The sequence below is a fragment of the Nuphar pumila genome, chromosome 1 (genome assembly GCF_984573655.1).
Source record: "Nuphar pumila chromosome 1, dmNupPumi1.hap1.1, whole genome shotgun sequence".
In the NCBI taxonomy this organism is placed as follows: domain Eukaryota; kingdom Viridiplantae; phylum Streptophyta; class Magnoliopsida; order Nymphaeales; family Nymphaeaceae; genus Nuphar; species Nuphar pumila.
The window spans coordinates 5508646-5621540 of NC_143249.1; the positions used below are offsets into that span (position 1 = coordinate 5508646).

The following is a 112895-nucleotide window of genomic DNA, read 5'->3' on the forward strand; positions in this document are numbered from 1 at the left end:
GATGGAGATGGTGACGTCGGAAAGAGAGAGAGAGGAATCTCCGGCTTCAGTGGTCCGAATTGGACGAGTTTAGGTCTTGACTTTTCATCAAAATGAGCTACCAGAAGGGCGTTGGATGGTGCTTATTGCCGCTGGAAGGCATGGAAGATAACAAGGGCAGAATCGTCATTTTTTGTTGCGATCGGACTTCATCCTAACCTTGACGTCGCGTGAGGGCTGCGGAAGACGCGTTGATTCGTGCGCGCGTGTGAAAGGGGCTTTGGCCACTCCATTCGTCACGGCATATGGACCGATCGATTGGCGGCTTCATATGTAAAATGTCTTTTCTGCTCCTGTCTTTTGCCTAAAAGTAGGATGTAAACGGGTCGGATTCGGATGAAAAAAGATAAAGCCGAATCAGATTCGAGTTGGAGTTGGAGTTGGAGTAGGACAGAAGAAGTTAAAACCAAATCCAGATTTGTCTTGCTTAAAACCCAATATTTACACTTAATCGGGTTCGGGTTTTAGTCGAATTTGGAATTTAATCGGATTTGGGTCAGCTTTTAATGAAAATTCAATACCAAACCCGAATTTAATTTCTAATTGGATCCAGATTTGTCTACCGTATCTGACTAATTTTATTCCGAATCAGGTTGGATGTTGGGTTATAGCTGACCCGTTGACATCCCTAGTAAAAGTAAACATGCCAACCGGTCGAATTTTAACTATTACCAAGTCCAACTTAATTGGATATGACATAATCGGATTCGGAGTAGGATGTATTCAGACAAAACCTAATTTGGATCTGACTAGCTTAAAATCTGACATTTACACACAATCAAATTAAAATCGATGCAAAACTCAATACAGAATCTGATAAATTATCGGATTCGGGAAATGGCCGTCGAAAGCTGTCATTTCCCGACAACACACCCACATGGCAACCCCCACTGCCCGACGGCAGAGGAGAGTAGCAAAAAAGAAGGGGGTTTTAAAAACCCTTTTCGGAGGTTGGCGAAAGACGTCGGCGTTGAAACGCGGTGACCCCGGCGATGGCTAATCACCCTACAACCCGATAGCCACAGGTCAATCTAAACCTTATGAGGGTTTTTTTTTTTTTTTGTCGCCCCACAACGACAGTCGTCATCTACCGACGACATCATGTCGCTCCATCGTGACCTGTTGTCGACTGCTAGCAACATCGCCCCACGGTGACCCGCTCTGCCGAAAAACATCATCGAGTCCATGCAACGGAAGCATGGCATGGGCCCATAACCCAATGTTGAGATCTTGTAGCTACGTATAATAAAATCAGAATGGAGGGGTACCCGAAGAAGCCATTGAAGAACTGGATGATTGCTGGTGGTTGGAATGGGATGAGCTTCGCTTCTTAGTCGGACTGCAGTCCTCCAATGAGCGCAAGCGCCTTCGGCAGTCGGTGAGCAGGATTCCTCTTTCCCTCTTTAGTCGAAAAACTCAGAAATAGGTATTTTCTTCTTTAATCCTTTTTTGTGTGTTTTCTCTTGATGCTTGTTTATTTAGGATAGCTCATGGATACCCTCTTTATAGTTGCAGCAGAAGATCGGTTAGTGTAACCGTTTTCTCCTTGATTTTTCATATGTTTTATCGAAAGGAATATTATAAGAAAAAAGTTTCTAAAAATGTGGGTAACTGCTACACATCGTGGCTTATCCCAACAATCCAGGCTGTATGGCCAAATTAAGGTCAATCTTGGTTACAAACGCATGTAAATCACCCTTTGTATATTGGTACTCTTAGTGTATCAAGCTGACCTCGGGTGTCCTCTATTCGGTACGTGTCTTGTAATATCTAATTCAACATGAACCAATGTTGTCTGTATCGGTATCGGCTCTGAAATCTTTTAGATTCAGTTGTATCAGGCCGATACCGATAAGTGAATTGTTTTGTATGGGCCAAAAAATAATAAAAAAGCATTAAGTGTCAATCAAGAACGTGACACATATATGTTAAAACTATTAAAATAATATTTTTTAAAAAATTAAAAATTAATTTTTAGTATTTTTTATATTTATTAAAAATTAACCGATTCAGGGCTGATGCTTATCAATTTTATCGGCCGACGATACGCACCAATACTGACAACATTGACTTGAACAGACTTGAGGATATCTCGTCCTCAACCACGGTATTCTATTGCTCTTTTAATTATATTATTTTTTTATTGCCTAAAAAAAACAATTTATGCAATTTTTTGGGCATTGAATCACACCGGAATTTATGAGCCAAACAGAAAAACGTATTTCCCATTGTTAATGGCTGCCTTCATATTTTTCTTATTATTAAGCGATTTTTTTAGGTCTATTACTATAAAAAAATCGGCCATATATAATTTTAAGGGAAATCGTACTGTTTGGATATTGGGAACACCAGACTGAGGTCAGCCATGTTTCCACTTGCCAATATAAAATAAAACCCGAAAATATTATATTAAGAGGAAATTCACTATTGGTGGTTTAGTATTAATATCCAAATGTCTGAAAATACCATTGGTGTGTAATGGGGCCCACGTTACCGAGCACGTGCCAATCTGCACACACTGGAAAAGAGGATAAAAGGTGGGCCCGGCCAGTAGTGAAGACCTGTTGTTATCCACTGCCCCCCTTCCTACTTTAAAGTTAAGACACTAGCCCTTCTTTTTCCTTCTCAAAAGGTCATTGATATCTAGGGGTGCCTACAGGTCGGGTTTGCTTCGGACCCAGTGGAACCGGACTTGGTCCGAATTTTTAGGTACGATATCGGGTTTAATCGGACTTACTATAAGACAAACCACACCTCAACCCGATAAGAACTACATAAACCAGACCTGGCTCATAATCGTTAAAATAATATTTTTTATCATTTTCACATTGAAAAATTGTGAGTCTTAATTAGAACTCCGATCGAGCCTGGGTCTGGTATAAAATTTCATTAACTATACCCGGCTCCATGTATTAATTGGACCTTCGGGTCTGAACCCGGGTCTTATTATTTATCACCATACCCCTGAACCCTATAGGGTTTGGTACGGGTCTGGTAAACCCTACCCATTGATACCCTTATATATCAATTATTCTCAATCTTAAAATGGCATCAATTACTTTAATTTTTGAATTGGACAGCTCATAATGTGTATGAACTCATAGCCTCTTTCTTTCATTCAAAAAAAATGCATTCACACATATTTATTCTCTTATTGCCTAAAAGTTTCTATTTTCGTACAATCCTTTAAAAGCGAAAAGAACAATGTGAAATTCTCTTTTCTTTATATGGGAGCCAAGAAATTAGATCTAGCTGTAACAAGAATGCTTGATATAAATAACTCAATTCCTTTAAAAATCTAAGGAGTAAAAGGAGAGCAGCCAACATGATGAACTGTTATTAATTTATATGTTACTTTAAATTAATATAAAATAATCCTAAGAAGGAGATGCATAGAAATAACTCACCATATTTGAATTATTCTTAGCTCATTGCTTTAGTACAGCCACTAATTTTGATTACATTTGGAGAATCTTCTGGCTTATTTTCTCTTTTCCCTAATTATGCTTCGGTTTCTCTTAACAAAACTTCTTTGTAATAAGATCCGGATGTGCATTTGGATCTGATTTGGGTTTGCTAAGTGGGATTGTTTCCATATTTTAATTTTGTACATATCAATAATGTAAGTCAGATATAATTTGGACTCGGGTCAAAACTTGGTCTGATTGGACTATTTACATTTAAAGATCTTTTCTTTTTTGTTTTTTACTGGATCCAGCATTACCACATATTTTGGATCTGGATTCAACCCTAACTCATCAGATCTTATTCGAATATAGACATGAATTCGGTTCTACTTTTTACATTTTAGATTTGAAATTGGATCTGTCATGATCCAGATTTTAATCTGATCCGTTTGCTTGCGGGCCTAATTAGAGTCAGAGACTCTAGACTTTAGAGTCTAGACCCACTTTCTTATCCGGATCTGGATCATCACAGCGCCTAAAATCCAGACCCGTTGAGGACTAAGCGCCCACTGGCTCCAAGTGTGTAGCGAGGAGGAGACAGTACGAGACCCATCGGATCGGCTAGGAGAGGAATGCCTCGGTGAGTCCCTCCGTACATCGTGTGCCGTAAAAGCGTACGTGGTCAGCTGTGGACCATCCAGACCGTCAGAAGGTCCACGTGGTAGGCTCGAGATTCCTCCCAAAGCATCTCTAGGTTTGCGTTGGGAACCGGTGGTGGAGATAGCAGCCCCCCCCCGCCTTCACGGAAGGTGGCTCACAGAAAGGGACAAAATACACAACCCTACATTTATAAAAACCCTAGGGTTTTTACTATCTTATTGAGAGCTGTATGGCCAACTAAAAAGTCAAACCCTACGATGCCTACACTCAAAACTACTTCTCTCTCACCTAGACTTTCAGAGGTTCTTTTATTTTTTTCTAAAATTTTACCATTGAACTAGATGTTTGGTTTTATAGGAAGACGCTCTTAGATCAATTAGATTACGATGTGAAACATATTTTAAAGCTTAAAAATTAATGGTTTAAAATTTTTGTAAATATTCAAGCATACAAAATCACATTTCTTGATAAGATTACAATGATCCAGTAGTCAATGCATATCCAGTGTTAGATTTGCAAAAAATTCTATAAAAATCTCGGATCATGCTAGTTTACATATTTTGCTAATTTATATATATATATATGAGAACTGAACATATTAGGCTATCTTTTCTGATTCTGCTTCATTAGGCCCCATAGTTTGAATTATTTTATGATAGATCTGAATCATTAGATGTGTTTAGCATGTTCCATTTAGTGGAAATTGACTCTTGGATTATGTTTTTTGACAAAAAAAATATATTTTTATGATCTAGGAAAAAATGATGCCTTCATAGCTGTTGATTTTGGATCACCAAAAAAGCATGTATACAGGTCAGATTACGATGATCCAAAAGCCAGTTTCCACTAAATAAAACCCATAGATCACATCTATTGTGTTAGATGTGAGAAAAAAATGCAAAAAACTATGATTTTTAAGAGGCCTAACAGGGCAGAACCAGAAAAGGGGCAGCACCACTGCATCTCTCTCTCTCTCTCTCTCTCTCTCTCTCTCTCTCTCTCTCTCTCTCTCTCTCTCTCTCTCTCTCTCTCTCTCTCTCTATATATATATATATATATATATATATATATATATATATATAAACTTTGAAGTCAAAACCCTTTTTGGTTGGATATGTGTGGACTTTTAGTTTGGTTTTTCTTGGGCTTTGTAGATAAATAAACCTATCCTGCAAGGGTTGCATATGTGGATTTTACATTGGTTTTCTTGGGCTTTGTATATAGATAATTAATCTATCATGCGACCAGAAAGTGTTTGCTATATGACCTTTTGGTGGTCAGATTTGATTCTATGAATGGTGATTGCTGATTGCTAAGGAGCTATATATGCTAATTACATTGGTATTCCTTTATCAATTTGGAGCGTGTTGGGTGATTGGAGTTTACAGGTCAATTAATTCAAATCATGAAAGAGTGTGTTTGTTTGTTTATTGTATGTGGGCAACTTTAGCCAAAGGTAGCTCTTTCAAATACCAACTGGTCATGCTGTCACGTTTGAATCCTAACTTAAAGTATAAATATGTCAGTTGGTTGGTAGGTTGGTATTCAAAAGGGTCACTCTCTATATATGCTAGTTGGTGTGAACTGAGATATATTTATGAACTACGATTTTTATGGATTTTTTAATTTTTTCTGTTAATCTGACTGTAGGGATGCGATCTACATGCATAGTTTTAATAGGACCAGCTCTTGAATCATCCGATTATGATGCATAAATGAGTTTTTTTTTAGACTTTAAAATTAATGGCTCATAATCTTCATAAATATCTAAGTATTCAAAAATCACATTTTTAATAAAAAATACATGATCCAACAGTTGATTACTAACAAATTTTCCATGTCGAAGACATCTACATGGTTGGATTTGAAAAAAAAACATTGAAAATGCCTATATTTCTAGTTCTTATATTCTAGTGAGTATATATATATATATAGTACTAATGAAAGTGTGAAATCATTGAATAAAAATTGCTTTTTTTTTCAAAAATTTTGATTTTTTTGTAGATCAAATGTTACAAATGTGATCTACATGGTTTGTTAGTAAGAAACTCATTTTAAATCACGTGATTATGACGAGGTAAGCAGGTTTTTAAAGGAATTCAAAACTTCATATATTAATCCCCTACGATGAAGGAAAAAATACCACAAAGTCATAGAATTAAAAAAAAATCTTATTTTAGAGATATATACTATGTGCCCTTTCCTTTGAATTTATTTGAAGCAGGTATTCTATGTATTAATTGTTTGAAGGGGTTTTCCATTCTTAAACTTTTGTCAAAATTATGCCGCAAAATTTCAATTTTGGTAGGTAGGAAACGAGACGATATTCGAAGTTAATTCATGAGGTAAGTAAAGAGGGCTAACTATGCCAACTTCTCACTTACGATATTTCGCTGTCATCGTGGACCAGCCAATACCGGAACATTGTGATGTGGCAGTACGATTAGGCCATTCATCTTAGAGAGAGAAAGAGAAAAAATAAGAAAATTTTAGCTCTTTAATTTCCAATAATTGAAGTCATGTTTACACCCTGAACACTGAAACAGGACCACAGTTAACATCACCTGAATATCTGAACCATAATACTGTTTTTCTTCTTGTTATATATATATATATAAACCTATTCATGTCACAATAATGTCTTGAAATATTTAATTGCCATGCTCTCTAATCATGAGCAGGTTGGCATAATGGCATTGACTTTGTATAAGATTTTCACATAAATAAATAAACTGAATACTTGATTGATGAGGTAGGGGAGAAAATGGGAACCCTATTCTTCTTTGTTGTTGTCCAAACCGTGGAAATATATGAAGAATAACAAGACAAAAGAAGGCGTTGAAGTTTTGTTTTGGGAAATCGACTTTGGCACATACCGTTAGGAAGGTATCTAAGTTGCATGCCCAACAAGGGCACATGGAGTACCATGCCAAGTGAATGCCCAAAAAACAAAATGAAAAGGAAAAAGAGACCTCAAATAGTTGCTCTTTCAACCTCTCTCTCTCTCTCTCCACACATGGCATGTTGTGACCTTTCACCCTACTTTCACTCCCACATGTTCCTTTGGTTGGTGAGTTGCTTTATGGTTTAGTCATTTTTCTGTTGGTATCTTTTGGAACTTTCTAGTTGGTCATAAGTGAAGCAGTCAATGTTAATAACAGTCAAGATAACAACCCCAATGCCTCTGGCTATCAAGAACGGTAGCAGCAGTTGAATATTGTTTGTTACTTCTTGGAGCAATACTGTTTCTAGGTCACTGGTTATTTTTTGTAGTTGGACTTTGAGCCCCCAATATTTTTCTAACAACAGATTAAAAAAAAAAAGAAAACCCAACTTCATTAACATAAAAAATATTATTTGAGAGCATGTTTAGATCCCACTAGGGAGAGGCATGGGACAGAGTTGGGATTCTTCTCTGTTTGGGAACTCCTACTAGAGAAGCCAGGCTTTCCAATGGTATGTTTGAGAAGTACCATTTCAAGAGCAGAGATGGATTGTGAAGTACACTTTTGGAGAATTGGGAAGGAAATTGTTTTTCACTTCACATTGAAGATGACAATGAATTGGGAATTCCTCGTTACCCTTGGGGTACGTTTGCCTGCCTTGGAAAAAAGAGGGCTTTAGCATCCCCTGTGTTTTCATGGAGCCCATCATGACAATCCAAACAAGGGAGTTGCGGAAAGAGGCACCCAAAATCAATGCCATCGCCCCTTGAGTTTGGGAGACTCTGCATGAAAGGCAGTGTGAAGTCCCTTTGTTTTTTGAAAGGCAAGCTGGGGTTAGGCAGACCCTTACCAGTTATACAACTATACCATTGGGTTTTGAACCCGCAACTTCTCAACACAAGGTGACTTGCACTAGCTGCTCCTACTAGACAAGCGGAGCCGTTGGTGGTGTGAAGTCCCTTTCCACGTTACACAAATGCACCCTTATTTTCTTGTTAAAGGAAGGAAAATTGGAGATCCCTATTATTGCACCTGTCACTTTTCATTAGAGTGATTGGTTCCTCATAGCAGTAGGAGGGCGTGGATAGTCATAATTTTTACTTTTTTAGTTCATTTTTTGGAACCTAACCTTACAGATGTGATCTACAATGTCCAGTTAGTAGCAATAGGCTTTTGAATCATCCGATTATGACGTGTGAGTAGGTTTTTGTAAGACTTCAAAAATCACCAACTCAGAACTTTTATAAATTTAAAAAGTCATAAAATCGTATCTTTCATAAAAAAAAAACATGATCGAATAGTTGTTTTTTAGCAAATGGATTACACTAAACACATCTATCGGGTTAGATTTACCAAACATGACTTGAAACATTAAAAATTAATATTGTCTACATTGTATGGACTGTTAGGAGGAACCAATTATCCCTTATGATTCAACGCCTCTTGGATCCAAATACAAATATAAAAAAAAAAAAAGGTTGGGCTTGCCATGTTGGTACATGGCTTCACATTATACAAGTTTTTGTCCCCATAGATCAAGAATGGAGATTTTCCTGTCTGGCTGAATACGATAGGACTGTACCTTGTCCTGGATCTGACAAGTAGTACCAGGTCTAGATTGGGACAGTCAGTCCCAATGTTGTCAATATCCTTGCGGATCGGCCTATATAGGTTCATTTGTATCATGTTGGCAAAGCTAAACAAGTTGAATTGGCTTATTTTGAAAATAATTTTTAAAAAGGTTTTAAAATATTTTCCTGATATGTGTTATTTTCTCGTTAAAAGTTGGCTGATTCAGCTCGATTTGGTTCAGAATCGGAACCAGTTGATTCCCTAAACTGTTTTTGAAAATCGATTGAGAGTCCTACACGGTTTCCACAATATTGGTCTTTCCTTTGGTTAAACTGGTTGGGTCTAATAGGATCCCAAGCACATTGGGATCCAACAAGTTAGAACATCCCCAGCCACACGGTCCACCTTGATTAGATGTATATTTTTCAAGGACATTGCATTGGGTTTGGTTAGCCAAACTTGGGATGGATATCTGACTCACTCTGTTTTGTTTAGTTGGATTTGGTAGTCAAAAGTTAATATCTGGATGATAAATGGATTCGGATTCAACTGTAGCATTCAGATTACGTCCGACCTGATTATCTGAATAATATGAACATCTAATCGAATCTGGATTTGATACAGGCTCGATGCATTAAAGTCCGAATCCGATTCCCAGTCCGATTATGTTACCTCTGGTCATATCTAACCTGAGACGCACCTGTTTACTTCCCTAGCTCGACTCATGACTCATTGCAGAGAAGTACTAGATTGGGACTTGTTTATATCCCTAATATGAAAATCCTACTAATTAGGACTAATTGTTAAAGGCACTGCCCCGGATCCAGGTATTTTTAGCTTCATGGTCATGCAAAATGGACTAATCAGACTCTTATTTTATATTTTTATTCTATTTATATTTCACATATTATCTATTATTTCCAGCACCAATTTCGATCAGTATCCGATCAGGTTTGAGGGGGTTTATCAACTCCAACTAAACCAATTTGGGTGGGTCGGGTATACCCTACCCAAACCCATACAATCGGCATCCCTCCTTAGTAGGGGTGGCAAAATCTGACCCGACCCGCCAACCCGCTTCTTAGCCGGGTTAGGGTTTGGCTTAAACGGGTTTGTGTCGTAAACGGGTCGACCCGCCTAACCCGTTTATTAAACCTGTCGTGTTCGTGTTAGGGGTATGCCAACCCGTTTGACCCGTTTAATAAACGGGTTAGGCGGGCGGGTCAACCCGTTTACATGAACCCATCAACCCGCAACCCGTTTATATATATATATATATATATATATATATATATATATATATATATATATATATATATATATATATATATATATATATATATATTAACTTATCTAACCCTAACTCCTAACTTTACACTTTAGTCACCCACCTAATTCCTACCGAGCCGCAGCCGAGAGCCCGAGACCTCTCATCTCCAGTGGTGGTGTGCGCCTGTGCGGTTATTGTGTCTATGTTATCGGGTCGATCCGTTTAATAAATGAGTCACCGTGTCATGTAATCGTGTCGTGTCGACCCGACCCGTTTATTAAACGGGTTAAGAGTCGTGTTACCCATTTAATAAATGGGTCCTGTTCGTGTTTGTCGCATCGGACCCGTTTAATAAACGAGTCATGTTCGTGTTGAAGTATTCTAACCCGACACTATTGCCACCCCTACTCCTCAGGAGGCCTACATTCTCAGACCTATTAGCCTATAAGCTAAAGTATGTGGGCCCCACGTATCATTTTTGAAATCCGTGGTGGTCCCATGTATTTGCTTCTGTGTTAAGCATTGATAAAGCCACATCGATACACTAAATATCTATTCATAAAAGAAACTCTCTCTCTCTCTCTCTCTCTTCGGAATGTGGCTATAGAGTTTTGGGCACATGAGGTTTGGCATCAAACATTTGAGGTACGTATATTTGTTAATTTTGGTTTGAAAAACAAAGTTTACTAAAAGCTAAGCACACAAAGGAGTTATTTTTAGAGTTATATGTTATGACTGGCTCATGCCCTGTTACTAGGCAGTTACAAAAACCTAAAGAAGTTATATACCTTGTTAAGGTATGAATTTTCTCCACACCCTTAGGTTGGAGGAGTATAAATAGGTCTGTTTTATAGAGTTTTAGTGTCTTGGAACTGTTCCATCTAGGAAACCTCCTACGTTAGGTCCTTCATTATTAAAAGAGAACAACAATGGGGGACCATGGTAGAGGCAGGCTTCTGCTTGTTTTAAGGCATCGAGCAGCTATTTTTCATGGACCGGCACGTTCACCAGTCTTCATGCAACAAGTGAGGGTGTTTTTTCTTGGCGATTTCTACAAAAAATGCACATAAAATGAAGCATTTTTGTGGGCTTCACAGCAGCAGTGAACTGTCCCAAAATGAGTTGATCAGTCTCATAAACGAAAATAACTTTTAAGGCTCTAATTGGAAACTGGTAGTATGAGTTTAGTTGTCAAAAGCGCTAGGCAGAGCCTTGACGGTGAGCCCCCTATAAAAAGACTAGGCGGTGCGTGGGCAAACCAATTGATACTTCAAATTATAAAATAAAATAAAAAACATACAAAATACATAAACAAACTGCTAAAATTAATAACATGTATATAACATAAAATCAATCAACAATAAGCAATAGACAAAACATAACACATTGTCGAATATGGTAAAATAATTATATTAAATAATCTGCTCAAAAAATAAAAAATTAAATAAACAAACCATACAATTAACAATGTGAATGAACAATATACAAAAAAATTAACAAGTCAACAATAGACATAACATAAACACTAGACAAATCAAAAGAAAAAAATGAACAATTGAATAAATGAATCATGCAACTGCTAACTTGCTAAAAAATATTAAGAATAAAAGAACAATTAAACAACCAAACCATACAACTAACAAAGTGAATAAACAATATACAAGAAATAAAATCATGTATACAAAAAAAATTAACAATAATAGACATAATATAACCAATAGAGAAATACGAAGAAGAAATGAACAATTGAATAAACAATTCATACAACTTACATGCTCACATTAAAATCTTTTTTATCCTTACAATAGGCCCAATTTCATGCTAGATCATTAGATTTTTACTTCAAGTTTTGCACTTCTTCTGATTCTCGATATATCAAACTTGGAGTAGACCCGCTAGCACTTGCAGAAGAAGCCGCTTTCCTTGTTGTTCTAAAGAATCTAAAAAAACATGTAAAATTAGTAAATTTAAAAAGTAAGCAACAATGCTCATATATATCATATATGTAAAAAATAAACATAAACTATATAATATATACATATACATAAATACATACACTTATAAATTATAATATGTTAATATATACAAAATTACAAATACTTAAACTGTGCAATATATACATAACTCATAAACAGTAAACAATCAACCAAAAATATAAGTCAGAAACAATCAAATAGATGATATATGAATTACATACACAAATATGTATATATATATATATGTGTGTGTGTATAAATGAAACACATACATATAAAATATTATAAATTTATAATATATGTTTTTGTTATATTAATACATAATTATATATTTACAAAAAAGCAAATATATATGTGCAACTGCGCATTAGCATCTGTGTGTGGACTGTGGGTGCATGTGAGTGTGAAACCTGAAAAAGAACATTAAGATAAATCATATATGAAGTACACATGGATATATAACTCACAATGACATAAACATAACTCAGAAACAATCAACCAGAAATATAACTCAGAAATATAACATCAGAACCAATCAACTACAAAATTAACTAAGAAACATAACTCAAAAATTGTCAAAAAATTTATTTATATTATAAATTACATTACATAGATACAATAATATATAAATAGATTATATAGAAATTATAATACATACACATATATATTTATATATAAATGCAGTATATACAAAAATATAATATTGCATATGTTGAAATACAATACATATAATATAACTGAAATACAATATAATTAACATGAAAAAGAAGAAGAAGAAGAAGAAGAAGAAAAACATAAAGAAGAAAAAGATGAAGAGGAGAGAAAAAGGAAAAAAAAGAGGAGCAGAACAAGTGAGAATGAGTGAGACAGTGAAAATGATAGAACGAGAGAGAGAGAGAACGAGAGAGATAGGAAGGCATACACTACAAGAAAATCGTGGATTTGCGATGGATGACGAATTGGCGACAGATTAGCGATGGATAGCGCTCATCACAAATTTTTGGTCGCTAATTAATGACAAAACTTATATGCCGTTACTTTCGTCGCTAATTTGTGACAAATTAGAGATGAACATGATCCGTCGCTAGTCTGTTGCTAAATAAGCAGCACAGATTTTGTTTTGCGATGAACATTATTCGTCGCTACTCCGTCGCTAAATTAAAAAAAAAAATTTGCTCCCTGTCATGCGGTATTTCGGCAACAATAAGCTGGACTTGTACCACACCCAATAGGCGTTGCTCAGGGTCTTAGACCCGAGTGGACCGGCCCGCCACTGTGGGGTCTTCTGCACAAAATCGATGCTCGTTGTCGTTCTCCGATATCATCCCTTTCGCTTTTCTGCTTCCCTTTTCCCTGCCACTTGGCCAGGGATGCCTTGATATGCTTCGCCGACGACGGTCGAGCAAATGGTCATCGAAAGAACCTCTGCAACATCAATGACCTCGTCGGTGATGGCGTCAACCCGGCCGCAGCGAACTGCTTTGCGCCCTCCACGAAGAAGTCGTCCGAACTTCGTCGCCCTCCACGAAGAAGTCGGTTTAAATCGAGCGATGGAGAGGTCGGTTTAAATTTCGAACTGGGAAAGAGAAAAAAATTTGTGTTCTTGATGGGTCGGTTTAAATAAAAAATTAGTGATGAATTTAGCGAGGGAATTTTTCCATTGCTAATTAGTGACGGATTAGCGAGGGAAAATTTTTTTCGCTAAATCCGACGTTAAAATGGTTTTCCTGTATTTAGAATTAGCAACCAAAAACTGTCGTCGTTAATCCATCACTAAATAGCGACGGATTAGTGATGAAATTTTTTTTTTGTCGCTAATTTTACAAATCATACGAATGTTAGCGATGGATAGTTTTTTCTAGCTAATCTATCATAAATTTCTAACGGAAAAAATCTGTCACAATTTTTTGTCGCTAATTAACATTTTTCTTGTAGTGGTACCGTGGTCATTCTCTTCTTTTTGCAAAAATAAAATACAGTGAGAGAGACAGAAAGAAGGCGTACCTTGGTTGGGTGGTCAAATTCTTCTTTTTGCAAAAAACGAGAGAGGAGAGAGCTAGAGAGTGCAAAAAAGGAGGAAACGGGGGCAATAAGGGTTCACTTTTTTCCTTTTATAAGACCCATATGGGTCAGCAACAAAAAAAACAAGACTGATTTAGTCTTATGCCTAGTCGGTCCTAGCCTAGGTGCCACCTAGGTGAGTTAGGCAGTGCCTAGGTGCTAAATTAGGGCCCCACTACCCAAGCCTAGTCGCCTAGGCACCGCTTTTGACAACCTAGACTATGAGGGAGTTTATGCATTTGAAAAAATGATAGCTGCCAAATCCTCCAGGTGGCAGCTAACAAATCCACTCTTTAGTGCAAATATGAAGGGGAGACAATCTAATTTCCTCTCCCAAATGCATAAATTTGCATCCCCAGCTACCAGTTTCCAAACGCCACCACCACCAAGGTAGTTTGACCACTTATCTGCCGAATGCATAAACTCTCAACCCAGCTGAAAATTTCCGAAAAGAGCGTTAAAACACTCAAAAATTAGGCAGCTCACAGCTTGCCTCAACCTGCCTCATGGAGAGTTGTTCATACTCATAATATAGGCTTGGAGACCTGAGCCATGACCAGATCGTTAAGGATTTCTAGGCTGATCTCGAACAAGTGGTGGTTGGTTTGGCTGATCTTGTATAAGCTCGTTAAATAAATACAATATATATATATATATATATATATATATATATATATATATATATATATATATATATATATATATATATATATATATATATATATATATATATATATATATATATATGCGTGTGTGTGTGTGTGTGTTTATGACAAATCTAATTGTGTGGCATAGTCATTTAGTATATGCAAATGGGCATTCGATTCCAAGCATATACAACGTTAAAAATAGTAATTTTTACTAAATAAGCACATCTCAACTCCGCTCGGCTCGCACAAGCTCAACCTTGACTCAGCGCATAATGAGGTAGAGCCTGGACTCGAGCTAGAGTATATCTTAAATGAGTTGAGCTTGAATATGCCAAACTCGGGTTTTTATTAAACAAGCCCATCTAGGCTCAACTTATAATGAGGTTGAGCCCGAGCTCAAGCTAGAGTATAGCTTAAACCAGTTGAACTTCAATAGGCCAAGCTCGGCTTGTTTATCAGCCTTAGATGCCATGTATAACAGCAGAGCTGTAATTCTTGTTTGCATGGTGTAAGGGTTTTGTATGTTGCAATGCAAGGGGAAACGCAACACAACGTACACAATTTTTACGTATTTGAATTGGGAACCTGGGAAGGCAAACAGGATCTCCTCTAGCTTCCCAACAAGGGCATTTGATGTGGTGTGAATAGGGGACTAGTCCCCTTGTACCAGCATTGCAACATCCTTGTTTCCAAACACAAGCAGAAGTGTCAGAGAGAATGTGACTGAGTAGAGTTTGAGCAGGCATTGCACGGTTCTCAAAAATTCTGGAATTTATTTCACTCCAAACAGCCCACCAGGCGGACCAACACCATCTTATTCTTCCTTTGTGTGTGTGTGTGAGCAAGCTGGGGAACCTACCAGTTCACTCTTACATCAATACAATAATCTAACCTTTAAAGGCTTGCCTTTCCAACAGTAACCTGCATTATGGTTTTCAATGTTAGCTAGAATCCTAGTTAATATGAAATTATCAATCCTTATGCACTAGGTTATATTTGAGTCACTCACAACTATAAATCAAGGATAAAAACTTGCTATCAATTAGTTCCGGCCAGTTTCTACCTTTCATTGCATTATTTGGAATATCAAAAACAAAATTAAAGATATTTTTAGATGGATAGTAATCCTTCTATGTGAGAGTTGACTCTACTGGTTATTTGATCCAAGTTTGATTTTAATTTTAGTTTTATGAAACAAGGTAGACTAAAAAACAGACATATATCATGTGGTTTAGATTGACAACAACGGATAGAGCATAGGAATAATGAAATCTGAATCCAAGATGTAATCCGAAGAAAAGATAGTTTGGGCTGGGTTTGTGCTGCCTGTGCAATCCAAAGCCCCATAAGGGTCGGGTACCCGACCCGATGTCCAACCCTACTTGGGTATAGGATGCTTGCTAGCTATTAAGGTTGTGTTTTAGAGCCTTCAATCTCAAATCGGAGTCTCTATGAGATCCCTCGGTTTTGAAATTTGAGGATCTCAAAATCTGGATATATATATATATATATATATATATATATATATATATATATATATATATATATATATATATATATATATATATATATATAATTTTTTTGAAAGAAAAATATCATTGATAAATAGATAACAAGAACAAAGCCAAATACAACAAAAAGATATTAGAACATAAAAGCATTCGGGCAAAACCATAAAAAATAATCCCCTCCCCCACCATCAATAGCCATTTTCTGGATCGATCAGAAGCAGAAATTCACACATCTGAAGATCCCTTAAGAGCAAAAAACATTACCCTGGACAGAGAACCCATCCACGCCATACACCGACCATGGACATAGGAGCAGGAGCATCTCAATCTATTGACATAGCTGTTGCAGAAATCGCACTATAGCAGGATGATCATTTTTTTGAAAATAAGAGAAGAAGAAAATAGTCAGGCATCAACTCCCCAGAAAAAGAGATTCAATCGCCGGAATCTAGATAGAAAATCATCATTCAAATGACAGGCCTTGAATTCCTTCCACGGCATAACCAATGCAACCCACACACGCATACCCAGACGTCCATCCACACACCCGCACACATCCACAGATTCAGTATTTAAGGAGGCTTTTAGGGATCTGTCCACGAGTTCGGGGAATTACACAGGGAAGCGAAAAACAGCATTTCCTTTGAAACAACGTTATTCATGCCTTGATGTTGTTCTATGTCACACGGACACGACAAAAAGGACAAGGGACACAGCATTCTTGTGTAACTCTCATTATAAATAGTATAAAGGGGATACGACACGGGTGTACGTTGGAGTGTCTGTATAACATAGATGTTGTTTGTAACTCCTCTGTTTATTTAAATCATGTTACTTATTTTTGAAACCCCTTATTTTAGCTCACGCGTGTATATTCTTAATTTCAAATTATTCATCAATTTTTGCTTCCAATATGAACTAAAAACGTCAAGTAAAAAAGTGAGGCTAATTTAATATTATTATTCATCAATTTGTTTTTAGGCTTCTATATTTCCCTTACGTTATTTGATCACTATGGCTGAAAATATCATTTACTTAGCAAACAGGTGAATGTGGAATCACTATGAATATATACTCCATCGAAGAGACACAAGGGCCCTCTTAGTGCTGGGTATGCTTCAGGTTATAAATCCAAAAATATATGTTTTATCAAAATATAAGGACAAGTTTTTGGGGGTAACAACTCACCTTTGGACGTACGATAGCACCGACCTTTTTTGTCATTTTTGCTCAGAGTACCAGAGAATGTACATAAAGATTTTCAAGCATAATTTGGCACTCTCTCTCTCTCTAGAAAGCACTTTGCCTACAGCTTCTCGGAGTTTTCTTGAGAAATTGTTGAGCTAGCATCCCTTTTCCCTCTCTTTTTTCCCACGGAGTGAAACAAATATTCAAGAATCATAATGGGAAAGTGCGATGCTGGCACAAGCGGGCCCTAGTCTTTCCCACCTTTTTTTCGTATGAAAACCCCCTTCGTACCCTCCCCCATACGGCCATACGAAAGGACTTTCATGAAGAAGCTGAGATGGCAGGAGTTTTAGAAACGCATACGCTTTCCCGCGAAAGCTGGCCCTTCTCTTCCATGAGAATGAAACAAATGGGCTCTTAAGATGGCATGAGTACTGCAACATCAGGTCATCCAAACAAGTGTTGCACGTAATAGAAAAAAAAAGTTTTCTGCTGTTGGAGCTCGCAAGAATTTTGAATTAAGGACAATTGGGCTCCCGAGCACTAATTTTCATCTGCACTTCAGATTAAGAATGCTACCACATTAGACGGCAGACTGCCCAAGCAAATGTTTCTTCCACTGCGTGTGGCCCTAGCTGTTTGCTTAGATCAGTAATATACGATGTGAGGCATGTCAAAATAGCTCAAGTATGTCAAAAACAATGAATTTTTTGTTTGACCCATACTTGCCATGTTCCTAGAATCTTGCAAATCTGTTACTTCTGTTAGAAGTAGCATATGGGGACGTCAATGAATCAGATTTTATACATCATCTGACCCAATTTGATTCGGTTTAATCGCATTTGATATTCCTGTACTACCCCTTGTTGGTCCCGAGGGACGGAGGAGGCTAGGTTAGCCGAAAGATGGTTATCGGTTCAAGGACGCAAGGTGACCTTGCTTTTTTCAGGGTAAGAAGGGGTAGAGAAAATGCCTCGAGGTAAGCCAAAACCATATCCGATTATAATTGGATGCAGATAAGATTTTAATTTTTTGCTACCGAATCCAACAAATATTCAAATATGAAGGATATCCTAATTTGTTTACATGTAAAAAGAGAGGATCTGGTATGAGCTTTTCACCATCTAAATCCAAATTCGAAATTGAATCCATTTAGCCATCCAATTAGTCGAATATGGTGTTCGCCACATCCTATCCAAATCTGAACCATTTACATCCCTAATAGCATGGGATGAGACTTGGGAGGTAAAAGTTAATGGTATGCAAGCACGACAGCACATAAGAGAACATGTTGATGTATGAAACCCTAAAATCATATTAAAAAGGAAAGAATATTGGTAATTATGAGCGCCATGCAGCTGCAGCAATATTAGTTGAAGCCAAAGAGGTTTTGAACAGTGGAAACCCACAAATGGGATCATCTCTGGCAAAAGCAATACGCATGAACAATCAGAGTTGCTCTAAGGAGAACATACCCTTCTCTGATGATGAGTTGAAAATGTTGGGAATAAATTAAACTTGAACAATGTATCTGGAATTATTAAGTAGGTACAAGTTTCTAAGAATCTTTTGGAGTCTCAATACATTTAACGATGCATTGAATCTCCTAGAAACATGAAAATACATGAAAAGACAAGAAGGTGAAAAGTCTTTGTGGTTGGTAGATGAAAGGATTTGCAAGTGCTATAAAGGCCTAGTCTAAGAGTCATTATATGTATGGTGTAATGATCCTTCCTTTTGAGTAATAATATTTTAGTCATTCTGTTAAAATATAACATGCGTATGAATCTGGATCCAGATCCATACGCATGGTATGTTAAATGAACACATGCTAAATATTACTCATTAATGGAATCCTTGTAATATCTCTGACATTACAAGGATCATTGTATACCATGTTTTATTTATAAAGGATTAGGGCTTGGAGGTCGAGTATTGGAGTGCCGCCCCAGCCATTCTCTCTCTCTCTCTCTCTCTCTCTCTCTCTCTCTCTCTCTCTCTCTCTCTCTCTCTCTCTCTCTCTCTGTTTCCTGTAGATGTTGTACCAGATATCAAATCTGATATGGTATCAGAGTTGTAGCCTTCCTGTGCATGAAGAAGCTCTGCAATAGCAGATCATGAACAGCGTGCGTGAAGAAACTCTGAAATAGCAGATCGTGAACAGCAACAGCGTGAGCAGCAGAAGTTCTAAAATAGCAGATCGTGAACAGCGTGCGTGAAGAAGATCTGAAACAGCAGATCGTGAGCAGCAAATCGTGAACAGCAGCACTGCGTGGCCATCCTGTGCGTGAAGAAGTCAGACAACGTGAGCAGCAAATCGTGAACAGCAGCATTGTGTGGCCAACCTGTGCGTGAAGAAGTCAGCCTTTAAAATCTTATCCTCTGAAATCTCCCCTTTTCTGAAAGTTGGTACCTTTCTTTTCCTTTCAGCGTGAACAGCGTGTTCATCGACTGTGTTCATCGAGCAGATCGTGAACAGCAGATCGACTGCGTTCATTCCAAGTTCCTTCTTTTCTATTACTCTATCGTCTGTGTTGGTTTCATTTTTTTTTCTAAACATCACCGACTGTTGTTCCCTTTTTTATTTCAAACCAGTTTTTTATTCCACAAGTTTCCTTTCCTTTCCTTCATTGTTGTTTTTAGTGTTCTTTGTGCAACACTTTTGGTCGTACATGTATATGCCTTATTACAGTTGTACTGATTGATTAAGTGATCTCAAATCTGTTTATTTCTATTCATTCATCTTGTTTGCTTATTCATTATTTCACTGATATGGATTACTCTTCATCTTCGTCATCTGGTCCCTCTGCCAATTTCTTGAGTCAGCACGTTAAAGAAAAACTTACTCATTCTAATTTTTTGACCTGGAAAAGGCAAATCCTTCTTTTTATACGAAGTCAGGATCTCGATGAACATTTGGATGGTTTAGTTCCTATACCACCACGGCTTATTTTGCAGGAAACCAAGGATGAGAAGGGTGACACAATTACCATTTCCATTAAGAATCCAGAGTATACAACTTGGAGGAAGCGGGTGAAAAGGTGCAGGATCCGACCCGATCCATGTCATCGCCCATGTATGTAAAGATGTATTTAGTTATCGGGTCTGGATATATATACCAGACCCGACCCATAGTGTAATATAAGCTTAAATACATGTTTAGGTCACGATTTCTTTAACTGAAATCGTGACAGCCGAAGTCGATCTCTCCCTTTTCTCTCCCTCTCTATTTCTCTTCTCTTTCTCAATACAGGAACCGAAGGAAAATTTACATGGTATCAGAGCCAAGATCCAACTAAGGGTTGAAGTGGATTCCGAAGGTGCCGAAAATCAAGGTTTGAGGTTTCGCCTACTCTTTTCTTCATTTCCTTCAGTTTTTTTTCTCTACCACGATTCCAATCTCCACTTCTCATTTTCTCTTTCTGTTTTCCCACCTTTTTCACGCAGTGAATCCCTAATATCACGTGGATTTCATTTCCATGATCTCTTCCTTTAGTGGATTCACATCTCACGTGAATCCCTAATCAGTTCACGCAGGATTCACGTGAATCCCTAATCAGTTCACATCTCACGTGAATCTTGATTTTTTTTCTACCACGATTTCAATCTCCACCTAATCTCACGTGAATTTCATTTCTACGATTTCTTCATTTAGTGGATTCACATCTCACGTGAATCCCTAATCTGTTCACGCAGGATCCAAAAAAAAAAAAATTGTTGTCCAGCCAGATGTGGGACAGAAAATTTGTTCATTCCTTTGCTCTCATTTGTTTTTTTTTTTTTGTATCATTTTTGTTCTGACTGTTACAAGTGGGATTCACATTGAAAACTCAATGCTTTCTTCTGACAGTTTCTGGTCGGTCTATCTTTGAGTTACTAAGCCGAAAAAAAAAAAGGGCCATCAGCAAACAACTCTGACTGCAGACTGAGCACTCTGTGAATACTCAAAAAAAGGGGGTTCCCTTTCTTGTTAAAACTCCTTTTCATGGATCTTCATTCCTCTTCATCCAATCTTTCCTCAAGTTTTCTAACTCAATTCGTTTCTGAAAAGTTAACTACTTCAAACTTCTTGATTTTGAAGAGGCAAATTATTCCTTTTATAAGGAGTCAATGTCTCTTAGGTCACCTTGATGGAACCACTCTCGTCCCACTCGAATTTGTTACGAGAGAAGAAAAAGACGACAAAAGATTAAGTTCAATTGTGTATGTCAAGAATGTTGAGTACCTCAACTGGGAAAGGAAAGATCAATCAGGGATTGCTTACATCACTTCCACCTTGTCCCAAGAGGTCCTTGTTGCCATCCCCGACAACTGTACTGCTCTGCAACTTGGGGAAAAATTGGTTCAAACATATTCACAAGTTTCGCAGGCGAGAATGGTTTTTCTCAAGAGGGAATTCCAGATGTTGAGAAAAGATTCCATGACCATCATGGAATATCTGAACAAGATGAAGACTATCACAGATCAACTTGCAGTTATAGGATGCGCGGTGAATGACAGCGATATGGTACAACAGACTCTAAGTGGATTGGGATCCGACTACAACATGATCATCACTTCCCTATTATGTCTCCCTGCTCTTCCTACCTTTGATGAGTTGCGAGCAAAATTAATTCAGTATGAGATGACTTTGAAAGGGTTCTCTGAGGAATCTCACGTTCACACAAATTCTCAAGAAGTTTTTGCCACAGAGGTGTCTTATGGTAGAGGACGCGAACGAGGAGGACAAGGGCGAAGTGGACACGGAGGGCGTGGTTTGCTTCCCACTCCAAATATGTTAGCCCATGCGCAGGGGTCAAGATCCATTCCTACCTGCTTCCTTTGTAATAAAAAGGGGCATATCAAGGCGAATTGTTGGCATAATCCAGAGAATAAAGGAAAGGGTCCACAGACAGAAAACAAAAGGAAGTTCTCAAGCAGTGGAGAGATTAAAGATTTGTTGATATCTGCCTTGTCAGAGTTGAAATTGAAGCAGAGCGATGAAGGCACCTGGTTTGTCGACTCAGGGGCAGCGACTCATGTAACAGGTGATGCAGGTAAGATTTCTAATCTCATTCCTTATTTTGGAAAAAGTAAGATTGTCACTAGAGATGGATCCCACCATCCTGTTTCTCATGTTGGAAAAACTGTCATTCCCATGTCACATTCCACTCTTACTCTTTCTGATGTTTTTCATGCTCCTGACATTAAGAAAAATATTCTTTGTCTCCAAACTTATTGATGATAATAATGCTTCAGTTGAATTCACTCCCTTCTCTGTGCAGGTCAAGGACCTTCGCACGAGGGAAACATTCGTTGAAGGAAAGAGACGAGGCAATATGTATGTCTTTGAAGAAGCTCCTTGTCATGTTGTCCGCCCTGTCCACCTGAATTCAGAGTCTTCATTAGAGTCGTGTTCATCCTCTTCTGCTAATGTTTTTAGTATTTCTGAATGTAATAAGTCATTCTTATGGCATAGTCGATTAGGACATTGTGGGGGTCATTTCATTGAGAAACTTGTATCTAATAATCTCATTCCAAAAGAAAGTCTAAATAGGGATGAGAACAGTCACAAATGTTCCAGTTGTCTTTCCTGCAAGAGTCATGTATTGCCTTTTCATTCCATTAATAAGAGAGTTTTAAAACCTTTTGAGATCATCTGTTCTGATGTATGGGGACCAGCCCCAGTTGCCTCTGGATCTGGAAGCAAATACTATCTAATCTTTGTTGATAGCTATACTCGATACACTTGGATATATTTCATAAAAAATAAGTCGGAAGTCTTCTCTTTGTTTCAAAATTTTCTTTCCCTTGTCAAAAATCAATTTTCTGAGTCCATTCAATTTTTCCAATGTGATGGAGGTGGGGAATTCTCATCCCGTGATTTTATCTCTTTTCTTCAAAGTAATGGAATAGGAAGAAGGGTGTCATGTCCTCACACCCCTCAACAAAATGGAATTGCTGAACGAAAACACAGGCATATCGTTGAAAGTGCCATGAGTATGCTTCATGACAGCAATCTTCCCATCAACTTATGGACAAAAGCCTTCCATTCTGCCGTGCATGTGATAAACAGACTGCCTATGGTTATTCTGGAAAATAAGTCTCCTTATCACTGTCTTTTTGGAACTTATCATAGTTATTATGATCTGCGTGTTTTTGGATGTGTTTGCTATGTGCATATCGATCAGTCCATGAGAAACAAGTTTCAAGACAAAGCCCAAAACTGCAGATTTGTAGGATATGCAGATGACTACAAAGGGTATAGGTGTTATGATCTCACCAACAAACGTATCAGAACCTCAAGAAATGTTGTCTTTGATGAACAAAATTTTGATCACGGAGCTAACACAACGAGTATGCCAACTGAAATTTACCATCCTTGGCTAAGCTCAGAACTTTTTGCTGGCTCCAATGAAACATGTTCCTCAGATTGCGTGCAACAAGAAGAAGAGGTTTTTTAGAACACTGGGACGTCGGGGTCACAGAATGCAGAGGAAGTACCGGGCAGATACAAAGGCATTGTCTATTCCAGACAAAGACCGACAACATCAAGCCATTTAGATCAGGTCTCAACCGCCAATCCTACTCCTTCTCATACCCTCGCAGTCAGAAAATCAAACCGCATACGGCATCCTATTGATAGGTGGGTTAGTTATAACAACTTCTCCTTGGACTTTCAATTGTTTTTAACTGCCATCAATAAGGATGAAGAGCCCATCATGTATTATCAGGCAGCAACTTCTATGAAATGGGTAGAAGCCATGAATGATGAAATGCAAGCCTTGCATGAATGTGGAACATGGGAAGTTGTTCCCAGACCACCTAACAAAAATGTTGTCGGATGCAAATGGGTCTACAAAATCAAGTACAAGCCAGATGAAACCATTGAACGATATAAAGCAAGGCTTGTAGCAAAAGGATTCACTCAAGAAGCAGGGCAAGACTATGATGAGACTTTTAGTCCGGTTGTAAGAATGGGAACGATTCGAATTATCATTTCCCTGGCTGTTGAACATGGATGGAAGTTGAGTCAGCTTGATGTAAAAAATGCATTCTTACATGGGGATTTGAAGGATGAGGTATACATGGAACAACCCCCTGGATATCAAGAACAAAATTGTAAAACCCATGTATGCAGGTTAAAAAGAGCCATCTACGGCCTGAAGCAAGCATCTCGCTCTTGGTTTGATAGCTTCTCATCTGAGATTCAGAAACATGGATTCTCACGTTCTATGCTGGACCACTCATTATTTATCTTTAAAAGCCAGTCTGTGACCACTCTATTATTAATTTATGTCGATGATATTATCATCACAGGAAACTCTGCTGACCACATTCAAGAAATAAAAGACTTATTAGGTCAAAGGTTCAAAATGAAAGACCTTGGAGTTCTACGCTATTTCCTTGGTGTAGAAGTTGACAACCAGGCTCATGGATTGACACTCACTCAACACAAGTACACCGTAGATGTTCTCAGCAAGACAGGCATGAAAGACTGCAAACCTCTAGGAACTCCGAGTGTACTTCATTAAAAACTTAGCGCTCATGATGGAGATCTGTGTGATGACCCCACCAGGTATCGCAGCATAATAGGAATGTTACAATACCTCACATTCACTAGACCTGATATTGTTTATTCAGTCAATCAAGTGTCTCAATTTATGCATGCGTCACGTACTGGACATATGAAAGCGGTCAAGATGATCCTTAGATATCTGAAAGGGACTATTGGGGATGGAATGATATATTTACCACAGTCCCATGGCCAAAACGAGCACGAAATTATTGTATATTGTGATGCAGACTGGGCAGGAGATCCCGACGAAAGAAGATCTACATCAGGATATTGTGCCTTCATTGGAAGAAATTTAGTCTCTTGGAGCAGTAGAAAACAAAAAGCTATCGCTAGATCAAGCACTGAGGCTGAATATAGATCCATGGCTGCTGCCACTGCCGAAGTCACATAGATCAGGCATCTTCTAACTGAAGTAGGAGAAAAGATCTCCCACACTACCTTGCTCTGTGACAATCAAAGTGCTATCAATATGTCATTCAATCCAGTACATCACAGTCGTGCCAAACACATTGAGATCGACCAACACTTTGTGAGACAGAAGGTTGAAGAAAAAGAGATTGAACCTGATTTTGTCAGTACTGAAAGACAAGTTGCAGACATATTTACAAAAGGGTTAACCAATGATCGCTTTTGGATGCTTAAAAGCAAGTTGTTCATGGTCCAAAACCATGATCAACTTGAGGGGGGGTGAAAAAGGTGAAGGATCCGACCCGATCCATGTCACCGCCCATGTATGTAAAGATGTATTTAGTTATCGAGTCTGGATATATATACCAGACCCGACCCATAGTGTAATATAAGCTTAAATACATGTTTAGGTCACGATTTCTTTAACTGAAATCATGACAGCCGAAGTCGATCTCTCACATTTCTCTCCCTCTCTATTTCTCTTCTCTTTCTCAATACAGGAACTGAAGGAAAATTTACAGCGGGATCAGTCTTTGGTTGCTTATACGTCAACACTCTCTCAAGAAGTGTTGGTTACTCTTTCAGATGATTGCACTGCGGCGGATCTGTGGAGTAAGTTGTCACAGACTTACTCTCAGATATCAGAATCCCGAGTTATGTTCTTAAAAAAAGAATTTCAAAGTTTAAAGAAAGGCTCCATGACCGTCATGGAATACATAGGCCGCTTGAAGAGTATTACTGATCAATTGGTTGTTGTTGGAAGTGCTATTGCAGATAAAGATAAAGTTCAACAACTTCTCAATGGATTGGGTCCTGATTTTGACATGTTTACCACAACTTTATCATGCCTTCCTCACTTGCTCACTTTTGACGACCTCAAAGCGAAACTTCTTTTGGCCATGGACACTTCTGTAGGTTTTGGACGATGGAATGGCGGGCATCAAGGAGGCAGAGGCCGTGGACGTTTTGGGCAGGGACGACGTGGTATCTTGCCAACACCTAATATTTCAGGGGTTTTTAATACAGGGAATCAGAGGAGAGTGCCACTTGTTTCTTATGTAACAAAAGAGGACATGTGAAGGCTGATTGTTGGTTCAATCTACAGAATAGAGGAAAAATAAACAAAGTTGACAATAAATCAGCTATTGTTGTGGACACAAAAGTGTCATCCACAGATGTGCAACAACTTTTGTTATCAACATTGTCACAGATGACGATCAAGCAAAATGAACAAGGCGAATGGTATGTTGATTCAGGTGCCGCCACACATGTTACGGGGAATGCGGGTAAGTTATCTCACTTATTGCCTTACTTTGAAAAATGTAGTATAGTTACGGGAGATGGAACTTATCACTCCATTAGTCATACTGGCAATGCACATATCCCTATGTCAAAGTCCTCACTTCACTTGTCCAATGTCCTTCTTGCTCCTAATATTAAAAAAAACATTGTTTCTGTAGCTAAACTTGTTGACGATATGAATTCTTCCGTCGAATTTACTCCCTCTTCTGTTTATGTTAAGGATCTACGAACGAAGGAGACGTTCGCTAAGGGAGAGCGACAAGGAAACATGTACGTCTTCAAGGAGATTCCTTCAGTGTCTTCGTCTTCAGTCTCAGTCCTCCAGTTGAAGTCGTCCAAGCATTCTTCAGTGTCTTCGCCTTCAGAGTCTTTGTTTTTTCCTTCATTGGAAGTTTTTAATTCATCTCATTGTAATAAGCCAGGTATTTGGCATAGTCGTTTGGGACATTGTAGTCGAGGTTTCGTTGAAAATCTTGTATCTGATGGTCTCCTTCCAGAGTCTAGTTTATGTTCATTTTTTGATAATAATAATAAATGTTCTTCATGTGAACTCTGCAAAAGTCATGTTCTTCCTTTTCATATTATAAATAAAAGAGCTTCAAAGCCATTTGAGATTATTTGTTCTGATGTTTGGGGACCCGCACTGATTCTCTCTCTTTCTGGCAGTCGTTACTATGTTATCTTTATTGATTCTTATTCCCGTTATACTTGGATATATTTCTTAAAACACAAGCATGAAGTTTTTCAAATATTTCAGGAATTCCATTCGATGGTCAAAACAAAGTTTGCTTGTGATATTGTGCATTTACAATGTGATGGTGGAGGAGAGTATTCATCGAACGAGTTTATTACCTTTCTTCGGGATAAAGGAATAAGTCGACAGGTTTCTTGCCCTCATACTCCTCAACAAAATGGGGTTGCAGAGAGGAAACACAGGCATATTGTCGAGAGCGCGATGAGCATGTTACATGATAGCACTGTGCCCGTTAGTCTCTGGACAGAAGTTTTTCACACATCTGTTCATATCATAAATCGTCTTCTTATGGCACTTTTGGATCGGAAATCTCCCTATTATACTTTATTCGGGCAACATCCCTCTTACGATGAGCTGCGTGTTTTTAGTTGTGTATGTTATGTACATGTTGATTCATCTCTGCGAAATAAGTTTCAGGACAAGGCTGTCAAATGCAGATTTGTTGGGTATGCAGATGAATACAAAGGTTATCGATGCTATGATCCTACTACAAAACGTATTAGGACCTCCAGAAATGTTGTTTTTGACGAACGAAATTTTCAGGTTAATGACTCTGCAGTGTTGCCATCTCGAGAATTAGAAGTATATGATTCATGGATGAGCGCAGATCTTTTTGCTAATACAGGAGAAACATGTCAGACAAATTATCCTTCCTTCAGCTTGAGTAGGGAATTGAATGACTCACAGATGCATGTTGAATTATCTCCAGTTGAGCCAACCTCAGTCGAACGCTTCTCTGGACAGATATATACTAGACGGGACAAAACTACAGAGCCGAGGAATGTGGAAAGCATCGCCAATGATTCGGCTCAAAGGTCGTCACGCATTAAGCATCCTATTCAACGATGGGTGAGTTATGAGACCTTCTCCCTTGATTTCCAGTTGTTTATGTCTCAGCTCACAAAACAGGATGAACCCACTTGTTTTAAACAAGCTCTTCAATCCCGTCATTAGATTGAAGCTATGAATGAAGAAATGGAAGCTCTTCATGAAGCCAGACTTGGGAAATAGTCCCTCGACCAGAAGGAAAGAATGTAGTTGGCTCAAAATGGGTTTATAAAACAAAGTATAAGCCTGAATGAAGTATTGACAGATATAAAGCGCGACTTGTTGCTCGAGGATTCACACAACAATATGGTGAAGACTACGATGAAACTTTTAGTCCGGTAGTCAAAATGGGTACTATTCGTGTCATCATATCCCTAGCAGTCGATCGAGGTTGAAGCCTTAGTCAGATGGATGTTAAAAATGCATTTTTGCATGGAATTTTAAAGGAAGAAGTGTATATGGAGCAACCTCCTGGTTATGCCGACCTGGTTATGCCGAGAAAGATCCTACTGCCTGGGTGTGCAAACAAAGAAAATCTTTGTATGGGTTGAAACAGGCGTCCCGTTCCTGGTTTGAAAGTTTCTCTATGCAAATTCAGAGTTATGGTTTTAGAAGATGCTCTCTGGATCACTCACTCTTTATTTACCAAAAGGCAGACATTGTTATACTTCTTCTTATATATGTTGATGACATTGTGATCACTGGGAGTTCAGATAATCATGTGCAAGACGTGAAGCAATTTTTAATGAAAACTTTCAAGATGAAAGATTTAGGGGAGTTGAGGTACTTTCTTGGTGTGGAAGTTGACAGACAACAAGACACATTGACACTCATGCAACAAAAGTACACTCTTGACCTTCTGGAAAGAGCCGGTATGACAAATTGCAAACCAGTCAGTACTCCCAGTGTATTACATCAAAGGCTGAGCTCTGAAGATGGTCATCTTTGTGTCAACCCTACAATGTATAGAAGTCTCGTGGGAATGTTACAGTACTTGACCTTTACCAGACCTGATATAGTTTATGTTGTCAATCAGGTATCCCAGTTTATGCATGCTCCAACGGAGGGTCATATGGAAGCTGTGAAGCGCATTCTACGCTATTTAAAAGGAACTACAGGAGACAGACTTGTTTATCGCAAGAACGATAATCTGCATAGAGGACATGAACTCATCACTTATACAGACGCAGATTGGGCAGGGGATCCAGATGAGAGATGATCTGTCTCTAGATATTGTGTATATAATGGACACAATTTAGTGTCCTGGAGTAGCAGAAAACAAAAGGCAGTGGCACGATCGAGTACAGAGGCTGAATACAGATCGATGGCTGCAGGCACGGCAGAAGCCACATGGATTAGACACTTATTGAGTGATCTTGGGGAGACAATTATTCAATCTTTTCTTCTATGTGACAATCAAAGCGCAATAAACATTGCATGTAATCCTATCCAGCATAGCAGAACGAAGCACATTGAGATTGATCAACATTTCATACGGCAGAAAGTTGAGATGAAGGAGATAGAACTACGTCATGTTCGAACAGAAGATCAAGTGGCAGACTTGTTTACCAAGGGGTTAACAGGACGTCAATTTTGGCTATTGAAGAGCAAGTTGTACATGATCCAAAATCACGTACAACTTGAGGGAGGGTGTTAAAATATAACTTGCGTATGGATCTGGATCCAGATCCATACGCATGGTATGTTAAATGAACACATGCTGAATATTACTCATTAATGGCATCCTTATAATATCTCTGATATTACAAGGATCATTATATACCATGTTTTATTTATAAAGGATTAGGGCTTGGAGGTCGAGTATTGGAGTGCCGCCCCAGCCATTTTCTTCTCTCTCTCTCTCTCTCTCTCTCTCTCTCTCTCTCTCTCTCTCTCTCTCTCTCTCTCTCTCTCTCTCTCTCTCTCTCTCTCTCTGTTTCCTGTAGATGTTGTACCAGATATCAAATCTGATACATTCTCCATCATTACTCTCTTTATTTTTATATTTTATTCTCTTCAAATTAGTATCAGAGCTTTGTTCGATTAAAATGAATAACTATATTCCTCTTTCTTTCATCCCTCAATTAGCCAAAGAAAATTATGGCAATTGGAGTATCCAAATGAAAGCTATTCTTGGATCTCAAGATTTGTGGGAGATAATCGAAAAAGACTATGTTGAAGTTGAAAATGAAAAAGAAATGTCACAAGCTCAAAGAGAGAGTCTAAAAACATCAAGAAAGAAAGACAAGAAAGCTCTTGTGATAATCTACCAAGGAGTAACCTCAAATGAAGCCGCTTTTGAGAAGATTGTGTGTGTTACTTCCTTAAAGCAAGATGGAAGATTTTGGAAAGTTCATTTAAAGGAGATGAAAAGGTAAAAAGGGTTCGTTTACAAACTCTTTGAGGAGAGTTCGAAGGTTTGCATAAAATAGAGTCGGAATCAGTTTTCGATTATTGTTCACGAGTATTGTCTATAGTTAACCAATTAAAAAGAAGTGGTGAAACTATGGATGATGTTCGTGTCATTGAGAAAATTCTTCGTTCTTTGAATTTAAAATTTGACTACATTGTGGTAGCCATTGGAGAATCAAGAACTTGAATACCATGACCATTGATAAACTTACGGGTTCGTTGCAAACTCATGAAGAAAGGCTAAACAAAAACAAGAAAAATGTAGTTCTTGATCAAGCACTCCAGTCGAAGCTATCTCTAAATGAGAAGGAAAATTTCAAAAATCAAAGAGGTCGAGGACGTGGTCGTGGAAGAAGTGGAAGCTTTAAAGGAAGAGACTCATATGCTCGTGGAAGAGACGATTATTCAAGCAAGGAGAGTGGCTTGAATGAAGAAAATCAAAATCAAAATTTCAAAGGCTCACAAAGAGGAAGAGGTCGTGGAAATCGAAGAGGGAGAGGCCGTGGCTATTTTCACTACAAGAAAAATGCATATTAGCGACAGACCCACGCCGGGGGGAACCCCCGGACCCCCTCTTGTAAGGAAAATATATGATACTGCTAAATAGTATAATACCATAGTGATTCAATCATGCAAAGGTTTGAACCATGTATTTAAAGTACCTATAAGCCTAGTTTGGAATTTACCATGGTCTGTTGGAGTATTGTAGTCTTCATTGACAAAGCCCTTCACCAGAAGGCAAACAGAACAACTTAACAAGGTGCAAGCAAGAATAACCAAAATCAACTAGCAGAGACTTTAGGTTAGTGCTTACATCTTCATAATCATTATGAAATCCATCTTGTTGCGGGATAGTGATACCGTTTGTCCCATCTTGAATGAGTTGCATCCTTGCTTCTGCAACTCCTTTGTGCATATCAGTCATTGAAGCTGCACCTTGACTGGCCTGAAAAGCCCAGTGTCTAAGAAATAATTCATGTTTTGGATGGAAACCAAACATATTAAGCAATAAAGGTAAGCAGAACTAACGATTCTATAGACAATTGTCTGAAAGTGTATGCTACTCAAGTGTAAATTCCAAAATCATTCAAAGTCCATAGACAGTAAATGATGGACTCACCATGCCAGATTCAGACCAAAGGTGTTACCATGGACAATAAAAGATGTGGTTAATCAGAGAAACCAAAAACTGATTGAAGGACATCAATCCAAGATTCAAACATGAAGACAAGGTAAGATTGTCACACCCTAAATGGTGAAAAGTACTTCACAATCATGAATGGAAATGAAACACATCATCTTCAGCCAATGAGCATTTGAAGTAACGACAAATTCTGTAGATGTTCATTTACAACCTAGTAACCAACAAAATATACGGAAATTCAACAAAATATACGGAAATCCAACAAATTCTGTGAAGTAACGACAACGTAATCAACTCTCTTCAAAACTAGCAGTACTATACGGAAATCCAACAAAATATAAATTAACCTTTTAAGACTTTCCAACCTAAGTTCACTCAAATAAAAGCAAGCAGAAAACCAAAACACTTCAAAACCCTATTTATGCTTTGTAAGAACATAAAAGTCACATCCCTCACAGCAGAAAACAACAGGTTAAGAAGGAATTTCTGACATCTTTCATTTGGCAGAGTTCATTTACAGAACTATAAAGATCCCACCACAAAATTTGAAAATGAGAAAACAGAAAAAAACAACAGAAATATGACCATAAACCAGTCGTCATTGCACATTGCACTATGCTCCTGGTGGAAATGACAGTTTTACAATGGATTTTGCATGTGTATGTGCTCAATTCAATTTCATAGTAAACCTGCCTCGATTAAGTTCCTCCTCAAAGTCTCATCCACCAATTTGAAAGTTTTCTTCACAAGCTTTTGATCCAGTGCTGTTGTCTTGTATATCTTAAAAATCTGATCCACACGGTCTGGGGTGCTACTCTGGAAGTACAACTCTTCGAATTTCTTCTTCACAAACCTAACAAAGTAGAAGCCTAGCTCAGATATAAAAGCTCATCATAGAGACTGAAAATGGCAACAAGCATTTTCTTATTATATTGTCACTGTTTTACTTAATAAATTATTATAAAATGTAACAAGTCAACAACCAACTTAATAAATTAAGCATCAGTCAATGTGAAACTTCATGGTGAGTTTTTCCATTCAGTTTTTGCAGAAACAAATACATACATCAGCAAAGTGGTTTCCAGAGAACAGGAGGCAAGCTTGTGCGGTTTCAAGACAAGTCCATCTCATATAATGCCATAGACTGACTCAACTATAATTAAAAGTTAATCAATGACTTTAGAAACATTAAGAATGCACTCACTCGTATGCATGTTCAATCTCTTGCTTCCCTGATGTAACGGGTCGATAATCTTTGAACCACTCACAAACGTTTAGAGGCACCTGCATAACATGAAAAATCAGTGAACTTGCATTGGCAGTACACATAATGAAACGTCTGAACAATAGAACTTTTAAAATCTTCTTCTCAAATATATCAAGTTTGTTCAGGAATAATAAGAAGCATGTTTTCCGCACAAAAAGATGGGAGTTATGTCAGAAGATTAAAATTCTTAAAGCTACAATATTGAAACTTGTTGTCTGAAGAAAACCTCAAAGCATGGCTGCTTCATAGCCCAATCAAAAAGTTCCTTTGTTTCCATCATACAGTTCTTATTTTCATCCTCAAAAAGTACCTGATCATACCTGGACCATCAAACAGACAAAATCAATAAAATGCAGCAATTTCAGATCTACATTACTTTTTGCATGAGATATTTACTCGCTAATAGCTGCACAAAAAAATGACAGCTTTGACGCCTTCAAACAGATGAATCCACTTCCTTCTTTTATTTCTCTGTCCTCCAACATCAAAAAGCCGATAAACCTGACCACTCTTTTTATTCTCACCCACAGGACTGCAAAGAGACATTCTCATCAGCATTTTACATTTTCTGGCAAATCTCATGGACTTGCGAAGAATAAGAAGACGAGACGATGAAGACATAAACTTTGGTGCTGCAAAACACAAGGTTGAGTCTGAACATTCCAAGAATTGTTCAAAAAGGATTCCTAGCATGCCATTGAATATAAAATCACTAAGAAAAACACATTTCTCTACCAAGTACACAATTTCAAGAATAACTCAAACAGCCTTTCTAATTTATGGCATTGAATAGAAAACAAAGAAGGAAAAAACTATAGAATATTCTACATCATATTAACCAGGAGAGAGAGAGAGAGAGAGAAATTTATCATTTTAAGGAAAAGAATCACAAATCATGAATGCAAAGTGCAACAAATAAGCCACACAAAGAAGAAGATTGACCAAGACATTCACTTCATGCATATCAGTTATCGACTAGCAAGGAAATTTCCTGTTATTCCTTCATTATTTGTGATACAACCATCCTCACCATATAATTTTGGACAAGTGAAATATGCCCTGTCCAGCGTGCAACTAACCTCATGTCATTGCAAAACCTTGTAGGTAAAAGCAAAGAACAAAACGAGTTTATTTCGACAATCCCTTTAAGCAAGCACCTACAGCAATACACTATTTTTTATTCTACAGTAGTAAAAAAGCCATTTGCTTTTACTTCTTCAAGTAAACCAATCTCATGCTGTTGAAGATTTGCATTCAATCAAACATATGTGGCAAATGGAGGCAAGCTCTTGTTCTGAATAATGAATCACGCACTCTCGTAGCTACCTTGCAAGCCATGAATGCACTTAACATATTTGGTGAATTCCCAGTTGTTAGTGATGCATAACATGTTCAATTCCAAAAGTGATATTATAAGGTAATAGAGGGATAAATCAGAACGAATTTAAACCAATAAATAGAAATGGACCTGGAATGGTGCCGAGTAGAAACTCACCTGAATGTATTTCCACTACCCCTGTAGTTCAAACTCTAGCATGAAGAACATCCGCCTGCAAGGATAAAAAAAGTAGAGCCAAGAAGCTTAATATGCAACCCCTGTAGTTCGAACTCCTTTTCAGAAGGCAAAGGAGCACTAGTTTTCATATACAGTATGTACACTAGCAATTTACCAAAAAAGAAACGGGAAAAAAAGGTGATCAGAAAGTCGAATATGTGCCAGGGGCAAATAAGCCAAGTTAACATCCTCAGCGACAGCGATATCTCCAAATTTCACATATCCATCAACCATCGAGTTCCAAGATACCAAATCTCTCAGCGGCATTTCGTCGAATACTTGACGAGCACCATCCAGAAGCCCACAAATCCTATACATATGGATCAAGGAATTCGAAACGGGAAAAACCAAATCAAACCCCAGTTTGTACAAAATGCAATGGAGGATTTCACCTTCGTAGAGCTGATTCTGGTGCGCAGAACCATTGATCATCAGGAGAAGCGTGTACTCATTCGGCAAAACTCCGCGCTGAACCATCTGGTGATTGAAGAAATCGATGGCAAGCGCAGGAAGCGATCGAATGAGGTAGCCTTTTGATGATGGTGTTGAAGGAGAAAACGGTGGGTTTGGATAGGTGGATGTGGTAGAGGAGCGCATGGGAGATAGACCCATCGGACAGGGGGAGGGCGCAGAGCCTGACGAGGTGGCCAGAGAGGTTGGCATCGTTGGAGAGGCTGGCAACGACGAGGCGGGCGTGCAGGGGAGCGAGATCGGCCATGGTGGTACATGGTGTTTCGCGAAGGAACGTTACAGTTTTGGCTTGTTCAGGATGAAGAGCAGCACGGAGTCACGAAGCCGATCGAAGTGGTCCACCACCACCATCGACATCCCAAGCCACTCTGTAACGAGAAAGAGGGAGAATTTTGAGCCTTAGATTGGCCGGCTTAAATGAAAATTAGTCACGGAATTAGCCACCGAATTTTCCCGTTGCCAAATCCATTAATTAGCGATGGATTCGAGAAAAAATTTCTGTCGCTGATTCATCTCTAAGTTGCGACCGATCTTGAGCCGGAATTTTTTTATCACGAGTCTGTTGCTAATTAGCGATGGATTCACGGCGGAATTTTTTTCGTCACTAATTTTACAAATATTTTGAATGTTAGCAACGGATAGTTTTATGTCGCTAATCTGTCATAAATGTGCAACAGAAAAAATTCATCTCAAATTTTTGTCGTTAATTAGCGTTTTTCTTGTAGTGTTTGAATGTTACAATTGCCACAAATCTGGTCATATGGCAAGTGAATACTGGTAAAAGGAGAAAGAAAAACATGGTGCTCATTTGGTGTATGAAAACAAAAACCAAGAGCAAAATCATGACACTTTGTTGCTTGTGTCACATGGTGGAGATCTTGACGATGTCTGGTACATAGACAGTGGTGCTAGCAAACATATGACAGGTAACAAAAATTTATTTTCTAAGTTGTTTGAATCTAATTATGGTGAAGTTAAAGTAGGAGATGAAAATGCTTACAAAGTTAGTGGTGTTGGTGAAATGAAGTTCAAAACAAAATCAGGAAAATAGAGAAAATGTCTGAAGTTTATTTCGTTTCTGGTTTGAAAAATAATTTGCTCAGCGTGGGGCATCTTTTGAAGAAGGGATATGACATTCATTTTCATGACATGGCTTGCTACTTGTCAAGGAAAAAGCAAGTTATTGTAAGGGTTGAAGTGATTCAAATAATCTTTTTTCACTCTCTTCAAAATAAAAATATGTCTTGTTTTACTAGTATTGATAATGAAATTTCTAAGTTATGACATGATAAATATGGACACTTAAATTATGAAAATTTGAAGTTGCTCTAAAAAAGATAATGGTCAAAGGTTTGCCTCAAATTGATCATCTTGATAAAGTTTGTGAAGCATGTCAACTCAGAAAGCAACACAAAAATCTATTTCCTCCTCAATCATCATGGCATGCAACAAGACCTTTGGAGCTTATTCATTCAGATCTTTGTGGTCCGATGACGGTGACATCTTTGGGAGGTAATTATTATTTTATCTCTTTCATTGATGATTTCTTACAAAAAGTTTGGGTGTATTGTGTCAAAGAAAAATCTGAAGCTTTTCAGAAATTCAAAGATTTCAAGGCGAAAGTTGAGACATTTACTAGGCTAAAAATCAATACTTTGCGGACTGACTACGGAGGTGAATATTTTTTAAATGAGTTTGACAAATATTGCAGGAACAATGGTATTTGGCATGCAATGATGGTCCGACATACACCATAACAAAATGGTGTGTGCGAAAGAAAGAATCAGACAATTATGGAGATAGTCAGATGCATTCTTAAGAAGAAGAAGCTATCAAGAAGATTTTGGGCGGAAACTGTTTCTTGTGCAGTTTATCTTATTAATAGATTACCAACAAGAAGCTTGGAAAATTGCACACCACATGAAGCATGGTATGGTTCAAAGCCTAGTGTTCACCATCTTAAGGTATTTGGGAGCATGGCTTATGCTCTTGTTCCAGATGCTATGAGAAACAAGTTGCATGATAAATCAGAGAAGTGTATTTTCATAGGATACAACGAAAGAAGCAAGGCTTATAAGTTGTACAGTCTGGTGACAAAGAAGATTGTGATCAGTCAAGATGTTCAATTTGATGAAAATTTCATATTTGAAGAGTTAGAGGCTGAAAAGGAAAATTTGCCTATCTTTCCTTTTGAGATTGAAAAAGAAGAGAATGATTCAGCATTTGAAACTAATGGAAATGGTGCCCAAACAAAAAATTCTCTTGTTTCCCAAAGTCCTTCATCGAGCAACTCTATGAGAAAAATAAGGAGCATCCAAGAATTATATGACATCACAGAAGAAGTTAATCGGAATTATGTCATATTTTTTGCCTTCTTTGCAGGTGAAGTAAAACTTGTCAATTCCACTATGTTCAAAAGTTTGGTTGGAAATCTAATGTATCTCACATCCACAAGGCCTGACATTATGTATTGTCAGCTTCGTGAGTAGATTCATGGAGAAGCCATATTCAAATCATTGGGAAGCTGCAAAAAGAATTCTAAGATATGTGAAAAAAACTATCGATTATAGAATTTTTTATGAAACTAATGTTGCAGTTAACCTTATTGGTTATATTGATAGTGACTTAGCAGGGAGTGTTGATGACAACAGAAGTACTTCATGTTATGTATTTAATCTTGGAAGTGCTGCAATTTTGTAGAGCTTGAAGAAACAACCAATAGTTGCACTTTCTACTATAGAAGCATAATATATTGTTGCATCCTTTGCAAATTGTCAGTTAATTTGGTTGCGTGGAATCTTGGAAAGTTTGAAGCAAAAACAAAATAAGCCAACAACTCTTTTTTTGTGACAATTCAACTATCTCAGTCGTGAAAGATCCAGTTCTTCATGGAAGGATGAAACATATTCGAATTCAGTACCATTTTCTAAGAGAACTTGTGAATGAAGGCGATGTTCATGTGAAGTACTGCAGAACGGGAGATCAGATGGCAAATATTTTCACGAAGCCACTAAGTAGACAAATGCCTTGAACCTCACTGAGGACATGGCATTGGATAGAAATGATTGGAGAAGGATTCATGTGGAAGACCTAGAATGATTTTTTTTTTTGGTTCATATCGCCGACCACAATTGTTTTGGGATGAAGACGTAGTTGTTGTTGTATTATATATATATATATATATATATATATAGATAGATAGATAGAGAGAGAGAGAGTAATATGTAAAGTGTTTAAATATACGTTGGATGAACCATCGCCATTGATCGTGCACGGTCAAATGGCAACGATTCATCATTTTTTTTTCGGACTCGAGATTTAGTGGCGGTCTTAACCGCCGCTAAAGCTCAGAGCAAAAAAATGACATTTAGCAGTTCAAAGCAACCACTAAATGACCTTTAAAAAAAAAATTCAAACGTTTTTTAAGGAAAACCCATTTAAAGATACGAGTTTTCCTATATATATATATAGGAAAACCCATTTGAAGATACGACACCCTTCCGTCGAACAAGAATCAGACACGTTGGGGTGTGTCCGAGTGTTAAAAAAAGATATTTAGTTGCGAACTCACAAAGAGTTTGACATTACATTGGACACATTCATGTCACAAAATCCATGTTTTCTGCCAAGACCAGTGGTGGAGCCACATGCTGATGAGGGTGGGCAAGTGCTGACCTTGAAATCCCCAGTAAGGGGGTTTGGGTCAGGGTATGCAGTGCCCACCTTGACCTGAATCCTGTGCCTCCCCACTCTAAACCCACTATATATATATATAAAGAGAGAGAGAGAGAGAGAGAGGTGCTTGTGATACGTGCTTGATGGGTTTTTCAGTGTTTTTTTTTAAATTCTGACCGTACAGATGTTATCTATGCACTTGATTTTATAGAGATCAGCTCTTGAAGTGTTCGATTCCGACATATTGTTGAGTTTTTATAAGGTTTGAAAAAACAATGGTTCGAAATCTTTGTAAATTTTTGAGGCTCCAAACATCATTTTTTATGTCGAAACCACATGATTCAGGTGTGGATTCCTCGTAAATCGATATAGGGTCGACTACAAAAAAATTATCTCCAGCACAGAAAAACCTATCAAGCTAGTATAGCAAACACCTAAAGTTAAAGCACCTAAGCTCTACTATATATATATATATATATATATATATATATATATATATATATATATATATATATATATATATATAGAGAGAGAGAGAGAGAGAGAGAGAGAGAGAGAGAGAGGGTTTGGCTTAATATGAGCTCGATGCATTGTCAGGTGTGTGTGCATGTTACAATCTTGAGGACCAAGAAACACTAATGAAGTTTTCTTATTTTCCATGAAGGGCCGGCTGAACACCAATGAAGTTACTTTTGAGTTTTTAGCTGTTATTGATTTGGATTATTCGGTGGAGTTGGGGCCACCTTATAAGTGGTGGTCCAAAATCACGTGCAATTATTGACATGCATGAAAGATGACCTATAAACCTAATTTTTTTTTTCTTCTTCCCTGTATGAAAATTATTGGCAATCTCTCTCTCTCTCTCATGAAACTAGACTTTCAATTTTCATTGATATGTAAATTTGCATCTAAACAAATTCAAAATTAATATGAATCCGACAGATTATCCCACTGACTGCATATAAAATATATAAAAAATGACTGTACTACCCCTAAGAATAATGTTATTTCACATAATAGCCACAAAATATCGCAATATTTCTCAAATAAATCCGCTCAATTTTTGCTGAATATGGGCCATTTCTTACAAAATTTATCCCTCTGCTAAAACATGAAACAACTTACCATTTCAGCGAAACTGATATTCGCCTAGACTATTTTAGCCAAACTCACCATTTTTGCCAAACTGAGATTCACCTATACAGTTTTAATGAAACTCAACATTTTAGTGAAACTCAACCACCAGCAAAATTGAGTTTAGCCTGTAAGTTTAGTGAAACTCATTTGCAATAGAATAATGAATAAAATACATTTAAATTCTAAAATATTCAATAAATAATTAAAGTAAATATACAAAAAATAAAAGAGATCGTCATATTAGGTTACTAGAATTCAGACTGCCAAGAGAGAGAGAAATACAATGGAAGGCCAAAGTTTGAAACCCAAAGTTTGAAGCCGACTATTTAACTCTCAATTAATATCCCATGCAATAAAGACTCATTATTGATAAGGAGTAGGCCACGAAGTCTTGCTTGCCCTCTTATCAAAGTTGCACGGCATAGAAAAAACCTAAGCATTAATTGTTAAAAAAAAATAATAAATAAGCAGTTTTCTTGATGGTTTCCTTAAAAAAAACTTTTAAAAACTAGATTAATTAAATGACTCAACCAATGTTATCAGTATTGATGCATATCACCTGATATGCAGAGTTTCGGCAAAATTTTGATACGATTCAGGGCCGATTCAATTAATTTTTAATAAATATAAAAAATACCAAAAATATTTTTTAAAATTATTCTAACAGTTTTAACACATGTCACATTATGATTGACACATAATTGTTTATTATTATTTTTAAGCCGATACAGAACGATTCAGCTGAGTATCAGTATCGATCGATATTGTTGAATCCACGGCCCAACGCATTCAAGGTCGATACCGATGCTGACAACATTGGTCTCAACTAAAACAATTTAGGCTGAGTTTGATAGATATAGGGCCAGATGGCCCATTCAGACCAAGTTTGACAGCGAGTTTAGGGAAAAAGAAAAAATCATTCACATTTGGTGACTCGTTTGGTACCTATTTCGAAATGAGTCAACCGAGTTGACTCAATGAGTTTGTCAACCTTGGTAGTAGCGGTGGTGGTGGTGGTGGTGGTGGTGGTGATAATGGTAATGGTGGTGGTAGTGGTAAGGGTGATGGTGAAGTGATGGGGACCATGGAGTCGAGTAAAAGAAAAGTTGTAAAAAAATTTCTCACAACTACGATTTATTAGTTATGTGGCAATTAAATTGAGTTTTGTTATTTCGGTGTACAGGAGAATCTCATATTGAATTTTGTTGAAATGATGAGTTTAGCTAAAACTGTATAGGTGAGTCTTAATTTCCATTGTGATGAGTTTTGCCAAAACTGTGTAGGTGAATCTCAGTTTAGCTAGCCATGAGTTTGGTCAAAACTATACAGGCGAATCTCAGTTTCACTGAAATGGTGAGTTTAGTTGTTTTATTTTTATGAAAAAGATAAAATCATAAAAAATGAAATCATATTCAGCGAAAATCGAGTGATGGTAGTAGAGGAAGTGCTGCTATTTTGTGAAATAATAATATTTTTTCATGGTAGTACGGTCATTTTCCATAAAATACGTCCGATTACCTCGTTTGGGTTTGACTTCGTATTACCTTTTCCCCATCCGATTCCAAATACAGGCCCATTTGACGATACTTTAAACAGGTACTAGGTAAAGAACCAAAAACGAATCACAAGTAATTTGGGTTTTGGTCGTTTGGAGTCTTGGACAACGGCTATGGAATGTGTCCGTGGAGAGTGAAATCCGTGTTTTTTTTCGTACCATGGTCAGGACTCAGGTTGTATCCGTCCCTTCAGATATATAAAGCACGCCTCTTCATAATGTCAACCATGCTCCATGATTTCTTCTTCCTTCCACCGAACATCCAATCTTATCCACTCCTGGAGGGGCTCTAATCCTTCTGATACTCTTCTGCTTTGAATTCGTAGTTTTCATTTGTTGGTGTCTTGCAGAAGTGTTGAACACATTAAGAAGATTGATGGCTATTGGTATTTGTTGTTTGGAGTCAAGGTATGGCGTTTTTTTTCTATCCTTTTTGTTGGGATTTTGGTGGTGGTTGCCTTTTGGTGAGGTCTCCTTGGAGAAGCGTGATTGTTGATTGGAGTGTTTTCTGGAAGATGGTGTTCTTTTTTCTTTTGTGTTAATGGTTTGCATTGTTTTTCGGGTGGTGGGTGTGGTGAAAATTTGTATTTGGTGGGATCTCTGATTCTCTGGTGAAGAGATCGGCTTGTTGGTGTGGTACCAATTTTGCTCAAGGATTCTTTGTTTTTGATTGATGGGTGTTGTGTGTTTGTTGCTGTAATTGGTTGATGTTGTATGCTCTGTCTTGGATTCCTTTTTCTTCTTCAATTTGTGTAAGTTTTAAGATGACGGGGATATATGTAGTGTTGTAGTTCTCTTTACATAATTGGTATGAATTCTCTTTGCATGATTCGTATGAGATTAAGATGACACAAGGAATCATATATGTGGACGAAAGGAGGAAATGAAATGCATAGCAGTGGGTGAGCAGTGCTATTCTCTGTGGTGGACTAAGCATGTCCATGATCAAAGAAGCACAATAATGTTTTTGCGCACCCTAAATATACTGGAAATTTTTAGATGATGAAGACAGTGATGGAGGAGCCACTAGGAGTTAAGCGAGAATTGTCTAGGGTATAGTTCTGGGGCTCTTGGTACGTTGTGGCGGTTATGACCAACTGTCTGTTTTAAGGATTTATTTGAGATCATATAGTTTAGACGTCAAGAGTGACTTGCTAGATCGTGCTTGATAATTTGTGCGATCATGCTTAACTATCTTTGTTGTTATTTTCTTCTTTTCTCAAATATTTGTGGTACATTGTGCATGAGAGACATGATGCTATCACGAAGAGGAGGTGTTGGATGTTTACTTGGAGAAATGAGCTAAATATAGATGAGAACTCTAACTTCCTTTTTTCTTGTACTTAGGTGAAAATGGCCTTCTGCAAAAACTGAAGAAAAACCTATGAAAGTCGGGAAGTACAAGCGCATGTTGAAATAATAACAGATGTGGTGTGAAAATTATACATAATGCATCTATATTATATATCTTTTTGGGAAATTACCAAACAATAAACTGATCTTATGCAATGACCGGGACTTTACAAATAGTTTATACGTGGAATATAATATGTGATAAGGTGATGGTCAAATCAGGTTAATGTATCAATCATAATTGCAAGCAACCATAACATATTTAAGTTTAAAATGAAACACAGAGTTGAAATCAGCAACTACTGTCCTTTTCTGATCCACACGGCTGGCTCCTGACCTTTTCTGACTTTTGAAGGCTATGGTGGTAAATAGAATTTGGATGATATACTGATATTTATAGTATCTTCCACAGTGACCATCAGATCATGGACTGAAGTGGATGTTAGAGCACATGGTCCATTAATATGTCTAGTATCATTTGGAGTAGGGACACCATCTGGTTATGCTATTAAAATAGTTGTAGTTTCCCATCAAAATCATGGTTATATCTTTCTCTATTCTGTTAAGTTGTCTTTTCTTTTTGGGTCTTGGACATGGAGTAGCGTTTGCTAGCTTTATGCATTATATCTGGTACCGACCAGGTACATGAACTATATAAATGATTGTTTGCTTTCATGTTGTATTTTAGGAGCACCATCTTGCACAGAACCCAGAGCCTCCACTTTGGGCTGTATGTTCATTTTGAATAGGAGAATATTGGTGGTGTCACCGGTTTTTCCTTCTACTTTTGATATGAAGGGCCAGTTAACTTGTTTGACCTTTTTTAGATGAAAAAAAAAGGAAAAAAAAAGAGAAACCTTTTAGGATATGAATGACTTCTGCATTACTGTATGTGCTCGTTTAGAGGTTATCATCTCTATGTATTCCATGTTTCATGCAATTTTATTGATATCTAAAGTTGCCTCTAATTTTATTGGCTTTCTGACTTATTTCTAAAATTTGTTCTTGGATGCATTACCAGGTATCTCATTGCATGCAAGAAAGAAGATCTGCAACCCAACCCTTCCATTTTATTGGGATTTCATAAGGTTAGCCTTTTTGACTTAATGTTGGTTGGTCATTTATAAGTTTGCACAAACATTGCTTTTGTCATATTTTGTTTTGGGCATGTTATTGTTTTCACCCATCTTCCTGTTTATCCATGTTCACTTTGTTAATAAGTGTTTTTCATGTATGTGTAAAGAGAGGAAGAGAAAGTCTTCAAGCATGAACTAAGTGTCCGCCAAGGATTCCGAAGTGGACAAGCACAAATGCCACTAAAGGCACACTCACAAAATAAGCACAAATGCTACCAAGAGCACACTCACAAAATGCTATAAAGAGCACTTCACAAATGCCACTTAAGAGCTTACACGAGAATAAAAAATAATATTTTATTGCATCATAAAATGCAAGAAGCATTCCATAAATGAGGGGGCTCACCCCCTTTATATACACACAAGGTATCCCCTAAAAGAGTCGTTGGAGCTAGTCCAACGGCTATATTTGTAGCTGTTGGATTAGCCCCAACGGCTAGTCAATCCTAGTCAACACTAGGTTGACCAGTCAAAAACAATGAAAATAAAGAAAAAAAATATTTATAAATGTATTTAAATATATATATATATATACATATTTATACATGTATACATACATGGGTATGTATACATATAGATACACACACACACACACACACACACACACACACACACATATATATATATATATATATATATATATATATATATATATATATATATAATTTAACACTTCCCCTCAAACTTACGATAAAATAACTGAAAGTTTGCTAAGAAAGAAGTGAAATCTAGGATTTGAGAGAGGTTTGGTGAAGAAATCTGTCAATTGATACTCTAATGTGACATAAGGTATATCAATGATGCCTTGAAGGTATTCCTGTCGTACATGATGACAATCCATCTCGATGTGATTCATTCTCTCATGACATGTGTGGTTGTTGGCGATGTAGATAACACTTTTATTGTCACAACACATCTTTGAAACTCTTTGAATTTGGATTCTCATATCAACTAGTAGTCTTTCCAGCCATACCACCTCCATTGTAGTAGTGATCATGACCTGCTATTTGACTTTCGTTGAAGGAGAGACCTGTTACTTTTTGCATCACCACAAGATTAGATATTCACCTAAGAAAACACATAAACTCGTAGTTGAGTGCCTATTATTAGGATCACCTCCCCAATATGCATCAGTATAAGCAATTAAGTCTAATGCAGACAAAAAAGACATAAGTAGGCCTCTAAAAATATAATTTTTAAGATATCTAATGATACACAAAACAACCCCCATGTGAACAGTTGTGAGAGCATGTTGAAATTGATTGTATATGCGAACATGTGCTATGTTTGGTCTAGTAATTGACAAGTAAGAGAGAGCTTCGATAAGCTGCTGATAGGGTGTTGTGTCATCAAGAGGCTCCTCATCATCAATTTTCATTTTGATATTTATAACTTTGGGAGTAACAACTCTCTTATCATTCGTGATTCCAGACTTGAGAATAATATTAGAAGCAAATTTAGACTGAGATAATAGATATCTTCTAGGAGAATAAGCAACTTCTATCCCTAGGAAGTATCTTAGAAAACCCAAATAAGTTCTTTTAAAATTACTTTTGAAAATCTTTTTAATATTTTCAACTCTCTGTTTGTCCCCTCCAGTGATAATCATGTCGTCAACGTAGAGGAGCAAAATAATTGTACCTGCATCATATTTCTTAACAAATAGATCAATGTCAGTAAAAAAAGATCTAAAATCAATATCAAACATAACTTTGCTAAATCTATCATACCATGCTTTTGGCGCTTGTTTCAAACCATACAATGCCTATTGTAGGCGAAGAACCTTTCCTTGTGGGATGTTCATACCTGGGTGTGCCTCCATGTACACTTATTCCATAAGATTTTCATTGAGGAAAACATTTTTAACATCCATTTGATATATGAACTAATTTTTAATCGAAACAATTGTTATGAGGGTTCTAACAATAGTCATGAATGATACAGGGGCAAATGTTTCTTCATAATTTATGACATTCTTGCGAATGTCCTTTGACAACTAATCTAGCTTTATATTCTCAAGGGTCTCATCACTCTTAGTTTTTACCTTATATATCCACCTACAACCTATGAGTTTCTTTTCTTATGGAAGGTTTTGAAGAGTCCAAGTTGGTACTTTTTCTAATGCTTCTAATTCTACTTTCATAGCTTTATGCCATTTAGAATTGTCTTTGGCTTGAGCATAGGATGGAGGTTCTACATAAGAATGAATCAAGGCTATGCATGCTTAGTATTTTGAAGAAAAAGAGTCATACTGAATCAGTATGAAATATGAAAATAGATTTATTAAATTTATTTTTAACTAAATTATAAAAGTTTTGAAAATGTGAGAAAACTTCAAAATTATGTTTAAGGAACTAAATCCAAGTATGTATAACAAAGTCATCTATAAATATCACATAATAAGCATATCCATATTTTGATATAATTGGTATTGGACCCCAAACATCCGAATGAACTAACTAAAGTAGTCTAGATGAAGTAAAAGTTCTATCATTAAATGGTAATCTCTTCATTTTTTTTAAAATACAATCTTCACAAGTAAAGTCATTAATATTACAAAAAAAAATTAATCTTGGAAATATTGAATTTTGGATACATTTGGATGTCATAATCTTCTATGCCATAAATCTAAATCTAATTTTTGGATATTACAACAAAAAGTATCTTTGGGTATCTCCAAAAAATTCATATACTTTTCTTTTTTTCTTTTTCCTTTTTCTAACCTTGGGGGGCCCACATATAGACGTTGGGCCCTCTCCAACGTCTATATGGAGCCCCTTCAAGGTCTCCTTTTTAGGCTTTATAAATAGGGGTCTTCCCCCTTTGTAATCTTTAAGATTTGAGCCAAAGCTCTCTCACTCCTTCAATAAAGATTCATATTTTTTATGCCTTTGTGCATTTGGGTTCTCTTGAATGTGGTCTGCCTTTATGCACATTTGTTTTAAGTGTCACGTGTTTCTCATTAAGAATTTAGTGTTCTTATGTATGTTGTCTCTTTGAAGACATTTTCACATGATCATGCACCCAACAACCATTTAAAGTGAAGGAAATATTATAACCATAATCAGATATTTGTAAAACAGTTAGAAGATTTAAATTTAATTTGGGAATGTATATAATTTTTAGAATATTTTTTTTTATGTTTGAAAGATTTTTCTCAAAATTTCCTATTCATTTGATTTCAAGAGATGTATCATCGGCAGTTAAAATATTTGACACACTTGAGTTGGTATGACATTCGAATAAAATATCATAATTTGGGGGTCATGTGAAAAGATGCACCAGAATAAAAAAGACAAGGAGATTTACTAAGAGTGGAGTAAGATGAAATTGCTTCTTCAGTTGAAGAAGATGAACCTCTAAGAAGAGTTTAAAGAGCTTTCACCAATTATGACAGGGACATATTTCCAAGAGATGAATCTTGAGGGTCATCAATGTCCTTGGTCTCTTGAGGTGGTCCAACCGAAGCCGCATTCCTTTTGTCCCTTCTTCTCAACTTAGGGCACATAGGTTATATGTGTCCTGGTTCATAACAATAATGACAAATAATTTTTCTTTTATTTTCATACTCATTTGCTTGTCTCCCAAAGTAAGGTGGTCTACATGCACGAGTATAAGTTCTGGGTCTAGAGGCGGCCAACACAGATTCTTCATCATTTTTGAGAGAATGTTTTTTCAATCTATTCTCTTCCATACTTAGTTCCTCTATTGTATCAACAATAGAGGAAACTTTCTCTTTATGTAAAAGGGCCAATTTGGTGGATTTAAATTCAGACCTTAATCCATTCACGAATTGATAAAAATGCTCCATGTTCATTTGCTTTTGCCGGAGCTCAATATCTTCGAGGTAATGCCACTTTGGTTCAAGAAGAGTCAACTCTTCCCAAAGTTCGAATAACTCATTGTAATACTCCCTAATGCTTTTGTCACCTCAGGTCATAGTTTGAACTTTGTCTAGAAAGTTGCACACATGTGCAATATCCTTAAGGAAATACATATTTTTGAGATATTGCTCAAATTTTGCAAGATTAGAACATTTTTTAATATTGATACTATTTATGAGCAAAGACATAATCTTGGCATATCTCATTCTCCACTCTTTCAATTTTTTCTCATAATTGGTTATGACATTAGTTTTTTCACCATTGAAAAGAAAAACTTTCTTCTTGTTCTCTACCTTAGTAAGAACTAGTTTAGGTTCTATGTCGGATCCATCCACTAATCCCACAACCCTTTTTCCCAAATATGGTGCTTCATAATTGAAGACCACATTACATAGTTTGTATCGTTAAGTTTGATGGGCATGATGGTGACACTTTCTTTTTCATCCATTCTTATTGTTGCGGAAGAGATGAAGGCACCGAACCCTAGGTAGAGAGAGATAGAGGGAGAGAGAGAGAAAAGGAGAGAGAGAGACGAGAGAGAGGGAGAGACGGCTGCAAATAATAGAACATCTTAACTCGTTATTAGGGCTTCTCTCTATATTAAATAGAGAGAGGCTGAAAAGAGTAGTTACATTTAAGCCTACTATAAAATCAAAATTTCAAATAGTCTCTAATATATAAAAAGACTTAACTTAAAACCACCTATTCTCAACACTCCCCCTCAAGCTGGAGCATAGCTATCAATCATGCTCAGCTTGTCACAACATTTTGAGAAATTTGGTCTAGCAAGAGGTTTTGTAAACATATCTGCAACTTGGTCTTCAGACTTTAGGTATTTGGTAGTGATATGACCAGCTTGAACCATATCTCTTACATAGTGACAATCAACTTCAATGTGCTTTGTTCTCTCATGAAATACAGAATTGTTCGCTATATATGTTGTCGCTTTATTATCACACATCATGGTCATGGGAGAAGAAACTTTCACCTGAAGATCATTAAGAATAGTACGAACCCATATCAATTCAGCAGTTGTTTGGGCCATAGCCCGATATTCCGATTCTGCACTTGACCTAGAAACAACATTTTGTTTCTTACTTCTCTAAGAGATCAAGTTGTCTCCCAGAAACACACAAAATCCTGTGGTAGATTTTCTATCCACTACAGATCCTGCATAGTCAGCATCAGAATAGGCCACTATCTCCAGATTTCCACCTTTTCTGAACAATAACCCCTTTCCAGGAGAAGATTTTAGGTATCTGAGAATCATAATAGCTGCATTCCAGTGTACCTCAGTTGGTTTGTCCATAAACTGACTAACTTTGCTTTCAGCTAAAGCAATATCCGGCCTAGTCACAGTTACATACAGTAGCTTCCCTACTAGGGAGCGATAGCTTTTGCTATCAACCGGTTTTGACCCTTCTTCAAACAACTGAACTTTATAGTCCATGGGAATATTTGCTGGTTTAGCTCCCAACATTCTCGTTTCCTTTAATAAGTCAAGAACATACTTCCGTTGAGACAAAACCATCCCTTCACGGCTCCTGGCAACTTCTATACCCAGAAAATACCTGAGTGAAACAAGGTCTTTTGTAACAAAGTGTTTTTTAAGATGAGCCTTTGTGGCTTCAATAGCTTTCACATCATTTCCTGTAAGAATGATGTCATCCACATATACCACCATAACAACTATGCCAGAGCTAGTTTTCTTTATAAAAAGTGTATGATCTGCTGCTGATCTATTAAAGCCAAAACGTGACATCACTTCAAACAACTTTTGAAACCATGCACGAGGACTTTGTTTCAAGCCATATATCGCCTTTCTCAATCTACACACCTTCTGACACTCTCCCTCAACCTCGAATCCTGGAGGTTGTTGCATGTAAACGGTCTCAGATAGATCCCCATAGATAAATGCATTTTTCACATCTAATTGGTACAAGCTCCAACCATGCTGAACAACTACTCAGAGAACAAGACGGATGGTACACATCCGTGCAACAGGAGAAAAAGTTTCAAAGAAGTCAATTCCATATGTCTGAGTATACCCTTTCGCGACTAATCTGGCCTTGTACCTTTCAATAGAACCATCAGATTTGTACTTTATTGTATATACCCATTTACATCCAACAATGTTAGCACCTGCTGGGGAATCAACTAGATCCCAGGTATGCTGAGATACTAAAGCTGTCATTTCTTCTTGCATAGCCAGCTTCCAGCGAGTATCAAGTTCTGCCTGTTGATAGTTCAGAGGAATAGTTTCAGCAGATAAGGCTGAAATAAAAGACTTCATCTGATGTCCAATTCTGGCATGGGAGACAAAATGAGATATGGGATATAAGGTACATTGTCTTGTCCCCTTTCGTAGAGCAATAGGCCTGTTATCATCATCCTGAAGATCACGATTGTCAGTAGAACTTACCTCAGGAGAAGAAGAAGATGAAGGCTCTTGCGGAAGTGGAGCTCTACGCACATATACCAATGGAGGATTATTAAATCTGGACGAGGATGAAGTTTGGTTCGGTAATAAGAGCACAGATTCCAAAGGAAAAGGAGGTATAGGTAATGAAAAAGACTCAGCTGGATCAACCTGCAGCGTGGAACCAGAAATAGAGTAATATGGAGAGGATTCCAGGAAAGATACATCTGCATTGACATACTCTCGGCGAGAAATAGGATCATAACATCGATAGCCCTTTTGATTTTTTGGATAACCGATAAATATGCATTTTGTAGCTTGAGCGGCTAATTTATCACGGTCAGGGCCAAGTTTGTGTACAAAACAAACACATCCAAATATTTTTGGTGATAAGGAAAAAAGTGGAGCATTAGGTTTTAGGATATGTAATGGAATGTGATCACCCACAGAAGATGAAGGCATGCGGTTGATCAGATAGCAAGCAGTGGTAATCGCATCTCCCCAGTATAACGCAGGAACATTGGATTGAATCATAATGGTCCTGGCAACATCAAGGAGGTGCCGATGTTTTCGCTCAGCCACCCCATTTTGTTGAGATGAATAGGCACATGAAGTTTGGGATTGGATGCCATGATCTTGGTAAAATTGTAACAGACCTTTTGATTTAAACTCGAGAGCATTATCAGTGCGAACAATCTTGACAATAGATTCAAACTGAGTTCTTATTTCAAGAATTAGGGATTTAATAATACTTGGAACTTCATATCGTTCTTTTATTAGAAATACCCATGACAACTTAGAGAAATCATCAACAATAACAAGATAATAACGACACTGAGTCCTAGTAGGAATCTTACTAGGACCCCATACATTTGCATGAAGAACTTCAAAAACTTTATTACTAGGCTGACTCTGACTCGAAGGGAACGAACTTCGATGATGCTTGCCCAATTGACATGCTTCACACTGAAATGATGTGGTGGAAGGAATCTGAGGAAAGACCGACCGAAGCTTTGACAATGGAGGATGACCAAGACGACGATGCCACTGAATAGGACTGAATGAATGTTCCACTGCAGCATGAACAATACCCATTGGATGATGTAGGTAGTAAATTCCATTTTCTTCATAGCCTCCACCAATCTTCTTCCCCGTCAGCAAATCCTGAAAATGACAACCCACTGGATCAAATATTACTCTACAGTTTTGTTCTTTTATAAGGCAACTAACAGAGAGTAAACTTTGAGGAAAGTTTGGAGCATGAAGAGCATTTTTCAACTATAATGAGGAGGATATAGAAATATTTCCCTGACCAACAACCGGGGAGGAGCTCCCATCGGCTAAGGAGACTCCAAGCTGAGCCTTAATATCCTTTAGATCTGAAAAAACACATGAATTTCCACACAAATGTCTAGATGCACCAGAGTCAATAACCCACTTACTATTAGTCGGATGAAGATGATTTCCGGTTGAATATGCAACACCAGCTACAGGAGGAGTGGAACTCAAAGGTCGAAGAGCTATCAGCTCATCATATTCCGCACGACTAAGGGTGATACTACTTTCATTTTCAGCGATATTCTTTGGTACATTTGTTGCCTCGATAGTAGTCACATTTGCTTTAGGAGTATATGACTTTGATGAAGAAGAGGTTGGCCGACCATGCTTATCCCAGCAACGATCTTCTAAATGTCCAGATTTTCCACAGAATGTACATTGAAGCTTTCTTCTGTCTCCCATACCACGTCCATGACCTCGTCCTCTGATATTCTGAATATTTCCATGCCCATAACCAGATGAGACAACAAGGGCAGATGACTGAGTCAGAGGCTGAGATTGTGGAAGAGAGATCGCTAGTCTACTCAGACGATTGTAGGCATCAGCAAGAGTAGGAACATCTGATCCAGTCAACATTTGGACTTTTGCAACAAAAAAATTTGAAGAGAGACCGGTAAGAAAACGAGCAACCATGGTTTGTTCTTGATGATCCTTCTGCTTCGAGCAACACAGAGGCCTGTGAGCATTAAGTCGTTCAAACACAACTTTGACAGAGGCATAGTACTGGGCTAAGGTCTGATCTCCCTGCTGCAAATTATATATCTCCTGTTCGACTTGTAGGACACGACTTACATTCGTTTCTTATGAGTATGTATCACGAAGATTGTCCCACATTAGTTTGGCTGTATTATAGTAAATCAATCCATCTGCAATATGGGGTTCGACACTATTCATGATCCATGATATAACTATGTCATTATCTCCATCCCAAGTAACATATTTTCCCAATTTTTCAGTGGGTCCATCTTCCAACAAAATATGTTTTCGACGATGTCCAGATACCGACATCATAAACGTTCTGGACCATCTGGCATAGTTGGTTTCATTCAATCTTACAGAAGAACCGTACGAAAAAGTTTTGGCAAATGCTTTATATTCTCCAATATGTTCCAATTTGGAATCACATTTTGAAGTTTCAACCATACTAAAAATATACTTCTGTTTCAGCAGGGACAGATTTCAATAACTTGTGTTCCACTCACACAACAACCCAACAGCTGTTAAAAAAAAACACCGACAATAAGGAACAGCAGGCCACAAGAAGAGTATTTTCCCAGTACAGCAGGGAATCAAGCCTGCAATTTCTGCTACAGCAGTGGACAACAGCCCACACACATGAATATTGAACAACTGCACACACATATGAGACAATCACGCATCAGCCAGAACCGACGACCAGCATCTATCCTCCACACAGACTCCCTCGACAAAAAAACTGATAATTTTCATCACAGCAGATAAAACCAACTTGTTGTTTCCACTAATCACAACAGCATAAAAAAACAATAACGATAGATGTTGCAATCACGATAGATGCTGAAGTCACGCCAGCAGTTGCAATCACGACAGTAAAGAAATTAACGACAGCATGAAGAATCACAACAATCACGACAATCATGATAATCACGACAGCATGTTGTAAATCACGACGGCCAACAAACAGGAAGTTCATTTCTTCAAAGGACAAACAACCATACGAAGGTAATCAAATCACGATAGGGGCACGATAGCCATACAAAGGTAAACAATGTTATCAGCTGCCAAATCCAGAAAATATCAGCAGATCTCGATCAAGAGAAGGGGGTTACGGCTGCCAGACCTGAAGATACACTCCCACGATGGTCATTAGATCTGATGACAGATCTGGCCCAGATCTGTTATCAGATCTAAAAAAAAATCCACACCTGGTTCGAGATCATTGCAGATCACGCTCCTGATGTAGGTCACACTCCTAGTGTAGATCACGCTCCTAAGATCGTAGGCTTTGATACCATGTTGCAGAAGAGATGAAGGCACCGAACCCTAGGTAGAGAGAGATAGAGGGAGAGAGAGAGAGAGAAAAGGAGAGAGAGAGACGAGAGAGAGAGAGACAACTGCAAATAATAGAACTTCTTAACTCGTTATTAGGGCTTCTTTCTATATTAAATAAAGAGAGGCTGAAAAGATTAGTTACATTTAAGCCTACTATAAAATCAAAATTTCAAATAGCCTCTAATATATAAAAAGACTTAACTTAAAACCACCTATTCTCAACACTTATAAAGGGAAGAAAGAGGTAGAAAGAGATGAGATAAAAAAGAGAGATAGATGTAGGGAAAGAGCGAGAGCGTGAGCACCACACCACGAACTTTGAGTAGGTACAATGAGCACTCAAAAAAATGAACCAAGCCAAACTTCAAGTGAGCAATATATGATCACATGAGCACTTGAATGTGAATCACTAATGAGTGAGCACCACCACGCTCGTTCTCCACCTTAGTGAGAACTAGTTTAGGCTCTGGGTCGGATCCATCCACTAATCCCCACAACCTTTTTTCCTAAATCTGGTGCTTCATAATTGAAGCCCACGTTACATAGTTTGTATCGTTAAGTTTAATGGGCATGATGGTGACACTTTCTTTGTCATCCATTCTTATAAAGGAAAGTGAGAGGTAGAAAGAGATGAGATGAAAAAGAGAGATAGATGTAGGGAAATAGCGAGAGTACAAACACCACACCACGAACTTTGAGTAGGATCAACGAACACTCAAAACAATGAACCAAGCAAAACTTCAAGTGAGCGATATACGATCACACGAGCACTTGAATGTGAATCACCAATGAGTGAGCACCACCGCTCTATGATACCATGTAAAGAGAGAAAGAGAAGGGCTTCAAGCACGAACCAAGTGTCCACCAAGGATTCCGAAGTGGACAACCACAAATGCCACTAAAGGCACACTCACAAAATAAGCACAAATGACACTAAGGACACACTCACAAAATGCTACTAAGAGCACACTCACAAAATGCTTCTAAGAGAACACTTCACAAATGCCTCTTAAGGGCTTACACAAAAGAATAAAAAATAATATTTTGTTGAATAAAAAAATGCAAGAAGCATTCCATAAATGAAGGGATTCACCCCCTTTATATACACACAAGGAATCCCTTAAAAGAGTCATTGGAACTAGTCCAATGGCTATATTTGTAGCCATTGAACTAGCCCCGATAGCTATATTTGTAGTTGTTGCACTAGCCCCAATGGATAGTCAATCCTCATCAACACTAGGTTGACCAGTCAAAAAGAGTGGAAATAAAGAAATAAAAATATTTACAAATGTATTTAAATATACATATATGTACATATTTATATATATACAATATGTATACATACATGAGTAGGTATACATATAGATACACACTTATGTCATAGGGACTCGGCAAACCGGGTGCCGCACCCGACGCGACGCGACGCGGGTGCGGCACCCAGTGCAGTCAACCCAACCCTAAGTGCGTTGACCGCAACCAGGGTCAGGTTGTGTCCAAATTTTTTATTAAAAAAATTTTCTCCTTACGCGACCCGAGACCCGCGTCAGGGGGGGAAGCCCCCGGACTCCCCTTTTTGCAAGGGCAAAAACTCTGAATCAAGCTCCACAACTCATCAGCTCGACCCCTCCCCTGCACAAAGAGGGCGCAGGGAGGGGACTCGACCCCTCCCCTGCACAAAGAGGGCGCATGGAGGGGGCTCGACCCCTCCCCTGCACAAATTTTATATATATTTATTTGCCGCACCCCCGCACCCAAGTTTTTTGAAAGTGCCGCACCCCTGCACCCACACCCATGTGACACACACACACACACACACACACATATATATATATATATATTTCTGTTATTGCATGTTTAGTTTCTTGGTAGTCTTGGTGGACATGGTGGTGATGTGGAAAATGGATGATTTCTTGTGGCAATTGGCAATAGGGAGGTGGAGTGATGAAAGTGGTGCTTTGGTCAGTGATGGCTGTGCAGAAGATTGAAAAGGAATTGGTGAGTTAGGTTTTGAATGTGTGTGTGTCTGTATATATGTATGTATATATAAAGAGAGAGAGAGAGAGAGAGAGAGAGAGAGAGAGAGAGAGAGAGAGAGAGTTCTTGAGATGTAGTTGAAAATGTTGCATTTTGTGGAACTTAATTATCTCTAAAAGGTGAAATATTGACAGAGAATTTTGCAGTGCTAATTGACCAATTTTTGTGGCATATCAATGTATTATACATGTACTTGAAATTGAATCCACCATCTAGATGGAACTCAAGTTCCACCTGAGTTGAGGATGCCAATATTACCAATTCCAGATACACCTAAAAGGAATTTCTCTTTTCAAGGAATTGAGGAACAGTGGCTCATTTAGAAACTTAATTCGTGGCATTTCTGTGTTGTGGTTGCTGGATAATGTTTCTTTGTTCTTAGGCCTTCTGCATTTTGAAGCAAGTAAAAAATGATGATGCATCCTCTGAAGAGCTGACCGATTTAGCCTTTTGTGTATCTTACCACATTTTAAATCTGCATGAATGATCTTTCCTAAATAATTTATTTTTAAAGGTACAATCATTAGCAATTTCCCAGTGTTTATAATTTATATGATGATGATGCTGACATGAAACCATTATATCTTTAGCTTGGATACACCAATTGAGAGGTGTTTATTCATTAGCAATGACCTATTAATCTGCTAGCTTGTCTGATCGTCGGTGATTGTTTATATCATTAACATGTAGTTGAGATGTTTCTAATTTCTATTGCATTTAGTTGTGTTCATTTTTATCAATTGTGGTTTCCCACTAAAGTATTGCCTCTTTTTTATTTTGTTTCCTGGTTATTTGTATTGTCCTTTTGAATTACAGGAAAAGGATTTGGAACCTTTTGTTTAAATCATTTACCTTGTTTTTTTTCAGGCGAAAGTCCTGAAATCCCTCAAGGAAGTGTGTTGCTTTGAGGTATTTTTGGACCAGATGAAGGAATCTGATATTCCCCCTCTTATTGACGTGTTTTCTGTAATTGACTTGTCTGAGATCGAGGCAGTTGATTTCCTTCACAAGACACCTTGTGCACTTTTCGATCAAAAGTTTATTTTGCCTCTCATTCGTTTGGTCGGACAAAAGGTCCGGATAGTCAATCTGGAAGATGTTTCATGTGGCAAAAACTTTATGAGGTAAGCAGCCGTTATTGCTCTATTTTACCCCGTGACATATTGTATTCCCCATTTTGTTTGTTCAGAAACTTATTTGAAGCAAGTCAAATTGACACTAACTTGTCTCTTTCTAACTATGCCTTCCTTGAATTGTCTTCATATTTTACTCTTCCCTTGGAGGTGAAATTTTTACGTTGTGGATAAATGTTAAGCATCTTGGCTTCATTTTATGCTTTAGATTTTCATGTGTGCATGCACATGCTCATGTGCATATGCACATGCTTTATTTACCTTGTTAATCAATATATTAATTTAATCTATGCACTGAAAGTTATTTGTTTCTCCATTTTAATGGTATGTGTTTTTCCACCTATTTTTAAAAATCTTGAGTTTTTATATCGTCAACTTTATCCTTAGGCCTTGAGTCATCTAAATGAGGTCGGCTCTGATAGCTTTTGAAGTTCTGTTTCTTTCCATCTCTTGCTAAATGTAGCAATTCTATAGTTTTTTGTGTCCCCGTTGAATTTCTACTTCCAAGTCTCCTCATTCAACTTACCAAAACCACTTGAACTTAATCTCCAATCATTTTGTCTGTATAGAATTGGATCCTTCATAGGTTCTCCAACATCTTTCTTCATCTTTGCATTAATGACCTCTAGAGTGTCAACTCGCTTTTCATCAGTAAGTCCCGACCTTTTTATTACCTCGGTTGCATATTTAATCTGTGATAAGAAATAACCACGAGGTGAGTATGTTACTTCAATTACAAGAAAATAACGAAGAAAACCAAGATTTGTCATATCAAAGTTAGCCTTGATGACATCCTTGATATGATTAACTCGTTGTTTATTACCTCGTGATAATCATGTCATCCATACATAGAAGTAGAATTACTATACCTGTATCAGAAAACTTAACAAACAACGTAGTGTCAGTATAATATGATTTAACACCTAGTTAACCATCATACTATTAAAACGATCATACCAAGCCTTAGGAGCTTGCTTCAGATCATACAAGGCCTTGCGCAAGAAAAGGACCTTTTCATTGCCAACCCTAATTCTGGGAGAGGTTTCATGTAAATTTCCTCATTAAGATTATCATTGAGAAAAACATTTTTTATATCTATCTAATAGATAAATCATTTTCTAATAGATGTTATAGTAATAAGTGTTCTAATAGTAGTCATTCTAGCTATCGGGCCAAATGTTTTCTCGTAGTCTATTTCATATTCATGACAATAACCTTTAGCCACTAACCTAGTTTTGTACCTTTCTAATATCCTATCACTTTTAATCTTAATTTTGTAGACTCATCTACACCTTATAGTTTTCTTTCCTATAGGTAATAATTGAATTTCTCAAGTTTTTTGCCTTTTCTAGGACTTCTAATTCATTGTTCATAGCTTTGATCCATTTTTATGGTTCCTAGCCGCATTATAAGGAGATGGTTCTATGTATGAGTGAATGAACATAAGACATGCTTTATACTTAGGTTCAAAGGATTCATAGTCACAAATCTACTAGGTGCTTAAGATATCCTCATAGATCTTCTAACACTAGGTTAATATATATCTTGATTTTGAAAATACTTTTCTAATGCACATGGAGGATGATCATTGATACAACAATTATAAACTTGTATTTCATTGTGAGGTTCAACTATATTATCATGAACATCATTATCATTTTCATGTGCATCATGAGCAGCATCCTTGTCACTCTCATGCACATCATGAGCATCAATATCATCATTCTCATGCATATCACTATTAAAATCATCGTGCTTATTAACTAGATAAAAAAAGAAAGAGTACTCATAATCTTTCTTAGACTCATTCTTATCAAACCCATTTTCTTTTTCAAGAAAAATAACATTTATTGAAACATAAAGTTTGTCATTTTCAATCTCATAACATCTATATCCTTTTTTATTTTTGGCATATCCCAAAAATACATAAGTAATAGCTTTTGGAGAAAGTTTATCATTTTTATTGTTAAGAACAAAGCATTTACAACAAAAAACTCTTAATCTTTTGTAATTGGTAGAATTTTTAAACAATTTTTATATATAAGAAATGTTTTCAAGATTAGTTAAAGGCATTCTATTAATTAAATAAATTGTCGTTATAACGACCCCAACCCATACCCAAGAAAAAGTGCAGAAATTTTTTTTTAAATCAATTGCGGAAAGTTTCCCAGAAACCCGGGGCCTTTACAGTTCCATTTCACATCCACAAAACCACAAGGGATCTTACACCCCATCTTTCAAACCAAACCCAAAATGAATCAACTTTATTAATTAAGAAATGATAAAGTCACGAGACAATTAAATAAGAACATCAGAGTGCATAAAAGGAAAAAAAAAAGAGTCTCGCTGTCCATCGAAGTCTGCCAAACAGTCATGTGATCCCCTCGTAGCTCCTCTCATGAGCAAGTCGCCTCACTGGGCATCTGAGGCTGCGAAAAACATCAAAAGTAAGGTGTCAGAATCTAAGGAATTCTATGATACGAATCCCTCTAATGAAACAAATAAGCATAAAGAATACAGATAGGATTCATGCAAGAATTTAAAGGGATACTACTGCAATCATTGCACAATATCAAGTAAGCAGTAAGAATATTCATCACGCGACAAGATGTAATATCATGCAATTAATCTTACAGGGCAAGTAAAGAACAAGTAAATATGCATGATCTAATGCATAACAGGAAAATGCATAATCTCAGTGTACATGCATGAATAATTTATTATCTTTAATCAAGTTTTCTTTTATATGCATATCCCTATTAGGATGCACACACACATTTAAGTTTCACTTGTTATTATTACCATTGCTCGCGGATAATCAAAACAGGTAAGAATTTCTGAGGTCAAGTAGGGTTCCCAGGGTAACTTAGCAGCATACAAGTTGTATTTTATTACTGGGTTCCAAACTTAGCCCTCGACCAAAACATTCTTCGGAACATTAAACTACCCATTTAATGTCGGGACACCAGGGATCACCCATTCACAAGTCTCACTTTTTTGGTATACCAAAACAACTGTTGTGTCTACACACCACCCCCAAGTAAAGTGTGAGAAACTCTAAGAGAAGAACCTCAATATCGAGTTCTGGGGCAACAACAATGCACACAAAGTTTTTGTATCGTTTCGGTTTCTCAAAAACCGCAACTCCAAGAGTCACATACTCCAGACGAGACATCTCAGAATGTACATTACACTGTTCTTTTTCTTTAAGTTATTATTAATAGTTGTTTCATTAATTTGCAATTCAGCATGCTAAATTAATATCACAAATTCGCATTTCCAAATGTGAGGCTCATCCCGAGACTCCAGCCCGTGGAAAAATGTAAAACAGTGCAATTAAAACCACAATAGCCAATATGACTTTTGAAATACATAGACAAGTAAAGCAAGGAGCATACCGGCTCAAGGCATTCAACTGCCCATGATGATCCACTTTGATCATCCATGTATTCATATGTAAAAATCATTAGGAACATGCCAATGCATTCATTACATGTCACATGATTTCCAATGCACAACCCTGCATGCCAATGACTATATCCTTAAGCATGTATTCATGTTCAGATGTATGCATTCACATAACCATACCCAAAGCATGCTTCCATTCATGAACGATTTCAAATAAATAGGTGCACCAATGCATGCTCTTAATCACGAATTCATTCAACTAAGCATATGAACACTGATGCAAAAAATATCAACTTCATGTATACACGTGCATGTGAAGCAACTATGCAAATAACACTTTAACTAAGTATGATCTTCCAAGTGCAATCATGTGAATATTAATTAGTTTACATGCATAAAACTGCATCCATCATTGTAAGTAAATCTGGAAACTTATTTACCACCATGAGACAAATAAAATTTTTCAAGACAAGTGAAAGTCCCATTCTCTTTTCATGCACAAAGCCAAATTTAGTTCAAATATAAATCTGGAAATGCATAACTGAGGCAGTTTTTCTTTTCTTTTTTTTAATACCTTGCCCAGCCGACAAGGGGTTGGGCCTGTGCAAGGTCATTGGGGCCTGGCAGGCCATCCAACCCAAATACGTATGCCCAACCGACTGGCAGTCGGCTGGGTTTAAAAACCTTTTTAATAAAAAAAAATTGAATACATGTGACCCAGCCGACCCAGTCGGCTGGGGGCTGACTGTCCCATGGCCCAAACATGTATGCCCAGCCGACTGGCAGTCGGCTGGGTTTAAAAACCTTTTAATTTTTTTTTTAATATAATCTCCTGCCAATTTAGATGATTCCATTAAGCGTCAATTTTGGGAAGATTTAGATGGAGTAGTACAAGGGATATCTTATGGAGAAAGACTTTTCATCGGCGGTGACCTTAATGGGCATGTAGGCATTAGTAGGGATGGATTTGAGAGTATCCATGGAGGCTATGGTATAGGAGAAAGAAATGAAAGTGGAGAAAGGATTTTAGATTTTGGTTTGTCCTATGATATGATCTTAGCAAACACTTGGTTTAGGAAGAGGGAGTCTCACCTAGTAACATTTAAAAGTGGGGTTAATACGAGTCAGATAGATTTTTTCCTACTTAGAAAGAGAGATAGGGGTTGTTGCATCGATTGTAAGGTTATACCGGGAGAAAGTGTAGCTACACAACATAGAGTCTTAATTTTAGATCTTAGAATTAGACAATACCGCAAAAGGGATAGACATATGATAGATCCTAGAATTAAGTGGTGGGCACTGAAAGAAGCTAAACAAGGAATGTTTGTAGAGCAGGTAGTTAGGGAAGTTGATTGGTGTCTCGAGGAGGATTCAGAATCTATGTGGAATAAGATAGCGGGTGGCATGAGAAAGGTGGCTAAGGAGGTATTGGGTGAGTCTAAAGGCGGTGCACCGCTAGGTAAGGATACATCGTGGTGGAACGAGGATGTCAAATTAGCTATTAAGGTCAAAAGAGAGTGTTATAGAAATCTAAGTAAAAATCGTGATAATGAGAATTTGGAGAAGTATATGATAGCAAAGAAGGAAGCTAAAAAAGTAGTTCGGAACGCGAGGGATAAGGTATATAAGGAGGTTTATGACAAGTTGGATACCAAAGAGGGTGAGAAGGATATTTATAGGCTTGCAAAGATGAGAGATAGGAAATCGAGGGATCTGGGTATGGTTAGATGTATCAAAGATGAAACACAAAGGGTTTTAGTCAAAGATGAGGAGATTAAGCAGAGATGGAAAGATTATTTTGATAAGCTATTTAATGAAAGTCATGCTCAGGATCTTGGAGACTTTTCAATTCCTTTTCATGAGATGAATCGTGACTTCATGCGCAAGATTCAAAAGAAAGAAATTGCAGAGGCTTTGAAGAAAATGAAATCAAGAAGGGCAGTTGGCCCAGATGGTATACCTATCGAGGCTTGGAAATGCTTGGGAGAGAAAGATTTAGAATGGTTGACAAATCTTTTTAACAAGATTTGGCGGACAAATAAGATGCCTAATGAGTGGAGGAAGAGTACTTTGGTGCCTCTATATAAGAATAAGGGTGATATACAAGATTGCACAAACTATCGTGGTATAAAACTCATGAGTCATACTATGAAACTTTGGGAGAGGGTGATTGAGTCTAGGTTGAGGAAGGTTGTCATAATATCGGAGAATCAATTTGGTTTTATGCCTGAAAGATCAACTATGGAAGCTATACATCTTCTTAGACAACTTATTGAGAGAAATAGAGAGAGGAACAAAGATTTGCATATGGTTTTTATTGATTTGGAGAAGGCATATGATAGAGTACCTATGAATGAGTAATAACCAATGTCCGCACTTGTGGAGGGGTGACAACCAATTTTCCTATAACGGTTGGGTTACATCAAGGATCTGCTTTAAGCCCTTTCCTATTTGCTATAGTGATGGATGAGCTTACGAGATCAATTTAAGAAAATGTGTCGTGGTGTATGTTGTTTGCTGATGATATTGTTTTGATTGATGAGTCTAGAGCTGGGGTTAATGCTAAGTTAGAATTATGGAGACAGACATTGGAAGCAAGAGGTTTTAAGTTGAGTAAGAGTAAGACAGAATACATGGAATGTCGATTTAGTAAGCAACGAAGTAGTGATGGGATTGTAGTGAAGCTTGGTGAGCACGAAATACCGGTGGATGATTCTTTCAAATATTTGGGATCTATCATTCAAAAGTATGGAGAAATTGATGGAGATGTAAATCATAGAATAAAGGTTAGGTGGATGAAATGGAAGAGTGCAACTGGAGTGTTGTGCGATCGTAGAATGCCATTGCGGTTGAAGGGAAAGTTTTATAGGACGACTATTAGGCCCGCTTTACTATATAGTACGGAATGTTGGGCTGCCAAGAGACATCATATTCAAAAAATGAGTGTAGCTGAGATGCGTATGCTGAGATGGATGTGTGGAAATACAATAAAAGATAAGATTCGGAACGAGGAGATACGTAAGAAGGTAGGCGTTGCACCCATTGAAAATAAAATGAGAGAGAATCGTTTACGGTGGTTTGAACATATTCGACGTAGGCCTAATGATGCTCCAGTTAGAAGGATGGAGAAATGGGAAAATATATTAGTTAAAAGAGGTCGGGGTAGGCCTAGGAAGACATGGATGGAGGTGATAAGAAAGGATATGAATGCTTTGAACCTCACCGAGGACATGGCATTGGATAGAAATGAATGGAGGAGAAGGATTCATGTGGAAGACCCATAATGATTTTCTTTGTTGGTTCATATCGCCGACCCCAATTGTTTTGGGATGAAGGCGTAGTTGTTGTTGTTGTATAATCCCCTGCCAGCCGAGCCCACTCGGCTGGGCCCAGCAGACTTGACATGCCTGGCAAGCCGGGCCTGTCATCATGCTGGCCAGCCGAGCCGAGCTCGACTGGTCTACTGTCCAGACCGCTGGCCCAAGTAAAAAGAATATTATTATTATTATTTTACAAACTGCACCAGTCGCCCAACTGGCTGGGGTTGGGTTCCAGTAGTTAGCTGGGCCTGGCAGCCACTACACAGGCCCAACCGGGCCTGTGAGCATTCTGCCAAGGCCTGGCAGCCCAGCCGAGTACCACTTGGTTGTGCTGCCAGTCACCCCAGACCAAAAAATCTATTTATATTTCTTTTCTTTTCTTTTTGTTTCCACGTGTGTGCACATATCACCTTATACACGAGTGGTTCAAAATACCTATTTCAAAAGAGGAATACCCACATAAACAGATTTTCCTTAACCCATGCTTTCACATGCCTGTACAGATTTCTAAACCAATAATCATAAGAAATCAGAATATCACTTCAAACCTATGCCACACATTCTCGTTTAGGCATGAATGACCATGGGATCTCATAATTTGACAATACATGCACGTGAAGAGTGTGAAACCACATCCGATTCATATGAACAACATGCATACATGTTCAGATTTACGAGTGCATGAAAACAACATTGATTCAACATATTTTTATATGTATCTAAATCGGTTCATAGCATGATCCATCCATGGAAATCGATTTTCATCAAAAATAAGCTTTAAATGCACACTTATACAACAACAACAACAAACAATTTAAATGCACACTTATAAATTAAAAAAATTGTTTTTGCATATACAGAAATTTATTCCTTTGAAAAGGGAAAAGAACCAAAAATGCATACACGGAAGGGGATCCATGGATCCTCATTCCTTTATTTTAGAGAAATCACATGGATTTACTCTTTTATCATGGATTTCCACCAAAGTATTGCATGAAAATCAAATCGGTAATCGATTTCTCACTTGCTTCAAGAGAGGAGACTCGTACCTTGAATAAACAATGAAAAAGAATAAGGGTGGAGGTTGAAAAACGTGGGTGGAGGGCTGGAGCAGACCTCCTTCTCATCTTCTTTCTCCTTCTTTCTCTCTTTTCCTCCCCTTCCTCTTTTCTTTCTTTCTCTTTTCCTTCTCTTTCTTCCTTTCCTTTTTTTTTTTTGAGTCTTAAATAAACAAGAGAGGGGGTGGCCCCCCTTCTCCAGCCCTCTCTAGATGGGCTGGAGATGGGGAGTTTCCTCATTTGAGGATTCTCACTCTCCCTTTCCAAAAATTTTCCAACTCTCTTATGTTTGACTTTTCAAAGTTTCTACCTTTTTAAAAAGTCTTTCTAAAACCTATTTTAGCCTTCTTAGGCATGCACAAGGACTCTTTTAAGAAGCCCTAACCAACCCTAAAATAAAATTTGAAATTAACTAAAATTAATTAATTATTTAGTATTATATAATTAATAATTATTTGAAAGTTTCCAAAATTAGCCAAATTAACTAGGGAGGCTTTTTAACCTTAATTAACTCCAATTTAAAGCTCCTAAATGAATTTAAAGTTAGAAAATTGTTGGACATGAATTTGGATCTGGATCCGATCTGGATCCAAGATTCAAATCCATTTCCCAAAATCCAAATAAATTTTGAACTGGACCAAATCCAGATTGACATGGGTCTCGGATAGAGCCTAGATCCATATTAATTTGGATCATAAGCATTGGATCCAAATCAACATCCATATTTTAGCCTTCTTAGGCATGCACAAAGACTCTTTTAAGAAGCCCTAATCAACCTTAAAATAAAATTTGGAATTAACTAAAATTAATTAATTATTTAGTATTATATAATTAATAATTATTTGAAATTTTCCAAAAATAGCCAAATTAACTAGGGAGGCTTTTTAACCTTAATTAACTCTAATTTAAAGCTCTTAAATAAATTTAAAGCTAGAAAATTGTTGGGCATGGATTTGGATCTCGATCCAGATCCAAGATTCAAATCAATTTCCAAAAATCCAAATAAATTTTGGACTGGACCAAATCCAGATTGATATGGGTCTCGGATAGAGCCCAGATCCATATTAATTCGGATCATAAGCATTGGATCCAGTCCGATCCAAACCGACACTGCTCATTTTTCAAAAAATGCAAATTTTGGGCCAAGCGGAACTTGAATTCTGAAAAGTAACATATCGTTGCGCTCGACATTCCGAGATGCATCCAACGATATATCACATGAATATAAATTCTAAATTTCGCTAAAAAATAACTCGAATTTTGCTTGAATTTAAATGTCGAAAATAAAATTCTTTCTTACATTTTAAATGGCTCGTTTAGATCTAGCTTATGAGACCTGGGCCAAGCCCAGACTCAAAAGCATCAATCTAAAATCGAGGTTCAAACGATTTTTCTCCCAAACTTAGCCAAATTTTTGAAAAAATTTGAAAATGACTAAGTATGAAAATACGTGATATTACAGTCGTAAGGCTGCTTCGGCCCAAAAGGTTTAGGGAAGTTTTTTTGAGATAAGTAGATTCCTAGTGGTTTCAAGCTTTCAATACTATGTCGATGTTTTTTTTTGGCTAGACCATTTTTTTGTGAAGTGTTGGGACATGGTCTTTGATGTATAATTTCATGATGGTCAAGATAGCTTTTTAAAAAATTGGATAAAAATTCTCCTCTAAAATCGGAACTAAAAATCTTAATGTTTGCTTTAAATTGATTTTTAACATAGCGGTGAAATTTTTTAAAACAATCAAACACTTCAAATTTGAGTGTAAGAAAATATATCCATGTATGTCTATTATAATCATCCATAAATATAACATAACATGATACTCGTCCTTTACACATTACCGACATCGGTCCTCATACATTTGAATGTATTAACTTAAATGGTTCTTTAGAGACAAAATGTCTAGATCCAAAAGTTAAGGATTCATTTTTTCAAGAATGCAATCTTTACAAACCAAATCCCTTTCATTACAATTTTCAAGAAATGAAAACATATGTAATTTTGATATACTTGGATGTCCTAATCTCCTATGCCAATTTTCTATCTTTCTTTTCAACAAAATTGCAAAAGGTTTGATTTGATAACTCGATTGTCCATGAAATAGAGATCCCCACTTCTATGGCCTCGCCTAATCGGCCTCCCGGACTGGAGATCTTGTACCAAGAAACTACTAGGTGAAAAAGAGATTCTACATCCATGATCGGTTATTTAAGAAACCAATAGGAGATTCAATTTTGGTACTACTATAATGTTTTCCACATAAAAGTTGAGTATTTTTTAAAAAATCTTTTAAGGTTTCAAAACTTTTGATTTTTAAGGAAGTTCCATCGGCTGTTTAAACATAAAAATCATTGATATGAAATCATTAAGAGTCATATGGAAAGATGCTCTTGAACAGAGAGAGAGAGAGAGAGAGAGAGAGAGAGAGAGAGAGAGAGAGAGAGAGAGAGAGAGAGAGAGAGAGAGAGAGAGAGAGAGAGAACTCTTCTTGAGAAATCGGCAGCCCAAAACTGTCTTGGTTGCTGCACTAGTGCTTCATTAGTATAGGGTTACAATAATCTTTTACAAGGACAAAAGTGCCCCTTATAAGTAACACATGTTACATTATAATACAACTAAAGCAAAACTCGTGAATGGATATGGATCCTTTATCGGATCCATATCCAATCCATATTCCACATTCTAATACCCTCCCTCAAGTTGTGCATGGGGTTGAACCATGTGCAACTTGTTCTTCAGATACCAGAAGCGGTGACTTGTAAGACCTTTTGTAAACATATCGTCAACTTGATCTTCTGAAGGCACATAAACTGGTTCAATCTCTTTGTCGGCTATCTTTTGTCTGATGAAATGTTGATCGATTTCAATATGTTTAGTCCGACTGTGATGAACAAGATTGAATACAATTTGTATAGCACTTCTATTATCACACATAAGTGTTGAATTTGAGATATCCTCTCCCATCTCTGTAAGAAGATGCCTAATCCAGGTCACTTCTGCTGTGATAGCTGCCATATATCTATACTCTGCCTCTGTGCTAGATCTTGCCACAACCTTCTGTTTTCTGCTACTCCATGAGACAAGATTTCTCACAATGAAAATACAGTATCCTAAAACAGACCTCCTCTCATCTGGATCCCCTGCCCAGTCTGCATCTGTATAGGCCAGTATGTCATGTTTTGGTGATTTCCATAAAGATTGAGTATATGTGAGTCCATCACCCACCGTTCCTTTTAGATAGCGGAGGATGCGTTTGACAGCATCCATGTGACCAGTCTTTGGTTCATGCATGAATTGAGATACTTGATTGACAGAATACACAATGTCTGGTCTAGTAAAGGTAAGGTATTGTAGCATACCTACTAAACTCCGATACTTGACTGCATCAGGATATAACTCACCATCACAAATACTGAGCCTTTGGTTAACAACACTGGGTGTGGGTAGAGGTTTACAATATGTCATTCCTGCTTTAGCCAGAAGATCAAGAGTGTATTTATGTTGAGTTAATGACATTTTATCACTTTGTCTGTCTACCTCTACTCCAAGAAAATATCTCAGCTCCCCAAGGTCTTTCATTTTGAACCGCATACTCAATAGAACTTTAATTCGCTGAATGTGGTCTGGAGCATTACCAGTGATAACAATATCATCAACATATATGAGTAAGAAGACCATAGTGGTACTGTTCCTATATATGAACAGAGAATGGTCAAGTTGGGAACGAAAGAAACCATGTTTATGGATTTCTAAGGAAAAGCTTTCAAACCATGACCTAGAAGCTTGCTTCAATCCATACAAAGCTCTTGTTAACTTGCATACATATTCTTTTGGGCTTCCCTCTGCATAACCTTGAGGCTGCTCCATATAGACCTCTTCCTTTAAGTTCCCATGAAGGAATGCATTCTTAACATCAAGCTGACTGAGGATCCACCCATGTTCTATTGCCAGGCCAAGTATAATGTGGATAGTTCCCATTTTCACCACTGGGCTGAATGTCTCATCATAATCCTGACCATATTCTTGAGTGAAACCCTTGGCCACAAGACGCGCCTTGTACCGTTCAATGCTACCATCCGGTTTATATTTAATTTTATAAACCCATTTGGAACCAACAACATTTTTGTCTAGAGGACGGCCAATTATCTCTCATGTTCGACACTCATGAAGTGCCTCGATCTCCTCATTCATCGCTTCAATCCATTTGTTGGATTGGATAACTTGATAAAAACCAAGTGGTTCATCGTGTTTTTCAATCTGGGATAGAAAAATCTGAAAGTCCATAGAAAAGTTGTCATAACTAACCCACTTTTCAATAGGATGCCTTATCCTGCCTGATCTTCTTGGTGCTTTCCTGTCATTAGACAATGCAATGTGTTCTTCAGCGGGTACATTCGTTTGCTCTCTAGATCTCTTGGTATACACATTTCCTTTGTATCTCAGACACTCTGCTTGTGATGCATCATCTGAAACTGTGTCACCATGTATGCTTTCAGGAGACAGAATAGTATGCTCGGCAGCATGTGAAATAAGTTCAACACTAAGCCATGGATCATACCAATTAGCAACTGCACCAGTAGGTTCACGATTGACCTCTGCTTCTTTTCCCAGAAAATTATTTTCATCAAAAACAACATTTCTGTAAATTCTAATCTTCTTATTGGGAGATTCATAGCATCTGTAACCCTTGTGTTCATCTGCATAACCTACAAATTGGCATATAGAGGCTTTGTCCTGGAATTTAGTCCTCATGGATTTGTCAATATGAACATAACATGTGCATCCAAAAACTCGTAACTCATTATAATCGGGATGTGCACCAAAAACAACATAATAGGGAGATTGATTTTCAAGAATAGGCATAGGAAGACGGTTTATCACATGAGTGGCAGTGTGAAAAGCTTCAGTCCAAAGACTAATGGGTAAGTTACTCCCATGCATCATACTCATTGCACTTTCCACAATATGTCTTTGTTTACGTTCAGCAATTACATTTTGTTATGGAGTGTACGGGCAAGAAACTCTACGATGCATCCCATTATCTTGGAGAAAATTTAAAAATTCTTTAGAGGAATACTCACCACCTCCATCACATTGGAGAATTTGGATATTTTGAGAGAATTGATTTTTAACATAGGCATGAAAGTGACGGAAAATGGAAAAGACCTCTGATTTGTGTTTTATAAAGAATATCCAGGTAAAACGAGAGAAACTGTCAATAAAAGATACATAATATTTACTTCCAGAAGAGGAAGGATTAGGAGCTGGGCCCCAAACATTTGAACATATTATCTCAAAGGGTATAGCTCTTTTATTTATTTGATGAAAAGGAAGTACATGACTTTTGCAGACCTGACAACTGGGACATATTTTATTTCTCAATGAAGGTGAAACAGACTCCGAAAGAAGACCATTGGACACTAACTTTTCAATAAAGACTTGACTACAATGACCAAGACGAGAATGCCAGAGATCTGACTTATTACATTTGGATGTACTTAGGACACTTTTGGAGACGAGATCAGACTGGGGCTTCAGGACACTGGAGGCTGGATCTTCATTAAAGACATACATGTCTCCACGTCGCTCTCCTTTAGCGAACATCTCCTTCGTTTGAAGATCCTTGACAAAGACAGAAGTAGGAGTAAATTCCACAGAAGAATTGGTAGAATCAACAAGCTTAGAAACAGATACAATATTTTTCTTTATATTTGGTGCATGAACAACATCAGTTAAAGGAATAGATGACTTAGACAAAGGAATGATGACATTTCCTATGTTTGAAATAGGGTGGTGAGTCCCATTTCCGGTTACAATATTAGATTTTCCAAAATAGGGAGTCAGAGTAGATAACTTACCTGCATTACCAGTTACATGGGTTGTTGCCCCATAGTCAACATACCATATTCTATCATCATTTTGCTTCAGATTCAAGTTGGCCATAGCAGATAGAAGGGGATCCTTAGCATCTTCACTAACTTGAAATGTACCTGCAGTTCCTGATATACCAACATTTCTGGTGTTTTGCATTCTATTCTGATTTTGTGGGTTGAACCAGCAGTTGGCCTTGATATGACCTCGCTTATTGCACTGATAGCATGTGGGAACATTCTTTGAAAAATTGGCATTAAAATTTGGTGTAGGTATCCCACGTCCACCCTGGATTGGATTTCCCTTGCCTCTGCCACGCCCTCCTCGTGTACGATCAGCAAACGTCCCTGTGAGAAGAATCTCATGCGTAGATGATTGCCCTGCTGAAGCATCAAATATGCTTTTCAAAGACATCTCGTATTGGAAGAGTTTAGCACGTATTTCCTCAAAACTGGGCAACGAAGGCAAGCATAATAAAGGGGTGACAAGTACATGATACTCTGATCCCAGGGCATTCAGTGTTTGTTGCACATTTTCTTTATCGAACACTGGATATCCAACAATGGCTAATTGATCTGTGATGCTTTTGACTTGATTTAAAAATTCAATAATGGTCATTGCTCCCTTCTTTAAAAGCTGAAATTCACGCTTGAGAAACAACACCTTAGCCTCTGATATCTGAGAGTAGGTTTGAGCTAAAGTTTCCCACAATACTTTAGATGTGCAATCATCAGGGATAGAAACCAAAACTTCTTGCGACAGTGTGGAAGTGATATACACGACGAGAGCCTGATCACGTTTCATCCAAGCAATAAATACAGGATTGCGAATGGTGCTTGACATTTCTCCATCCCCTTTTGCTTCGGTTGTGACAAATTCCGGAGGTACTTGAGTGGAGCCATCCAAGTGACCTGAAAGATCTTGACTGCGAATAAAAGGGGTAATCTGCCTTTTCCAAGTCAAATAGTTATTTGTATTCAGTTTTTCCGAAACTAGCTACCCCAGGAAATTGGAGGAAAGACCAGAATTGCCTGAAGTATCAATTTGTAGGCTTATGACAGAAATGTGACTGAAAACAAAGAATAAAGTGATGCAGCTTATGACAGAAACAATCTGGACTGCTATCATAAAATGATGCAGCTTATGATCTATGACAGAAATTGGTACCAGAAGAAATGAACTCAGCCTTTTGTGTAAACTGTGAATGAATGAAGAAGAAGAAGTGACCAGCAGTTGTTGTGTGTGAATTAAGAAAAGAAGATGAAGTCACGAAGAATAAGAAAAACTACAGCAGTTGCTGTGTGTGAATTAAGAAAAGAAGATGAAGTCACGAGGAATAAGAAAAACTACAACAGTTGCTGTGTGTGAATTAAGAAAAGAAGATGAAGTCACGAGGAATAAGAAAAGAAGATGAAGTCACGAGGAATAAGAACTATAAGAAAAGAAGATGAAGTCACGAGGAATAAGAAGAACTCGGCCCCCTTTTTGCGTGAACAAGGAAGAAAAAAAAACTGTTGTGCATGAAACAGGGTGTAATACAGTAAACGAGTGAAGATCTAAATTTATTTCAAATCAGTTGGAACACAGACAGCAAATCTGAATGTCTTGCAAATCTGCGATATAGATAGCTATTTGTTGCTGGAAAAGAAAAGGTGAAGGGGACAAATCATGTAGTCGACGCTGACAGAAAAGGAATAGGGGAATAGGAAGACAACCTGATTCACGTGAACTAATTCACGTCACTGAGGAAGACCAGATTCACGTGTTCTGAAAGGAACAAGGAGAACTCGGCTTTTGCTGCAGCAGATCTTGGCTAGTGCACGTGGACTGATGTCGAGGAAGAGAACTTGGCTTTTCACGCCCCTGAGGAAGGTCCTTTTACGCCCAGAAATACAACGTGCTCTGATACCATGAGAAAACACGTGAGAGAGAGAGAGAGAGAGAGAGAGAGAGAGAGAGAGAACTCTTCTTGAGAAATCGGCATCCCAAAACTGTCTTGGTTGCTGCACTAGTGCTTCATTAGTATAGGGTTACAATAATCTTTTACAAGGACAAAAGTGCCCCTTATAAGTAACACATGTTACTATATAATACAACTAAAGCAAAACTCGTGAATGGATATATCCAATCCATATTCCACATTCTAATACAGAGTTGCCAGTCGGGAAAGTGAGACACTTCCAAAATTTTAGGAAGCGGGAAGTACGGAATGACTTAAAAGCTATGTCATACGGACTCTTCTAACAGGGCACCGTACCCGCGTCGCACAACTTCCTTTGTGTTAGGTGAAGTCAACTATACTAAGGTCCATTTATATCCAAAAGTAGATTCAGTTAACCCTAATCAAGTCCATTTTTATCTATATTATATATATATATATATAAATACATAAATGCACACACATACACGTAGTGTTAACTTAAAACTGTTAAAATTATATATATATATATATATATATATATATATATATATATATATATATATATATATATATATATATATATATATATATATATACCCTCCCCGCACCCCCACACCCAAGTTTTTTTAAAGTGCCGCATCGCCGCACCCACACCTGCACCTATGTGACATAACTTAAAAGCAAACCAGGAATCGTCTCAGAAGCAAAAAGAGAAGCGAACCGGAAGCGACCTAGGAAGCGAGGGGAAAGCGAAAAAGAGAAAAAAGAAAGAAAAACAAAAATGAAAACACAAAAAAAAAATTAAAAAGAAGAGGAAGCGAGCTTCTCATCCAAGTACGTTTCGGAAGCGCCACATTTCACACTTCCGAAACGCGCTTTAGGGAAGCATGCTTCCCCATGTCCTATGGGGCTTACTTCTGAATCAAGAATCCATACTATTAATGAGTCATGCCATAATCTTGGAGTAAACATCTTCCATTATTTCTATCTCCTCTCGTAATCGGCAACAACTTTGGTCATGTCTTCTCCTTGAAGTGTGACTTTTTTTTCGTTGTCGTTCTTGGTGAGCATGAGTTTTGTCTCTTTTTCGATGTCGTCCACCAATCCCCATAGCCCTTTGCTCCAAATGTGATGCTTTACGATTGAGGCCCACATCACATAGTTAGAACTATTGAGTCTCACAAGAATGGTGGTGATGGTCTCACGATTCTCCTCCATGATAGTGACCACAATGAAAGATAAAGATAAAGAGAGAGAATGAGAGAGTATCTAAGCTCTTTTGAACACCACGTGCCTACGATCACTTGATCCACGAGCTCGTGTCCACACGAGCTACTTGTCCTCAAGAGTCAAGATCCAAAGCTCTAATACCATGTAACAAAATGAAAGTGCTCTCGCACACCTCACACAAGATACCAAAACACAACCCAAAATAGGTTCAAGCACAAGAGTCACTAAGGGCCAAAGAAACACACTTAAAAATAATAAAATGGACAATGCATTATTTTCAAATGGACAAGAGGTCCTTATATATACACACAAGATGGAAAGAGGTGGCCTATTATAGCCGTTCGGGAGGCCCCAATGACTATATGGTCTTTTGACCATATTGTCCTTAACAATAATAAAAAAGATGAAAAAAAATTAAAAATTATAGAAAATAAAAATACAAAAAGTCAATTCTGCCCCTAGTGAGCAAAACCTATTACATGTGTAGAATTATCAAAATACCCCTAGAGGGTAATCCCTGTTACATGATAGAAAAACACACAACACACACACACACACACACACACACACATATATATATACATATATATATATATATATTTTAACAGTCACGAGTTTGAAACCCACACGTCAAAGCTGGGTGTACTGCTTGGTGGGCAAGGGGGAGCTCAAGGGTTTTATGAACCGGTGGCCAGCCAATGTGTGGTTGGTTATAGGGAGGTTTTTCCCTTGGATTGTCCAAAAAAAAAAATTATTTTAGGAAGATTTTTCCTTTCTTACCATTTTCCAAAGTTTTTTGTTTTGGAAACCCGACTCGTGGTCTTAATGAGTAATCAATGAGAGTGCGGGAGAGAGGTAACAAATTAATTAGTAAACCAATCATACAAGGTTGTTAGAAGCAGAGTTGTCAGTCGGGAAAGCGGGAGCGGGAAGCGATTCGTGAAACGGAAGCGAGGCACTTCCAAAATTTTAGGAAGCGGGAAGCTCGAGATGACTTAGAAGCGAACCAGGAATCGTCTCGGAAGCGACCTAGGAAGCGAGGAGGAAGCAAAAAAAGAGAAAAACGAAATAAAAATAAAAATGAAAACACAAAAAAAAATGAAAAAAGAAGGGGAAGCGAGAGGGAAGTGTGCTTCTCCTAAATGGAAAGCGGACTTCCCAATTTTTTTGGCGCTTCCCAGCACGTTTCGAAAGCGCCAGGTTTTGAGCTTCTGAAACACGTTTTCCCATGTCCTATGGCGCTTCCGATGAACCTGGTTAGAAGTGTTGAGGGAAGGCGAAGCGTTACAGACTCCACGAAGGGAAGCACAAGTATTGAGGCGTTGAAGTGCAAGTATCACAACCATTAAAAATGCTATACAAAAAAAGCAAGCAAATACAAAATAAAACTGAAAATAAGCAAATAACCCGACATTTTATCGCAAATAACATGCAAAAAGGTCAAAAAAAGTATAGAAGAATTAGTGACTACATCTATCTATATTTTCTAATATGATACAAAAATAAAAGGAGCAAAGAAAGAATTACATAACCAAACCTAGTATCAGAATAAACGACACAATAAAGGATTGAGAACATTCAATTTGTTTTCCATTCTTGAATTGTGACGAGAGATAATTGCTATATAAAGACCTATATAGAAGTAAGACACTAATTAAACCAAATACTTATTCTCATATGTAGATAAAATTATGCATAAACAATAAGTTAAAGATAATGATTTTTTTTCAAAATGGGGATGAAGCAGCACACACACACAGAGCTGGTTGCCAGTAGCCTAGTAGCTTCCCACCACTGGTCTAACAGGTGTGTGTCCCACTTGATTTGCTTCCTATACTAGGGACCTTAATGAGAAGAAGAGGAAAAATAAGGGTTAAAGACGAAAAGGCATGAGCCTGATCCCTCTTTTATTTTGTTTTTACCTTTGCTATTATTTTTTGGATTTTGTCTCTTGCTTTTGCAACACAATCAACCCTTCGTTTGACCTTGCAACTGAGGTGAATGCCTCACCTTGAGGCGTGTCCTTTAGGGCGAGGCTTGTGCCTCACAACCTGAGGTGCATACTGTTAAATTATGTATATATAAATATATATATTTATCCATATACTTATATATATATATACATACGTATATATATATAAGTATATATATACATATATGTATATATATACATATTTTTGTTTTTGTTTTCTTGTACCCCAAAAACCCGATAGGAGTATTTTGGTAAATCCCCATGTAATCTTTTTTCTTTTGTATTTTTTCTTTTCCCTCTTTTTTTACCTTTTCTTTTTCTTTTTTTCTTTTTTTCTTTTTTTGTTTTACATATTGTAAGACTACAAGGGGCCGCACTCATCTAGTCGTTGGGGCCCCAACGGTCATATTTATGACCGTTGGGGCTCCCAACAACTAGATAGGAGCCCCATTGTGGTCCCTTCTCTTTAGTTTCCTCCTCTATAAATAGAGGAGGCTCTCTCTTGTATAGGTATGGGTTTTTCACCCTCTTCTTTCTTTCTTCAATAATATTCAACTTATGACTTTAAGTCATTTTTCCCTTTAGTGGGCTTTGTATACACTTTTAGTGTTTGTGTTCTTGGCTCTTGACATCACTCTTCTAAAAGAGTGGTTTGCTTTATTGGTGCTTTCTGTAATGAAATGGTGGTCTTCAACAAATGCACAAATAACTCACAAACAAGTGTCTATTGGAGACACTACAAGCATGACCCTTGAAAGGGTATAAAGGGAAGAACACTTGAAAAATAAATAATACTTTATTCATGAACAAAATGCTTAAGAAGCATGGTTATTTACATTGAAGGGGTTCACCCCTATATATACAAAACAATGGGAGAGAGAGGAGAGCTCATTTTGAGCTCTCCAAAAAGAGACGTTGGATTCCAACGTCTCTTAATATAGCTGTTGGACTATAGTCCAACAACATTTATTATAGCTGTTGGACTACAGTCCAACAGCTACTTGCACAGTCAAGTTCCAACAGGAACTTGACTGGATCAAAATATCTAGTTTCTATTGAACTAGATGCTAAAAAAGAAAATAAAAAAAATAGAAAAAGAAAATAATAAAAGAAAATATAATAATATTAAATAATATATATATATATATATATATATATATATATATATATTGCAGTTTACATTTTAACACTCCCCTTCAAACTTACGGTACAATGAGCGAAAGTTTGTCTAAGAGGAAGTGAAATCTGGGAGCAGCGAGAGGCTTGGTGAAGAAGTCTGCTAATTGATATTCTGATGTAACATATGGCAGATCAATGGTTCCATGTAAGTATTCCTCTCTGACATAGTGACAGTCCATCTCAATGTGTTTAGTGCACTCATGGAATGTCCGGTTGCTTGCAATGTAGATCGCACTTTTGTTGTCACAGCACATCTTTGAAGCTTGCGTTGCTTTAGCTCCCATATCTGCTAGCAATCGTCTGAGCCAAACAACCTCCATAGTGGTGGTTGCCATGGCTCTGTATTCAACTTCGGTGGAGGAAAGAGAGACTTTCTGCTGCTTCTTGCACCTCCACGAAATTAAGGTTTCACCTAGGAACACATAAAAACCAGTAGTTGAGTGTCTATTATTGGGATCACCTCCCCAGTCAGCATCAGTATATGCAATTAAATTTAATGAAGATGAAGCAGACAAGAAGAGTCCTCGTGAAAGAGAGGATTTTAAGTATCTAATAATACGCAAAATCGCTCCCATGTGCACGGAGGTGGGAGCATGCTGAAACTGACTAACTGTATGAACCGCATGAGTTATATCTGGCCTAGTAATGGAAAGATAAGAAAGAGCTCCAACAAGTTGTCTATAAGGAGTAGGATCATCAAGAAATTCTCCATCATCAATTTTCATTTTAACATTGACAACTTCTGGAGTGTCTACTTTCTTATCATCTGTAATTCCAGACCTGGAAACGATATCAAGAGCAAATTTAGATTGAGATATCAAATACCCCCGAGGGGAATAAGCAACTTCAATGCCTAAAAAATATCTTAATAAACCTAAGTCAGTCATTTCAAAGTGAGTTTTAAGAAGAGATTTGATATTTGCAACTCTCTGTTTGTCGCCTCCGGTGATGATCATATCGTCCACATAGAGAAGAAGAATAATGATGCCTGCATCAGATTTCTTAACAAACAAAGCAGTGTCAGTTAAACAAGGTTGAAAACCAATATCAAGCATAACATGACTAAATCGGTCATACCAGGCTTTTGGAGCCTGTTTAAGACCATAAAGAGCTTTTTTTAGACGAAGAGCTTTACCCTTAGGGATACTAATACCAGGTGGGGCTTCCATGTATACTTCTTCAACGAGATTCCCATTCAGGAAAGCATTTTTGACATCTAATTGAAAGATAGGCCATGTTCTAATGGAGGCCAAGGCTATTAAAGTTCTAACAGTGGTCATACGGGCCACAGGAGCAAATGTTTCTTCATAATCGATGCCATACTCTTGGGCATATCCTTTTGCTACTAAACGGGCCTTATATCTTTCCAGGGTCCCATCACTTTTGGTTTTGACTTTGTATACCCACCTACAACCTATAGGTTTCTTACCCGGAGGAATATCTTGTATCGTCCAAGTATTGGCCTTTTCTAGTGCATCCAATTCTATTTTCATGGCTTCTATCCATTCTATATGATTTTTTGCTTGAGAATAGGATGATGGTTCAACATATGATTGTATTAATGTAATGGCGGCCCTATACGTGGGTGAAAAAGATTCATAAGACACAAATTTTTCTGGAGGTTTAGAGATTCTAGACGTTCTTTTAGGTGGGACTTCAGAGTATTTTTGTAATGCACATGGAAGATTTTGCTCTCTACGTCTTGAATATTGTAGACTAACATCACTATGGATTTGCTCTTCATTATCATCATTTTCAACAACAATAGGACTTTGATCATTGTCAAGGTCATATCCAACATCACATTCATTGGATTTTGAAGTTGGATCAATTAAAAACGAGTATTCAGTGACATCCTTGGATTTTTCAAATTCAAAGAAGCTTTCTTTTTTCAAAAAAGATACATTTCTTGACACATATAATTTGTCATTTTGAAAATCGAAACACCTGTAGCCTTTTTTATTATCAGCATATCCTAAAAAGGCACATGGGATTGCACGAGGAGAGAGTTTATCATTTCTGTTGGTGAAAACAAAACATTTGCATCCAAAGACTCTTAATCTAGAATAATCTGGAGTTAAATTAACAAGCTTTTCTATTGGAGTTGTATTCTTTAATGAGGAAGATGGCATCCTATTAATGAGGTAGGTGGCAGTTAGGACCGCTTCAGCCCAAAAACTTTTTGGAACTTGATTTGCAATTAGCAATGTCCTAGTAGTTTCCATAATGTGCCGATGTTTGCGTTCGGCTAGGCCATTCTGTTGTGGAGTGTGTGGACATGATCTTTGATGTGTAATACCATGTAAATTGAGATAGTCTTTGAATTCGTTGGACATAAATTCTCCCCCTGAATCAGTGCGAAAAACAGAAATATCATTTTGAAACTTATTTTTAACCATTTTATGAAATATTTGGAAGTTAGCAAAGACATCAGATTTATGTTTAAGAAAATAAATCCAAGTATGTCTAGAAAAGTCATCAACAAAAATGACATAATATGTATAACCACCTTTGGAAATAACTGGTGCGGGGCCCCAAACATCCAAATGTATTAACTCAAGTGGTCGTGAGGAAACAAAAGTTCTACTAAGAAATGGTAACCTTTTCATTTTGCCAAGAATGCAGTCTTTACAAGAAAAATTTTCAGAATTACAAAATTTTTCCAAACTTGGAAAATATTGAATTTTAGACATATGAGGATGGCCAAGCCTTTTGTGCCATAAATCCAATTCTAATTTCTGAATATTATAACAAAATGCATTCTTGGGTAATTCCAAAAAGTCCATGTAATAAAGTCCTCCTTCTCTATGGCCTTCCCCAATCAGCTTCCCTGACTGGCGATCCTGTACCCAGCAACCATGAGAAGAGAAGGAGATATTACATCCATAATCAGATATTTGCGAGACAGATAAGAGATTCAAATTAAGTTTAGGGATATATCTAACTTCTGGGATAAAAAATCTTTTGGATTTTTGAAGATTTTCAAAACATCCTATTCCTTTTACTTCGAGAGATGTGCCATCGGCTGTAAAAACCTTTGACACACTTGAGTCATTTTTAAGACATTCGGATAGACTATTAACATTTGGGGTCATATGAAAAGAAGCACCAGAATCTAAAAGCCAAGGAAAGTTACCTGGACCGGAGAAAGATGCAACTGCCGCTCCAGTTGAGGCTTCGGTTTAGGAGGATACCCCTTTGAGAAGAGGTTGAAGGATTTCCATCAGTTGAGCCATAGACACAGGTGCATCTTGATCTTTTGACTCAGATTCAACAGATGCAACTCTTTTTTCTTCTCTTCTTTTTAACTTTGGACATTGAGGCCTATAGTGCCCCGGTTCATGACAATGATGACAAATAACTTTTCTTTTATCAAAGTCGCCGTTTTGCCTTCCAAAATGAGGCGGCTTGTAAGTACGAGTATGATTCCCCGGTCTAGATACAGCTAAAACGGAGTCATCATCAACTTTTGGAGTACTTTTTCTAAGTCTATTTTCTTCCATAGTGAGCTCTTCTATAGTATCAACAATAGAATGAATTTTTCCACGATGTAAAAGGGCCGATTTGGTGGATTCAAACTCTGGCCTTAGACCATTCACAAATTGATAGAAATGTTCCATATCGAGTTGCTTTTGGCGAAGCTCGATGTCTTCGGCACAATGCCATTTGGGCTCAAGAAGAGCCAACTCTTCCCAAAGTTCGGACAACTCATTATAATATTCTCGAATAGTTTTATCTTTTTGAGTCATTGTCCGAACTTTATCTTGTAAATTGCATACATGTGCAATATCTTTAAGGGAATACATGTTTTTGAGGTATTCCCAAGCCTTATCGGCATGCTCAAACTTAGCTAGACTAGAGCATTTTTTAATGTCTATGCTATTGATGAGCCATGACATAATTTTTGCATGTCCTATCCTCCATTCTTTCCATTTCTTTTCATAAGTGGCTAACGCCTTACTCTTCTCTTCTTCCGTTAGAGGAACCTCTTTATCACCCTCTTTCTTGGTAAGAGATAGTTTAGGTTCCAAATCGGAACCATCCACTATACCCCATAAACCTTTTCCCCAAATGTGGTGCTTCATAATCGAAGCCCACATTACATAGTTAGTATCATTTAGCTTCATAGGAATGATGGTGATCTTATCATTGTCATCCATCTTTTACAAGGGTAAGAGAGGAATAAATAGGAGGAGAGAGAGAGAGAAAAATAAAAAGAAAAGAAAAAGAGTAGACAAAGGAATAAGAGAGGATACAAAACCAAATTTTTTTTGTAGCACAAGTTCGCCTTTCTTCAAACAAATCTTCTTGAGCCAAGAACAAGGTGATGAAACACCTTTTGTAAATGTGGCACGGAAATCGAGGCGGAAGCACTTCAAGATCTAAGGATTTCGTAGCTCTGATACCATGTAATGAAATGGTGGTCTTCAACAAATGCACAAATAACTCACAAACAAGTGTCTATTGGAGACACTACAAGCATGACCCTTGAAAGGGTATAAAGGGAAGAACACTTGAAAAATAAATAATACTTTATTCATGAACAAAATGCTTAAGAAGCATGGTTATTTACATTGAAGGGGTTCACCCCTATATATACAAAACAATGGGAGAGAGAGGAGAGCTCATTTTGAGCTCTCCAAAAAGAGACGTTGGATTCCAACGTCTCTTAATATAGCTGTTGGACTATAGTCCAACAACATTTATTATAGCTGTTGGACTACAGTCCAACAGCTACTTGCACAGTCAAGTTCCAACAGGAACTTGACTGGATCAAAATATCTAGTTTCTATTGAACTAGATGCTAAAAAAGAAAATAAAAAAAATAGAAAAAGAAAATAATAAAAGAAAATATAATAATATTAAATAATATATATATATATATATATATATATATTGCAGTTTACATTTTAACACTTTCGTCCTCTTCATTACGTGGTATCAGAGCTTGGTTGGTGATCGGGCTTCTCTTCTTTTTGGTGTCTTGGGACGTGTGCCTCTCAAGCTTTTGAAGAAAGAAATACTATTCGGAACCTATGGAGCACGAATCTAAAGTTGAGCTCTCTTTTAAGCTCAATGAATCCAATTACCTTATGTGGGCCTCCGCTATGGAAAATCATCTAAGAGGCAAGAAACTTTGGGGTTTTGTTATGGGAACTACTCCCGAACCCTCTCTTGTTCTCACTAAAATTGAAAGTGGGATTGAAAAAACTTTAGATGGCGATGAGCGCATCAAAGCTATCAATGACCATCAATCCAAAGTTGACGATTGGGAAAGTAATCATGCCAAAATCTTGGCATGGTTTATGAACAATGTTGACCTCAAAAATTGTGCCAACATTGCTAAGTTTAGAAGAGCCAATGAGGCATGGTTCTTTCTTAGGGGTATGTATACTCAAAAGGATCTAGCTAGACAATTTTTTTGTCAAGAAAAAATTCGTTCTACTAGACAGGCGGATATGAGTGTCCGTGATTATTTTAGTTCTTTAACCCCTCTTTGGGATGAGCTTGTTCTTCTTGAACCCAAATGGGTGGCTCCGGAAGATATTGAGTTAAGAAGAGAACAAATTGAAAATGAGCATTTTTTCCAATTCCTCCATGGTCTTCGGCCAGAATTTGAATAAGTTAGGGCATCCCTTCTTCATAGAAGTAAAGCCTTACGTATTGAAGACGCTCTTGCCGAAGTATGCCAAGAAGAAACTCGTCTTGGCATAAGTATTAAGAATGATGAAATTTTGGCCGTCACTAGGCCCAGATCAAATGTAAAAGCATATAGACATCCCCACTTTAACAAAAATAATGGATATAGAAAGGGAGTGATTTGTCACTATTGTAATGAACCGGGTCATATCAAGCCGGTTTGCCCAAAGCTTAAAGGAAAAGTGGCCGCGGTTGGAGAAAATTCTCCAAAGAAGGAAGAAGAAAGTGTCAAAGAAGGAGATATCAAAGAAACTCTTAACCATATCTCCGAAGTTCTCCAACATCTTCTCAAGACTTCTTCATCTTCAACATCAGGAGCCACCCTCGCCTATTCTTCATCACCTCCAGGTATGTGGATATTAGACTCTGATGCTTCTTTTCATATGACATCTCATAAAAACTCTCTTTCTAATGTTTTTTCCGAACCCATATCTTCTTATGTTTCAACGGCCGATGGGACATCTTTAAAAATTGAAAGTATTGGAACACTTGATGTTAAAACTTTTCAAAACTTTTTCGTTCCTAAAGTAAGAGTTGTTCCAAAAATTAATCTAAGTCTTTTTTCCGTTTCCCAAATCACCGATCATGGATGCCAAGTCTCTTTCTCACCTAAAGATTGCACCGTGCAGGATCTCCAGTCAGGGAAGCTGATTGGGCAAGGCCATAGAAGGGGTGATCTTTATTTTATGGACTTTTTGACCCTTCCATCGAAGTCATTTTGTAATCTTATAAAGGACAAAAGTATTGAAATTTGGCATGAGAGACTTTGGTCATCCAAATTTTGTAAAGATGTCTCTTTTTCCTTTTTTGAACAATACTTGTAAAGTCAAACACATGACTTGTAAAGATTGCATTTTTGGGAAATCTAAAGTTATTCCATTTCCTCAAAGAAATTATGTCACCACACGGCCTTTTGAACTTGTTCATTCCGATGTATGGGGACCGTCCCTTATTTTATCCAAAGGAGGTTTTTCGTACTATGTGGTCTTTATTGATGATTTCACTCGATTTGCATGGATTTACTTCTTAAGTCGCAAATCTGAAGTTTTCTCATTTTTTAAAGAATTTCATGCAATGGTTAAAAATCAATTTTTAGGAAACCTATCCATTCTTAGATCCGATTCGGAAGGCGAATATATGTCCAATGAATTTCAAATCTATTTGAAAGAAAATGGTATTTGTCATCAACGTTCTTGTTCAAACACTCCGCAACAAAATGGTCTTGCGGAAAGAAAGCATAGACACATAATAGAAACCACAAGAACTTTATTAATTTCAAAGAACATTCCAAAATCCTTTTGGGCCAAAGCGGTTCTAACCTCAACATATCTTATCAATAAAACCCCTTCATCTTCTTTGAAAAATCTTTCTCCATTTGAAAAACTTTACAATATGTCTCTCGATTATAAAAGATTAAGAATTTTCGGGTGTAAATACTTTGTTCTAACTCACAAAAATGATAAACTTTCTTTCAGGGCAATTGAATGTATTTTCTTAGGATATGGCGAAAAACAAAAAGGCTATCAATGTTTTGACTTATTCAAAAACAAACTTTATATCTCAAAAGATGTCACGTTCTTAGAAGAAGAAGATGGTTTTTCGCATAAACTAAATGAAAATATTGATTACTCCTTTTTATTTGACTTGTTACCTCAAGAAAAGGTTATAGATGATCATGTTGAATCTAGTGAAACTCTCGTTGAGGATCATTTTGAACCTCCAAATGATGGGCAACATGACCAACATGAAACTTTAGAAGAAAATATACCAAGTCAAACACAAGTTTACTATAGAAGGAATGAAAGTAATTCTACTTGTGCCTTTGAAAAATTCTCTCAAAACGAGTCGATTGAAGAATTCTCTCAAAGAAGATCAAATCGTATTTCTAAAATACCAAATAGATTTGTATCTTATGATTCTTTTTCTCCAAATTTTCGAGCATGTTTGTTAGCCCTTCACTCATTCCATGAACCATCTCATTATAATGATGCTAAACAATATGCTCATTGGAATGAAGCAATGGAACTTGAACTTACTGTACTTAAAAAGGCACAAACTTGGGAAATTATTGATCTTCCTAATGGCAAGAAACCCATTGGATGTAGATGGGTTTTCAAAGTAAAAACTAAGAGTGGTGGCTCTTTAGAAAGATATAAGGCTAGGTTAGTAGCAAAATGATATGCCCAAGAATATGGGGCAGATTATGATGAAACTTTTGCCCCAGTTGCTCAAATGACTAGTGTTCGAGCTCTTATTACAATAGTCTCTATTAAAAAATGGCCAATTTTTCAACTTGACGTTAAAAATGCCTTTTTAAATGGAAATTTGAGTGAAGAAGTTTATATGGAACCACCTCCGGGTATGAATTTAAATGAAAAATTTTTTAAATTAAAAAAGACATTATATGGACTTAAACAAAATCCTAAAGCTTGGTATGACAAGTTTAGTAATGTATTAATCAATTTGGGATTTACTTCTTGTTATACTGACATTGCTCTTTTTGTTAAGAAAACAGGTGTTTTCATTGTTATTCTACTTTTGTATGTTGATGATATGATCATCACTGGGAGTGACAAAAAGGGGGTAAATGATGTTAAGTCCATGTTAAAGAAAGCTTTTGATATGTCTGACCTTGGATTTTTGAGATATTTTTTAGGTATTGAAGTGACTTACTCCTCCTGAGGATACATTCTATCTCAAATGAAATTAGCAGCAAACATTTGTACCAAGTCAGGAGTATCTGATGAAAAGAAAGTTGAAACTCCTGAAGTTATCAATGCTAAATTGAGACTTGAGGATGGTGTTCTACTTGAGGACCCAACCCCCTATCGTCAATTAATTGGATCTCTTACCTATTTATCCATCACCCGTCCTGATATAGCTCATGCGGTTCATGCTGCAAGCCAGTTTCATCATGCGTCTACTTCAGTTCACATGGCGGCCGTAATGCGAATTGTGCGATACATCAAAAATACCATCTCCAAAGGGGTTTTCTCATCCTCTTCATCATCTCTTGAATTAACTGCTTTTATTGATGCTGACTTGGGAGGAAATCCCAATGATCGTATCTCAACTACTGGACTTTGCATTTTTTTAGGTGAATCTCTCATCTCGTGGAGATGCAAGAAGCAACAAAAGGTCTCACTATTATCCACTGAAGCTGAATATCGGGCCATGGCAATGACAACTATGAAAATCGTATGGCTTAGAAGTCCCCTTGGTGACATGGGCGTCCTCATTTCCTCCTCTACCAAGCTCTGCTGTGATAACAAAAGTGCGATCTACATTGCAAGCAATCATACTTTTCACGAGCGGACAAAACATATCGAAATGGATTGCTATTATGTTCGAGACAAATATCTCAAAGGAACTATCACATTATCATATGTTACTTCAGAATATCAACTGGCTGACTTCTTCACCAAAGCGCTTCCAACTCCACGATTTATGTTTATTCTTAGCAAACTTTCGGTCTTCTCTCCGTAAAGTTTGAGGAGGCGTGTTAAATTATGTATATATAAATATATATTTATACATATACTTATATATGTATACAAGTATATATATACATATATGTATATATACATATTTTTGTTTTTGTTTTCTTGTACCCCAAAAACTCGATAGGGGTATTTTGGTAAATCTCCATGTAATTTTTTTTCTTTTGTATTTTTCCTTTTCCCTCTTTTTTTACCTTTTTTTCTTTTTTTCTTTTTTGTTTTACATATTGTAAGACTACAAGGGGCCCCACTCATCTAGTCGTTGGGGCCCCAACAGTCATATTTATGACTGTTGGGGCTCCCAACGATTAGATGGGAGCCCCCTTGTGGTCCCTTCTCTTTAGTTTCCTCCTCTATAAATAGAGGAGTCTCTCTCTTGTATAGGTTGGGTTTTTCACCCTCTTCTTTCTTTCTTCAATAATATTCAACTTATGACTTTAAGTCATTTTTTCCTTTAGTGGGCTTTGTATACACTTTTAGTGTTTGTGTTCTTGGCTCTTGGCATCACTCTTCTAAAAAAGTGGTTTGCTTTATTGGTGCTTCCGTCCTCTTCATTACGACTTTATTGGTGCTTCTGTCCTCTTCATTACACATACTTCATGATCTTCTACGCCTCTATGTTGTGCCTCGAGGCATAAAGCATTGCCTCACCTCTGAGGCATGCACTTCACGCCTTGAAGCATAGGTACTTAACAACTCTGCAATCATATTAAAGCAACAATTAATTAGCCTAAATTGATGCATGCTACTTGATGCATCTTAAGTTCTTAACTAATTATGATTGCTAAAAAACGGTTAGCTGCAAGCATTTTTTTTATAAAATTTTCCATTAAAACATAAAATATCATGATATAATGATGAAAATGATTTTATCATATTTTTTTTCGCGAGTTTTTCAATATCGTCGAGATTTTTCACAAAGCCCTGTGTTGAAGTTTATGAGAATAGAGAGGGAAAGATATAGGGTTTACAAAGAGCTCAAATGGAGAGAAGAAACAATGTTTCCTTCACAATGCAATGTCGTGTGAGGGGATCCTCACTTACATAAAAATGGTTGACCCCTTAAGTGTACAATAAAGGAAAATTATAAAAAATCTAAAATACCCCCTTTTAATGGGGCATGTACAATAAGACCTAATAAAGAGATATTACACAGAAATGTAAAATATTATATTACATAGATACATAGACTTTTAATACTTTCCTTCAAACTTGGAAGGAAGTAAAGGAATTATTCCAAGTTTGGAAAGGAAAGAACTGAAGTGCAAGGAAGAAAAACTTCTCGTAAACACATTTGCAATCTAATTCTTTGAGTTAACATGCTCCAAAGCTATAATCTCATCTTTATAAGCCCTATATTACATAGATACATAGACTTTTAATACTTTCCTTCAAACTTGGAAGGAAGTAAAGGAATTATTCCAAGTTTGGAAAGGAAAGAACTGAAGTGCAAGGAAGAAAAACTTCTCGTAAACACATTTGCAATCTAATTCTTTGAGTTTACATGCTCCAAAGCTATAATCTCATCTTTATAAGCCCTTCTTGTATAATGGCAGTCTATTTCAATGTGCTTGGTGCGCTCATGAAACTCTGGATTCTTGGCAATAAGAATAACACTCATATTGTCACAATATAACTGAGTTTTCTTTTCACATGAAATTTCTAATTCATTTAATAGCCATTGTATCCAATTAATCTCTGCAACAACTTGAGCTATAGCTCTGTATTATGATTTTACAATAGACAAAGAAACTCTCTGTTGCTTCTTGCTCTTCTACGAAATCAAAGAGCTTTCAAGGAAAACACAAAACCATGTAGTGAAAAGTCTATATCCAGTGGAACCTCCAAAATCAGCATCACAAAAAAACTCTCAATTTTGTGTCTGATGAAGATGAGAAAAACATACCATAGTGCATAGAATCTCTGACATACCTGATGATTCTGAGTACAACTGCCAAGTGAACTGATCTGAAAGCACTCATAAATTGACTGACTACATGAACTGCATGAGTTATATCTAGTCTGGATATAGTCAAATATATAAAGCTCCCAACTAATTGCCTTTATATTATAGGATCCTCTAGCTTAACACCATTAGTACCCCTCATCTTTAAATTTTTCTCCATGGAGAGAATTTACTTCTTTTGAGTCATCAACTAATCTTGATTTAACAACTAAATTTGTAGCATACTTATGTTGAGATAGGTACAGTCCCCTTGGAGAGTAAACTATTTCAAGCCCGAGAAAATACTTTCAACGCCCTAAATCTTGTTAAAATATGTGTACTCGTACACATATATGTATGTTGAAATATAATCCTTAAATGTATATATATATATATAAAGATACGTATACATATATATGTATACGTATCTCTATTTATATATATATATAAATATATATATATATATATATATATATATATATATATTCTCTTCCTAAAATACCCTCAAGGGTATTCTTGTAATTTTTCATTTTACGCATATTCCAATTGGAATATGCATTGCAATATTTATTTTATTTTCTGTTTTTTTTTTCGTACCATATTGGGGGCCTCCCAATAGAGACGTTGGGAGCCCCCAACGGTCATGTGACCGTTGGGGGCTCTCCAACGTCTCCTTTGGGAGCCCCCAAGGTGGTCCCTTTTTGTGCTTATAAATAGGGGATTTTCCCTTTGTTTCTCTTAAGAGTTGGAGGAGCTTTTGCTCCATGTAATGGGTGTTACACCCTTATTTTCTTCAATGATATCAACTTATGCCTTATAGGCATTTTGCCCCTTTTGTGGATTTATGTGTTAGCACATTATGTGCTTGTGTTGTTCCCTTTAATGGGTATATTCACACTTCATGTGCATGTGTATTGGTTCATTATTGAACCTATTGTTTTCGAAGCCATTTCTTTACATGGTATCAGAGCGAGGTCACGATGGGGTTGTCTCTTGGTGCAACGGTAAGCGTGGTGCTCAAGAAATGGTGAAGTATTCATTGTTCCTTTCTTTATAGAAGTTTTTGGTATGTATCTCTTTTCTTAACATATTATGCATTGTGAATATATTTTTTCTTGCACATTTAGTGTTTTTGATAGTTGAATCATTTCCTTTTCCCGTGTTCGTATATTTTAAAATATCTCTTTTTAATTTTGGTAAACGTGTTTATTGTCCAAATATATAATTCTTGTTTATATATTTATCGATTCCTCATCACATATAATAGTAATTTATGTTTTTCAAAATTGTTTTCAATTATGTGAGATTTATGATTCTTCCATAAGAATTTCGTGATTAACCTATAAGTTAACTTTTTATTTATGATTTCTTGCTAAATTAATGATCTTTGCTTAAAAACTCTTGTGTATGGTTTTTAGTGCATTTTTTGTGAAAAACAAAAGAAAAAAAAATTGATATAATTCTTGTATGAGAATTTCTCGCATCTAAATCTTTGTTGTTTACTTTTTTATGAACCCTAAGTAGCTCTTGTTGATGATAAATATTTATGAACTCCTAAAAGTCTCTCAATGGTTTTTGGTTTATTTAAAGAATTTTGAAAAATTGTTTATGATAAATATGTTGTATGAACCATTGTGAAAGATCTTTTAAAAATCTTCTCACACTCTATAGAGTGCATAGTGTATCTATTGCATCCTTTGGTATAAAAGATTTTCATTAATTTTTTATTTTTCCTCTAATGATGCAACTTTTTAAACATGTTTTTCACATAAGGTTTCAAAACCTCTTGATTGTATCTCTAAGGATGCCTACATTGGCCATAATATGGTCTTCTTTGTCTTAAATTGCATTTATCAAGCATATAATTGCATAATTAAAGCTTGAGAGTCTCAAGCATTTGTTCCTTTTATGAAATACATGCATTATTGCATGTTTGCCTTTATTACGCTTTTTGCGTATTTTGTTCAAGTGATTGTGAGAGTGTCTTCGTACACTTCTTTTATAAAATATTTATACTTGTATGCGTATTGTCTATTCATAGACATTTTCACATGGTACTCTATTTTCAATAAAGAGATGTTTTTATTGTTTTCTTTAGGGCTTGTGTTTGTTTTTATCCCTTAATGGACTTGTAAGATTGTTTCTTTTATCATTATAAATGCTTCCGTAATATCTTAGTACATGTTGTCCTAAATTTGCACATTTAAGATTATTGTCATTTTGCATCTTGGTATACATATAATTGCAAATTATAAAGGCTTGATTTGTTTCTTGGATTATTCCAAATCCTTTTTCACACATGACATAGCTTAAATATTTCATGTTGTGTTTATTAAGTCTTTTTATAATGATCATGATTGAACATAATTTCGTATATATACAACATTATTGTTATATGACATATTGTTGTGATTAATTATGTTGGACCTTTTTGTTAGTCCCCATTATGGGGTTGTGTTTGTCCAATGTTGGACCTTATGAATGCATTATGCATTCTTGCAATTCGTTTCCGCTCACTCTTTAACATGATATGTGATTTTGAAACTTTGGTTTTCTAAATTTTCTTTTCATGCTAAAGTAATTATCCTATCATGTGCTTCAAATTTCTATGTATAAGTTATAACTTTGCACCTTGTTAGGAATGTTCCATTTGAGTAAAGTGCAAAGATATTTTTTACTTGTTCTTTGTTGTTATCCCACAGGATCTTGGAGATAGTATAAAGAGAAGTACCCTAGATGGATCGGGAAATGTGTTCACCATTAGAAGGCAATTGGAGGAAGGCATTTTCAAGTTTCAATTGCATCCTTACCGAAGTCTCCTGTAGTCTTGCGACTTGTTTCAATCTTTTCGTTTCCCCGCAAAGATTAAAGGGGGGTGTTAAAATATGTGTACTCGTACACATATATGTATGTTGAAATATAATCCTTAAATGTATATATATATATATATTTATATATATATGTATATGTATCTCTATTTATATATTTTCTCTTCCTAAAATACCCTCAAGGGTATTCTTGTAATTTATCATTTTACGCATATTTCAATTGGAATATGCATTGTAATATTTATTTTATTTTCTATTTTTTTATTTTTATTTTCGTACCATATTGGGGGCCTCCCAATAGAGACGTTGGGAGCCCCCAACGGTCACAAATGTGACCGTTGGGGGCTCTCCAACGTCTCCTTTGGGAGCCCCCAAGGTGGTCCCTTTTTGTGCTTATAAATAGGGGATTTCCCCTTTGTTTCTCTTAAGAGTTGGAGGAGCTTTTGCTCCATGTAATGGGTGTTACACCCTTATTTTCTTCAATGATATCAACTTATGCCTTATAGGCGTTTTGCCCCTTTTGTGGGTTTATGTGTTAGCACATTATGTGCTTGTGTTGTTCCCTTTAATGGGTATATTCGCACTTCATGTGCATGTGTATTGGTTCATTATTGAACCTATTGTTTTCGAAGCCATTTCTTTACATTCATCTTCAACTTCAACATGTCGGCCAGTTTTTTTTTTTGTCTCTTCAATCTTCTTTATGTCATCTCCAGTGAGAATCATATCATCTACATAAAGAAGCAATATACATTTTCCAAGAGCAGAGGAAGATACAAACAAAGCAGGATCATGGTGACTCTACTCAAAACCAAGTGATCTCACTGCTGAACTGAACTTCTCAAACCAAGCTCGAGGTGCTTCTTTGAGTTCATATAGTGCTATGCGAAGTCTGCAAACTCGACCTTCTAAATCTGAGTATCCTTGTGGTAGTTTCATATATACTTCCTCTTGCAAATCCCCATTAAAGAATGCATTCTTGACATCTAACTGCCAAAGGTCCCATTATTGTATGGCAGCTACTTCTAGTAGTGTATGAATTGTGGTCATATGAGTCACAAGAGCAAAAGTTTCAGCAAAATCAATTCCAAAACGTTGATTGTATCCCTTAGCTACCAACCTGGCTTTATAGTTTATACCTCTCCACTGACCCATATGCCTTTGTCTTTACCTTATACACCCATTTGCTAACAATAATATTTTTTTTAAGGAAGTTTTACTAGTTTCCATGCTTGCATTCTTTCAAGTACATTCATTTCATCAACCTTGGCTCTTTGCCACTCCTCCTTTTCTGCTGCCTCTGCATAGGACTCAAGCTCAACATAGGAATGGATTAAGGCTAAAAATGCACGATGATGAGGAGCAAAAGAGTCATAGGATACAAAACAAGATGAAAGCATAGAAGGTCTAGAACTTATACATGCCTAGGACAAAGTGGAAGAAGAAAATGACAACTCTAAGTTTTGTTGTTGTCCAGGATTAGCTGATACACGAATAGGATCAGGATTGGCCTCTTCACTTACCTGCTCTTCCACTTGATCTAGAAATGGAATTTCAATCACATCTTCATGTCGCCTTGAGTAGGTTTGACTAAACCTATTTTCTCTAGCCAGAACTTGCTTTCCTTTCTCCCCTTGACTCTCCATCCCCTCTCTCCCACCTTCTTTTTCTTCAAAGGAAATAAAAAAGAACAAGTTAGTCTCATTTTCTGTCTTTTCTTCATATTGACTAAAATATAGCACATTCTCATGAAAAACAACATGCCAAGATATTCACACTTTCTTTTTAACAGGGTCATAGCACTTGTATCCATTTTTTACCATCGGTGAAACCAAGAAAGCAACACTTGACAGCCCTAGGAGATAAATTATCTCTGTATCTGTCAGCTAACAAGACAACATACACAACCAAACACCTTTAACACATCATAGTTTAGAGCTTTTCCATACAATTTTTGAAAGGTGGATATGCTTTTAAGTACTCAATAAGGCATATGATTTGTCTGATAAATGCTCAGTTGAACTGCATCTGCTAATGACACTTTGAGTACTTCTCCTCCAAAAAGAAGAGCTCTTGTTGTCTCCAAGATATGTCTATTTTTCGTCTCAGCTACACCATTTTGCTCAGGAATGTAGGGGCAGGATTTTTTTATGAGCTTTCTCTTGCAGGAACCTTTCAAACATATAGTTAATATATTTACCACCAGAGTCAGTTCAAAGAGTTTTAATCTTAGTTGCAAATTGATTCTCAACCATGGCACAAAAACTCTTAAAGATTTCAAAAAGGTCACTTCTATTTTTCATAAAGTATATCCATGTAAATCTTGTATAATCATCTATGAAAATCACAAAATAGGATGATCATCCTTTTAACATAACAGAAGAAAGACCTCATACATCTGAATGTACCAGATCAAAAGGATTCTCTTATTTTTTATCACTAGACTTAAAGGACATGGCATGACTCTTAGCCAATCTACAACTCATACAATCTTTAACATAATTTGACACAACTAACTTGGTTTTTTCAAAACTTCCTGATGATACTAAACTTTGCAACTTAGGGCTAAAAATATGCCCAGTCTCTCGTGCCACAAAACAAACTCATCTATAACTAAAGCTCCCCAACTTCCTTATGCTTTCCTCATATCAATCCAGTCCAGTTAGTATAAATCTCTTTTTCTATCCCCAATCCCAACCTTCTTCCCTGACAATTGATCCTGCATAACACAACCAACATGAGAGAAGATAACATTAATTCTATGTGAGCATGATATAATGAATACTCTCTCAAGCTAGTATACTTGGTATTTTTGCTGCAGTAATTCAAAAAATTAACTGTAGGAAAGTTTGTATATTTTGAATTACAATATTTTTTTATGTCTAATGGTTTTCTTATGAATTAATGTGCTTCATTCATAGTCGCCAATATCATTCTCTGCAGTTTCTCAGCAAGGTTTTTCTCGGGAGTTTTTTTTTTCCAAAAAGTTGTTTTTCTCAGCAAAATCTTGGGAAAATATCAGAAGTTTTAAATTTTGAAAAACTATAATAAATAATAACAAACATAACAAATAATAGGTCTTATAGTATTTTTCTGGCAAAATTATAAAGAAACAATCAGAAAAGTTTTTAAAATATAAAAGTAACACAAAATACTTAAAACATGTAAAAAAAGTTGTTGTTTTTTAAATCTCGGGAATATCTTGGGAAAATCTCCAGAAAATATCATGATATTTTCAGTTCTGGAGACATTTTGAAAATCTCGGGAAAATATTGTCTGACCTTGAAATATCGATGATATAACAATATTTTCAAACTATCGGTGATATTGGTGAGTATGGCTTCATTTGTTTAAATAAATTATTTAAAACACAGTGGATAAATCATAAATGTCACTTCTAATGAAGCAGTGCCTCTATTTTTGTAGACAGGTTAAGTTTATAATGCATTGCTGATTCTACAAAAATGGATTTGCAGAATTTACTTGATTCGAGTTGTAATTGGATAATGATCTTCAAAATTGATTTTATGTTTACATGAAAGTATCCTAAGCTGCGAAAGCTTGTTTGAATTGATCTCTTGTTCTCGTTCCTTGGCTCAATATACACTGACAGGGATCTCTTCCAGGGGAGTTTGTCATGCCAAGTCTTGAACTTAGGTTCCTGGCATACACGAAAGTTGAACATCACTGGGAAATTTATGCAGCTTCACACGCTAAATTTAGACTTCAATACTACTCTTAGCAGTTTCTCCAAGGAGTGTTTTAATTGTATGCCAAATTTGTCGCGGCTCTCTCTGTGTGAAACCAGAATTACTAATCTTTGGACAACAAGTGCTGCTTTATCAAAGCTCCCAAGTCTACGGGAGCTTCGTTTCCAGAATTGCTTGTGTTGCAGTGACACTGGACATTGTCCTGCATCACCTGGTGGAAAAACAACTTCATTTTTGATTGAGGAATATAATCCTGTCAAGCTGCAGTCTTATTTATATGTGCATACTCCATCTAATGGCAGAAAGGATTTGATATCTGAAAGCCCAGAATCTCCCACAAGAGACGAGATGTTTTATGATGCATTTTCTGATGACGACACATACTTAGGTCATTGTTTGATTGAGAGCACCAGTGAAGAATCATCGGATGAAAGTGACTTGAATTTTCCCACTCATTGTCAGGGATCCAGTGACTGGGAATGTAGGTTTGCGAATGCGTTTTCTAAATTAACTGGCTTTAGTACAAAAAATGGTCCCACTACCAGCATGGGTCCTGTTAGTTTTTCAGATAAATCTTTCTTCCCATGTATGGCAAGTGAAAGTCATTCTTCATGGGATGATGAATTCATTTTAGAAACTGGGGATGTCAATGCAAAAAGCAGGAAAGAAGTCATTCATAGCACTCATGACATTGATATGTTTGATGTTACAAGCAAAGAGCATTTAAGTGATTGTGACTGTGTAACAAGGGTACAGTCTGGATCCAATGTTGGAAGTTGCAGCACTCCAGCAGTTGATGATCAATGCCTGGAGAAAGGACCCAATTTTGAGAATAATATGTCAAAACGTGAGCGTGCACTTAAAAAGTATAAATCACACCATCCTTCACCTATTTGTTTTGAGAAACATTACAGAGAATACATGATTGCTTTGTTGCCTCATCTGAAAATTCTAGATAACTTGTGCATCACAGATGCAGAAAGGGAAAAGGCTAAGTTGGTATTTTCTCAACATTTTGAATATTTGCCTTACAACAGGAGATGCAAAGAAAATGTTGTTAATATTTTGCAGAGGCGTGAAAGAGGAGGAAATTCTGGGGGAGAAAGACCAATCAAACTGAACCAACCATATCCTACTATCAGCAAGAGTTCTGTTTCCTTCACAAGGTCAATATCTGCTGCAAAAGTTGGTTCTGCTGTATGGCCAGTATCTTGTTCAATGTCCAAGTTCAAAAACATTGAGACCAACGACAGTAAGAGTTTTCGTTCACGGCAATTTGAGTACCATCCATCTGATCCAAGTCTTATGGTTTTTGGGACTTTGGATGGGGAACTAGTAATTATCAACCTTGAAAGTGGTAAAATTGTTGGGTATGCTCCATCAGTTGGAGCATTGAATAGTGTTTTGGGACTTTGTTGGCTCAAAAGATACCCTTCAAAGGTAACAAAGGCTTTGCGACATTCATATTTGATCTATTGTGTTGATTGAGATGATTATTGTATCTTATGTGAGCTGGCCCATGTTTCCTGCATTCTTATGTTCCAAAAAGAATTGTACATGATTGAAATACATGTTGGAGTTCATATTTTGTCTTCCCTTTCAATGATGTTGATTCTTATCATTCTTCTAATTCTAATTTTTGTCAGCTCATTGCTGGTTCTGACAATGGTGTTCTACAATTATATGATGTCCATCGGATGGGTTCAACAATTTCAGATAGAGTTCACCCGACCGATCCAACTACATGTACTTTTGAAGAATTTGAGCAATTAACATCTGTGCATGTTAATTCTACAGATGAATATTTTCTTGCAAGTGGATATACAAAACATGTGGCACTCTATGACATTGGCAGTGGAAAGCGGCTGCAAACTTATGAAGATTTGCATAGGGAACACATAAATGTTGTCAAATTTTCCCATCACTCTCCTTTCACGTTTGCTACTTCATCTTTTGACCATGAAATAAAGATGTGGGATTTGAGACAAAAGCCCTTGCATCCATGTTATACAACTTCCAGCACCAGAGGAAATGTTATGGTTTGCTTTTCTCCTGATGATCGTTATTTACTATCATCAGCTGTTGACAATGAGGTACCATTTAATCCACTGAAGCACATAGCATGCTTTGAATACATTTCAGAAGTCTCAGTATTGGGATTTTCTTGGCAAGAGAAAAAATCTGGCATTAAATTAAAAATTCTGTTTTTGGAAAAATCAGAGAAAATATCAAAAAATATAAAAATTGAGAACTATAAAAGCATGTAGCAGTGTTGTGAAAAGCGAAGAGGTGTAGTGAGGCGCTCCAACCAAAACTGAGGCGAGGCGTAAGCCTCCAGGTGTAAAGCGTAAGCCTAAAAAAAAAATTGAAAACTTTAAAAAAAAATACAAATAAATAAAAAAATGCTTTATTGATGAAGTAACAACCAATAAAATCTCAAATCAGTACTAAAAAATATGAGATTAACATATAAAATAAGGGCATGCTACTGATGGCATCTTCAGACCACTAATGCAGGAACTCACACCTCCACTTACCATCCAATGAGAAAAACATGTACAACTGCATGCACTATAATGCTAGTATTATCTCTTACAGCAAAGAAAATTTTATTTACTGTATTACTTTTCCCAAGTGTGGCTACAAAGAGGGTTTCATTTCTATGATCATCAGCATGAGTCAATTCTTTAGAAGAAAGAATGCATTTGAGCACACTAACATAAGCAACACAGGCACTCAATCATGATAGTTATTGATGAAGATAGCAGAAACAACAATATCAATGTAACACATCACAGAGTACCTTATTAACTCGTAGCCAGCGTTTAGCACAATCTGCATGGTATAGATGTCGACAACTGTAAAACTTCACACATTTGTAAAACATAACCAACTGTAAATCTTCTTCTTCTTTCTTTTTTTTTTTCGCCTCAGGCTGGTGCCTTGAGGTGCAGAGGGCCTCGCCTCAAGGCGAGGCACGCCTTTTGCGCCTCAAGGCACGTTTTTGATAACACTGGCATGTAGGAATATGAAGAAAATATATATAACATGAAAATTAAAACAAATTGTCCTGTTAATCCCTCAATAAAATCATGATATTGTCAAAACAGATGATATTTTTTAAATATATTTCTTTCGGATTCATTGATATTTTTCAGTGTGCTTTGAATGATAAGCTGCAATTTTCCTTCATTTATGAAACAGGTTAGGCAACATTTGTCTGTCGATGGAAGGCTACATATGAAACTTGGCATTGCTTCATTAGGGAGTGCGCATAATTATACAAGGTCATATTATATGAATGGTGGTGACTATATTATAAGCGGGAGTTGTGAGGAAAGTGTTGTCCGTGTTTGCTGTGCTCAGACAGGCAGAAGGCTACGGGATATTGCTTTAGAGGTGAGTTTATTTCTTACTTTCAATTTGAGCAACTGCTCTTTATAAGGACTTAACAGTACTGGAATGCATAATATTCCCTCAGAACATATTAACTAGCATAAGGTTTCATTAATGTCCTATTATCAGGGCTCCATCTTGCCTCATGTATTTGGAGTACTCTATGGATGTAATTGGATTTTTTATATAATCATTAACAACCTTTCAAAGAAAATGAAGCATGGAATCTTGACTAATAATACAGGGCCAGGCAGGTAAAAATTGTCAGAGGAGATGGAGCCCTGTATTGTCAGAGGAATCAACTGGAAATATTGTCAGAGGAGAAATATCAATTTCTTGACTTTTTTCATCCTAAATACGGAAAAATTGTGCTGAATAGATCATTTTTATTTAGGTAGTTTGGCTTTCTAACCTGTTAAAGTTGGTGTCAGCATAGCCTGGTGTAAATTTGATGTGCTTTATAAGTTGTGCAAAGATGACATGGAAACCTTTCTGGTTAGTATCAAATTGTTTTCTCCTGTGGATTGAAATGTTTAGTTTAAGTCGAAAGCTGTCCATACAACAGAGCACAATGTGCCAGAAAATATCTGAGTCTGAAAGAAAGATGTTAAATAAATATAGGGAATTGATCCAGCATCCATGTTCTGTTACAGGGTGTTGGCTCAAGAAATGCTCGTTTTGTGCAGTCTCTTCGTGGTGATCCATTCCGGGTAAACTTCTTATCTCACTGCTGATGATATTTTCTTCAGCTTCCTATGCTTTTACTTTTGAATTAGTAAGGTTGTTCCAGTGTTCTTGGACATTAAGACGCACAGACTATGTCACAGGGACTCTCCAACTAGGTGCCGCACCCGAGTCGCACCCGCATCCGAGGTCATTTATGTGGGTGCAGTCAACGCACCCAGGGTCATTTATGTCCAACTTTTGGACTTTATATATATATATATATATATATATATATATATATATATATATATATATATATATATATATATATATATATATATATATATATATATATATATATATATACCGCACCCAAGTTTTTTGAAAGTGCCGCACCCCCGCACCCGCACCCATGTGACATAGCGCACAGATTATGTACCATGTTTTTCTCAACTTTCATATGTGATAACTTTGTGCATTCTGCAATGCAGTAAAAAAGGTGTCATGATATTTCTGCTGGATTTAAAATGTTTCAGCAGAAACCATTAGTCTTGTGAAATTTGTCTATTGGAAATTATTTCCTAGTAGTTGCCGACATAATTTTTTTAATATTTCTTCCCATTTTGTAAAACATTGATAAACTTTTGTCCATTATAAATTTCCAGAGGTAAACTGAAATTTCTCTAGGCTACATTGGAGTTGGGGCATTGAAGCAAGTTACATGGGAATGTAGTTAATTCCTTCTCTCAGTTTGTGACCAGAGAATTGGCATAAGGGGATTTTGAATTCCTTGTTTTAACATGCTTCTCATTTCAATAATTTGAGAGATTTGTAATTTAGTGGCATTGTGTTCTTGGTGCATGTTCTCTTGATTAAATAGCTCGTCCACCAGTTGCTCTCTTCACATGCAAAATATCACCCAACATCATGGCTGTGGCCATTTTCACTGAAATGAATCCTGAAATTCCCGGAAATGGTGGTTTTATGATAACTGATAATATGTTCTTGCCACATTTTCCTTTTCATGTTGAGCTATGTTTGATGTGATGTTTTGGCAAACCCAGGCTTTCCACATGAGTATTCTTGCAGCCTATGTGCGCCCAAGCACCAGCTCTGAAATCATACAAGTATATCTCTAATACCAAGATTGATGCTGCTTCTTTCTATTGAAATTTATACTTATTCATCTCAAGGTTTTTGCTTGATGCCTCTGCGTAGTTAAACTTGCTTGCGTCGGATACTAGTGATGAGGAAAAGGGCCATGATCAGCTCCATTGTCAGTCGAGAGGGTTGGGCGGTTGATCTCTCTCTGTTTGAGCCTACGGCATCAGGCAAGCAAGGGAATGATCTTTTGTAGTAACATCTTCATGGAGACATTCATGTGAGCTGTTATGCTTGTATAGTCTCATCTTCTTTCTATTAGTTATCTTAGAAAATGTAACGGTGTTGTTCTTTGTGTTTGTACAATCTTGTTAATCAGTCGTCCCACTCTTAGCCTGAAAAAAAAAGAAACAGTACCCCCAGTTCTGCAAACCAGCATGTTATGATGCACCTGGGTTCGAACCCCAGTTGCTGCCATTCTGTAAACTAGTAATGTGCTCGTGTGATGCACGAAAAGTGAAAAAACAAAGATTCAGCTATACTGCTCTGAGAGAGAGAGAGAGAGAGAGAGAGAGAGAGAGTTCATATGATAAACTCCATGCACGTGGATAATATTTGGTCATGTTGACATGACTGTCATTTAACTAGAAATCATGGGTGTAAGTTGTATCCACCCAATCTGACTCCGTGATGTGTTCAACATGGTTTGCTAATTTGTTAATCACACCTTGTATCGCACTTTTTTTATGTAAAAATATGATTTGTTTTTACTCATAAAATTATCAAACGTTCTGTCATTGGTTTTCTTAAGCTCTTAAAAAAAGCAGCTTACACGTTGTTATCATACAATCTAACACTCATTTTCCATTAAGCCAACCATATAAATCACATCCACAAAGTCTGATCTACAAGCATATTTCAATATATATATATATATATATATATATATATATATATATATATATATATATATATATATATATATATATATATATATGTGTGTGTGTGTGTGTGTGTGTGTGTGTGTGTGTGGAAAAAAACTGATGATTTCTACTTGATATGATGTCATTATTCAATATGGGTGTGCGTGTGTGTGGGTGTGTCTATATCAAGTTGGACATGTTCAGTCTCAGGTCAGGCCCATAAGGGCCTGATGAACTGCGGCCCTGGCCTCCTGCTGTCCTGTGCTAGCTCAAATGTACATGGGTCATATCTAGCCAAGATCCCAATTCAGTGGGGTCATGTTTACATGTTTTAGGGCTTGACTTAGGCCGGGCTGGGTTGGGCCCATATGAAAACTTTCTAACCCAGACCAAGCCTAGCCCAATGTATTGCTCTGCCCAAACCAGAATCGGTTCCAAAGGGGTTTTTGGTCCAAAAATCTCAATCCATGCTGATCAGAATGGAAGAAATTAATTAAACTAGAGCTGTCAACTTAAATACTCACGGGATATGTAATTAACTGATCTACATGAGAGACACTTACCCAAGTCAACCGAGTGGCCTTCAGCCTGAGGAGAAGGTGCCGATCCCTTTGTCCCAGGTTCAACTTCTACCAGGTGTGCAGGTGCCTTTAACTGGTGGGCTCCGTATGAGCTTGTGTATTTGTGACCCCACCTAGGGTTTACCTCACATGTGAGGCAGGCCTATTAAGTGACCTCGTTCTCTGTGAGGGTTCTTCATCATCAAAAAAATAAAAGATAACCAACGTGGGGCTCCGCTTGTCTGGCAGGAGCAGTTAGTGCGCGTCACCTTGTGTTGGGGCATTGCAAGTTCGAACCCCAAATGGTATTCTTGTATAACTGGTAGGGGTCTGCCTAACCCCAGCTTTCTCTGTTCGGAAAAAATAAAAGATGTAAGAGAGAATAGCAATCAGTTTATACTGAGAGTCATTGATCCTCGAGATTGACGGCTAATCCTTAAGAAATTATTTTACGTAATGCAATTTTCACAGCACGATACCTTAGAAAAATAAATTAAAAACCAAGTCAGGCAGTACCATTATTCTCCAAAAATGCCAAAATATAAAATGATAATAGAAAAGTCGTTTTCCTCGTGGATGGCACAAAGAGGAGCCTTAATTTGCACAATTTTGGGAGTCATTGTTTATTCAATCAACTATTGTTGGCAATATAGGACCCCACCTCTACAAAGTGATTGAGAAACTTGCGATAGCTAGCCAACCATGGCTTGTGGTCGCCCTAGATTTTTGTTATTACCCTTCAAGTGCAAGCGAAGATTTCCATCTTTTTTTTTTCGATTCCTTTCTCAAAATCTGCTGCAGCTGCATGGTCCCTTCCCGCATCCCGCAAATGACTCACAAGAAAGAAAAATCCTAGAACAAAATGAGAGGTAGCTAACCAACTTCTATAGATTGTTCAAACTTCCAATCCAAACCAAACTTATGGTTGGTCCTCTTAACCATCATGGACTATCAAACCATTTTATCAATGTTTGTGTGGAAGACAAGCTATAAGCTATGTCACAAGGACACGAACACGAACCGCGACTCAATATGATATTGGGCCGCGAGTTTGCAAAATTTTTCAAAACTAAGATAGTGGGATATAGACTTTTTTATTAATTAATTGCTTAAAGAATATTTTTTTACATTTAATATGTAAAAATATATTTATAATTAAATATGCCCACAAGGGCTTTGCCTTCATAACCAAGGACCAATGTGGTTTTTCACTTGACATGGGATAACCGCGGTTCAAAACCCACAGAAGTTGCGTGCATTCTCTTAAGGGCAAGGAGGACTTCAAGGGTTTTGCCAACTGGAACTCAGCCAATGTGCGGTTGGTGATAGGGCTTTTTCTTTTGGCCAACTCCCCTAAAAAAATCCTTGATCTATAAAAAAAAAAAAGTAATGTTTTAAACTTTGTTACCACCTTGCCAAATTTGGTTGCTTGGCATGACATGTTGAGAGAGTTATGAAGGGTTCAGCATCCAGCAATAAAGGGTAGAACCAATGTTGTCAGTATCGGCCAGAATCAGCCTGGCCAATAAGTATGGTATCGGCAAAAAATCGATACCATACTAACCTGAATCAGTTATTTTTAATAAATGTAAAATTACATAAAATTTATTTTTAATATTATTTTAATACTATCTTAATGGTTTTGACACGTGTCATGTTCTGATTGAGAAAATATTTTTTAATTATTTTTAGCCAATCAGAATGATTCACTTGAGAATGGGCATCTGCCGATTCACCTGAATGGTTGACCAAACGATTCAGGGCTGATGCTGATACTGACAACATTGGTTAGAACTACATAAAGATGTCTACTAACCAATCTCTTAGGACGATATAAAGGCTATTGTAAGTTCACGAGGACAATGGTCCCTCAGGGTATCTTTGATGCACTGTCCCTGCATGATTTTAGACGAAAATAGCGTTGGAGACAATGTTTTCAACAAATATTGGATGCAGCCGCGTCCTTATTTCTATGTAATTTTTATTCCACCCCTTGTTACGATGAGGACGAGGACAGGCGAGACGAAATTAAAAAAAATATAGGGGGAAGAGGGGTCCCTCTCTCTCTTTCTCTCTCTCTTATAGCCAGCTGGAGGCCGGTGGGGGTGAGCCGGTGCCGATCATCACCGGCGCCCGTGGTGAGGCCGGCGGCCAGGTTCTCCTTCTTCTTTGTCTTTCTCACTTCTTCGTTTTTCCTTTTTTTCTCTCTCTTCTTCTTCCTTCTTCGACTCTCCCCCTTGTTCTTTCTTTTTCATTTTTCTTCTTCTTCGTTCCCCTTCTTCATTCTTCATTCTTCATTCTTCATCATCTCTCCACATTCTTCTTCTTCTTCTTTTTCTTCTTCTTCTTCTTCTTTTTCATAGTTTTTTCTTTGATTTTCATAGATCAGTGATTTGAATCAAATTTTTTAAATTAAGGTTTTTGTTGTTAATTTGAGTAGGATTTTTTTTCTTTAATTAGGACTTTGAATCAAAATTTCTAAATGAGGGTTTTTTTATAGTTAATTTGATTATGGTTTTCTTTTATTTGATTAGAGTTTTTTTATTGATTAGGGCTTTGAATCAAATTTCTTAAATTAGGGCTTTTTGTAATTAATTTGATTAGTTTTTCTTTATTTTCTTTGATTAGTTAATTAGGCTTTTTCTTTTAGCCAACTCCCCTAAAAAAATCCTTGATCTATAAAAAAAAAAAAGTAATGTTTTAGACTTTGTTACCACCTTGCCAAATTTGGTTGCTTGGCATGATATATTGAGAGAGTTACGAAAGCTTCAACATCCAACAATAAGGGTTAGAACCAGTGTTGTCAGTATCGGCATGTCCGATACATATGGTATCGACAAAAAATCGAATTGCTTATTTTTAATAAATATAAAAATACATAAAATTTATTTTCAATATTATTTTAATACTATTTTAATGGTTTTAACATGTGTCATGTTCGGATTGACAAAATATTTTTTAATTATTTGTAGCCAACTCAGAATGATTCACTTGAGAATCAGTATCGACTTATTCACCTGAATCATGTGGCTAAACGATTCAGGGCCAATACTGATATGACAACATTGGTTAGAACTACATAAAGATGTCGACTAACCAATCTGTTAGGATGATATAAAAGCTACTGTAAGTTCACGAGGATAATGGTCCCTGGGGGGTATGTTTGATGCACTATCCCCACACGATTTCGGAAAAAAATTTGCATTGAAGACTGTTTTCAACAAACATTAGATGCGGCAGACGTGCAAAACATGTTCGCCAGCACATCCTTATTTCTCTGTCATTTTTGTTCCACCCCTTGTTACGATGAGAATGGGACAGGCGAGACGAATTAAAAAAAAAATCAGGGGAAGAGGAGCCCCCCCCCCCTCTCTCTCTCTCTCTCAGCCACGCGGAAGCCAGCTGGGGTGAGCTGGTGCCAATCATCACTGGTGCCCATGGTGAGGGCGGTGGCCAGGTTCTCCTTCTTCTTTGTCTCTCTCACTTCTTTGTTTTTCATTTTTTCTCCTTTTTCTTCTCTCTTATTCCTTCTTCTTCATCTCTCTCCCTTGTTCTTTGTTTTCCATTTTTCTTCTTTTCACTTCTTCGTTCTTCATAGATTAAGGTTTTTTTCTCCTTTTTTTTGTTTCCCTTCTTCTTCATTCTTTATTCTTCATTTTTCTTCTTCATTCTTTATCTCGCCACCTACTTCTTCATTCTTCATTCTTTGTTTTTCTTCTTCTACTACTTTTTAGGGCATTATTGGTTCTTCTTCTTCTTTTTTCATGATTTTTTCTTTCATTTTCATAGATTAGGGATTTGAATCAAGATTCTTAAATTAAGGTTTTTGGTGTTAATTTGATTGTCACCGGCCTACGGTTGCCAGGAATGGCAGTCTCCCCACGACGACAATTGCCATCGACCGACGACCAAAGTCGCCCCACAGTGACAGGTGGTCGCCTCATAGGATGGCTCTGTCGTTGTTGAAGGCTGTTACCCCATGGCAACAGTCTGCCGAGAAAACAACATCACCATCATCTGTTGTTGTTTGCGATAGACTGTCGGAATGATGGGTGACCCATGTCACCCCACGACGACATGAGTTCAGAGCGCCTGAATTCAGAGAACGTCAGGAGGCCCTACACTCACCCACGCCCAGCTGAATGCGTGGGTGTGGGCCCATAACCCAATGTTGGCGTTGCCTGCAAAAACAATCACAGAAAACATACCTGATGACGCCATGGTGTGCGAGTGCGGATGCTTGGCGAGTTCGGTGTTCTCCTCAGTCGGTCGACGCCTACGATGAGCCCAGGCCTTAGGTCGACGTTTAGCAGGACCCTTTACCACGTAGGCCTTATGTGGTATTTGGGGTAGGCTAATTGCTATGAATCTCTCATCATTTTCATGGCAGCCTATCCCTTATATAATGGGAGAAATAGGCAGTTACGCAGTGGCGAAGCCAGGGGTGGGCATGGGTGGGCGGTCGCCCACCCCAGAATCAGTGGCGGAGCCACATAGCGGCCAGGGTAGGCAGGCACGTGCCCACCCTGACCTGAAAAATTCCCCGATATGGGGGTTCATGGCGAGTAGTGCCCACCCTGACCAGACTACCTGACCTCTTTTACACTGTTTCCCCAACTCTTCTCTCTCTCTCAGGGCACGATTATGCAGAAAGTCTATTATTTTCTCGCTATCCATTCTCAATGAAACCCCTTTTCCTCTTTTGATTTTCAAAATTTCTGGTTGTTGATGCTTAATTTTGGTTCTTGTAGGGTTTTCCTTTTCTCATTCTGCATAGTTCAGTTCTTATAGCAGTTGCAGAATCACCAACTTGAGTTAATTTGTTAGGGTTATGGTTTCGTTGTGATGGTTGTGATAAAAATCATCCTGAAAATAGAAAAAAGGACTTTAAGGGTTCCTGTGAAATGTGCCTCTTGTGACATGATACCGATTTAAGAACCCGATAGAGCACAAGTATGAAATCGTGAGGAAATTGCAAGAAATGAAGCATAAATGTGGAATGAGTGGAGATGGAGAGAATGTTGCTCCAGCGCTGAAGAAGGCAAATATAGGAATTGCCGTTGCTGATGCTACTAATGCAGCTAGGAGTGCATCTAACATTTTCCCTATAGAACCTGGGTCAGTTTTGAATCAGTATAATGCATGATGTTTGTTAGGGTTTAGGTTTTTTATTTAGTTTATTTTTAAATGGCATAAATATTTAATTTAAGTTTTAAAGTTTTTTCTGTTTTTTTAATAAGCATTAGCCATTAAATGAATACTTTATTTTGGTTGGAATATTAGATTTTTTTCAATGAGCATAAATCTATGAATTTTTTAGGAATTAGGGTGTTTATTTGGATATTTTCAAATGATGTAAATGTTTAATTATGGTTTTTGAATTTTTCGTGTTCTTTTCTCTTTTCAATTATCATTAAACATGATTTCATTAATGAATGCTTGATTTTGGTTATCGGTTGTATTTTTGTGTTATTTTGGTTTTTCATATGACATGAATATTTAAGTAGGTATTTTTGTCAATCTTTTTTCAATCAACATTAAACAAGATTCCATGAATGCAAGGTTGGTTTTGGTTAGAATTTTAGTTTTTTTTTTCAATTAGCTTATTTATGAATTATTAGGATTTAGGGTTTTGACTTGGTTTCTTACCATGTGTTTGTGCCCACCCTAGTTTAGGTTCCTAGCTCCGCCACTGCAGTTACGTGAATGTGGTCTCTCCACATTCACGTAACTCCCACCCACTATCCCCATTATGAGGCCCACTAATGTGGCCCACTAATGGTGTCAAACCGGGTCATCCTGTGGGTTGGACCCAAACCCATTATATCCAACAGTACAGAGGCCATTGAAGTTCTGTAGTGTATCAGAAGCCTCTTGACACAGTTTGCTTTTCTTGTTGTCCTGTTTCTCTGCGACATTAATGCATATATATTTTGTTGGTGACTTATCTATTTCTTGGTATCCCTGTGTTTTTTGAACGGGGTTTGCTTTTCAAGTTTGTGGGTGTGTTTGTTTGTTTGTGTTTTTTGTTGGGTAAGTTGAGATTAAATAGCATAGTTTATTGATGGTAGAGTTTTGAAGTGCGTGAATGTATGTTCATTGGTGTGTGTGTGTTACTGGGTGATGGAGAGTCATTCGGGCTCTACTATGTGCTCCAGTGTGTATGAAATTCTTTTTTGTGGTTTGTCATATTGATACTTGACAATGTAGAAGCTATACTGTAGGAACTCAATGGAATTGTTGAAAGAAACCATGTTTGAGTTCCTGATGTGCATTTCTATTCAAGATTCTTGGGATGCCATTTTTGTTTAGTATTGTGGCAACGTGCCTTTTGTTTTGGTGGGAAGGCATGTTCTTTCTTTCTCTCTTTTTCGTGAATCCATAGTTCAAGCTTGATGAGCTGCAGGCTCTATGAATATTCCCAAGAATTGTGGTAATATTTGGCTGCATAGAAGGACAAAGAATAATACGGAATTGATAGTTTAGTTGTCCCTTTTCTAACATAAATTATTGGAGACAGGATAACCATGGTTTTAATGGATCAGTGTGTTGACAACGGTGAATTTGTTATTTTTGTGTATGTTTTCGTTAACATGCATATGGATTTTGAGTTTTACGTCAACTGTCCAGTTGCTTCTTCCAGAGTCAAATATTTTGAGGCTTAATTAGATCCTCCATGATAAGAATCTGGATGAATGGCCTTCCACATGAAATGTGTTGAAGGCTTCTGCTAAAGAGTGGCTATTTGGTCCACCTTTGTTAACGATAACATGGATTATTGTTGAGAATACTGTATGTCCGTTTAGAATCTTATGGAATACAAGTTTCTTTTGCCTTGGCATGCAAACCTGTGTAGTTAGGGGTGGGCCTAGGTGCTTGCTTGGGCTCCTAGCAATTAGCAAGAATGAGACTTAGCATAATTGTGCAGTTTGTATATATATATATATATATATATATATATATATATATAGTGATTGGTTCCTCCTAGCAAATGAATCATGCTAAACACATCGGTGGGGTCTGATTTACAAAATATAGCTTGGAATATTGAAAATCAGCACTGTTCACACTGTATGGATGGTAGGAGGAACCAATTCCCCTCTCTCTCTCTCTCTCTCTCTCTCTCTGGGTGACTTTCCTCAGAATGGTTGTTCTTGTTCCCATGTTTGCAGCATTCACTGTGGAGCCACAGGAAAGGTGCCATTTCTGCAGAAATGGTGTTGTTTCTATGGGATGTAGATGCACCCTACTCGTCATCTCTAGAGAGGGTTTTATTAAAATTGCTTCATCATTCTTGACATTACTTGGAGAAATGGATTTATAGTATATAATAGTTGCTTGAAGCTTCTTTTAAAGCCTTAGAGCTTGTCTATGTTACCTTGACACCTGGACATCGACACCAACACTCCTAGACACTTCATTTTTTAACATACAAGTATCCAAGAAAAAATGGATCTTCGGTGTCACATGTCCGACACTTTTGAGTGTCTTAAACACCATGTGTCTGATGTCACACTTCATGTTAGCCTTGTTTAAACTTATTTTTTTCTCCATATATTTTATTGGGACAACTCCATAAAAATAAGTGGCGGTCTTGTCAGTGTCCAAGTAACATAGGAGTTTGTTTTGCAATTTGCCTTTTTCTCAGTGGAACCCATGTCATCAGGAGCTTTCTTACCTAGTCATTTTGCATAGTACTTCGTGTTGCCTATCACATTGATATCTAAACTTGTTTAATTAATTGAGCTTTCTGTTTCTGTGTCATGCATGCTACTTTTGTATGCTAATCGGTGTTCTTGCAAACACGTTCATATGGCATTGTTCATTCCCGACATGATTTTATTGGTTCATGGTGTCTGTGTGGTGGCCGTTGTTTCGGTTGCTTACTCAGATTAGCTTCCCAATTCATGTTTTCTTTGTATTCAACTGATTGAACAAGATCTGAGTTTTTTCCTTGGCCTTTTTTTGTTACCAATCTGGTCTGTTTGACAGTGTGATGCATACGTGTGCTCTACCTATAATGTGCCAGATCCTCTCTAACAGGCATTCAAGCTCATGTGAAGCCTTTTATGTTCAGCCATAGAATAGATTAGATTTGATTTAGTGTCTTCCAACATGTGATTATCAGCCAAAAGGACTTGGTCTACAACTATAGCTCCTTACCACTGCTCAGTAGGTGTACTGTTTCCCCTTGGAACCAACTTGCTGTTATACTGATGGGGTAGGAGAGAGATCGTTTTATTAGTGCTGATTTTTATTGTATGGTTCTCCATATGCATCATTACTTTGTCAATACTTTCCTGATTTTTCATTTTGGTTAATGAGGAACTGCTTAATTTCCCATACTCTTGAGCTTATCTGTCTGCCTTGGTTCACAAACTCACCTTTTCCATTGGGTAATATACTGCAAATAAGCTGCAATAGCTTTTGAACAAGTGTATGGATATTGGTTTACTGCTTCGGGATGCTTTTGAACAAAAGTATGTATGGAGGTTTTTTTATTGACTAAGCCATGATTTTAGGGAGCAACTGCTGGTTACAGTTTTTCATCTCCACACATGGAATGAGATCCTTATCAATTTACTGGCTTTACTAACTATGGAATCAGGATTTTTTTTTTTCATCTCCACACATGGAATGAGATCCTTATCAATTTACTGGCTTTACTAACTATGGAATCAGGATTTTTTATAAATGTGTGCTGGTTCAGCAGCCACTGGGCAGTAAATAGCAAATGCAAGGATAAACAGTTTGTTCACCCTCGTGCAGACTGTCATATTTCTTCTGCTCATCACTTTGCGCAGATTTTCTTCCCCGTCTCTAAACCTTGGATGGTTGAGGATTGAAGATAATTCCTGTTCACTGTCTAAAATTAATTATAGTAGTTGTTAATATGTTAAACTATAAAACTTTGTTTGTTTGTTTTTTTGACATCTTAATTCTTATTGTTTCAGGACCCTGATAATAAAAAAATCATAATATGTGATGAGAAGCTGAAGAAATTTTTTTGGTGGTAAAGAGCGAGTCGGGTTTCTTGAGATCTCTGGTCTGATTAATCCTCACTTTTTGAGGTGAATTATGGGTCCTTGGCAATGTTTTTAACTAGGAGAGGTTGACATGAAGTTAGCATTTTGTACATGGTTTAGTTTCAAGATGATGCATGACTTAAAAAAAAAAAGTTGCTGCTTCATGTTACAGCTTTTTGTTAAACCTGCTATCTTCTGCCCAATTTTGCTCTCTCTCTCTCTCTCTCTCTCTCTCTCTCTCTCTCTCTCTCTCTCTCTCTCTCACACACACACACACACACACACACACATGGGTTAATAGCTTTTGCTGGGCCTTGCAGCCAGGAAAATACTGACCTAAATGTTTGGGAAGAATCCTAGGCCAAGAAGATTTCCTTTTGAGTTTGCTTCCCGGGATGAGCTGTCAGTTATGCGCTGTGGTGAACATCAATCATGGTATAAACGAGAAAACAGGGTTAGTGTTCAATCTGTTGCATCCAAAGCTTTATGGAACGGCTGAAGAGTTCCTCACTTGGTAACTTTAGGCTTCTGTCTACTGTTGGTGGTTGGCTCAGTTTGAGTCACTCAACTAGGGTTACATCATTCATGTAGTGTTTTTTTTAGAATGAATCATGTAGTACTTTATTGTATACAATACGGGGATCAATGACCGCATAATTCTTAGCTAGGACTGTGACGCCAAGATAGAAGCCATCTGTTCTTTATGTTGGCCTCTGTTTTTCTACTCTGGTGCTATGCTGCTATATTTTTATTGATGGGTCATGATGATTTGCAACGGCCACAGTCGAGTCTTTTGTAACCTATGTCAACTACTGGACCAAGCCAACATACTGGAGCAGATCCAGTGATGGGGCCCGAGTACTTTACAAAGATTGTTTTTTTTTTTTGAAAGGCAAGCTGGGGTTAGGCAAACGCCTACCAGCTATACAACTATACCATGGGTTTTGAACTTGCAACGGCCCAACACAAGGTGGCGTGCACTAGCTCCTCCTACGAGATAAGTGGAGCTCCTGTTGGTAATTTTTCTTTTTTATAAGCATACTTTACAAAGTATTTGGGCCACAAAACACAGAAAGCCACTGCAGGTTACACAGAAAATCGCTACACACTTCCCGGTGAGCAAGAGGAACCTCGAGGATTTTACCAACTGAAGGCCAGCCAATGTCTGGTCGGTGATGGGAGTTTTTTCCTTGGATTATTATCCAAAAGAAAGAATCGCTGTTTTGTGTGGCCCCAATCACCTAACCACGTTTCTGCAACAAAGTTGTGGGATGAAATTGGTGGTTCAGTTTTATGATCAAAACAACAATCAACAATATTTTACGGCTCTGTTTGTGAGGTACGTAGTGGTTTTCTCAACAGTCTATGCTGTTTGGGAGTAGTTTTCCCAACAGTTTTATTGTTTGGGAGTTGGGAGTTAGGGACGTTGCCAAAAACACCGTGTTGTGGATGCCTGGATGGATTTGGCAGCTCCAAAACCTCAACGCTATGCACAAAAAGATGCTTTTGACAACGTCATTCCCAACACCACATTTTGGCAGCTTCATATTTTGGTAATATCACTTTGCCAGAAGCATATTTTGGCACCACATGTAAACAGTGTTTCCATCTCAATGATGGCTTCCAATCAGCTTAAGGGTGAATTAGGGTTGGCCATCAGGCCGGATGCCTGACGGAATGTCGGGTACCTGGCCTGTATTTCGGGGTGTCGACGGGCTGGGTTTGCTTCGGACCCAGGTGAAACAGACCTGGACCAGATTTTTGGGTAAGATATCTAGTTCGGATTCGGTTCTAATCGGATTTACTATAAGAGAAACCATACCCAGATCGGATAAGAACTACATGAACCACACCCAGACCATACCTGGTAAAATAATATTTTTTATCATTTTTTCATTGAAAAATTGCCGGTCTTAGTAGGAACTTGGGTCTGCATTGGGTCTGGTATAAAATTTCACAAACTATACCCGGATCCATGTATTAATTGAACCTTTGGGTCTTAATCGGGTCTTCTTATTTGTCACCATACCTGGACCCTATAGGTAGGGGTGGCAATCGTGTCGGGTTGGCGGGTCAGAACACCTCAACACGAACTCGACCTGTTTATTAAACGGGACGGATGTGGCAAACACGAACACAACCCATTTATTAAACGGGTAACCCGACCTGACACGGTTAACCCGTTTAATAAACGGGTCGGGTCGACCCGACACGATTACACGACACGACGTGTTGCGGGTTCGAACTGGCCGTCACAAACATAAATGATAAACCCCAAGCAAAGCGTTCCAAGAAACCACTTTCGGTGAAGCCCCAAATGAGCGTGTTTCAGGCGAAGATGTCGGGGTTGCGGATGCGATGGAAGATGGCCAAGGCGTAGTCTGGCGAGGAGGAGGGGGAGAGCGAGCAGGCGGTGATGAGCGGGCCGACGGCGACGGTGACTCCGGCGAGGCCGACAATCTGAGCATGGGCTTGCTTGATGTGGGACAGCGGCGAGCATCGGTGGAGGAGGGAGAGGGAAGGGTGGGTTGCCAATGCGGGAGGTGTTGCCGATGGAGGAGGGTGGCGGAGGCGGGTAGGAGAGAGAGTGTGTGTGGTGATGGGTAGCGGTGGGCATTTGGGAATGGACCATGGGGTGACCCGCCCGCCTAACCCGTGTAAACGGGTTGCGGGTTCGTGTAAATGGGTTGACCCGCCCGCCTAACCCGTTTATTAAACAGGTCAAACGGGTTGACGGGTTTGCATACCCCTAACACGAACCCGTTTAATAAACGGGTTAGGTGGGTCGACCCATTTACGACACAAACCTGTTTAAGCCAAACCCGAACCCGGCTAAGAAGCGGGTTGGCGGGTCGTGTCAGATTTTGCCACCCCTACCTATAGGGTTTGGTTTGGGTCGGGTCTGGATAA

General features: G+C 37.3%; 1 protein-coding gene and 1 pseudogene across 3 annotated transcripts; one reads left to right on the forward strand and one right to left on the reverse strand.

Moving 5' to 3' along the window:
- Nucleotides 1-31253: 31253 nt before the first annotated feature.
- LOC149847781 (guanine nucleotide-binding protein alpha-2 subunit-like) lies at nucleotides 31254-33498 on the reverse strand (annotated as a pseudogene). The gene is made up of 6 exons (XR_016431301.1): nucleotides 33349-33498; nucleotides 33180-33272; nucleotides 33039-33099; nucleotides 32890-32969; nucleotides 32379-32538; nucleotides 31254-31487 (listed from the first exon to the last, which is right to left on the reverse strand). The product of XR_016431301.1 is annotated as a guanine nucleotide-binding protein alpha-2 subunit-like (transcript).
- Nucleotides 33499-41409: 7911 nt separating this feature from the next.
- On the forward strand, nucleotides 41410-100272 carry LOC149847782 (protein DWD HYPERSENSITIVE TO UV-B 1-like). 2 transcript variants are annotated; one of them, XM_090000819.1, is made up of 10 exons: nucleotides 41487-41753; nucleotides 43720-43786; nucleotides 55436-55501; nucleotides 56408-56664; nucleotides 94217-95753; nucleotides 95960-96406; nucleotides 97518-97712; nucleotides 98363-98419; nucleotides 99440-99502; nucleotides 99594-100272. In XM_090000819.1, the coding sequence occupies exons 1-10, from the start codon at nucleotides 41722-41724 to the stop codon at nucleotides 99675-99677; spliced, it is 2805 nt and encodes a 934-aa protein (XP_089856945.1). In that variant the 5' UTR covers nucleotides 41487-41721; the 3' UTR covers nucleotides 99678-100272. The 2 variants fall into 2 exon arrangements, with proteins under 2 accessions (XP_089856986.1, XP_089856945.1); XM_090000860.1 differs by lacking the exon at nucleotides 55436-55501 and having other exon boundaries at nucleotides 41410-41753.
- Nucleotides 100273-112895: the final 12623 nt, after the last annotated feature.

Coding starts and splice junctions, on each gene's coding strand:
- LOC149847782 (XM_090000819.1), top strand. CDS start 41,722: ATGGCTATTGGTATTTGTTGTTTGGAGTCAAG. Junction 41,754..43,719: donor ATTTGTTGTTTGGAGTCAAG/GTATGGCGTTTT, acceptor ATGCATTACCAG/GTATCTCATTGCATGCAAGA. Junction 97,713..98,362: donor TACGGGATATTGCTTTAGAG/GTGAGTTTATTT, acceptor GTTCTGTTACAG/GGTGTTGGCTCAAGAAATGC.